Source organism: Diceros bicornis, chromosome 17, assembly GCF_020826845.1.
Source record: "Diceros bicornis minor isolate mBicDic1 chromosome 17, mDicBic1.mat.cur, whole genome shotgun sequence".
In the NCBI taxonomy this organism is placed as follows: Eukaryota; Metazoa; Chordata; class Mammalia; order Perissodactyla; family Rhinocerotidae; genus Diceros; species Diceros bicornis.
The window spans coordinates 5,525,666-5,669,844 of NC_080756.1; the positions used below are offsets into that span (position 1 = coordinate 5,525,666).

Here is a 144,179-nt window from a genome sequence, read left to right on the forward strand (position 1 = left end):
TTTGGTTCTTCTTTTAGAAACCCAGCATACTGGATTTGAATTACAGATTCTTAGCACAGATATCAGTTAATGATTATCCAAATGTTCTATTCATGTAGCTTAATTGGTTGAATAGTTGTTAGGCAAGAAAATTTAAAGAGTTAGCAGTTCGTCATTTTGACACCTATTATTTGGATATTTTCCAAATTAAGGCATTTATTAATGTTCCTCCCTTAACCATTTTAATAACCTACCATAAGTGAACCAAGCATTTCTACATGTTAAAATTTCCTAAAGCAGTTTCAGAAAGCTGCAGAATAAATACTGTAAATGGCAAAAAGCCTTTAACACCCTAGCCAAAACACTGACCTATTGTAAACACCTTGTAAAAAAACATAAGACTTGCATTTTCTGTCAATAGAAGGGACGTTATAGTACACTTTTCTCCTAGGAATGTGAATGGTGATGTTATTAAGAAAACAACTTTTTATTTATTTCTTAACTTTTTTGCTTTCTCAGTAACCTCAGGTGGTAGTATAATGTGAGTAGTGGTATTTTGTTTTATTTTACTTTAGAGGTGTAATGCTGGCAATAAATGGAAAAACTTAAGAATTCACAGTATTCTTCCATTTTAGCACAAAACTAGTGAGGCAGTATGGTGTAGTAAAAGATCACTAGAATTAAGTGGCTAGGTTTTAATCCTAACGACCAATAACTTGCTGGCTTTGGTTGAGATATAGTTCATTCATTGTCATGAATTCCATAAAAAGGAGTTTTTTTTTTCTCTTCACATATTTGACACTATTCACAGGAGAATGATGAAAAGGAGTAGATTAGTCACTAGAGATGAGAACTGTACTGTGGGGGCATGAGTGTCATCAGGGGTTTCTATGGTCTAGGTCAGTGGTTCTCAACACTGACACCCAATGCTACCATTTTGGTTGTTCTATTTTCTGTGTTTTTTCTCCCCAGTTTTTAAACATTTTATAATTTACATACAATAAAATTCTTTTCGGGGGGGTGTACATGTCTATAAGTTTTGACAAATGCATGCAGTTGTGTAATCATTACCACAGTCAAGATTCAGAACAGTTAACAATGCCCCCCTCAAATTCTCTCATGCTGCCTCTTTGTAATTAAACTTTCCCGGGAACCCCTAGCCTCTGGCAACCATTGATGTGTTCCCTGTTCTGTAGCGATTATCCAGAATGACACATAAATGGAATCACACAGTATATAGCCTTAATGGACTGACCCAAAGCTGCCTTTTTATAATAGATATTCTGTTATTCCCCCTTTACTATCCTCATATAGAATCCAAAGAGAACATTATCTACTCTGACACATATAATTTCAAAATAAATATAATGCTGTAACATATAAAAGAGAAACAAAAAGTCAATTATAAAATAATACATATTCAAAATGAAAATGGTTGAGCACAACTCTTCTAGACCTAATGAAGTAATTGGATGCTTGCATCTACTTTAATGAAAACGTTTGGTTTCAAGGGAAGTAAGAAGATCAGACGCTATTATGTATAAAAAGTACAGGAAAATAAAAAGTACAGGAAATGAAAATGAAAAGAGGTGTGATGTGATTTTTCCAAAACGTGAATAATTCTTGGTAAAGATTCAAAAAAAACCAAGCACATTCTTGCTTTTCACAGAATCTTACTATTCCCAGTAGTTGCATTTCTGGAAAATTCCATGTATGTGAAAAACGATGTGTTCGTATATAAAATGCAGCTAGGTTTCTAGGTTCAGATAATTATAAACAGGTTTTCATCTACATGAATCTCCAGTGGGGTAATCAAAAGATGTGTAGACTGTGAAACAATTCATGTGTGGTCCTGTCTTGTGCATAGTAGGACATTTACCATCCCTGGCTTATACCCTGTATAAGCCCAAAACACCCTCCAGTCATTGTAACAGCCAAAAATATCCCCACAAATTTCTGAAACACCTCCTAGTGGGTGGCAGTTGAGACTCACTGACCAAGATGAAGTAACTCGCATGACACCCAATACTCTCATCCGGGATCAATGTTCGCCAATCTTCTGATTACCAATTAAATTCTGCAGATACCTTCATACTTGGAAAGGGATGTTATGGAGTGCTGACTTTTGTATTCTAGTCTCCAGAAATATATTCCTATTTTGGAGATTAATAAATTATCCTTTTGGTTTATCCCAATTCTGTTTTGAGTTTGTTTAGCTTGAAACAGTATCTGAGATCCTGATCAATTTGGAAGTAACAAAATTGAGATTCATCTGCACAAAATTAACTTCATATTTTGTATTAACTCTGCCAAGGTATTGTCTCCTCAATAGGTCTTACTTTCACCATTAGCTGATCTCCCTTGAAATTTTGAATTTCAGAATTCAAATTCCTTTTTAAAAATTCACAAGTGCACCTTTTTTAAGGTTACTACAAGAACAAATGCTATTCAGTATTTTACCTAAATGAAGCCAGTCACATAATCGGGCGTTGTTTGATATTGATTATTCCCAAGAGTGGAAAGAAAATGTATCATGTTCAGATGGTCCAGGGAAAGATGCCTCAGGAAACCTGAGTATTCTCAAAAATGAGTACAAGATAGAAGAATTCAACTCTTATTGTGGTTATCAGTTATCAGCAAGGGAATTTCCAAAATATATCTTATAAAATCCTTGGTAAAAGTTTTTAATTATACAGATCATTTTTTTTTTTTTTGTATATGGGAAGAGTTTTTAGAGTCACGACGCTCTCTGAGATCCTAGTTGATGCTTCCTGGGTTGCACAGATGATGAAGCTAGACCTATGCCCTATTGTCCATTAGTGGTAAAGTTTTTATTGCCATATCCAAAGGGCAGAGCAAAATTTCCTCTTGGGAATAAGTTATATGGCTCCATATAAATGAGTAATAAATGTCCAAGGACATGTAGGATAAATGTCCTACATTGCTTCCCAAGTATACTAAAAGCCTAAGAGAAGGTGAGATTTTGTGGAGACTATAAATATATTATAAACAGGACTCCAAACAGCATTCAATTCCTTGGTATTCTTGCAAAAATGACAGATGTCTTTGTAAAACTTGATTTTATCAAGCATGTTGATAGCTAACCTTTAATAATGCTATTGCAGACTCCAAAACAGTCATCATTCATGGGGGTTACATGACATTTTGATTCAATCTCTTTGCTTAAAAAAAAACCCATTCAATATTTTTCAAAGTGAAATAGCTTTACTACTTTTTCTTATTAATACATGTTTATTGTAAAAGATTTAGATAATACAACCAAATAATATAAAGAAGAAAGTGAAAATCTGGAGTACCTTAACCATCACTGTTAACATAAGCAGTGTCCAGATATACACAAATATGTTAACATACATGGACATATTTTAAACCGTACCGTAGATTATACCATGGTCATCCGTGCTGTTTTGTACCTCTTTTTTCATTTAAAATAATGAAGATTTCTTTTTATGTCAACAAATTCCATTAGGCACTATTTTAACTTGCAGCATGACATTTCATCGTATGCTCACTTGTTCAATTTTGATAAGCATTGCTTCTAATACTTTAATATTGTAAAGTTGGTCAAGATCATTCTTGTTCATATATGCTTTATGCATATCTAATTATTTCACAAATTCTCAGAAGTAAAAATTCTTGTTAAAGAGTATGCCCATCTAAAATTTGATACAAGATGCTGTATTGCTCTCTGGAAAGATGACACCAGCTCCCACTCTCAACAACAGAAATGCTATCAATCATTTTCATCTTTGTTATAATGAAAGGTAAAATATCTTGTTGTTTTTATTTGCATTTCTGTGACTACCAGTGAAGTTGGATATCTTTTAAAATGTTAAATGACCATAGTTTTTCATTTATTTGTATGTGTATGTCAATTATCTGGAGTTTTGCCCATTTTTCTATTGGGATTTTCATCTCTCTTTTTAAAAAATTTTGGCAAGGATTGCTTTATATTAAGGATTTTAACCCAACATTTTCCCCTCGAGATATCATTTATCTTTAATGTCATTTCTTATATCACTGAGCATATAGATATATAGATACATATATAGAGATACACTATGTATCTATATGTATACAGAAACCATATAAAAGTAAAGATATATATTTATATCTTTGTGTGTGTACATATATATCTTTGGTACGTATATATGGTATAGATCATATATCTTTGGTGTTTTTGTTTAGAAAGATAGCCAAATGTTCACCTAAATTTTTTCTAGAATGTTTACAAACCATCACCCTTTCAAAATTTTCTTTTCCTAAGTGATGTACAAGCTAGATGTCTTCACTCCACCCCTCAGCTCTTTGCCATCTCTCAGCCTCACCAGACAAAGACTCAGGGAAGGAGGGAGTGAGGGTCACTTTGTGGTGGTAGCAGTCACATACCTATTGACCCCAGAACAACCCCATGAAAAGGATGGGCGAAATGGAATGCCTGGTCCTGCTCTTGGTAAAATGGCCTCATTGAAGCCATATGTCAAATTTGTCTCACAGCTTTTTTGAGGCACATTCTGAATTAAGCTCCTTCATATAGTATTTCTGTTACTCATGGAATTTTCCATTGGTCCAGGTGTCTGTGTTCTAGGCTGTCTGTGTCTGTGGTAACTGTCTGGGTGAAGGACTAGAACTCAGATTAGCAAATGAGCCAGAGAGAAGAATCAAGGGAGGAAGGTTCATAATGCTCTGGAGACTTTGGAGATCAGTGATCACAATGAGAAAACCCTCCCACTCCTCTGCCCTGAGGACGGCCTCAGATCTACAGCTGAGCGAGCCACTCAGACCCTGGCCTTGAGTCTTGGCTCTTCAGACTACTGCTACTAGAACTCATAAAACACCAGCTATTAGCAGGGCTTTGCAGTCCACAAAGCGCTTTCACGTGAATTTTGTAATTGCTATTGAAACATCACATTTGTATTCTGAGTTCCTTTTCAGCTCCTCTGTCTCTTGCCTGAGAATATTACATTCCCAGAGGGGCCCAGCCCTCCCCTCTCGCTCCCAGTCAAACTCCCAGTCCTCCTTCATATCTCAAGGCCTTCCTCCCTGAACCATTTCTTGTATCTCTCGTCAACGGATGTTTTTCCACACTATCTGGGAAGAACTTTAATTAGGGATTTAATTGGGACCTGACTCTAATAATTTAAAAGACCACAGTCATAAGCTGATCATGTCGTGACCTGTGTGCAGACTTGGAGTTAAACTTGCCTGAGGTTGTCCTTGGCTCTGCGGAGTGTTAGCTGTGTCACCTTATACAAGATACCTAACTTCATCGGGCCTCCTGTATAAATATGCATAATAACTCCCTGACAGAACTTTTGTGAGGAGTAAATTAATAAAACCAATGCCTTCACATATAGTAGGTTGCTCAAGAGACATTAGTGTCCTTCACTCCTTCGGTAAGAATCCATTTCTACTGTTTTAAAAATAATTTTCAATAAATATTTAAGTAACATTTTTGTTATAAAAATGTTAGAAAATAACAATAAGCAAGTAAGATGAAAATAAACAAAAGGAAAAATAAGAAGAGAAAATAAAAAACTTGAGATAGCTACTATTACCATTTTTAAGGTTGCATTAAGTACATACTGCATATGGTAGCAGTCATCACCACTATCCACCTCCAGAATTTTTCATCATCCCAAACTGAAACTCTGTACCCATTACACACTAATTCCTCATTCTCCCTTCCCTCCTAGTAACTACTCTACTATTCTACCTTCTGTCTCTATGAATTTGCCTATTCTAAGTACCTTGTGTAAGTGGAATCATACAGTACTTGTATTTTTGTGACTGGCTAATTTCACTTAGCGTAATGTCTTCAAGGTCCATCCATATTGTAGCATGTATCAGAATTTCCTTCCTTTTTAAGGAATATTTTAGTATTCCATTGCATGTATATACCACCCTTTGTTTATCCATCGATGGACATTTGGATTGTTTCCACCATTCGACTATTGTGAACAATGCTGCTATAAGCATTGGCGTTACTATTAACATTTTGAAGTATTATTCCTGCAGTCGTGTATTTTTACACACACACACACACACACACACACAATTTTAAGTAGGTTCCCACAGTACATAATACTCTTCAACATGACTTTTTCCACTCAACAGTATATCATAGATGTTGTTCAATGGGATTATGTAATTTTCTACTACTCTTTCCTAAGGCTACATAATTATCTTTTTTATTTGTATATAACCCATAACTGATTATTGGTGGTTTCTTGTTTTTTACTACCATATGCAATATAGCAGTGAAGATTATTGTAGTTAAGTTTAAACTTCTGTCTTTAAGTTTTCCACCTTTAATGGTAATGCCTAAGTGATTCTTCCTCTTCTCAGGTAGGTACTAACTCATATTTTTTCTAGTATTTTGTTTCCTGTTTTATATATATAGATGTAAATATATATATAAGTGCCAGACGCTTTTGCTTTCAATAATACTTATTTTGGAATATGGTAAGAAATAGAGATCTACTTTTTTTCCAAACAGGAACCAGTTACCTCAGCATCATTCACTCAATATTCCATTGTTTTCCTGCTGACACCTGAGTATCTGTATTGACTCTCTCTCTATGCTATGTAAGTACAACATGGTTCTAGTTATTATATATAGGCAATTTTCTCATTTCTCATTAACATTTCAGGGAAGTTTTTATATTATTTTTATGTGTTTATATTACACATAATATATTACATAAAAAATTGTTTTCTTGGGGTTTTTTCACTCAAAATTATATTATGAGCTATCAAAAAGTTTTTGAAATGTCATTTAAAAAAACATTTCTTAGAGTTTAATTTTTGAAAACAGAAAAGCAAAGAGAAGAAAATTTAAATGGCTCACAATCACATTACCTAAATAATTTCTATTAACGTTTCAAAAAGGAGAAATCAACTATATGTCTAAAAAATTTCAAACAATAGAGAAAAAAATAAAATAGAAAAAACCCCTCTCCCCAAACTCTGCCTAACCCATAGTTCTTTTCTTCAAAGGAAACCAACGTCAAGTTTCCCATGTATTTTTCCTGAAGATAAATTTATGTTGTGTGTGTGGCTATGTGTGCGTGTGACTGTGTCTATAGTGTTGTGTGTACATGCACATCTGTGTTTAAATGTTTGTGTGTGTATTAATTTTTTATATACACTAAGGAACACATACTATACACACTGCTTTACGTCTTGCTCTCTTCACTTCATAATGAACCTTAAGAACTTTCATTATCAGCACATATAGAACTTCCTTTTCCTGGGTAATGGTGCCTGATATTCCACTGCATACATGTACCATAATTTGACTAATTTCCTATTAATGGATATTTAGATTGTCTCATGTGTTTTGTTTCTTTGTCTTTGCTATTACAAGCAATAGCATAAAGAATATTTTTGTAAATGTATTTTGGTTGGTTATTTTTTCTTGTTATTCATAAAATAAACTCCTAACAGTGGAATTATTGAGTCAAAGGATATATGTGCTTTGAATTTTTGATGGATATTGGGAAATTAGAAATTGTTCTCCAAAAATGATGAATCAATTTATACCTTCATCAATAATAGATGGAGTTTTCCTACATCCTTGACAATACTTTGCACTTAGTTAATTTTTAATTTATGTAAATTTTTTTTTTTTGTAAGGCGGATCAGCTCTGAGCTAACATCCATGCTAATCCTCCTCTTTTTGCTGAGGAAGACCGGCTCTGAGCTAACATCTATTGCCAATCCTCCTCCTTTTTTTTTTCCCCAAAGCCCCAGTAGATAGTTGTATGTCATAGCTGCACATCCTTCTAGTTGCTGTATGTGGGACATGGCCTCAACATGGCCAGAGAAGCGGTACGTCGGTGTGCACCTGGGATCCGAACCCGGGCCACCAGTAGCGGAGCACGCACACTTAACTGCTAAGCCATGGGGCTGGCCCTATCTAATTTTTAATTTATTTAATTCTATATTTATCAATATTTTATAATTTGGACAATCAGTAAAACAAAACAATATTTCATTGTTTTGGTTTGCACCTCTTTAATTGTGAATGGAGTTCAGCACCATTTAGCCTTTTGTATTTCTATTTCTGTAAAACATAAATCTATATTCCTGTCCATTTTTCTACTAGATGGCATACTTATATGAGTATGTATGACATAAGTGTAAGCATTTTGGAAATTAAGGAAATTATCCCTTTGTCTGTCATATGTTTGCAGATATTTTCCCCAGTATTTTATTTACGACGTAGCTATTTTTATTTTAATTGCTACATAGCAATTTAAAATATTTTTTGGGGTCAAATTTTTATATCTTTTCTTTTATAGCTTGCAAATAACTTGCTTAGAAAGGTCTTCCTCACTCTAACCTTATAAATACATTCACCTATGTATTCTACTAGATCTTGTATGATTTTGTTTTTTATATGATATAATGATTTTTAGTAAATGTTTTATTAAAATACAACATACATATAGAAAAGTACATAAATCACAGTGTGCAACTTAATGAATTTTCGCAAAATAATCATTCCCATGTAGCTAACATCCAGATCGAGAAACAAAACATTACTGGCACCCTGAAGCCCTTTTATGTCCCTTTCCAGTCATTACCACCCTCAAAGGGTAATCCCTTCACTATCTTAACTTCTAATATCACAGATTAGTTTTTTTCTATTTTTGAGTTTTTAGTAAATGGAATCATCCACTATGTACCATTTTGGCTTATTAAAGTCAACATGATGTCTGTGAGAGTCATCCCTGTTGTGTATAATTGTAGTTTATGTATTCCCATTGCTGTATAGTATTCTATTGTACAAATAATAATGTATTAATTCATTCCACTGTTGATAGATGTTTGGGTTATTTCCATTTGGGGGCTAGGATAGATAGAGCTTTTATAAACACGTCTTTGGATGAATACATACACATTGTTGCACTGGTCTTATCCCTAGGAGTGGAATTGCTGAGTTGAGCCTTGGTACTTAGTTCCAAACGTTTTTCCAAAATGATTGTAGCAATTTATACTTTCACCAGCAATATATGCTTCACATCCTCACCAACTTTATATATTCTTTCTTTTTCCATCTTAACCATTCTGATGGGTGTGAATTGGTTTCCCACTGTGGTTTTTTTTTTTTTTTACTGATGTCTTAATAGTTTATAACATTGTGAAATTTTGGTTGTACATTTTTGTTTGTCAACCACCATATACATGTCTCCCTTCACCCCTTGTGCCCACTCCCCACCCCCTTTGCCCCTGGTAACCACAATACAGTTTTCTCTGTCCATGTGTTGGTTTATATTCCACATATGAGTGAAATCATGCCGTGTTTGTCTTTCTCTTTCTGGCTTATTTCACTTAACATAATACCCTCATAATACCCTCCATCCATGTTGTTGCAAATGGGATGATTTTGTCTTTTTTTATGGCTGAGTAGTATTCCATTGTATATATATACCACATCTTCTTTATCCAATCATCAGTCAAGGGACACTTCTGTTGCTTCCACCTCTTGGCTATAGTGAATAATGCTGCAATGAACATAGGGGTGCATAAGCCTCTTTGGATTGTTGATTTCAGGTTTGTTGGATAGATTTCCAGTAGTGGGATAGCTGGATCATAGGATATTTCTATTTTTAATTTTTTGAGGAATCTCCATACCATTTTCCATAGAGGTTGCACCAGTTTGCATTCCCACCAGCTGTGTATCAGGGTTCCTGTTGCTCCATATCCTCTACAACATTGTTGTTTTTTGTCTTGGTGATTACAGCCATTCGAACGGGTGTGAGGTGATATCTTAGTGTTGTTTTGATTTGCATTTGCCTGATGATTAGTGAGTTGAACATCTTTTCATGTGCCTATTGGCCATCTGTATATCTCCTTTGGAGAAGTGTCTGTTCATTTCCTCTGCCCATTTTTTTGATCGGGTTGTTTGTTTTTTTGTTGTTCAGTTGTTTGAGTTCTTTATATGTTATGGAGATTAACCCCTTGTCAGATATATGTTTTGCAAATATTTTCTCCCAGCTGGTGGGTTGTCTATTCATTTTGATCCTGGTTTCATTTGTCTTATAGAAGCTCTTTAATCTGATGAAGTCCCACTTGCTTATTTTTTCTTTAGTTTCCCTAGTCTGAGTAAGCATGGCATCTGAAAAGATTCCTTTAAAACCAATGTCAAATAGTGTGTTGCCTATATTTTCTTCTATGAGTTTTATAGTTTCAGGTCTCACCTTCAGGTCTTTGATCCATTTTGAGTTCATTTTTGTGAATGGCGATAGCAGATGGTCCACTTTCATTCTTTTGCATGTGGCTGTCCAGTTTTCCCAACACCGTTTATTGAAGAGACTTTCCTTTCTCCATTGTATGTTCTTAGCTCCTTTGTCTAAAATTAGCTGTCCGTATATGTGTGGTTTTATTTCTGGGCTTTCAGTTCTGTTCCATTGATCTGTGTGTCTGTTTTTGTACCAGTACCATGCTGTTTTGATTACTGTTATTTTGTAGTATGTTTTGAAGTCAGGGATTGTGATGCCTCCAGCTCTGTTCTTTTTTCTTAGGATTGCTTTAGCTATTTGGGGTCTTTTGTTGCCCCATATGAATTTTAGTATTCTTTTTTCTGTTTCCATGAAGAATATCATTGGGATTCTGATTGGGATTGAGTTGAATCTGTAGGTTGCTTTAGGTAGTATAGACATTTTAACTATTTTTATTCTTCCAATCCATGTGCATGGGATATCTTTCCATTTCTTTTCTTTTCTTTTTTTTTTGTGAGGTAGATCTGCCCTGAGCTAACATCCATGCCAATCCTCTGCTTTTTGCTGAGAAGACTGGCCCTGGGCTGACATCTGTGCCCATCTTCCTCCACTTTATATGGGATGCCGCCACAGCATGCCCTGACAAGCGGTGCATTGGTGCGCTCCCAGGATTCAAACCCAGGCCGCCAGCAGCGCAGAACATGCACTTAACCCATGGGGCCGGCCCTCTTTCCATTTCTTTATGTCATTATCGATTTCTTTCAATAATGTCTTGTAGTTTTCATTGTATAGGTCTTTCACTTCCTTGGTAAGATTTATTCATAGATATTTTATTCTTTTTGATGCAATTGTAAATGGTATTATCATTCTGAGCTCTCTTTCTGTTAGTTCGTTATTAGCATACAGAAATGCAACTGATTTTTGTAGGTTGATTTTGTACCCTGCAACTTGGCTGTAGTTGTTGATTATTTCTAATAGTTTTCCAATGGATTCTTTAAAGTTTTCTATATATAAAATCATGTCATCTGCAAATAGTGAGAGTTTCACTTCTTCATTGCCTATTTAGATTCCTTTTATTCCTTTTTCTTGCCTGATTGCTCTGGCCAAAACCTCCAGTACTATGTTGAATAAGAGTGGTGAGAGTGGGCAGCCTTGTCTTGTTCCTGTTCTCAGAGGAATGGCTTTCAGACTTTCCCCATTGAGTATGATGTTGGCTGTGTGTTTGTCATAAATAGCCTTTATTATGTTGAGGAACTTTCCTACTATACCCATTTTGTTGAGAGTTTTTATCATAAATGGATGTTGGATCTTGTCAAATGCCTTCTCTGCATCTATTGAGATGACCATGTGGTTTTTATTCCTCATTTTGTTGATATAGTGTATCACGTTGATTGATTTGTGGATGTTGAACCATCCCTGTGTCCCTGGTATACATCCCACTTGATCATAGTGTATGATCTTTTTAACGTATTGCTGTATTCGGTTTGCCAATATTTTGTTGAGGATTTTTACATCTATGTTCATCAAAGATATTGGCCTATAATTTTCCTTTTTTGTATTGTCTTTGTCTGGCTTTGATATCAGGGTGATGTTGGCCTCATAGAAGGATTTAGGAAGTGTTCCATCTTCCTCTATTTTTTGGAATAGTTTGAGAAGGATGGGTATCAAATCTTTGAATGTTTGGTAAAATTCACTGGAGAAGCCATCTGGTCCTGGACTTTTATTTTTTGGGAGATTTTTGATTACTATTTCAATCCCATTACTTGTGATCGGTCTATTCAGATTCTCTATTTCTTCTTGGTTCAGTTTTGGGAGGTTGTATAAGTCTAAGAATTTATCCATTACTTCTAGATTGTCCAATTTGTTTGCATATAATTTCTCATAGTATTCTCTTATAATTCTTTGTATTTCCATGGTAGCCATTGTAATTTCTCCTCTTTCATTTCTAATTTTATTTATTTGAGCCTTTTCTCTTTTTTTCTTAGTAAGTCTGGCTAAGGGTTTGTCAATTTTGTTTATCTTCTCAAAGAACCATCTCTTTGTTTCATTAATCCTTTCTACTGTTTTTTTTTTTTGTCTCAATTTCATTTATTTCTGCTCTAATTTTTATTATTTCTCTTCTGCTGACTTTGGGCTTTGTTTGTTCTTTTTCTAGTTCTGTTAGGTTAATTTAAGGTTGCTTATTTGGGCTTTTTCTCGTTTGTTGAGGTGGGCCTGTATTGCTATGAATTTCCCTCTCAGGACTGCTTTTGCTGGATCCCATATGAGTTGGTATGGCGTATCTTCATTTTTGTTCGTCTCCAGATATTTTTTGATTTCTCCTTTAATTTCCTCAATGATCCATTGGTTGTTCAGTAGCATGTTGTTTAATCTCCACATCTTTGTCACTTTCTCAGTTTTTTTCTTGTGGTTGATTTCCAGTTTCATAGTATTATGGTCTGAAAAGATACTTGTTATGATTTCAATCTACTTAAATTTATTGAGGCTTGCCTTGTTTCCTAACATATGGTCTACCCTTGAGAATGTTCCATGCGCGCTTGAGAAGAATGTGTAGTCAGCTGTTTTTGGATGGAGTGCTCTTTACATGTCTACTGGGTCCATCTCGTCCAGTTTTTCCTTTAAGTCCACTGTTTCTTTATTGACTTTTTGTCTGGATGATCTATCCATGGATGTAAGTGGGGTATTAAGATCTGCTACTATTATTGTGTTGTTGTTAATGTCTCCTTTTAGGTTTGGTAATAGTTGCTTTATGTACTTTGGCGCTCCTATGTTTAGGAGCGTCCAATTTATAATTGATATGTCTTCTTGGTGGAGTGTCCCTTTTATCATTATATATTGCCCCTCTTTGTCTCTCTTAACCTATTTTATCTTGAAGTCTACTTTGTCTGAAATGAGTATGGCAACACCTGCTTTCTTTTGTTTGCCATTAGCTTGGAGTATTGTCTTCCATCCTTTCACTCTGAGCCTGTGCTTGTCTTTAGAGCTGAGCTGTGTTTCCTGAAGGCAGCGTGTTGTTGGGTCTTGCTTTTTAATCCATCCTGCCACTCTGTGTCTTTTGATTGGAGAGGTCAATCCATTTACACTTAGAGTAAGTATTAATATACGAGGGCTTAATGTTGCTCTTTTATCACTTATTTTCTGGTTCTTTTGCATTTCCTTTGTTTCTTGTCCCATGTGTTTCGGACTGCCAATTCAGTTTGGTTGTTCTGTCTTATGACTCTTCTAGTTTTCTCTTTGTTTATCTTACGTGATTTTGTTTTGATTATTTGTTTAGTGGTTACCTTGAGGTTTGTATAAAAAATCTTGTGTATGAGATAGTCCATTATCTGATGGCCTCTTATTCCCTTATACTAAGTCAATTTGATCTCTTTCCTCTTCCCCTTCTAAGTTATTCTTGTCACAACTTATTCTATCTTGTGTTGTGGGTGTGTGTTTAAAGTGATTTGATTTTGGTATTTAAGTGGTTGCTAATCTATTCTGGTAAAGATCTACAATTTTCCGATTTTGTCTACCTGTTTTTCTCCTTGCTCCAAGCTTTGTATTCCATTTCTCTTCTTTTTTTCAGGCCTGAGGGCCTTCTTGAGCATTTCTTGTAGTGGGGGTCTTGTGGCCATGAACTCCCTTAGCTTTTGTTTATCTGGGAAAGTTATTATTTTTCCATCATATTTGAAGGATATTTTCACTGGGTAGAGTATTCTTGGCTGAAAGTTTTTGTCTTTCAGTATTTTGAATATATCATTCCAGTCTCTCCTAGCCTGTAAAGTTTCTGTTGAGAAATCTGCTGAGAGCCTGATAGGAGCTCCTTCGTATGTTATTCTTTGTTTTCATCTAGGTGCCCTTAATATTGTTTCTTTGTCATTGACTTTTGCCAGTTTTACTACTATATGCCTTGGAGTGGGCCTTTGCCTGTTGACATATTTAGGTGACCTATTGGCTTCGCGTACTGGTATTTCCTGCTCCTTCCCCAGATTTGGGAAGTTCTCAGCTATTATTTCCTTGAATAGGCTCTCTGTTCCTCTTTCCCTCTCTTTTCCCTCAGGAATACCTATAATTCTTATGTTACATTTCCTAATTGAGTCAGATATTTCTTGGAGACATTTTTCATTTCTTTTTAGTCTTAGTTCTCTCTCCTCCTCCATCTGGAGCATATCTGTATTCCTATCCTCTATAATGCTAATTCTTTCCTCCATATTGTCAGCTCTGTTCTTTAAAGATTCCATATTCTCCTTTATCTCCTCCCTTGTGTTCTTCATTTCCATCAGTACTGATTGGTTTTTCTTATGATTTCAGTTTCTCTTGTGAAGAAACTCCTTATCTCGTTGAATTGTTTATCTGTGTTTTCTTGTATTTCATTGAGCTTTTTTATGATAGCTATTTTGAATTCTCTGTCATTTAAGTTATGGATTTCTGTGCCTTCAGGGTTGATTTCTGGGTGCTTGTCATTTTCCTTCTGGTCTGGCAATTTAATGTACTTTTGCATTATGCTTGCTGTATTGATTGTGTTTTTCCTCATCCTGGAAATATCTGGTTGCAGTTTCCATCTGCCATCACCGTGTGGGGGTCAAGGGCTGTGTAATCTGAGCCCCCCGCACTCTGCCCTGGCTGCTCTGACTGGTCGGCTGAGCTGCAGTGTCAGACATGCAGGGCATGGAGGGGCTCTCTCTTTTGCCCACTGGGTCCCTGGTGGGGTGATTCTCACTCACCCCTCGTTATCCACTCTCCTGGGCTGCTCAAATGTTTATGGCACCCCTGCAGCAGTTCTCAGTCCTCTGTGTGGGAGTTTCCCACTGGCTGAGAGAGCCTGAAGAGCTATGGTTTCCCCGCAGAGGGCTGCTCCTCCCCTCTCTCTGGGAGCCTTGCAACCCAAGTCGCCGATCTGATGGAGAGGGAGAGGATTTCTCCTTACCTCTCCCCACTTCCTCCAGGGGTCCCAGCATGTCCACTCTCAGATGTGCAGCAGTGTGTGTCTTTCTGATATCCCTTTGTGTGGTTGAGTGTCTCTTGTTGGTGTATGATTGACCCTTTTGTTGTATCTTATTGGGGGACGAGTTTACAGGATAGCTCACTCTGCCATGATGCTGATGTCACTACCCCCACTGTAGTTTTAATTCACATTTCTCTGATGGCTAATGAAGTTGAGTAGTTTTTCATGTGTTAATTGATCACTTAGGTATGCTCTTTTGTGAAGGGTCTGTTCAAGCCTTTTGCCCACTTTTCTACTGGATTATTTGTCTGTTTTCTTACAGATTGGTAGAAATTCTTTATATATTTTGGATAAGAATTCTATACACCCAAATATCTTCTCTCTCTGTGGCTTACCTTTTCATTCTCAATGTTATCATTTGATAAAAGAAGTTCTTAATTTTTTTTTTTGGTGAGGAAGATTGGCCATGAGCTAACATCCATTGCCAATCCTCCTCTTTTTGCTGAGGAAGATTGGCCCTGAGCTCACATCTGTGCCCATCTTCCTCTATTTCGTATATGGGACTCCACCACAGCATGGCTTGATGAGCGGTGTGTAGGTCTGTGCCTGGATTCAAACCTACAAACCCTGGGCAGCTGAAGCGGAGCATGTGAACTTAACCACTACACCACCAGGCTGGCTCCAAGAAGTTCTTAATTTTAATATAGTCCAATTTACCAATTTTTTCTTTTATGGTTAGTGCTTTTTGTGTCCTGATGAAACATCAATTTTTTTATTTCTTAAAACATTTTTTAAAGAAATTTGATGAAATGCAGTTGACATATAATAAACTGCACATATTTAAAGCATATAATTCACTAAACTTTTGGCAGCGATGGATAATGTACATTATCTTAACTTTGATGATAGTTTCATGGTTGAATACATATGTCAGAATTTAAATTTTAATAGTTCAATAATATTTCATCCTATGAAAGTATTCTAATTTGTTTTCCATTCCTCTAATGTTGGGCAGTAAAATTGTTTTTCTTTTTTTTCTCTATCATAAAAAATGTATAGCTCTGTTCAATGTCATAGGGATGAAACTGCATGGACAAACAGGAAATAATGGATATGCTTTGTGGAAGACAAGATGTGCCAGGTTGCTTGACAATGCCATCCTGAGAGGAGCGAAGAGCAAGAGTGTGCCTGGGAGGCTGAGGAACACTCATGCTGTGTGGAGCCTCAGTAATGAGCTGTCATATGTTGTGATGTGCAGTTCTTTTTTTTTTTTTTAATTTTTTTTTTTTTATTTATTTTTCCCCCAAAGCCCCAGTAGATAGTTGCATGTCATGGTTGCACATCCTTCTAGTTGCTGCATGTGGGACGTGGCCCCAGCATGGCCGGAGAAGCGGTGCCTCGGTGTGCGCCCAGGATCCGAACCCGGGCCTTCAGCAGCGGAGCACGAGCACTCAACCGCCAAGCCACGGGGCCGGCCCCGATGAGCAGTTCTTAAGTGATAACGTATGCAAGCTGCATGGCAAGAAGTGCTGGCCTCGGGTGGTGACAGCTGCCTACTTTGGGAAAAACTGACTGAAGCAGGAAAGAAACGACCTTTCTCTCTTCTTAAAAATGTTTTTTAATTACAAGAGTGTCTGCTCATTTTTTTAAAAATCAGGAAATATTTGGACATAAAGTGAAAATCATTCCCTAGTCCCAGTCCCACTCCTCATAGATAACCCCTGGAAATATTTTGGTATGTAACCTTGTAGACATTTTCTATGCAGAGTTTTATATACATATAATCTATGTATATATATAGTTTGTTTTTTAGAAACAGGACCGCATTAAAAATAATGCTTGGCAACTCGCTCTTTTTACTTACCTTCTTGGGACTCCCTTTCCACACCAGTTTGCTACAGAGTGCCTGCTCCCCTCCTTCTCCAAACAGCTCAGGGTGCGGCTGACATGCCCCAGTCTCAGTCCCAACACCTGTAGTCCCCAGGGTAGCTCCAGATGAGACCCGGAGGCCGAATTCCCAGTAGAAAGGCAGCGTGCCCGGCACTGACATGATCCCCCCTACAGCAGGCTTTGCCCTTGTTCCTACACAACCACACTTCAGGATGAGGGCTGGCTCCAGACCCCTCAGGCACCTTCCCCCTCCCTGACCCATGGCCTCTTCTGCAGGCCATGAGTAGAAAACTCAGAAGCCCACAGAAGCCCAGCAAGTCAAGTAAATGAGTACAGCAGGCTGGGTAGAAGAGTATTATAACCATAAGAAGTGGAGAGCACCAGCCCTGTTTGAATGACAGCCACTGCTCACACCACTGCTTACACCGTTGCTCACACTACCGCTCACACCACTGCTCACACTATTTCTCACACCACTGTTCACACCACTGCTCACACCACTGCTCACACCACAGCTCCTACCACTACTCACACCACTGCTCACACCACAGCTCCTACCACTACTCACACGATTGCTCACACCACTACTCACACTACTGCTCACACCACAGCTCATACCACTACTCACACCATTGCTCACACCACTGTTCACATCACTACTCACACCGTTGCTCACACCACTGCTCACACACTGTTCACACCACTACTCACACCACTTCTCACACCACTGCTCATACTGCTCACACCACTGCTCAAACCACTGCTCACACCATTGCTCCCACCACTGCTCACACCACTACTCACACCACTGCTCACACCACTGCTTGCACTCACCACTCACCACTCACACACATCCCCTTCTGAAGAGGGAATATTCCCAGATTCCTAAATGTTCCTTAAAGAAGCGATGAGAAGCCAGAAAAACCCTTGAGAAGCTAGGAATCCAAATTTTTATGAGAAATCTTCTGATTTTCAAATGTCAGTAGCTGAATGTTTTTGAATATATCTAGGTCTTTACTTTTTATTTTTAAAAATAAACTTTATTTTTAGAACAGTTTTAGATTTACAGAAAAATGGTAAAGATAGTGTTGAGAGTTGCCATATACCCCAAACCAGTTTTCCCTATTATTAACATTTTACTTTAGTATGGTATATTCATCACAATTAATGAGCCACTATTGATACATCATTATTAATAGCATATTCAGATTTCCTTGGTTTTTATCTGATGTCCTTTTTCTGTTCCAGGATCCTCTCCAGGATACCACATTACATTTAGTTGTCATGTGTCCTTAGGCTCTCTTGGCTGTGACAGTTTCTTAAAGTTTCCTTGTTTTTGATAATGTTGGCAGTTTTGAGGATTACTGGTCAGGTATTTTGCAGAATGTCCCTCAATTGGTTTTTTTTTGATATTTTTCAGAAAAACCACAGAGGTAAAGTGCCATTCTCATCACATCATATCAAGGGTACCTGCTGTCAACAGGACTTATCACTGTGCATGTTGACCTTGATCACCAAGATGAGGTCATGTTTGTTAGGTCTCTCCCCTGTAAAGTTACTCTTTTTTCCCTCTTTCCACACTTAACTCTATGAAAGGAAGTCACCATGCACAGCCCACACTTATGGTTGGGGAATTATGCTCCACCTTCTTCAAGACAGTGTCTCCCCATAAATTACTTGGAATTCTTCTCAGCACAATCTTCCATAACCAACTCCTACCTACCTTTTTGGCTTTATCCAGCCACTCCCTCTCTCCTCAGCTCTGGGCTCATCAGCCTGTAGATCAGTACCTGCGGATCCCGAAGGGCACCATTCTTTCTCTCATCTCTTTGTTCTTGGCTGTTGCTACTCTCTTTAGACAGACATGTCTAAGTTTAGACCAGACATCCCTGGACTCTCTCCCCTATATGTTCAATTCCTCTTTAACCTTCAAGACTGCTTGCTCAAGTACCCTGTACCCTAGGAAGTCTTCCCAGAATACAGTCTGCATTAGGGCACTTTCCTCCAAGTCCAAAATACCCTGTGCTATGTCCCCATGATGGCATTCATCCCTCTCTATTGTTCATTCTTAACATTCTCCTCTGTTATACTGAGAGTTTAAGAGGAGAGGCTGTCTTTTTACCTGCCTTTCTGTCCCCTGTGCCTGTACAGTATATACATAAGACACTAAGTCAATGTTTTTTGAATGAATGAATGAATTAAAAAACTTGCAAAATCCCAGCTATGAGATTTCTTCTTTGAATTTCCAGTCCTTCTGTCTTGTCAATTATCACCATATTCTGCCTTTTATTATGGTTACTTGGGTACTTGTCTTACTCATTGTAATAGCTCCAACAGTCTTCAAGGGCTGCAAGCGTGTTTTGTTTTTCATGTAGTTTTGTAATGTTTTTCACTGCCTTTATCTTTCCTATAGTTTCTATGACACTCTCTTGCACAAAATACGTGTCTAATAAATCTTCCTGGAATGAGTGAATGAGTTAATGAACAAATAAATGAAGCTATCTGCAAATGTAATTGATGAGAATGAATTATACAAGGAAAGGAAGGGTAATGGACTGGAAAATAAATATTGTTACATTTTTATTTGAGTAGAGGAATTTAAAAACATGAGTTTGCTCTAAGTGAAAAAGCCACTTTTCTCCTTAACAACAAAAGGGAGAGTAAGCCTGATTCAATTCCTAGATGGACCTTCCTGCCCTGCCCCCCGCCTCCCCAAATACACACTGTTACTCTTGAAAATAGCTGACTGGTGTACAACATAAGTTCACTCCTTCCCTTTAAAAAACAAAGAGCTCAAATCCAAGATTTTTTAAATAACATTTTTCTCTATCATAAAATATGATTTTTCTAGGTGTCCACTGCTGGGGAAAAGTGATCAGACACCAACCATTCTGGAAGGAAAAAAAATCCTTACAGCAAGATATATCATTACCATTATTATCAACACCAAATTCAACTACTGTGGAAGAACCTTACTCAGAGGAAGTTGAATCAGGAGAGAATTTAGTCCCTCTTTTTCTCTACCAAAAAGTGAATTTCATGAAGGATATTTCTCAATCAGTATTTGATTAGAACAACCTGTAGAGGGCGTCCTTGCACCAAGAGCCATAGGGATTTGAGCAATACTGAGGGAAAAAAATCGTCGATTAAAACCACACTTGCTGGAGTAAAAGAAAATGTCTATTGTGTTGTGAAATTATTATCTTTAACCGGGAGACAATTGGCATTACAATTGTTTTAAAAACCTAAAGTGTTTTAAGGTTGCCCAATGTATACAAATACATTACATAAATGAATATTCACTTAAATAAAAACTAATGAAATCTTTGAAAAGAGGTTAATATGCTTATTTTAAAGGAGGAATGGCTATGAAGCTCTGGACGCAATCAGACTGAATTAGGATCTACTCAGTGTGAGGTATAGTAGGTAAGAGAATGGGCTTTGAAATCAGAGTGCCTGGGACAGGAAGCTGACTCTGCCACTTACCAGCTGGGCAACCACAGTCAACTCAGTGGACCTTTTTGAGCCTTGTTTCCCCATCAGTAAAATGGGAATAATCATAGTACCTACTTAAAAAAGTTATGAAGATTAAGTAAGCACTTACAAGTCCTTTTAAAATTAAGACATTGCAAGTTTAAATCAGTCATGGTTAGATGTCTTTTTAAAGTTCAACAGTTGTACAGCTGAAAATATTTCCTAACTGGAAATGCGTCTTCTGCTCTCTTTCCTAACCGAAGGCACGCACATGTTCAGCTTCTCTTCTGTTGTTTCTATCTGTCCTGCTCTCTGGAGGTGTCCACTACTCTATAAAGGACGGAGTCAAACACCACGCTCAGCCCCAGACTGGATCCTTGGGGCACTTGTCGCAGCATCTGGGTGCTAAAGAACAAGGAGGGGTAAACAACCCTTTTCTGAGTCTGAAATCTTTCTAAGTTTTTAAGAAACATTTTGCTTCCGTTTTCTTTGCGCATCCAAGAGACTAGGCAGAGGGCACGTCAAGTCCTTTCTGCTGGGGTCGGGTGGATGTGTTCGACTGCCGCCCACTGCCGGCCGACTACGCTTCCCCCAGGCAAGGCCGGAGCCTTGGTCTCGCCCTAAAGCGCCCGTGATTTCAGGACCAGCGTGGCGCGCCTCCAAATTTCTTGAAACATCAGCAAATATGAACATATTCGCGACTTTGGGAGCTCTAACCCGACAAGGCCAGGTACGCCTGTCATCCGGAGCCCAAGGAACTCTTCCTGGCGCTGCTGGGCTAGCAGGGAGAAGAGCCTCCCCAGCTGTTCAAGCACCTCCCTGGTGTCTGACAAGTGCGCAAGGAGAGCCCTTCGCCGGAGACCAGCCGAGCGCCTGCCCTCAGGCACCACTGGACGGGGGCGTCTCGGGTTTTAAATGCCTGGGAACGCGCCAAAGGTCGGCGTAGCGCGGATCCGAGAGCACAGGCTTTGCAGAGAGAGGAATGACAGTGGCGGAAAGGGAGAAGTGGAGGACCATGCGTCTCCATTTTAGCGCCGGGGTAGACCTGGGAGTTATCATCACCATCATCTGCGCTCACTCAAGCCCTGCCGTGTCAGTTCACCCGTGTCCTTCCACCCACGCCTCGCCTGGCCGGAGGCAGAGGCGAGTGACGTCCCAGGGGACCCATTGAGCGCCCTCCTCCGCACGCGCCCCCTCGGCGCGCGCTCGCCCTCGGCGCCCCGCCCCGCGCCCCCGGCGCCCCCCAGCGGCGGCCGGCCGGCTCGTCCCTCCCCGCTCGCACCTCGCTGGCGCCCGCCCTTCCCGCTCTTCCTCTCCGCGGTATTTAACCCTCCGACTCTTGGCCTCGCCGCGCGTGCTGGCATCTCCTGCCCTGCCAGGCCCGCGTCTCCGCCAGCCCCTCTCCTCCCGTGCCCCCTCCTCGTGCCCAGCCCGCGCGCTCTCCCCCGCCCTTCTCCTCCCGCTCTCCCGGGCTCACTCGCATCCGAGCTCGACGGCTACACGCCCAGCCGTCGAGGCGGGAAGAGCTTGGGCTGAGGGAGAACTTCACGACTGCAGGTTGGGTAGGTGCGGCAGAAGGCGTTTCCGCGGCGAGAGCCTCCAGCAAGGGGGTCCGGAGTAGCATGGCCCGGAGAAGCGCCTTCACTGCCGCCGCGCTCCGGCTCTGGAGCATCCTCCCGTGCCTGCTGGTGCTGCGGGCGGAGGTCGGGCAGCCGCGGGAGGAAAGCCTTTACCTGTGGATCGACGCTCACCAGGCGAGGGTGCTCATAGGTAAGGCTCCCGCGCGCAGCACCTTCCCCTGCCTCTTCTCACTCTCTCTCCAGCTCTTCCACGAAAGAGGGAGAGATGCGTGCCTTTAAAACTTAATTTCCAAGAAGATTACTCCCTCCCTTTTAATTGGCTATTTTCCACCTGAAAGCGTATAAACTTCTCTCTCAAGAAACCAAAGCTGCTCTAGTGTTCTGATCATGCTGTTGCTAGTTGCTACAACCCTACGTTTTTAGGCGGACCCAACATTTGTTAAAACCAGTTAACTCCACGTCTACTCCTTTTCCCTGAAAGCTTGTGCCTGTTGGCATCATTCTTACCACATTCAGAGGAAAATGAGTTGGTATCAAGGCAGGTGCTTTGTGAAAAGAAAAGACTCATACTAATTCTTTGGTGGGTTTGTTTTTGCATGCAATTTCTGATTTGGATTCTCTAAGTCCACCTAGTTTGAGAGTTTTGTTTATTTTTTTAAAACCAGGATTTGAAGAAGATATCTTGATTGTTTCAGAGGGGAAAATGGCCCCTTTTACACATGATTTCAGAAAAGCACAACAGAGAATGCCAGCTATTCCTGTCAATATCCATTCCATGAACTTTACCTGGCAAGCGGCAGGGCAGGTAAGTTCTGTTATCCAGAAAGGGTGGAGAAAATGACCCTTGAATATTTCCGCTGCCTGATGGCAGGTAGAAATAATACTGTATAATGTGTAATCTGGTACATTTTTAGTTTTTGAGTGATTGCTCATCTGATCTCCAAAGCAAGTAAAGCATTAGCTCCCATTTATTTACACATGTCACATAAATTAAGGATTCCCCAAAAAAAAGGGTGAGCAATGTGCCTAAGCTCACTATTTTGATAAGACTAGGTGTCTTCAGGCTGCTGGAAATATAAAGACCTCAAATACCGATATCACTTCTTTCTGTGATCATTGACATTAGAATTTAACATAATATTTAAAAAGACTTTTTTCCATAGTGTGTACTAACCACTTGTGACATTATAGTTTACAACAAATTTTAAAGTCAATAAGTATTTTTGACATTGTGCATTTGAAAAAATTGGTATATTGACTGTTATTCACTGAAACAGTGTGAATGCTGTATATTTCTGGTAGAAGTTCAGACTCAAAAATGGTCATGTAAGAACGTTTGTAAAATATTGACAGGCTATTGATTTTTTTAAGTTACCATTTTGCTTTCGTATGGAAAAAGAGAACTGCAATATATTTTTATGAAGCATTCCTTTGATTTCTTAACACATTAGCATCTTTTGTGTGTTACCTTTCATACACTTTCAGTATTACATAAATGATTTCTATCTTTGGAAAAAAAGGGAGAACAAATGTTATGTGAGTTTAATTTCTTTTGTGCAACTGGAGAATTTACTCTCGAGGACAAATGGTAAGTAAATTCTTGAGCTCATTAGTTGGTAAAAATGTGTCTACTATGAAAATCATTGTAATTATAATTAAAATCACATTTTCAGGTCTTTTTTATTCTAAAATTCCTTAAATGGCTATTTTCATGAAGAATGTGATCCAGAAAACACTTTGTAAAAAGTAACTATTTCGAATTGAGAAACCACTCTGGTTCCCTTATAGTATGGGCATGACCACTTAGCTATCTTTTTTCCTTTAGGTCTGTTCTCTCATTTTTCTTTTCTAAACTAGATCAGATCTAGACTCTTCAACACTTCCATTGTCATAAAAAAGTAAACGTTTTGGATTCACCAAAGTTCATAACGGGAAGGTCATCTATTCTAATACCCCCATTTTGCAGATAAGTTCACTGAGGCTCCTATTGCTCTATAGGGAGGTTATTCCTTTTCTTCCTACAATTCCCTCTTCATAGGTACTTTATGGACAATTAATTTTGGAATATTGTGAAATCAGTAATAAATCCATGAAGAGTCTTTTTTTATTTCCTTTTCTTTAACCCTGAATCTATTTGCTTGTGTTTGACCACTTGTCAGATGGGATCAATATTAATTCTGTGCTTTTAAAAAGGAGCTCTGCTTTACCTATACTTCTATGGATTCATAAGAACCACTGGGAGGTAGCTTGACTTGCAACCCCAAACCCCCCGGCTGAAAGGGTTTGGTAACTGTAGGAGAAGCAGAAAGGGTCGATAGCTCTTATTTATTTATCTATCAATTTATTTATCTATTTATTTTGCATATGAGTTTGTCTTCTGAAGAATGGAATTTGAAGCAAAAGCTTAAATTCCATATTATCTCCCCTAAATGTTTTATAGCATATCACATGTTTGCAAACATTGGCGTATTGCTGAGTGCAAAATGGATTGCATATCACACAATCTCAGGAATATTTCTTGTAGCAGATTAGAGAAGATGGTGGAATTGGCATGGAGATGAAGCTTCTAGCATCTTTTTCTCTCCTGCTTCAGTGTTGATTACCCATGTAGATTGTCTCATTATGTAGGACAATGGTAGTACCTCAATTAGGTTATCTTGCTCTCTAGCTCAGGCTGCTCTGAGTAGGTTACCACAGGGAACTACGTGAAATCTGGTGTCTGTTTTTCTTAGGGGGGAGAGGAGTGATGGGGTAGGATCTACACAATACCAAACAGCAAGATGTGTTAGAATATTATACAAATTTGACTCAGTAAAGTTATGTGATTCCAGCACCATAATTTTTGAACTGCATGGAAATTTTGAAGATGGGAAAAATAATGACTTCAGTACCGACTGATTATTTTGAAAGGCATCTCTGACTAAAGCCAAACCACATCAAAACATCTACATGGAAAATGAACAGTTCATTCCATTATCTAGTTATTTCATCCAAATAATATCAAACATTTAGAGATTTCAACACAAGCAAAACACATAGCTGATTAATGAAATTTTAAACTTAATATTCAAGAGTTTTGGCAAGACATGGAGAAAGTTAAAATCACTTTAGTATTGAAGACCTAGTAAAGCAGTAGGTGTTATCTACTTCCAATAAATTACTAGTCCAGTAACCCAAGGTGTTCTTGGCACCCTTTAAAAGAACTTTCATGTTCTACTTCAAACAAATGCAAATAAAAATTACAGTGAGATTCGTTTCCCCACATCAAGTTGGTCAAGTTTTTTAAAAGTATTTTTAGTGTATGCAGAATTGTGCATACTCATATGTGGCTGATGCCCATGTTAGCCTTTTTTGCAGGGCAATTTTATGCTGATGGCAAAAAGCTTAATTAGATCCTTTGGGAAATTTTATTTCCAGAGATTCATCCTAAGGAAATAATCATGGATATGAATACACGTTTAGGTGCAAGATTGTTCCTCATTGTGCTATTTATAAAAGTGAAAACGTAGGTAGAACCTATAGCTCCGGCAATAGTGGGAAGAGAATACGGTGAAGCGTTAATAGAATATTCTAGATATCTACTTGATGCCATGGAAAGATGTTCATGACGAATTAAGTCAATAGTCTATATCAGTACATTCTTTTTGATTCCATTATGAAATATGTAGGCAGACATAGGAAAAAACGTCTGATTCTCCAAGGTGTCAACATTAGTTACATCTGCATATGTTATGTTTTGGCTTTTCCACAAAGAGTGCGTATTGATCTGTAATTTTAAAAATTATTGTACATTAAATATGTGTAAAAAGTTGTACTTTAGAATTTAAAATTGTATAACTGTTCTATATTACAAATAGTTTTCTTCTATTTATTATCCGGTATCATTTTTACACTACACATTACTCAACAAAATGGTAAAACAAGATGGTTTTCACGGCTGATCATAACTGTGAAGCCCAAAGAGTTCACTAATTCTTGTCTAATTCTCACCAGTTTCTTTTGAGTTCTCCAAAAATCTGTTTTGGAAGGCTTTCCTGCCTGAAATCAGATTACCTGACCTCTTCCTACCCCTGAAATCCTCACTTTCCATGGAAAATCCTGCCTCCACTTTATCTCCCATTTAAAATATTCATTTTCTGACATACCCGTTCTCAAGGCTTTCAGATGAGAGAAGAATTTCTACTAAAGAGGCTTAGGCTTAAAGGATTTTTAGTAATTAAGGGAAAATACTCTTTATTACTGTATATAATTTTTAATAGCTGGTATTTTTCAATGAAGCATTCCTTATTCTGATTTTTTGCTAAATTTGAGACAGGTAGGGGCCATGAGCAACCATTCTGGTTTTTTTAACTATGCGCTAATTAAACATCTTATTTGGAAAATAACCCTTTCTAAACCTAATGGCTTTCAAATAAAACTTTAATGAGAAGCTTTCTTAGGCAAATCTGAATTCTAATATTAGGACACCACTGCTGATTGCTGTATGAACCAATTTGGTATAAGGCCAAAAACTTTGATTTATATAGATCGTATAAATAGATCTTTATTTATAAAGATCATATAGACTTGATCTTAATAAGTCTAATATATTCTGTCACCTACATAAAGATGCTAAGGTACTATGAGCCTATAATAGAGCATCTCTTTTTATGTTGGCTTTTTTAAGCAGTGGTGATGGATTTACGCTGAGTCATCTATTCTAGTTTTCCAACCTCCTTGTGACCAGATGCCTGGATTTCTGAGATGGTTGGCAAGGGTTGGGGTGAAATTTGTGTCTATGGAATAGAAATACTCTGGGTGAAGATAACTGGCCAATATTAACTTCAAACCTACCAGCTGGATTCCTAAACGAGCACTAACCACCTGTACCAACAGGTCCGGATTTATAATAAGCTTTTTATCACGTATAGTGGTCAGAATTCTTATAACCACTGGAAGTCAGTGGTGTAGCTTCATTTTTCTCAATTTCAAGATGTTTAAAAACAAAACTTAAAAGTGTTGGGCTAGCCCCGGTGGCCTAGTGGTTAAGTTTAGCACACTCTGCTTTGGTGACCGGGGTTTGGCTCTCGGGCGCAGACGTACACCACTCGTCTGTCAGTGGCCATGCTGTGGCAGCGGCTCACATACAAAAAGAGGAAGATTGGCAGTGGATGTTAGATCAGGGCGAATATTCCTAAGGAAAAAAAAAAGTGTTGCTGTGGATACAGGAAAGGAAGAGAGAATTTTGTCTGCTGCCCTGGGGAAGTGGGTGGTCATGTGTATATTGTGGAACAATTGACTTTGTTGGGTTAAACTGCAGAAACATGCTCCTTTGTTTCAATGTATGACCATTAAAATAGAAAATACTAGATCTGCTGAAGATACAGTGTATCAAGTGAAATATTTTCCAACATGTAAGGTTAATTACAAACACATTCATAATCCTTACCAGCTCCCTATCAATTAAAAAAAAATTCTTGAATTATTGAAAACTGCCAGAAATAACAACAATAATAATACAAAATCAAGTATAAGGAAAGCTCAAGAGCTTTGCCTGGATAGTGGTATCTTTGTGAATGATTCCAGTCAGAAACACCCAAATTCAGCTTTAAATGAGGAAAGTACCATTGGAAAATAGAAAAGTCAGAAACAGGCCATTTTCCTAATAACTGACTCACATTTTTGTGAATTTTTAAAAAAAAAGTAGAATCACTCTACTGACATGTTTCTGTGATATCAACTGGATAATCCAATTGTGTCATTAAAATGCCCCTAAAGCTCCAGACAGCTTGTTTTCGCAGTGCGGTGTTGGATACGATGTAACAGCAGTTCCGCTAAAGTGGCTGCAGTTTGCAGTCTCAGGTTTCCCACTGGACTGGTTGAGTGAAGGAGTCTTGTGTTAAAATGTTTTTCTCCTTGCTTTCTCTCCTTGACAAAAATCAAAGAAAAACAATAGAGGGTGATTTTCATTGAAGTACTTCCTGTCCCCCTTCAAAGGAACTGCCAAATACCCTTGAACACCTCCTCCAACTCTGAAGTTATGGTAACACTTATTACTATTATTATTTAAATCCCCTAATGTGTACCGTCCACATTTTTTCCTAATGGAGTTACCGATTGTTTTGGTAATCACAACCCAAGTGTTGCATGCCTTCACACTCCTGGGGTTTGCCCTCATACCTTCGCGGTGGTCTTATGTCACTAAATGGAGGAAATGCCTCGTTTTTTGACCCCTGTCCCATGGTTTCAAAGGAAATTTGTGAATATGTTTACATACTGCGGGCATGATTTTTTTAAAGGAGGTACTCATCGAAAGCACGGCTTTAAACCTTTCATGTTGAGATTCTGCTCTGCTGTGGTATTTTGTATTGTGGTGTTGTGGACATGCCACGAGGGATCAAAGAGTAATTCTGTGGAGAGCCCATTTCATTTAGCAAAGCAGGCATGTGCCAGCCATCTGTTGTATCTGCTGATAGAAAACAGCAGTAAGTTTCTCAAACTTTTGCCAGGAAAAAAAAGGCTTTATTGCTTAGAGGAGATGAGTTACAAGGTACCTTGTAAGCCACATCTGGTTCTCTAGCGACTTACATGGCATAAATGTAAACTCCGCTATGTCTTCCTTACACGGCGGTGTAAAGGCACGTAAACAAACCCTTCACCACCGTCCTCCGGGTTTATTCCCGAGGTAAGATGCTTGCACAAATACAAAGCTTTAAAATTGTTGTGGTGAAGCGGAAAGGAATGATTTTCAAGACAGCGTTTTGTTTTGGATTGAGCTCGTTTAACTTAAATGTCCCTGATGAATAGGATGGGTGTTGTGGAGCAAAAACTTTGGGGATTAAGAGTTGAGTGCAACTGTCCTTTGTCCTGTAGCCAGATCTCTGGAGGAGGCGTTGTCAGATCAGGGCTTCTTTTGCTGCAGAAATTTAGCCAACTTGCCCCGTTTGCCACCTTGGGAGTAACTAGTTTCCGTTCCACAAACCCTTAGGGGATGGGAAGTTGTTCTCCCATGCAGCCTTTCTCTCTGCCTCAGGCACTCAGCCAGTCAACAAACAGAGACCCTGAGTTAGTCACAGAGGACACAAAGAGGAATAAACACGGTCCCTGCCCTCAAGGAGCTCATAGTCTAGGAAACAAATATTCATCACACTCATCCAAATGAGGTTAGAAAGTGTAGGATTGGCTGAGAGCACAAAGAAGGCCACTCTTTTCCCCGCCTGGGCACGAGGAGGAGGGAACCGGGAGGTCTTCTCTGAGCTCCCCGAGCAGGTGGCATCTCAGTTAATTCCTGCAGGATGGGTAAGCGTCCATCAGACCAGCAAGGGAGGAAAACGCCTTCCGAGTGGAGAGCTCAGGATGGTCCAGTGCGTGGCGTCTAAGGGGAAGACATGTTTTAAGTGATCGTCACGGGCCTGTATCTCATGTGAGAGGTAATGGAAATTCAGTGAAGGAGATGTCAAGGTCAAATAATGGAGAAGCGTTCTGGGGGAGGAGAAGAAGGTAGAAACAATTCAGGGAGGTTTCTTTCTTCTCCGCTGCAAAAAGAATGCACCCAATATTTTGCAGGTTTGTCCCAGGGATGTATTAAGTAAATCTTTGGTTTATGTGTTGGGTGGACAGTGGCTTTTCCACAACCAACATTTAGGTCTTCTCTCTTACTAAACCTTTGGAAGAGTTTGTGATGATTAGTCTCAGCTCCAGGTTAAAATTTTTTTAGGTAATTAGGACATGGAACTATATAAAATCACTTTTTGGGGCTGGCCCAGTGGCATAGCAGTTACATGCACGCGCTCCACTTTGGTTGCCCGGAGTTCGCAGGTTCAGATCCCGGGCGCGCACCAAGGCATCGCTCATCAAGCCGTGCTGTGGCAGCGTCCCATATAAAGTAGAGGAAGATGGGCACAGATGTTGGCCCAGGGCCAGTCTTCCTCAGCAAAAAGAGGAGGATTGGCATCAGATGTTAGCTCAGGGCTAATCTTCCTCACACACAAAAAAATCACTTTTTGTAAGTGCATAGAACTTTTTAAAAAAATCAATTTAATTTTCTAATGGAACCTAGAACTTTGAACTTAATGTAAAAGGAAGTTTAAATCAGGAAAATACTATGTTAATTTGAAAAAGAATTGACTTAGCGTCTATTCTCAGCTCCTATGCTACCTTTCTAAGTATCAAGAAAAGTACAGTAAAAGTATGGAAATTACACTTGGCAGGTGATCCTTCAGTTTAAATAGTGAGAGACTGGACACTGGAAATGGATTTACTTAAAATAAGCTGGCTTCTTCAAGTATTTGGTTTTTCTTTTAAAACTTGTTAGTTAAAACTCTAAAGTCATAGGACAATTTCTGTTCTTCCCTGTTTTTCTCAGATAGACATATGGATGTCTGTCCTTCTGAGTGGTACATTTTGTCTTCTTTTTGGATTTTATGGATGAATCTGATGAAAGAATCTTGGAAATTGCCAGGCGTCTTTTGAAACCCATTCACCTGAACAAAATCTCATAGGGCAGCTGTGTGTGTGGGCCTGGGACAAAGGGACGGGCTCGGGAGTGAGTTCTTAGCTGGCAACATGAGAAAGGAGATGAAGTCAGTCCTTGCTTAGCTGTTTTTGGCCAGAACTGAGATCGTGTCCTAAGGGCAAACAGGATAAAGAACCAATTCTGTGCCCTTGAGAAAATCAGAAGCTAAGGGGAGAGGCAGATAGATAAACAGATCCGTCGTAGTAACTCCTGGTAAGTGGTGTTGTGGCAGCACTGAGGCCCTCCCAGGATATAGTGAGAGCACAGAGGAGAAGTTACTCCAGAGCTGAGACTGACTATTGCGTTAGCCAAACGAAAACGTGGAAGAGGGGAAGGTTTTTAGGGAAAGGAAACAGCTTAGGCAAGACATCCAGACCGGAAATACGTTGTCTGAGGAGCTGGGACTTCCGTGTAGCTGGAGTGCATGCACAAAGCAGGGAGTGGAGCTGCAGGCAGGGGCTGGTTTAGAGGGCTTGTCCAGCGTGTTAAGCTGTCTGGGACTTACTCTACAGGCAATGCTGAGTCAGTCCGTGCAAAAGGATAAAGCCAAGGACAGTAGGGTCAGACTTACATACATATTTAGATCCTCCTTCAGCCGGATGGAAGACAGCTTTGAAGGGAGTCAACTGCAAGGAGTGAAATCAGGGATAATGAGAAACGATATCAGCGATGAAGAGAAGGGAAAATGGGTTGGGGAAACATCTAGGAGATAAAAATCTGAAAGTCTTGGTGCTAGGAATCAGGAGTGCCTCATTTCCCCCACTCTCTGCTTCACTAACTTGGCAGTGGCCATGTTAGCCTTTCTGTCCCCCACCCTCAAGCTCACCCTTCCTGCCTCAGGGCCTTTGCACATGAAGTTTCCTCTGCACTCCTGCCAGATTCCTGTGTGGCTTGCTCTCTCATTTCCCCCATGTCCTATCAAATGTCACCTCCTTTTAGAGACTTTCCCTGACTCCTCTCTCTAAAACAATGACCACCCCTCCATCACTCTGGGTCTCTTTCTCTGCTGTATATTTTTCCACGGCATTTAGAATAATAATAATACTTGATTATATTTGATTTTAATTGTTTGACTCTTCCTTCAAATGTAAACTCATGACAACAGGGACTTTGTCCTGTTCACCACATAACTCTAGGCCTTGGAACAGCTCCTGACACACAATAGGCAGCTGATAATTATTTGTTGAATGAATGAATACATGAGGTAGGTCCCATTACTATTCCCGGTTGATAGATAAAGCAACTGAGACACTGAAACGAAGGAAATAGGTCGTAAGTGGCAGAGCTGGGATTCAAACCTGGGCAGCTGGGATCCAGAGCCCTTGCTACATAGAGGTATGAACACAGAGTGAGCTCTGGGAACACAGAGGAGGAGCTGAAGAAGTAGGGGAAGGCTTCACCAGAGAAGATACAACAATTAAACTGGGACTTGAAGGATGTACATGAAGCCATTTAATCAGCTGAGCAGGAATGAGGCAGGAAGAAAGGCCATCCCAGGCAGAGGCAGAGTGCATTCTGGGAAAAGCTCATGGTGCCCGAGACGGGGGCTTGACGTGTGGAAGGGAGACTATTGGGGGCCAGAGAGGGGGGGACATGAGGAGATGAGGCTGGACATTTGGTAAGGGTCAGATGGAGGAACTCCAGAACCCATGGAAGGTTCACTTAACCCAATTCTTTTATCTGTGAGAAAACAGTTTGGATTACCTCTAAACTCCTTCCAAAGTCTAAACACGATTCTGTCTCTTAAGTAAAACCTTGTCAGTCGTTTAATGGTAATATCTTTATATAAACTGCAGTACCTGTCTCTCTCTTTTTTAAAATCAAAGCCAAAAGATTCTTCTTATTTGGAAAAATTGTCTTATTTGTTGTCAAATTTAAAAGATTCACCTCAGAATACTCCCTTATTGATCCTATGTTAATAATAACAGTCTGTGCTTACACAGTGCATACTCTGGGCTGGGCACTCTTCTAATCTCTTTCATCAGATCCTCAAAACAACTCTGAGGTAGGCACTATTATTATCCCCAATTTGTAGATGAGGAAAGGAGGGCATGAAGAAGTCAAATTACTTGCCCAAAACTACACAACAAAGAACACTAATGTACACGTTTATATACTTCAGAGATCTTCCTTTGATAACTTTTGGAATATCTTCTCATTCCAAAAAATAACAATTCAAAGAACATTTATCAATGCTTACTGTGTCCGAGGTTCTGAGAATATAAATTTTAATTGATCTAACTGCCTTCTAGGAATTCACCAGCTGGTGGTGAAGACTGTGGCATCAATAAGGCAATCATAATAATTGTGATAAGTTCTCAAGGCCAACATGTGCGGTTGGACAAGGCTTTTCATTGCATAAGGGAACCTGACCAGAGTGGCAAGTCCAACCCCACCAAGCTGAAATCAGCCCACAGTTCACTTGTCAAGTCTTACAGCCTGACACAGAGCTGCCTCTGCCCAAAGGGGACACTTCTACCCAATTTGCACAGAGCCTTATAAGGGCTAGCTGTGGCCCCCACTAATGCTCTAGGAAAAGTGCTATGGGAGCCTTAAGTTGAGGATTTTACCATTGATCAGGTAAATGTACAATTACTTATATTCTGGAGAAGACATCTCAGAGGAGGTAACATCTAAACCAGGTCACAATAGATGTCCAGTAGGCAGAGAGTAGCCAAGGCAGGTGGGGTGGGATGGGCATTCCAGGTCTACTGAATGACCCATAGGGAGGCACACAGGATTGAGAATCATTGGCGTAGCTGGAGAATGACAATTAGTTCAGAATGGTTAGGGTTTATGGAACGGACCTGAAGAATATAGATCTAAAAAAGTAAGTCAGGAAGATTATGATGACTTCTGTATGCCATAGTTGACTTGTCTTATAGAAAATGGGGAGCCATTTAAAGTTTAGAGGTAGATGATAATGTCATACCTGTATGAAGGATAACGTTAGTGGCAGATGGCGGGTAGATGATGGGGTGCCTGGCTGAGGACTAGAAGCCAATTAGGAAGATATTTAAGACACCACAAGAAGTGACAAGGGTGTGAACTAAGGCAGGCACTGGGGAGAGAGGAAGGAGCAGACTCCAGTGGTATCTCTCAAGGGTAATTGACAGGACTTATTGAATGTGTTGTTATGGAAATGAGGGACTAGAGGTTGACTCGGAGATGGTTGGGCAGATAGTTATGTCCTAACTGAAAAATTAATTACAGGAGCAAGAGCAAAACAGTTTGAGGTACAAAGATAGTGGGGTCAATTGGAAATTGCTGGACAAATTTTCTGCTGAATATTCAGATGACAAAGTCTGGTATGCGTTTAAAAACTTGAGTCTAGAGCTAAGACATGAGGTGTAGAATAGAAAGACTGATTTTGGAGACTTCCAATCCTTCTCTTTCTCCGTCTCTTCCTTCCTTTTGACCTCAACTCAATAAGTATTTAGTGAGGCCCTACCTAACGCCAAAGCTTGTGCTGAATGCTAAAAAAAACAAATGTAAATAGTATATGAAGCTTGCCCTCAAGGAGATTACAGTCTAGTGTATAAACAGGAACAAAAATAACAATGACACAATATTAAACGTGTTATAATTGCCATACGAACAGGTGCTTTGAAAGTCCTGAGGAGGGGAGCATTAACTTTGTTGGGAGACGAGTGAATTATCTGCACAGGGTTCCTGGTGTTCTTCAGGGCATCTCCTGAGACTTGTAAAACTAAGATATGCACATTTCAACAATAGCTCTGCTTAACTGCATGGCTTTTATGGCTTGAGATGATTTGGCCTGATAATTCTGCCTTCCACTTGCCATTATTATTTTTTTTTTGGAAGTGAATATGACAAATGTCACTATACCACTAGATGACAGAGCAAGTCGGCTCTCCCAAGTTAAACCTCTAGAACTACTGTTGAGGAAACAGTCTGTAGGACCTGAAGATAGGCCTGACTAAACCTGCATTGCAGGGCTTGCTAGGATGCCTTGTTTCCAAGGGGGTATTTCAGTATTCATCATGGATGCACCACTGGGAGGATTCACGTCTGAAGTCAGGTCCAAGTAGAGCATCTTCTACTTAAGGCATCGACCAGATGGATCCCCAATAGACTTGTGGAATTACGCTGGTATTTGGCTTTTGAGTACTTGTGAAGCCATTTGATTCCTATCATTTGTAAATTCGATCAATAGTCCTATTTCCAGTTGGAACTTGATTAGGATTCGAGACTGTGTTTTTATTGCTGTCACTTATAGCAGTAGCCAGCAGATGGCAACGTAAAAGTTACTTCTTCGTGGAATTTTCCACCTCGACATTTTTTTTTTCTTTTCTTTTTTTTATTGATGTCTTAATAGTTTATAACATTGTGAAATTTTGGTTGTGCATTTTTGTTTGTCAATCACCATATACACGTCTCCCTTCACCCCTTGTGCCCACCCCCTACCCCCATTGCCCCTGGTAACCACAATACAGTTTTCTCTGTCCATGTGTTGGTTTATATTCCACATATGAGTGAGATCATACGGTGTTTGTCTTTCTCTCTCTGGCTTATTTCACGTAACATAATACCCTCCAGTTCCATCCATGTTGTTGTGAATGGGACAATTTTGTCTTTTTTTATGGCTGAGTAGTATTCCATTGTGTATATATACCACATCTTCTTTATCCAATCATCAGTCATCCACCTTGACGTTTTTTTAAGGCTGTAGAGTGCTCTCTGTCTAACAGAGACTCATTTGTGGGGTACTGTGATCTTTATGTAACACATTTCGATAGACCATTAGTATATTCAGTAAGTTAGAAAATAAATTCTCAAATTCAGTGCCACTGAAAGCATTAAAACTCATCATATGTGTGAGAACTCATCCTAAATAACTAAAAATGTGAATGATTTCCTTATACACCGATTACCTGTTTCTTCCTTTTAAACAATTGCTTGATTTCAGGCAGGAGTCAAGTTCTAAGTTATCTCTCCATGTTCATCCAATTTTTTCTCTGCCTTCTCTGGCTGTGTCTGCTATGTCTCTGGCTATATGTGCAAACAGCAGAGTTGGAAGAGGTCCTGGAGCTCATCCACCCCATCAAGCCCAACCTTTCTCTGAAGCATCCATGAACTGTGGTCTCTCAGCCTCTAGCTGAACGTGCTGAGTGACAAGGAACTTATTATGGCAGATTTTTTAATAATTTTGATTGTGTTAATCACAATCAAAGCTGCCTTCCCAGTGTAACTTGAATAACCCAAGAGTCTATCAGTCTCTGGACTCACATTTGGAGAGGCCTACCTTGCATTTATACCCTAAAGTTTGCTGACTTGTCCCCTCCACTGCTGATGGAGGCCCTCTGGTTCATTTACTCCTACTTCTTCCCTAGCAAAGACCAGCTACTTCTGAGTTCTTAGTAGGGCTCTGCACATGCCATCCTGGAGGGTGATGTCTTGACCCTCCCTGATGAGAAGGCTGCTCCTCAGGTCCAGGTGCAGCCTCTCCGTGCGCCTTGAGACCCAGTTCCCAAGGGGCCGACCTGGGCTGCATTCTCCACAGGCCTTAGGGCCTCAGAGCAGCTTGGTGTTCTGTGCGGAAGTGGAGAGTCTATCCCTTTCCTCAATCTGGCAGTGAACTTTGTCACTCGGTACCTAAAGCAGATGGCTTAAGACCCTGCCCCCAACTAAAGACACTGACATGAAGTTCCTGCGGCCCATGTTCCCAAAGAAGTTAGGACTGGTCCTTAGGGCCAAGCCTTAGTATCTTTCAGTAGGTATGAGCATCTCTACCTCCTGTCCCCTCACTCCCCAGGCACCTGCATAAACAAACTCCCTGTTAGCAGGTTCCCTGAATCCCATGCACGCCAAGGGGTGCCACAGACCACCAGAGACACAGCCAAACGCAAAGTCCGAGTTGAGGCTCCACTGGCATGGCTCGTCACATCTAATTCCTATCCTTGGTCCTCTCCCTGACCTCTGGAGCTGGTGGGAGTATGTTTTAGCCTCTTTCTGATTGGCAGAGGACAGCTCACATCCTCTTCAAGTTGTCTTTTCTCTGTGCCAACAACCCCAATTTCTTCAGCCACTTCATGTAAGTGGTCTTGCATTTCTTCAACCTGACTCCTAAATACTTACCAAAAATATAAAATTGTCACAGATTGAATTTACTGGTGCTTTACTCTTCATACTCTGAGGAGAAAAGAGTTCCTTGCTGGAACTGGAGATTAGCTTTCTTCTAGAATTGTGAAATCATCTTTTGGTCTATAAACCTTGTGTGATAAACTTAAGGAAGAAGAAGGGAGGGGGCAGAAGAAAAAGGAGGAAGAGGAAAAAGAGGAAAATAGCCAATGCTTATTAAGTGTTTTCTACGTCCAGTCATGTTTCCTCATTATCTAGTTTAATTCTCTCAACAATCCTATGGGATAAGCACTACTAATATTCCCATTTTACAAAAATGGGGACTGGGGCACGAAAGGTTGAACAACTTGCCTAAGGTCACACAACTAGTGGGTCGTGGAGTCAGGATTTAAACTCAGGTGGTCGGACTCCAGAATCCATGATGAAATTGCAACTTAAACTCTGAAATCAAGATTATCCTGAATCTGCGGCTTTTATGACTTAGATGTTTTATTGCATGCATGCTGTGTGCTGTGGACCATGAGTTAGAGAAGAACCCTGACAGTAAGGGGTCACATTGTTAGAGCAGGTTAAAATAACACGGCTTTAGTAAATATTAGGTTGACCCACTTGAAACTGTCATTTTTAGTAGGTCAAAATGCTTGAATTTCCTGTGATTTAACCTAATAATAAGAACTGACATTATTGGACGTTTACAGTGTACCAAGCAGCTCTTCTAAGTAATTTACGTGGATTATTCCATTTAATACTTGGACCAATTCTGGAGCTGACGGTACTGTTTTCAGCTCCATTAAACATATGAGAAAACTGAGGAGCAGAGATATTAAGTAACTTGCCCAAGATCATACCTTAGTCACCTGCAGAGCCTGGGTTTGACCCCTGGCAGTTGGATGCCAAAGTAGGCATGTGTATGTGTATATTATTTCATCTCTTATATTATACAAGAGTAGGCCAATCTGTCATCCAAATCGATTTCTAAGGAATCAATTTCGTTAAGAGGGTCCTACCTTACAAGGCAAATATCAAATCATCTAACTCAAGGTCTAGTTCAGAAGCCAAATAGAACTAATACAAAATCTACTTGACCCCAGACTGGCTGAATGTCTTGGTTCCCAAAGTTTGATCATTAAACTTACCTGACTTCTTAGATATCTGCAGGCTTGAGTTGGGTTGTCCAGGGTTTGAGGAAACATTTACTCATCAACTGAGGGAGAGAGTGTAATTGGTACAGCTCTCTTGATTTGCACCTTTCTGTATTGCATAAATAGTTTAAAGCATGCTTCATTTATGTTATCTCATCAGGTTCATTCAGTTTTCCCAATAACTGAAAAGTCACGCATTAATGCAACTGTGGATAGCTAAATTTGAGGAAGACCTGTGATAATTCACGGTGAGTGCCCTTTAGCCAAAAGTAAAATAATTCAAACCTGATCCTTAATAGCTGTGCATTTTTCTATAATACATAATAGATTTGTGTGTTTGTGACTTTATAGAAACACTTTTGCCTTTCAATAAAAATAAATAAGGGCCCATTTAATAAATACTATTTAAATTATAAGGAAACATTTTCAGTGGAAAATATAAGTGGATTACCATTCCGTTCCACAGTAAGCATAGAAATAATTACCTGTCATCTGTTTTCATACTTGGTATTTCAGATATTTTTTGCCATCAATTCCTTGAAAAACTCTCTGTACCCAAGACTTTTCTAGAATGGCATTTACATGATTGTAGAAAGTTGTTCCTGCAGTATAAAACACTTCAAATTAAGAGAGGTGGTTGAATCTGCCTTTTGAGTGGGACTTGGGGCCAGGACCAGGGTGCTTGTGTGAACCAGGAGTGAGCACCTCCACAAACTTGTGCTCTGGGTGCCTTGCTTGCCTCCTCCTAGTCCAGGCCCTGAACATACTGGAGAACACAATGTGTGATGGTTAATTTTATGTGACTTGACCGGGACACAGGGTGTCCAGACATTTGGTCAAACATTATTCTGTATGTATCTGTGAGGGCATTTTGGATGAGATTAACATTTGAAGGGTAGACTGAGGGCGTTCAGCCCTCCTCAATGGGGGTGGGTCTCATCCAATCAGTTGAAAGGCTGAATAGAATAAAAGGGCTGACCCTCCCAGGAGTAAGAGGAAACTCCTCCTGCCTGCCTTCATATTGAAACATTGGCTCTTCTTGGGTCTTGAGCCTGCCTGCTTTCACACTGGAACTTACACCATCAGCTTTCCTCATTCCCAGGCCTTTCGACTCTGACTGGAACTGCACCACTGGCTCTCCTGGGTCTCTACTTGCTGACTGCAGATCTTGGGACTTGTCAGCCTCCAGAATCACATGAACCAATTCCTTATAATAAACCTCTCTCTCTATCCATCCATCCATCCCTCTATCCTGTTGGTTCCTTTTCTCTGGAGAACTCTGACTAACACACTATGTTTCGTGTTTTCTGTCTTAGCTGCCCAACAATGGGATTTCTATCAAAGACAGGCAGGGGCCAGCCCCGTGGCGTAGCGGTTAAGTGCTCGCGCTCCGCTGCTGGCAGCCCGGGTTCGGATCCTGGGCGCACACTGATGCCCGCTTGTCGGGCCATGCTGTGGCGGCGTCCCATATAAAGTTTAGGAAGATCGGCTTGGATGTTAGCTCAGGGCCAGTCTTCCTCAGCAAAAAGAGGAGGACTGGCATGGATGTTAGCTCAGGGCTGATCTTCCTCACAAACAAAACAAAACAAAACAAAAGACAGGCAAATAGCAGCATGGGCCAAATCTTGATCAACTTCAATTCTTGGGGCCTCTGTTTCTCCAACTACTAAAAAGAAATAATTAATTTACTTTTTATAGAGGCAGCAAAATGGAGTTGCACAGTGTGTACAAAGTACTTGACACGTAGAAGACACTGAAGAAGTAGGGGCTTTTCTCCCTTTTGTATAAATGAGCTGTGAGAGCTAAGTGGGAGCCATGAGGCCAAAGAAAGGTAGTCGGCCAGATGCCAGGCTGGGGAGTCTGCTGGCAGGATGCCCGAATTCCACTGTCAGTGACGGCGTCCCCCTCTGAACTCAGAGTGTCACACTGAGGTGGCCCCCAGAGACCTGGCTTCCAGCCCGGCTCCCACACCATCTATCTGCTACCTCAGACAACTATTTCATTTTCTTTCTCGTCTGTAAAATAGAGGGCTTCCTTTCAGGTCTAAAATGTCTGTGATTTATTATTAGTCATTATCATTTCTGCATTGTTCTTGGTTTTGAGTTTGAATTCACATCACAGAAAGAAAAACAACTTGGATAATACGGTTAATTGTAACAAAAGATAAAACAAACTTTGAGCAGAATTAGCTTTTCAAAATACTGTTCACCTGAATAATGCTAATAAAATCTACTAAAATCTATTTTAGGCAACTTTTCTCTAGTTTTCCTGTTAGCTTGGTTTCAGTCCATTCAATCTGACTAATAAACTGACTTTTGGAGTTAAACTCTGAAGCAGGTAGACGGGACAGCTCTGTTGCTAATACTTACTCTTCAAGACCTTCTTCCAAGAGTATCTCCTTTTCAAATATTCATAACATTTATTCCTGGCTTGACTTGTTACAAAGAACTCGGAAATCAACTCTGAGATTTTGTCTCTGTTACAAATTGAGGTTTTTACATTGCGAATTCTCTCTATAGTAATTATAACTTGCGAAACCCATTGCTCTCTCAGGAACATAAACTGGACTTCATTAGAGTTTGCAGTACTTATTTCCTGGGTATAACTATTTCTTTTTATGAATCCTTACAGAGTTTTATTTTAAGTTCATTACTTTTTTCCATCATAAACTAGTGCACCCTCTAAAAATTTCTGGAAAATACAGAAAAAGAGAAAGAGAATAGGGGAGGGGAAGTCATGCGTAGCTAACTACCTAAGAAAATGTTCATATTTTGGTGTTTTTCCAGCCAGTGTTTTCCAGTGAAGTAATAATTTGTGTCCTTTGTTGTTTGCTTAAGGACAATGGGGCAGTTTCCTATGTTATTACTTATTCTAAAAGCATGATTTTTTAACAGCTACACAATATTCTGTGGTTTCTTTAAACAGTCTCCTATTTAGATTATGTCTTTAGATTGTTTTTCACTCTTATAAATAACGCTGTGAAGGGCAACTTGATGCATAAAACTTTTTCTGTATTAGGATTACTTCCTTAGGACTGAGTTCCAAAAGCAGAATGTCTGAGTCAAAATGTCTGATCATTGCACAGGCTCTTGGCACATACGTTATTGCTGAATGGCTTGTAATGGCTATTCCCTACTTCCAATGGAATTGTGCAAGAATATCCTTTTTAGTATTCTTTTGTGGCTTTTTTTAAACCTCCAAATGAAGCTTTGCAAATGATGCAGACGGTTGTTGATTTGTGCCTGCATTTTTGTTGAGTTCTGACAAGTTTATCTCAGTGGGAATTTCATACTGTAGGGGGCAGTGAGGGATCAGTAAGCGGCTCTCCTCCCTTTCCGTGCAGGGATGTTAAGGTCGGTCAAAGTAAAAGGCTCTGCAAACGGATGTTTATTAATTGTGAAGGTAGGACTCTTCAGATAGGTAGCAATTATAAATTATGCCTCTAGTCTACAAATACAGAACTATTGGGTGATTTCCAAAGAATAAAATAGGTAATTCCTTTTTCACATAACAAGGAAACACGTTTTCTAGTAATTTAAAATGAATATGAATAAACGTTTATATGAGTTTGTCTGAATGTTTCATATATATATGTAGGTATATTTATCCAGAAATATTTTAAAATAACAGTGATTGGAACTTTTTTCCATTATACTCTTTAAAATTTTTTAAATATATTAAGTAATTTATTCTCCCAACACTGAATGGTGTTATTTCCTCAGTTTTCATAGGAACGAGGCAGAGTGGGATTAGCAAGGAAATCAACTTAAAGGCTTAGAGAGTTATTGTCAGCAGTGGCTAGAACGTAGCACTTTCTAAGAAGAAGAATGATGTATTTGCTACATTTATCAAAATAAGGGAACTCTAAGCAAATAAATGTGCTTTTTTGGGTGCTCCATTAAAGAGGAAGACAAATTAATCTGCTAACCAGAGCTCCCAGAGCTGTACATGCAAATGGGAGAAAGGGAAAGAGTTAATAGAGGTGAGTCTTTAAGAGAAAGTACTCAGACAGCCAAAGACCTGGTTTTGCTTGAACTAGCAGTCTTGATATCTGAGTAAATACTCTGCATTTCAGCCTTTGAAGTGTCTGTTAACTTCTGCTGATTTTGCTCTCTGTGGAATAAAACGGTTCAGGGGAAAGAAAAAAAAAAGCCTGGTAGGTAGACACAAATTACTGTTTATAAACTGCTGGCATCTCTGCTGCAGAGCATCTTCTGCAGCCACTTCAAAGACAGGAGCCCTCACATGCTTCTTTGAGCAAAATCTCCTGTGGTGAGCACGTAGCAAACAGAAGGGAAATGGGCAGGTCTGACGGAGGGAAATCATTCTCAACCATCCTGTGGATTGCACTAAGTAGTCTCATCAACTGGTTATCAAAATGTATTCATGCATTTTGAAAACATCAGAAACTGATAAAGGCAAAAGGTGCATCCAAGGATGTCTGTGCACCGAATTTCCAGGTTTGCAAGTGTCTCTGAGAAGGTTGCTCATTAGGTCTGAGATCACTAAGAGCACAGAACTAATATGTTGAGACATTAAGAACTAACTCTCTACGGGCCCGGTTCTCTACCTAGTTATCTATGCAGAATGAACCAGATTCCTCCCAAATCCTTGGGACTCTGTGTTAAACCTTGGAAGAATTTGTCAAGGGCTGCCTCCGCTTAGATTCATAAACTTAGTTTATGAATTTAGTTTATAAGGAATCTTATAGATTCCTTCAACCACCTTATTTTTCGGATGAGAAAACCAAGGACCAGAGATGATGACCGACTTTCTGAGGATCACAGAGGGAGTTAGTGACAGAGCTGGCAAAGGAACACCTATCTTCTGACAGCCAGAGCAGAGCTTTCCACTTTGTTTCAGTCTGAAACTTTACGCTGTGAGAAAGTGCAACGTCACCACATCACACTTCCACGGTCCCATAAATGTGGAAGGAAAGAATTACCTACAGTTTTTCTCCCGGAGTGGAGTGTGACGAAGTCTGTTGATCTGTTTTTGTGTTATCCAGTCCAATACACACACACACACATTAATGTTCCCTTTTGAGGCAGTACCTGGAAGGGCTTGTTACAGGCAACTGCTTGGTTCTGGCTGTGATGTATTTCCCCCAGTATAGTGCCCGGGACATGTAGGTATTTGATAGAGGTGGTCCCCCAAATCTCAGCGAAATATCAGTGTTGGGTTTTTCTCTTTGATTTCAACATCAGCATAATGGAGATGGTTGGCAGGGAGGCAGTGTGGTATCATGGAAACCATGCTGGGCCCGTCCTGATGGATGGGCCTTGGAAATACAACTTAAACTCCCTCGCCCTCAGCTTCCCCACATGAGCTCCTAGAATTTTTCCAGCTCTAAAGTGTCACATTCCGTCATTTTACCTTAGAGGGGCTTTGTGAAGACTGACCTGTTTACAAAGCCCTCTGAGATCCCGTATTGTGGAAATTCCAACAGCATCAAAAGGAAGTACAGAAACAGATTTTTCAATGAGAGTTGAAAAGTGTTTAATAGTCAGATAGTATATATATCTTTAAAAATAGCACTGTTTTTACACGGCTTTGAAAAGTTAGCCTGAGCCTGTGCTAACCTATTTCTAAAAGCCTGGGTACATAGATGGGCCTTGTCTTTTATCCACTGCCTGTGGAGGAAGAAAGACATTATGTTAGCACAGTGTGTACTGACCGTTAGGTTCTGTTGTCCTCTTAATTCATTTTAGAACATTGACTCTTTCCGGGAGATGAGTTCTTTCCCCCAAAATCCACCAATCCTAGAATTACAACCCCTCTCCCTTTCCTTCCTTCTTCCATTTAATAAACATGATTTTTCCGCATGGTACTAGAACTTCTATTACTTTAATTTCCTCTGATAATATCACCCAAAGTGATAGGTCACAAACAAAGAAAATTGAGGGAAAGCACTAATGACAGAAATACACAAGAGATAATGCCATGGTGATTCTAGAAAAAGCTGATGGGAAGAGTTCTGTGGAAATACTTTTTCTCTGGGAGGGAGATAATTTACAAATAAATGTTATGGAAGGATTTGATTTTTTTAGAACAAAGCAACTTTAAAGGGATTGGGAAGAGTGATACAGAGTAGCATGAAGAAATGATACAGTTTGGGAGTGGAAAAAGTAGACAGTGCATCAGTCCAGAGCAGGAGGAGTGGGGAGGACATCTCAACAGGGAGGCTGCTTGTGAATGCAAGAGAGTTTTAAGGTCAACAGTAGATTAGCAGAGCTGGAAGGGGTCTCAGCCTCTGACAGAAAGCATGCAGGGCAGATCTTTACCTTCTGCAAGAACTCAGCCATCATCTTTGAAATCCAGAGTTTCAGCAATTTGATGGCCCACACTTTATGTCCATCCAGAATCTTCCTTGCTACAGTGAAACCTCATTTCTTTTTGTTGTACCTTTAAGGACTTGAGAACAGCAGCCCCGTAGCAGGAATTCATTTACATCAAAGTAAAACTGGTTTTCCAGAATGATGTGTAAAAAAAGAAACCCATCAAGAACTATTGACAACAATGAACTGGGATGGGAAGAGTAATCAATCTGAACACTTAATTTTCAAAAACACTGCTTTGTAAGACTTTTTAAATGGTTTCAATGAACTTTTGGTCTGTTTTTCTGAATCCTTCTTGTTCATTCATGTCATTTAAAATAGATACGAGTATTACATCTAATGCATGGCATGAGGAAAGAATTTTACCCACACTAAGTTTCATAATCAAGTGGACTTTTTCCATATAGTATAAAATTGCTAACTCATATTCAGCTGGTGGTAAACTAGGATTTTCCAGATCTGAATGGCCTAGTGTCAGTTGCCCCATTATACTTTAGCAATTGGCTTTTCGCCCCTGCAAATGTTATTCTAGTTTTAATTGTGTCGTATTTTAATTGGTTAAGAACATTTGGCTACTTCTGTCTTCCAGAGTATTAAAACCTGCTTAATGTAAGAAAATCTACAGCTTTTGTGGACATCTTCACATTTTGTTTATAAAAGTCACTATTAAGAATATCTAATAGATTGGTTTCCAAGACCACTCTGAATGAAACACCACCCAGTGTGTTCACCAGCAGTGATTTTGACCTGGAGGTCAGCTGTCCACTGCTTCCCGTCCTCTCTTCTGAGGAAGGACATCAGTTTAGTCACTGTTTGCTTCTCGTGCCTCTATGTTGATGTTTAGATTGTTCTTCTGGGTATTAAGAGAGCCGTGGAGATACTGATGCTGACCAGTCTATAATTTCCAGAGCTATCTTCTTTTTTTTTGCAAAAAAGATGAATATAGGAGACCCACTTCTCAGTGCCTTTTAGTTTCCACACATTCACACAAGTCATGATTCAGATCATATCCACCTTGCTGATTTTCGTACATCCAGTTTTCCCATTGATCTCTTTCTTTTCCTCTTTATGTAGCCTGTTATCCTCTATCACAACTGGGGACCAAAACCAGCTCACTGATATTTTCTTACAAAACAGTCAAACTGAGGATATTAAAAGCCTGATCCTTCTCCCCTATGGTGTTACTGGTCATCTCTGATCATCTCTTTTTTGTGTGTGTGCAAGACATTTGAAATCACTTTAGTAAAATAAAGTTGGACAACTGAAATAGATTGGTAATAGTTAGTTATGGTCTCTGCCTTTAAAATTATAATCAAATAGAGGAGATTTGGGGCCAGATACCGCGTTTTGATGTAGATGAGTACAATGAACGCATTGTGAGTCAGTAATGCAAATTTTAATTTGAAAGCTAGTAACATATTTACAAGTGAAGTTCTATATAGTGGCAGTACAGTCATAAAGATTACTTTAGCAGTGCTATTTTGAACTAAGGAATCTAAAAGTATATAAATTTGCTGGAAGTTAGCTTTGGCAACTTTCACATATGTTCCAAAAGAAAAAAAAATTTCATGATCTCAGGTAACAAAACTGAATAAGATGACTCTGGGGGTGGGGGGGTAGTAATAGTTGTGAGGGAGGGTCCGAGATGCAAAAATAACTTCTTTGATGGGTCCCCTCTTTATGTATTGCTTTTGGCTTTATATACTCATCTTTCTTTAAAGATCTGATGTTTAGTCCAAAAAGATGGGACTAATCTTTATTTGGATATCTTTTATTCTGTCGTTAAGTGTTACTTCAATTCAGACTTCTTTGTCCTCTTAGATCAGAAAACTCTGTTGGTTTTTTTGTTGGTTTTTTTGTTTTAACTGCTGTGGCCTTGGGTTTGGGTACTTTTCTTCCCAAATCTTCTCTTGCATGCTTACTTCTTTTTATCCCAAAATGAAGCCAATTAAGGTATACTGAACACTCACATTTTAAATTTAGTAATAATGTAATTTAGCTTAACCAGAGAGAGAGAGAGAGAGATAAATATAAATCATAGATAGTGTAGATGATGACATAATGGCTTCCTAGCCAGGTCTCAGTCATTTGAGAACTTCACACGAGAGCGCACCTTTGCTAAATGAATATATTTTCCACTTATGTTTTTAACAATGATTTGTTGGAAAAGTTTTTTTTTTCCCTGATATATTTTTTAAAGCACACAAGCTATGTAATTAAGTAAAATGTTACTGGCTTTTATTAAATTGCTTTTCACTAATGAGTGTCTATTGGATTTGGGGGAAATATTTATCCTTTTAAGCTTTCCAAAAATCCTGCCTGTTAGTACCCACACCCTAGCTTAGGGGCCTGAAGAGTTCAAGGCTGACAGTAGCTGTGAAAAGTTTCATAGCCTTTTAAGAAAGTTCAACGTCTATGTTTGGGAAGAGATATATGTATTATGCAAGACTGCTAGCTAATGCAGAGATTGTAACATGTGGAATTCATAAAGGTCCAATTACAGGACCGTCACTGTTTGCCATGGTTTTAACTTATGTAAGTTATTGATTATACTTTCATGAGATCATAATCAAAAGGTTATTCTTTGGTAATGGTGTGTTAGAAGAGCTTTATCCTGAACTTCAAAGCCGTCCTCTGAGCTCCAAGAACAAAGGCTTGGAAGTCTGAACCAGGGCCAGGATCGGTCTGTGTGAGTTAACGACGTTCCACGCCATCCGGGAGCCGAATCGACCCATCCACGTGCATGAACTTTCTCTCATCACATCAGATCAACAATCATCAGTAAAAGATGACAGTTGATTCAGCTTTAATGTGCCTTTTTTTAATGAATCAGCTTGACTAACTGCGGTGTCTGCTCACATCTGTCCCATAACCGTTTATTTTAACTGTAAAGTATTGTCATTCACTGTGCTCTTGGAAGAGAGTGATTATCATTAACTAGGTTTACATCTAGGAGGGGGAAGTGCAAATACTAAAGAATTTACAGGAAATAATGCTTAGAAATGAGAAAAAAATAAATAATATACAATAATTAAAAAGCAATAAAGGAGAGTTCAGATTTGTCCTAATATTCTGGCATGTTTTAAGTGGGCAGAATAGAGAGACTGTGAGGTTGGCCAACATTACAAATGGAAAATATGCTGCCCCCTCTTTGGCTCTTAAAATCCTTATATAGGGATCTAGAGATGAGAATAAAATGGAGGGAGTAAGTTGTGGGGCTCTCTGTGGAAAGAGCACCCCAGCGGAAGGCACAATTAGTGCCAAGTCCCTCAGGTGGGAGTGCACCTGGCTCATTAAGGAAGCAGCAGGGAAGCCAGTGTGGCTGGACCGGGGTAGGTGGGGAGCCGTGGGTAGGAGCATCCAACCAGGAAGTGTTACTCTCTGTGAACTGAAGCTTATTCATTCAATGCAGCTGGCAATATGAAACTGTTTTTTTCTTTTTTAAAATGCTTTTTATTATGGAAATTTTCAAACATACACAAATATAGACAGAATAGAAAAATGAACACCCATTTAACCATCACCCAGATTCAAGAATTATTAACTCATGGCCAGTCTTGTTTCAACTATACTTCCCACCCACTTCCTCCCTCTCATAGTATTTTGAAATAATCTCAGATATCAGATCATTTTATCTACAGATGTTTTAGTATGTGTCTATAAAACATAGGAACTTTAAAAAAAAACCCTCAAAACTATTAAAAATAATTTGCTAATGTAATCAAATATACAGTTCGTGTTCAGATTTCCAACTATCTCTCATAAATGTCATACGTTTTTAACAGTTTGTTTGAATGAGGATCCAAATAAGATCCACACGTTGTGAGTGGTTGATAGGTCTTGAGGTCTCTTTCAATCTGTAGGTTTCCCCTCCATCTCTCTCTTTTTTTATTCCTTCAAATTTGTGTTGAGGAGACTGTTTTTTTTTTTTTATAATTTTATTTATTTATTTTTTCCCCCAAAGCCCCAGTAGATAGCTGTATGTCATAGCTGCACATCCTTCTAGTTGCTGTATGTGGGACGCGGCCTCAGCATGGCCGGAGAAACGGTGCGTCGGTGCGCACCCGGGATCCGAACCCGGGCTGCCAGCAGTGGAGCACACGCACTTAACCACTACGCCACGGGGCCAGACCAGGAGACTGGTTTTTGGCTTGTCGAGTTTCCCACAGCCTGGATTTTCCTGATAACATCTTTGTGGTGTGGTTTTACTTGTTCTTCTAGCCTCTAAATTTCCTGTAAATTAATAGTTCAGTAAGACATTTCTAATTTATTTTAAAGCTAAAGAAATAAGACAATTGCGATTTTGCCTATATATGCTAAATTGAACTGTAAACCCACATCTGCAACAAGCAGAAAAGGAAAAGATTTTCTTAAACGATTTTCTCTTCTCCCTGTACCCACAGCACATGGCTGATGTCCTTAGCTGGTGGGAACCCCCTTGATCACGCTCCTCCAGCCCCAACACCCAGAAATCCCCAGGCTGCCCCTTTCTACCTATGGGATCTACCATTGTCTGGAAACTTCTGCTGGTATGCCCCCCCAGTAAGGGACTCGCACATTGATCCTGTTAACAATGACTACCATTTGTTGAATGCTTACTGTCTGCCGACGTTTGCTACCTACCTTACGCACATTTTTTACTTTAATCTTGGCAACAACACTGTGAAGTGGGTGCTGGCCTCCCTTCAGTTCCCCAAGCCACCCATGTCCTGTCAGAGCTCATGCACCTGATCTGTCCTCTGTGGAAAATGCCGCCCCCTCTTTCACCTGTTGAACTTCTGCTCATTAAGCGGATCTCAGTTCTGTCATTCTTCTCAGGCAAGCCTTTCTTGACCCCCAAGCTAACTTGAATTACATTTTCTCAAAGCACTACCTACTTCTCCTATGAGGCACTTTATCACAGGCTTAACTTTTTAATTATTTGGTTTATGAGCAACTCTCTTGCAGCCTGCAAGCTCCACAAGCACAACTACTAGGTCTGTTTTCACTCATCCTTGGCATCGTAGGCATACACAGTGCCCACTGCCTGGCACACTCAATACGTATGTGTTGATAAATAGGAGGCTAAGACTGCACAAGGCCAGCTAATAAGCAGTGAAATTGGAATTCAAGCCAAACTGGTCTGACTGTATCCCAGATTTCACCCAAATTCACCCCAGCCTGTGGATGTTATTATTTGGACTGTTAGCTGTCTCTGTGGAGACCAGCACAGGACCAGGTTGGTCTCCTTGAGCATGGCCCCATTATCCCCCATTTCCTGCTGACTTGTGATTGGGTCCCCATGTCTACCTTTCTTTCTCAAGGCTTCACATGTACACTTGGGCTTCTGTTTTATTTAAAGTCAGAAATTTCATGACTTGGACTGGACATGGTAAGAGGTGATTTAACTAATGTTTTTCAGGATATGACTAATTTGACTTAAAGCTTGTATTCATTTTTTTGTAAACAGTTTTTGAGCCACAAAAAATATGTTAGTCATTGGGGATTCAAATAAGAATAAACAAAGTCCCTCCCATAGAGGAGAGTTTAATGGGAAAGATAAATAAATAGATTGTTACTATCAGTACAATAGTCAAGATAAAGGAGAGGACAGGAAAGAAGCATCTGGAGGAGGAAAGTTTTACCAAAGAGGTGACATTTCACCTGAACCTAGAGAAGTAAGTCAAAGTTTTCTTTGTAGACAAGGGCAGGGAGTGGACATTCCAGCCGTAGAGTAGGAAGCAGGGTTCATGAGAGAGCATGGCAGTTCGGTGACTCAAAGCTTGCTGTGGCTGGATCAAAGACTTGTAAGGGAAGACGTGAGAAAAGAGGCTGGTGGGCAGAGCCAGATACAAAGCTGTAGCTAAACTCTTCCTTGTGATTAGAAACCATTAAGGGTTTTAAGTAGGGGCAGTGATGTGACCTGCTTCGTATTTAGCAAGGAAAACTGGATAGTAATGTAGATTGGAGGGGATAAATCTGGAGGTCATGAGTTAATAGGAAGATACATTAGGAGACAGACAGGAGCGTGGGTGAGAAATGTCTGAATTTTGGTAGTAGCAATGGGAAGGAAAAGAAGGGATAGATTTGAGAAATCAGTGAAGTTTGTGGACGTGGTTAGTGAAAGAAAAGTTGGTCTAGAAAGACTTCCAAGTGTGTGTCTTGGGCGATCAGGTATGTAGTGCTTGCTATCTAAAGAAACAAGTGAACAGGTTCATTGGGACGGTAATGAGTTTGGTTCAAACATGTTAAGTCCAAGGGGAGATGTCTGGTAGACAGCTGTTATATGGGATATGAGTCTAGAGCTCAGAAGAAGGGTGAACACTGGAGGTAAAAATTTGGAGGTCACTGAAATATAGGTGTAAATTGAAGTCATGGAAACAGATAAGATACCCCAAGAAGAGCACAGAAGCAAGAAGAGCAGACCAGAAGTTGTTTCCTGGAAACATCAACATTTAAGGCAGTGGTTCTTAACTTTTTTTGAGTCATGGTCTCCTTTAAGAATGTGATGATAGCTTGGATCTACTCTCCCCAGAAAAATAGTTGTGTACATATGAACACAAAAGCTATGGATTCTCTAGGGGTGCATGGGCCCATATTCAGAACTCTTTGTAAGGTGCAGCTATAGAGAGAGAAGCATGTGAAAGTCATTAGATAAAGATTGATCAGAGAAGGAGAAGGAAAATTCAAAGAGATTGTTGAGGGCCGACCCCACGGCTTAGCGGTTAAGTGCGTGCGCTCCGATACTGGCGGCCCGGGTTCGGATCCCGGGCACGCAGTGACACACTGCTTGTCCAGCCATGCTGAGGCCGCGTCCCACATACAGCAACTAGAAGGATGTGCAGCTATGACATACAGCTATCTACTGGGGCTTTGGGGGGTAAAAAAGGAGGAGGATTGGCAATAGATGTTAGCTCAGAGCCGGTCTTCCTCAGCAAAATGCGGAGGATTAGCACGGATGTTAGCTCAGAGCTGATCTTCCTCACAAAAAAAAAAAAAGAGAGAGAGAGATTGTTGCTATATATAGATCAAAAAAGAAAGAGAAGTTGATTGTAATACAAAATTTCAGAGAATACAGGAGAGATCAAGATGAAAAAGTATTCAATAGGTTTAACAACTTGGAAGTCATCAGCAACCTTTTATGAAAACATTTTAATAATAATGGGGGCACAAGCCATACTGTAGTGAGCTGAGGACTAATGGGCAAGGAAACAGAGGCCGTGAATATGGACTCCTCTGGAAGCATTGTAATGACGGGAAGGAGGAAAGATAGCCTGGTGGAGATAGGGTTGGGTTTTTAACCTTTTCATCACATTAATATCCATGAGGACAGTTGACAAAATCGAAGGAGCCAGTCTCAGAGGATATGGGAAGGAAGCAAGATTGAATGTGGATATGGCCTATTTATAGGTGGATGGAGGAAAAGTTCAGAGAATTCATATCTAGCAATCTCTGTTTTCTTTGTGAATAGGATATGGTCATCAGTTGAGTGAAGATAGCAGGAATGGGGCAGAGGACTTTGGGGAAACTATGGAATGGTTGTGTGTAGGAGAAGGAAGAGACTAGGGTGTTTAAAAGAATTGCTCAGGGGTACTAGGGGGCAGTTGAAGTTGGCCACATAGATTTAACCAGTCCTCCGATTATGGATTTTCATCATCATTGGTCTCCAGGAAATTGCTTCAGTTCTGCCTCAGTTTCTCTTTTTCTTAAAGAGGATGAATGGTGCATGTCTGAGTAACAATTTTAAAATAGCAAATATCTAGAGGAGCTTAGAAGATTAAAAAGATTAATTGTGCTATATGTTCTAGACAATGGCTTTCTCTGAAGTATAAAAAAATTTATGGTGATGACTGTTATTTGAATCTTCTGCTAGTAAGACCAGTTCCCTAAATTTTGGACTTTGAAAATCTGTAACTATGAAGTTATAGACTTTTTTTTTTCTGTTTAGCTCTTAGATAGAACAACTGGTCATTGGAGGATGTCTTGTAACATAGTATTCTGATACATGAAATTGCAATTATATGAACAAAGAAGTCAAATTAAGGTGTATCTTATAACCTTTACCAAAATAGTTTAATGCATTTTTTCAAAACATAAAATTAAGGGGAATAGTCTGTTTTTTCTGGTTTTTATCAAAGAAGTAAGTTAATACTGTCCAGGTGTATTCAATAAAAACTGTATTAAAGAATTTCAGAAAACTACCTGAAGCTAAAACTAAGAAAAATATGACCTAATATTAAGTATTTTGAAAGCCGTCACTGAGAATATCTCCTGACATTTCTAAGTCAGTTGAAATTCTTCAAACACTTTTTATCAATAGAATGAAATAAAAACACCACCCTTAGAGAAAACTATGCATTATAAAGAACTCTGAAAGAAATGGGACATTAATTTTGCCCCTTTTGAGATAGTTATATGTGCTACCCAAATTTATTTGTACATTTTATAAATGTCATTCTGTCCTAAAAAATGTGATGTGCTGAAATACACCGCCATGTGAATTGCATGGAGATAACAAGGGGATGAGATGCTGATGAAAAAAAAATGCACTGCATGGGGTATAAGGGTAATTACTCATAATAATTCAGTAATTAATATTAATAATTCAATAATTATTATTAATTTAATAGTAATTAAATTATCATTAAAGAAATAGCTCTTAGCACAGTTCTCTTTTCCCCCCATATAAATCAGTACCCAATGATTGCTTCTGAAGCTTTAAGAAAAGAAATATTCAAATATAAATCTTAAGATGAGAAGAAAAAAATAGGAAAAGTACTTCCTTTCCTTTTTCAGAACTGAAATCTCCCTCTCCCATCTCCTCAAAAATACCTGCACCTACACTGCTGATTTAGTATCCCTTCCACATTGTCCAATAATTATTCTGCCTTAGCAGCTAAGAGAAACTTGTAGCTGTGCCCCCAAGTTCTTCCACACTGTTTCTTTTCCATACCTCTTGTTTCGACTGTCCCTAGTCCCCAAAGTGCCAGCCACATCACTTGTAAGGAAATTTTCTTTCCTCGGTCCCTTACCTTGCCCCACCGAATATTGCCCAGTACTTTCGTTCTTCCCAGTGTCCGATTTTTAGGGTGGCATTGACCGTGACTTTGCAAATGCTTGAATTAGGGCAGGCTCACCATGAAGAGGAGGTACTTGTCCCGGAAGCCTTGGAGTAAAGAGGAACGAAGCTCCAGCAGCCCCGCTGCTGCCTACGTTGCCCTTTCCGTGGAAATTTTGGCAGTCTGGTGAAAGCAGTGTGCTGAACAGGGGCTGTATTTTCTTGAGAGCACACTTAGTCTTTATACTGATACCCTTTTTTTCAGTCTTTAGAAGAACTGGAAAAAAACCTTTTCCATTCCCCAACGCTTTGCCTTTCTACTTCCTTGCTACCCCTCCCTTAAAAAATAAAAATTAAAAAAAAACCTAGCTTTTGGTTTTATCTGATACAAAAATAGCAATTTTGGTCTCTATTGCATTGCTTTCCTATCATTAGGAATCTTAAGAGAGAGTGACTAGCCAATGGTTTGTCAGATAGCCTGTCTGTTTCTGGTTTGCATGAGCAGTAGTGGTTCCAAACCCTCGGAGGAAAAAATGGAAAATGTCTTTAGATATTTCAGAGTCATGTGAAGCCAAACCATGTGATCTCCGGCCAGTTTTAGTTTACAAAACTCTCTTGGTCCCGGATGTGTTTACTTGGAGTTTCAGTTTTAATATTACCATTATATTCCAGTAACTTCACTCCCTCAACCCAGCCCACTGACTGTGTGGTCTAGGCTAGTGTGTGTAAAAAGGATTACTAGATCAGAAGAACTGGGCTGATAGAGATTCTCTCTTTCAACAATGTGCATTTCAATTGAAGCCAGGAGCGGTGAAATAATAACTGCTCTGCATGAGAAGGTGCTTTTCCTTTTTGCTTTTGAAACAAGTTCTTCTTAGAGCCAGTTTCAAAAGAAGACAGGAAAAAAGTCATTGTTGATATTGCACAGATATGTCATAGTGACACTGCAATTGCATATGGTAATTTACAGAAAGCAAAATTTATATGTCTATACAATTTTACAAAATTTATAAACTTTTAAATTTATATAAATTACATGTAATTACAATTATATGTATGTAACTTATAGAAGAGACCCAAGTGGGAAACATGAACCAGAAGAGCATTGGACAAAGTAGTGTTTCTTAACTGGATCTTGTCTACACTATCTGCTTACATTCTTTCTGGGAGCTTCATTGCCAAGGTTTTGCCCCCCAGACAAGCATAAAACAGTTACAGACTACACAGATTGGCTGCATATCAAATGTCGATGTTGGTTTGATTGTTCTCTTTTTCAAAAATGTTCTCTATTCTCTATGTACGCTGCGGTGACTGGCCACACAGCAAAGTAAAAGAATCTTTTGACCCATAAAACTATTTAGCAATTGCCAAAACAGAAATGCTACTGCTGCCTGTCAGTAGAATCAGAGGCTAGTGCCATTTCACCACAACAGTGTGTTCTGGAGTGCCTTGGGCTGATGCATCTGGATGCTTCTCAGTAGGTCATTCATCTATTCAGCAAATATTTGTTAAATACTTTGCTTGTGCACAATGCTGAGTGAATCTCCATTAAAGTCTTGGAAAAAAATAATGCCATCCTTAACCACAAAGAATCCAAAAGGTATATGAGAATACATGATATACACACATGAAAAGTTTCATAATAATACATGGCAGTATATGTTTAAGGGCCCAGCTGGTTTAAGTCCTATTGCAGGTCAGTTAGGTGAAAACACTGGAATAGACACGGCTATGGTATGTTCAGAGCAGGCCAGTGGAGCTCCAGAAGAAGATCCCTGTTGGGGAAGAGTAAGAAATAACGGAGGGCCGGCCCCGTGGCTTAGCAGTTAAGTGTGTGCGCTCCACTGCTGGCGGCCTGGGTTCGGATCCCGGGCGCGCACCGACGCACCGCTTCTCCAGCCATGCTGAGGCCGCGTCCCACATACAGCAACTAGAAGGATGTGCAGCTATGACATACAACTATCTACTGGGGCTTTGGGGGAAAAAAATAAATAAGTCAAATAAAAAAAAAAAAAGAAAGAACGGAAATTTGAAGGCAGACTGTGGAGGACACTTAACAGGCTAAAGAGGCCTTATTCTGGAGATAAGGGGAGACAGGAAAGGATGGTGACATGGCAAAAGTGATGTCTTAATTAGATTTATCGCTTATATTATGGCAGATATTTTAAAGAGGAAGGCAAGACGAATATTTCAGAAAACATTCTAGTAATGCCAACGGGAGAGAATGAAGGCTGGGTTAGGGTGGAAGCAGTGGGAATGAAAAGAAGGGACAGAATTGAAAGACATTATAAAAAAAGGATACGATTTTGGTGTCTGGCTTTTGGGAGACGAGGTAGAGGGAAGAAACAACAACTCTGAGGTTCGGTACCTTTGTTGTTGGACAAATGATGATACTGTTGACAGATATAAAGAAATCAGGTGAGGAAGCTGGTTTGGGAAGATAATGAATTTGGCTGCATGCACGCAAGCATGGCCACGAGGCAGTGTGAATAGTTCACGTAGAGCATCATTGCCCAAAAGGAGGTAGTTCAGTCTGTGAAGGTGCGTGAGTTTCATGACAGAATATAAAAGGAGATGAGCTGAGGTCTGAGTCTTAGCGATTTTCTGTGATCATGAGCTGAGAGGAGGTAAGTTAATGAGGAAATGCCAGAAAATCAAGACACAGGAGGAGAATCAGCAGAATGTCACAGAATCCAAGGATAACGAGTCTTGAGTTTGAAGGATGAAATTTTGCAGAGAGGTGACAAGAAAGAATGCTGAGGGAGAATGAGAGATCTGGCAATTTTCGGTCTAGACATTCAGGCGTCAGATTATTTTAAGCATTGGGCTCGCTTGTTTGTTTTGTTTGAGACTTTAACATTGAACTATTTTCCTTTCCTGGTTATTTTAGTAGATTTCTTCTTGCTCTTCACATACAGTGTAGGAGCTATTTTATATCCCTTTAGTAATTCTCATACTTAGTGCCTGGCTAATCTGAACACACTTGTACACTATAATAATAGTAGATTGTGAGAATTAAATGAACGATAGTGGAGTATAGAAAATGCTCAACAAAAATTATCTGTAAATTTTTAAACCTTAAGGCATCTGTATGTTTTCTATCTATAAACCACTTGACATTTTCTTTGTGACAAATATGATACCGTTATTCGTTTGTTCTCCCATGAGCACGTAGGTCAGCATCGAGATACATGAAGTTAAAAGAGGTTTGAGAGTTATGGTTTTATGAAGAACCTTTGATTCTTAACTCAGAGGCTCCTGCAATTATTGTGCTTATTAGATTAAGTATATACCATAAACCCAGAACTTCAAAGGTAGAAAAGAAATACTGGTTTCTCTCCATTCCTCCCAATGGTTAATGCGATTCTCTGCTTCCTTTCTCTGTGTCTACTGAAAAAAGAGGGCCAGAGTGAAGGCCTTATGAGTCATTCCATTTTGTTGTTTAAATGATGTCTTCATCTCTAAATGATGTCTTCATCTCTTCTGGAAGGAACAACCCTAATATTTAGCCAAGTCTCTTGGAAGCATGTTAAATGGCCTCCAACTCTCCTCTCTTGATAATATTTCAGTGTCTTTTATACTGCTCCATGAAAAGAAAATTTACTGCATGGCAAACCAGGCCAGCAAGATTTTTCAGCAACTTAATTTAGAAGTGAATTATTCTCCTGAATAGACCCATTCTTTGAATACAAGGCAGTCTTTTCATGTGTTTCCCAAATACGCACCTACTTACCTTTACCTGAGCTTCCACTGGTATCATTTAATGAAACAAAATATACTTTTTCCTAATGGAGGTTTCATGCTCTCCAATATGCCACCTCCCTATTACAGTTCATCCTCTGAGTTCCTTTTATCTAAGTAATAAATCTACAATTTGTGAAGCTTGTTCCCAAACATTAAAGCTAGCTCTCTCTTCTCTTTGGCATAGAATTTAGGTTTTATTTGCTCCCAAATAAGTTTTTCCATTGAAGAGGTTTGGGACTAAGCATATTTATTATATTATAAATAAAGTAAAAACAGAAAGGCCTGTCTAGAAGTTAGACTGTGACATTGTAAATCTATCACTTATTTCATCAGCCATTTTCTATGACTTTGAGGGAAATATTTTAACCCTTAAGTTAAATGAGTAATATATGTCATCTCTACCTCGTGGTAGAGATGATAATTTATTTGTAGAAATATTTCGATGGTATTGGTGGTTTGGGTAGATCTCTTTATAATAACAAAGTGAAACTTTGAAAGAAGTCGGTGTCAAGATCAGAGACAAAGGGTTGGTCAATTTCTACGTGGTTTTCAAGTTGGAATTTTTAAGAAGGCAATGAAAATAATGCATGGACAAACACCTTTTTAAAAAAATATACCAAGTATGAAGGAAATTATATTTCAGAGATTACAGCATCATTATCGTCTTCAAAAAGAAAGACAAACAAACAAAGATTTTCTCTGGCAACTGCCTTTTACTAGTAAAATCCAATCAAGGAACTGTTGTGACCAGTACCTGCCCTGTGATACAGTCTTACAATGGCAGTAGAAAAACCATGATTTTACTGATTCTCAAAGAAATCAAAGGGATACCTTATAACCTCTACTCTGAAATGTGTTATTGATAAGATCATATTATTGGCTGTCCAGAGAAGTCCCCTAGCAGAATCACGTTGGGCAGTCATGCCAACACGAATTATAAACTCTCTGACACTGAATATAACGGATTCCGTGTTTCCCAGCCTACTTTATGGGGCCATACTCAACAGCATCAACAGAAGACCCGAAGGATCTATGAAGTTATGTTTCTGGACTCTGAGTGAAATGCCTTCAGTTCCCTGTTCTTTGAACATTATCAAAAGTTTTTGAAGGAGACATTCAGAAGCTCCTTTAATACTGAATGTTGTTTTCCTGAAGCACAAAGAGACATGTGAGATATTCAAATCAAATTGTTACGTGAGCACTGCCACACTAAAAAGAAGTACAAGAAGAATATTTCATCTATGATCAGAGAATTAGTCGTTGGTTTTCCTGCAGGGACAGAAATGGTGTTCTCTTTTTCGAAGGAATTCATTCCAAATTGACTAAACTTTCCTGATGCCACTCCTTTCGTCAGACATCTTGCAGTCCTCTGCCTTCCCTTGGACAGGGTAGGAATTGACTGACTTATGACCCTTTATCCTCAAGGCCCTCCTAGTGAATGAATTTAATAAAATTAATTCACGCAACTCGGTTACCCACCTAGGGTGGGTTTTCTGGAACCACTGCCACAACTCAAAGAAGGGGCTGCAGTGGGCATTTGGTTAATGAAGATGCTCCTTTTGGCCTACCAGGAAGTGTTTTTCAACTCACAGCCAGTGTAGACAATGTCCCCATAGCCACTGAGATGACCCCTTTGCCTTATCATCCCCATATGAAGTCCTTAATGCCTAATATATTGATACTGTGACAACGCAGCAAGTTGTATGAATGTCTACCATGTATCTCTTCATATCTTCCATGTTGGAAAATAAATTTCACATTGCATAGAAGAAAGGCCATATTCTTTTTTAAACCTCTTTCTAGCCCCTGTTTATGTAATGAATTTAGATAATTAACCCATCCAAATTCTGGATATCTCTACAGATAACTGCAGAACCACTCAACTTGCCTGACTCTCATTTCGGCATCTGCACTATTGATTGTTCTTTATTCCTAAGCAACAACACGTTGTTTCCTTCACAAACTCTTTCAATACCCCAGTTGAGGATCAGTTAAACATCAAAGCCCCGCAGTGAGATTACCCAGCACCACTTTCAGTATTTCATTGCTGTTCAAGTAGCAGAGATCGTTTTTTCAACTAGATTTGGTGGGAAAATGAAAATATTTACCATGTAAAGTTTTATGGCTTATTGTCAAATTGTGCTGGTGGTTTTGCGTTTTTAGGCTTTTCTCCCTATAATTAAATTGCGACCTTAAATATAAACCTTTTAAAGGGAATGAGACTGAAAAATAAATGTTAACAGCAAGATCATTAAATTTTGGACTGTAATATCTTCTTTTGCCAGTAGGTTGCTGCTTTAATTATCTCTTGTTTATTAGAGCTTTCCAAATTCTGATCAAAAGACTCATTTCAGATTTGAAAAGAATTAAAGAATGACCCAGGAGGCTGAGATGGACTTTCTAAGGGCTTGTTGATAATTGTTTTGATATCACTTGTTTCCTTAAGAGCATTTTTCTCAATCCTTTTAAGAGACAGCGACAAAATAATATGGTTTAAGCTAAAAGGCTACCTTGTAGATATTTTGGATGCTTGTTATTAAAATTTTTAAAGGATCACTTCCCTCCAAACAGAGTCTAATTCTACAGTTCTAAAATGCAGAAGGGTAAGTTATGCCTACACAATATTTTAGACAACGCGTGCTCCAGAGTTCCTGTAGTGAAAATGTCACTCCCATCAGAGGGATGATGAGTTGGGAAGTGCCTTCTCACTCTCTGTGGTTCCCATGGTGCTGACTGTCAATGCCTTTTGTTGTAGGCAGAATACTTCTATGAATTCCTGTCCTTGCGCTCCCTGGATAAAGACATCATGGCGGACCCAACCGTCAACGTCCCTCTGCTGGGAACAGTGCCTCACAAGGCATCAGGTGGGTGGTCTTCACCTCAGAGAAAGGTTTACACTTAAAATGTAATGGTGATGGAAATAATATTTAAGATCCAGACGTGACCCATCAGAGGGATTGTGGAATGTTTTCCTGAAGAGATCTGTTGATTTTAGGGCAGCTCAGTTATTATATTCCTATATCTTTGGAGCAAAAGATTAGGATGGGAGTGAAGAAATGGCAGTTTTATAATTTCCTAAAAACTCTAGATAGCTCCAGTTCATAAATGATTTCAGATTTTAAAAAAAGAAAGAGGGGCCGGCCCAGTGGCATAGTGGTTAAGTCCGCACACTCTGCTTTGGCGGCGTGGGGTTTGTGGGTTCAGATCCTAGGCATGGACCTACACACCACTTGTCAAGCCATGCTGTGGCGGCATCCCATATACAAAATAGAGGAAGATGGGCACACATGTTAGCTCACGCTAATCTTCCTCAGCAAAAAGAGGAAGATTGCAATAGATGTTAGCTCAGGGCCAATCTTCCTTACCAAAAAATATTAAATTAAATTAAATAAAAAAGAAAGAAAGAAAATCACCAAGTGAGATATATTCAGCCAATAAATGTGGATTAATGTAGTGCACACAAATGTGGCAAAGATGCAAAGTAAGTGATTGGGGGCAAATGGGATAAGTCAAGAAAAACCTCCCCCAAATGAGCATTGTATTAAATAAGAATTTGAAGAAGAGAAGAGACATGGAAAAGTGGGAGAAAGGAGTTCAGACTTTCAGTTCTAATCATCCTTCTTTGCTAAGAAAATAATACCAGGGGCCGGCCTGGTGGTGTAAGCGGTTGGGTGCACGCGCTCCACTGCAGCAGCCCGGGGTTCACCGGTTCGGATCCCGGGCACGCACCAACGCCCCGCTTGGCAAGCCATGCTGTGGCGGCGTCCCATATAAAGTGGAGGAAGATGGGCATGGATGTTAGCTCAGGGCCAGTCTTCCTCAGCAAAAAAAGAAAAAGAGGAGTATTGGCAGATGTTAGCTCAGGGCTGATCTTCCTCACACACACACACAAAAATGAAAATAATAATACTGTATGTGATATTTGTTTAGAACTTTTCATCTTACAAAGTACTCATTCATGCATTATCTAATTTGATTCTGGGAGGGAGTCAAGACCAGCATTACAGCTCCATTTTACAAATTAGAAAATTAAGACATATGAAGTTTGACTTTCCGTAAGTCATATATTACTCATAAGCAGTAGAGCTGAGACTAGAACCCAGGTTTTATGACTTTTAGAAAAGTCCAGCGATCACTTATGTTAACATGTTCAAATATTTCCTTCTAATCTATGAATATGTATTTTGACATAATTGTGGTGATATTATATGTTTGGTTTTGCATCATGATATTTTTGCTCTTAACATTTTAACATGAACATTTTCCCGTGTCATTATGGATTTTTCCAGAAGTTGTTTTTAATGCCCTTATAATATTCCATTTTATGAACATACCATAATTTATTTACTCATTCACTTATTGTGTGTTACTTAGATTGTTTTCAGGGTTTGCATACAAGAAGTATCACAATAAGCCTCCTTTTTAAAGTGATAGATTGTCACTGGGCAGGAGCCCTGTTTGTCTTACTCACCGTGACTGCCAACACAGGGCCCAGAACAGAGCAGGCATTGGGAAAACACTTGTTGGATTAATGTGTGTACCAAAATCGTGGAACTTATCTCATTATTTTTGTTAAAATATATTCTTAGAAGTAGAATTACTGTGTCAAAGGAAATGAACTATGAACTTTTAAAAAGGCTCTTAGAACAAATTGCCAAAATGCCAAATTACTCTCCACAAAGGCTGTACCCTGGCTAGCAGTGTGGGGAGCACCCAGCTTACTGGAACCTCATGAACATAGGTTATTAATCATGTTAACTGCTTTGCTGCCTTAAAAAGTGAAAAGTGCTTTCTCAGTGTTCTTTTAATTTGCTTTTTTTATTCCTATTGAGATAGGACATATTTTCTTGTATCACACAACATAAAATGTATACCATGCTCATTTTTATATTGAAATAATAGTGTTCTTTTATTGATTTTCAAAGCTCACTATATATTAAATATTTACCTTTTATAGCAATTTTTAATTTATTATTTATTTATTTTCTTTGAGGGGGGTATGCAGAGGCTTTAAAATTCTATGTGGTCAAAACTATCTTTTCCTTTGTGATTTTTTCCCACTATTTTATGCTTGGAAATTAATTCTTATACTGGAGAACCATTAAGTGATAACTTACACATGCTTCTAGTATTTTATAAGAACTTATTTTGGCAATAGTATGAGGTAGGGCTCTAACCTGAATTATTTTTCTTTTTTTTTCTTTTTTTTCTTTTTTTTAATTTTTTGTTTATTGCAGTGACATTGGTTTATAGCATTGTAAAAATTTCAGGTGTACATCATTGTACTTCTATTTCTGCATAGATTACATCACGTTCACCACCAAAATACTAATTACAACCCATCACCACGCACATGTACCGAATTATCCCTTTCACCCTCCTCCCTCCCCCCTTCCCCTCTGGTAACCACCAATCCAATCTCGGTCCCTATGTGTTTGTTTATTGTTGTTATTATCTACTACTTAATGAAGGAAATCATACGGTATTTGACCTTCTCCCTCTGACTTATTTCACTTTGCATTATACCCTCAATGTCCATCCATGTTGTCACAAATGGCTGGATTTCATCGTTTCTTATGGCTGAGTAGTATTCCATTGTGTATATATACCACATCTTCTTTATCCATTCATCCCTTGATGGGCACTTAGGTTGCTTCCAAGTCTTGGCTATTGTGAATAAGGCTGCAATGAACACAGGGGTGCATGTACCTTTACAAATTGGTGTTTTCAAGTTCTTTGGATAAATACCCAACAGTGGAATAGCTGGATCATATGGTAGTTCTATCCTTGATTTTTTGAGGAATCTCCATACTGTTTTCCATAGTGGCTGCACCAGTTTGCACTCCCACCAGCAGTGTATGAGAGTTCCCTTCTCTCCACATCCTCTCCAACACATGTTGTTTCCTGTCTTGTTAATTATAGCCATTCTGACGGGGTGAGGTGATATCTCATTGTAGTTTTGATTTGCATTTCCCTGATAGTTAGTGATTTTGAACATCTTTTCATGTGTCTGTTGGCCATCTGTATATCTTCTTTGGAGAAATGTCTGTTCAGGTCTTTTGCCCATTTTTTAATTGGTTTGGTAGTTTTTTTTGTTGGTGAGATGCATGAGTTCTTTATATATTTTGGAGATTAAGCCCTTATCAGAAGTATGGTTTGCAAATATCTTCTCCCAATTGTTACGTTGTCTTTTCGTTTTGTTGATGGTTTCCTTTGTTGTGCAGAAGCTTTTTAGTTTGATGTAGTCCCATTTGTTTATTTTTTCTATTGTTTCTCTTGCCCGGTCAGACGTGGTGTTTGAAAAGATGTTGCTAAGACCGATGTCGAAGAGCGTACTGCTTATGTTTTCTTCTAGAAGTTTCACAGTTTCAGGTCTTACATTCAAGTCTTTAATCCATTTGGAGTTAATTTTTGTGTATGCTGTAAGGTAAGGGTCTACTTTCATTTTTTTGCATATGGCTATCCAGTTTTCCCAACACCATTTGTTGAAGAGACTTTCTTTTCGCCATTGTATGTTCTTGGCTCCTTTGTCAAAGATTAGCTGTCCATAGATGTGTGGGTTTATTTCTGGGCTTTCGATTCTATTCCATTGATCTGTGTGTCTGGTTTTGTGCCAGTACCATGCTGTTTTGGTTACTATAGCTTTGTAGTATATTTTGAAATCAGGGAGTCTGATACCTCCAGCTTTGTTCTTTTTTCTCAGGATTCCTTTAGCTATTCGGGGTCTTTTGTTGTTCTGAATTATTTTTCTTTTTTCTTTTTTTTTTTTTAATAATTTTATTTATTTATTTTTTCCCCCAAAGCCCCAGTAGATAGTTGTATGTCATAGCTGCACATCCTTCTAGTTGCTGTATGTGGGACGTGGCCTCAGCATGGCCCGAGAAGCGGTGAGTCGGTGCGCGCCCGGGATCCGAACCCGGACCGCCAGCAGCGGAGCATGAGCACTTAACCGCTATGCCACGGGGCCGGCCCTGAATTATTTTTCTGAGTCATCAACTTTTCCAGTGTGAGAGGCTGAATTGATTCAGACTTCCTCTTTATTTCACATGAAGTCCTTCTTCACCCAGGGTTTGTTTTAGGGCTTGCTGTTTGTTCTAATGCTGTAATATTTGTATTTTATAATATTTTAAAATAACTTACAGCATAACCCTGTTTCTCTTTAAAAAAAAAAATTAGCCTTATTCTTCTAGAGGAATATTAGAATAATTTTATCAGATGTCAACTGAAAATCTCATGAGGAGCTAATTTGAATCTTTGAAAGAACCAGGAAATCAGGCACCCTTACAAAGTCCATTTTCAGGTTGTGGTTATCTACTGCTTCCAATGGGTCTGCATTGCCACATCCCAGCACTGTTAGAGTTGGGGACTAACTAAGCACAGAGTTTTTCTAATTTCCTGGCATAAAGGCCAATGTGAGTGTAGACAGGAAGAGTGTGAATTTGAGCTTCTCTTAGGTCATCTCAGTGCTGCAGGTCTGACTAGCAGAAGATTTGCTTCCAATCCAGATGGGTTTAGGGGTCCTAGGAAGCCCCTATGAAGGAAGGAGGCCTTGAGTTCTGGAGATTCATTCTCCTGGGATCTGTAGCCCCAAGGATAAGGATATCCCACTCCAGAGACAGGGATATCCCAGTTCTACTCGGATGGCATTGCTGGGGCTTCACTGTATCATGGAGACAAGAAAGACGCTCTGACCACCAAGTTGTTTGAATATAGCCATTACTCAGTCTCATGCCTTGTCACATGGCGTTCCTTTATAGTCAAAGATGATTTTCTATAAAATTTGTCTTGATCATATTTTTTGTTCTCTTTTTTTTTCCGGAAGCGATCAGGAATAAAACAAATACATAACATGTCTCTCAATTTCCATTTTATATTTTTGAATTTTTTCCTTTGTCTTTTTCTGATTATTAAAGGAATACGAGCTCATGGTAACCCATTAAAAATGCATGAATTAAAGTAATTACACAGTAACAGTTGCTCAACTTCCAATAAATCTTGAATCTTTGGATTTCTAATTTAATGCTTGTATCCTAAGCTTTATTCACTTTTTGTGTCTAGTAAAAAAAGCTTACTGAAATTCTACTTCTTAGGATATTGAAACAATAAGATTTTGAACATATGAGAATATTTTAATAGATCATATTTAGATAAAATACCATTTTCTAGTAATTTGGAATCTTTATAAATAATAAAATTTAGAGGGAAAAATGGATGATGCTTTGGGCAAGGTGAGATTAAAAAGAACCCCCCTTCTCTGGGAGGAGGTGACTTATGCGCGCGCGCACACACATTCTGCATATATAGAGCCCCACCCCCACACACACAGGTTTTTGGAGGCAGATGTAGTGGGTGTTGGCAGAAATGCAGGTGCACGAAGTTTATGGGAATTGTCGCCCATTGCAGGGCGGTTATTCATTAGCCTCATTAGTTCAGTCGCCACAGTAGGAGCAGTGAGGGTACCTTGAATTATTAAAAAGTAACCAAATCAGTGTGTCTTTGCTCCTAAGCATTCAGGTAGCATTCATTATTCCACTGGGCTATTTTATACCCCCAAGCTGCTAAGCTGTTCTTTTATCCCACAGACTCTTATATGCCCGAACATTGCACGAAAAAAGAAAACTCTTGATGTTTAACAGTTATGAAGTGCCTGCCTTCTGGCATTTGAGGAGAACAGAAACAGGAACTGCAAACTGCAGGTGGTTCAGTAAAATCACTGACAACAAAAAACAGTTTCCACGCAGCCGAAGCCTTGCCTCGCTGAACAGTCTGTCTCTGTCTTACCACGAAGGCGGCAGAGCAGTGGTGTTTCTGCACCAGGCCTTTCGGGACTCCAGTGTCTAGAAATGTCTCGGTCGGTGCCAGTGGCGGAAGGACCCTCTTCTTCTTGGGGACCCCAGTCCTTAGCAGAACGTGAAGCCCAGGGTGGTGCTCGTAGCATACGCTGAGGGGATGAATGGCTGTCAGCTCAGCTGGGAGCACTGAGGACGATTCGTGTTGGATGACTTATAATTGTGTAGCGGTTTACAATCACGTGATGTTGAGGGTGCGCGCTCACCCGCCTTTCTCATCTCTGCCCCTGTTGTAAGGGGGGTGGCTCGCGTGACCAGGGGCTGAAGCTGCGTGAGCACCATGCCCCTCTCAGAGTGGAAGAGGTATTTAGTCAGAGTCAGTTTGTTGTTTGCTTCTATATGAGTTAGCTTACGTGCAATCAGTTGCACTTCAGTGTGTACTTGAATGCCGTGTGAGCTGTGTTCAGTCTGCTTTCGTTTTTCTGAGTTGTTTTAATTTACCTCGGTTTAGATTATAGCATCTAGACTGCACTGGAATCCACAACATCTGGCCCAATTTCATCTAGCTTTTGGTAAAAGTGGCTCTCTACTCATATGCTTATTGTTGCAAAAGCACAATGTAACTTGCACATTCCTATTCTTCCTTGGAAGTAGAGAGTCTGTGCTTTTTCCGCCTTCCATGTCTTTTTCTTTGTGCATGTGTTTTTCTGAGAGCATATTGTTGACGGTTTATTGTCTGTATCTCCCACTGTCTGTGGTGAATTTCCATCTCCTTCTGTGTATGTGTGCGAATGTGCACGTGTATATGTGCAAGTGTGTGCCTGGGTGTGTGAAGGTCTATGAGTGTGTCTCCCCTAAGGTATACTTTGTGTCTATCAATGCCTAGTTTGTGACACACAATATACGAGGTGCTGAGATTACAAAAACAAATAAGATATGGTCCTTGCCTTTGAAAATCTCATCCTTAGCAAAGGATGCAGAATCCTAATTAAATCATTATATTATAATGCAATCATATATAGAGAGGTGTTTGTGAGATATATAAGTGAAATGATTTATGCGGGGGGTGTTAGGGAAGGCTACAGAGAGCAAGTGCTCTTTAATTTTGGTATTGAAAGGTGAGTGGGAGAACACTGGGCAGAAAAGAGGAGGAAGAACGTTCCAAGAGCAGGATGGGTGTGCCGAGTCAGGGCACTGTGGACATGCACATGTTTGGGAACTGAAAGAAATCTCGTTTGGGGGGAGCACAGGTTTCATGAAAGTCAGTTACTGAAGATGAGCCTAACTCAAGTCAGGTTGTTCTTAACAGCAAAATTCTTTGAAAAAATTTAAAAGGTGTTGGATTATAATTCTTATTACGTGAATGGTCTTACAGATGAAATTTATAAGCAGAAAGGAGAACAAGTAGAGTTTGCACAAAAGGAAATAAAATTTCCATCTCATGTTTTAAAATTGAAAAATAAAGTGTAATTAGTTTAATTTACACATCTTTCATTAATTTTTACTTTTATTTTAAAAGCTAATTCATTGAAACTCATAAACTAGGTAACTCCTAACTTCTAAACGTGATTTCCTAGTTCCTTTCAAATCATCCTGTATTAGGGTTCAGACCATAATGATGTTTACATCCTTCCTAGTTCAAAAGAGGTGATATGTGGTTAAAACTTTCCCACCTGGGCTAAGGGAGTTTTTGATGCATTCATTTTGAACTTGAAGTTGAATTTGTCAGATTGGAATTATAAATATATAAGTAAAGTAAGCACGATTTTAAACCTAGAGTGTGTTAGATCTTTAAAAGATGAAGAAGGAAAATATTTCATATTAATATTAATGTTAATTGAACGTAATTTTAGATTAGTAAAATAATTCTTAGGGATAGCTTTCCTATTTTCTATTACTAAGAAGATGAAGATGCGACATCTTTAGTTATCTCCAAGATTGCCTGCAATTTTTCTCTTAAAAATTATAAAAGACTTTTTCTTTTGTGTGTGTGTGTGTGTGAGGAAGATCAGCCCTGAGCTAACATCCATGCTAATCCTCCTCTTTTTGCTGAGGAAGACCGGCTCTGAGCTAACATTTATTGCCAATCCTCCTCCTTTTTTTTTCCCCAAAGCCCCAATAGATAGTTGTACGTCATAGTTGCACATCCTTCTAGTTGCTGTATGTGGGACGCGGCCTCAGCATGGCCTGAGAAGCGGTGCATCGGTGCACGCCCAGGATCTGAACCCAAGCCGCCAGTAGCGGAGCGTGTGCACTTAACTGCTAAGCCACGGGGCCGGCCCCTAAAAGACTTTTTCTCTCTTTTGCATTTGGCATAATTTGGTATAACTCTGCTGTATGTGTGAGCGCTTTGATAAGATATTTTTAAATGAAAGACATATTTGATGGTGAGTGACAACATTACACTTTTCTTTAAACTTTCAAATAACAGGACTTTTCATACAAAATATTTTCTAAAAAATTACTTTAATAGTTTTATTATTAGTCTTATGGCCAAATGAGGAAACTGAGGCCCAAAGACGTTAACTAAACTAAACCCAAATCAGTGGGTCATAGCAAGTACAGTTCTCTGCCTGATCCATGTTTCAAGCTTAGATAGTATTCCCAGAGGATACTGATGCACCTGTTGTGAAGTTAAAATGTAGGCAAATTGATGTTAGATTATAAAAATCAATACCCAAAGAATCTATGAGTTGCAAACCCAAAACAAACACTGCAACTACTTTCGATTCTAATTTAAGTCTGTAGCTTTAAACATATGTCAATGTTTACTTTATTTTTCTAGATTTTCAAATGATTAAAATATTTTATCATAATAAAATATTTTATCATCATAAAATATCTTCAGAATAAATCACCGAAACGCAAGTGCCACGAACGGCAGGGGTTTTATCTGTCTTGTTCACTGAAGTATCCCCAGTGCTTAGAACAGTGACTGACACATAGTAACCACTCAATAAATATTTATTGAATGGATGAACTCTTTGTATTTTGACTCAAATTTGTATTTAACCATTTAAAAGGAAAAATTCATCTTGAAAACCCTAAGGAAAGTTCCTTATGGTGTGTTTTCCTTGTTCAACTTTCTGTTGGATTTTGCATCCTTGTTTTTCTTCCCTGGGGTTGCTCAGAGCCCTATTTTTTAGATCACCACAAGCCAGGGAACTCTGCGCATCTCTTTACTTCTGTTGACTTAAAGGCCATGTTAGCAAATCACACGCTTTATGTGAGCACTCCAAACCCTCCAGAAGTGTCCCCTGATGACTGGAGCATGTGAACCTGTCCTGATAATTTAACCAGATTCGTAAAGGGTTTGCTTTTAGCACTTCTGAAAACATGGACAAACTAGTAACTGTTCTTTACTGAGTTTTCCGCACATATAATAAGACATTTTTTTGATGTTTAACATTCAAGATATGTTTTGAAATTTGACAATGCTGATAAACAGAAATGAAGATGAGTTTACTTACAAGCATCTTCCCTTCATTCCAAGATTCTGAAAGCTAAAATAAAACTGAAGTGCCTTTTTAAAAGAATTAGGTGGGCTGCAAAGTGGAGGCCAAATAAGGTCCAGGAAAAAAGATAACACCTGGAAAATGATAGTTTAGATGATGACACGTGATGAGGAAGATTCTAGAAGTTCTATCTTTAAGTATCCTTTCAGGTTCTTCCATCTTTTTATGTCTCAGGGCGACTATTGGCCTACCCATCCATGCAAAAGATTCATGAGAAAGATAAATAAAATTTTATAATTGAACAAAGTGAAAATGCATTGGAAGAGTTAATAATTGAAAGAAATTACTTGTCAGATCATTCACTTCCTTCTGAAATGGAAATCCCTACAACGGACTTTTGTGTTTGTAAATTGGCATTTTCATATATAAGATTTCACTGAACCAAGGCTTTCTATAGGGATAGTCTTTCTTTGGAACTTCAGGCACAATTTTGGTTTTCTCTCTCTTTTTATTTTTGTTAAGATATCTGTATTTCCTTCTCATTGTTTAATTGGTTATTTGCCGTGCTCAGATCTCCAGATTCAGGAGAACCGAAATCCACATTATTTTGAGAATGGCACAGTAACGAACACTGACAATGCCAAAGCCTTGAGAGGGTTTTGGTTGCCAAGCTCGTTAAGAAGATTGTATGACCAGCTTGTGTGCAATGCCTTATGAAAAAGAGCAGACCGGTTTCCAGCTCTCTTATTATAAACCTAGGGGAATGGTTTATGAAAATTCTAAAGGGAAAAGATTTTTCTTGGCTTAGTATAATTTTCCCAAGCTTGGCGGTAACCATAACCTGCCATACAGAAACAAAATGAAGCAAAATTTCATGTGTGTACCTATTAACGATATTTCTTCCTATTCGTAAGCAAGAACTAGAGTCTAGCCGATCAGCTAGATCAGTTTTCCTGGGTGGATATGTTATGATAATCCAATGGATTTTAGGAATTTACATAATAGTCTTTTAGCCAATGACTGGAGCCAATTTTTACCCAATGACTTGTGGGCACTCCACAGCTGGTGGCCTCCTCGCCCTCTCTGTACAGCAACATCATTGGTTCCCACTCTTTGCTTAGTCAACACCTACACAACCCAAGTGATCATTAGATTCACACACAAAAAAGTGGCTCCTCTTCAGGAACCTAAACCATTAGATATCAGCCTATCATGAGATTATTTCATCACATTGAACTCTCCCCAAGATACGGATGCTTCTTAATGCATATTAACAAATAACCTGAGAAAATATTAACTTCAATAACTCAGCCCAATGATTGGAGTCTAGTCTGAGTTGTAGAATATTTCCAAAGAAAATATTTTGTCACTTTCAAGCACACAGAATAAAAAGAAACCAGAGGGGTATTACTTATAGGGCTTTCTTTAATGTATTCTGAAATGTTGATATTTAGCTCTTTTTGGATTATATGGAGTTTGGTGAAGGTGCCCACAAAGTTGCTTTCCCTAGTTAATCAATCTATGCTGTCTATTTTCACCTTTAATTTTCAGAGAAAATCTTTTTTTCAAGATAGTGCAAGCTCAGACTATGAACAAAATATCCCAATTCCATATTAGTAGGGTACAAATTAATGAAGGTCATTCATTTTTTCCTCCACCCAGAATGATGTACAAGTTCTGTGAAGAATGCCCAGATGATGAAAACATAGATCTTAACTCCAGTGGAGACATTAGAATGTCAAGTTATGAAATGTGAACATTTTTGCTTTGTTCTTTCTGTCTCTTACCAAGATTTCTGTAAAACTGGAATCGACTAGATAAACTGTTTCTCCATACTTTCTTTTTCTTTAGTTGTTCAAGTTGGTTTCCCATGTCTTGGAAAACAAGACGGAGTAGCAGCATTTGAAGTGAATGTGATTGTAATGAATTCTGAAGGCAATGCCATCCTGCAGACGCCTCAAAATGCTATCTTCTTTAAAACGTGTCAACAAGGTAATCAGTGATGGGGATTCAAGAGAAGCCTCTTAAGGCTTCCAGGTGTGATTTGGGCAAAAAATTATAGATAGATACGTAATTTTTTTGTATAAGTGTACCCATACCAGTGGAGGAGGGGCTGGTATAAACAGGGTCCAGTAATAGTACTAAGACATACTTCCTTTGCTTTGACCCCACTCACAATGTTAGGAACTCCAGTACCCCTTCCAAATGCCCTGTCTTCTACCTCTCTCCTTCCCCTCCTCCGACACCATCTTTGGGAGTCCTCACCCTCATAGCAAGGCTGCCAGTCATTACTAGAAACTGCCACCTGTCAAAGCAGCACTGCCCATACGCCCTGCCAAAACTGGGTGCTGCTGACTTGCATAGAGGACAGGGTGCCACCATCATGCCGCCATCTCTGCCAGGCAAAGGCACTCACCACCACGCCCTGGATGCCCATTTAAATGTGAGGCCTGGCTCCTTTCCCATCCTGACACAAACTTTTCCAGCACAGACTCTAAGCTCTGGAGGCTTTCAGTGCTCTAAAGAGGTACCCAAAGGTCGTTCCACCCTCTGAAAGTGAACACTGAGGGCAATATCATTCATTCTATTTCAGTGTGAATTTAAGGAGGTCCAGTAGATTGATGGGTGGGATGAAGGCAGAACAAAGCTCCTTTGCCTTCTTCCGTGAGCCCCCTACTGTTGGAAGTAGGATTGAGAGAGGCAAATCTTAGTTTGATGAAGACTTAGTGAAGTACCAGTGGTATAGAATGAGGAAGAAGTATCGGTATTCGATAAATTATGATAATTGGTGCACTGGGGAAAAAAGTGACCGCTAACCTCTTCATGCTCGCTGTTAATTCACCCAACATCATTTCAAACGTGTCTATATAAACCTTGTTTCTCTTTGGTGCAGCCGAATGCCCAGGAGGGTGCCGAAATGGAGGCTTTTGTAATGAAAGACGTGTCTGCGAGTGTCCTGATGGATTCTACGGACCTCACTGTGAGAAAGGTAAAGACAGAGCCAGCGCCCCCTGCTGGCTGCCTAAGGAAATGGATGTCACACATGAGACCCACTTGTATTTTGAGCACATCCCCTGAAATTATTTTTCTGGTCACATTATAAGGGTGAAATCTTAAAAAGCCACAGAAGAGCTATTGGAAAGTATTTCTTCTGGGAGTGGTTTTCTGTTAAATCCAATACGTGGTGATGGGGGCAGAGAACTTGGCACAATGTCTACGTTCTTCATGGCCACTCACCCCCCACCCCCAAAATTCACTATTATGTACACTATGCTTTGGCATAATCTTATGAAAGTTTTGAAATATTTTTCTTCCACTTAAATTGGTTTTAAAAAACTAGTATTATGATTTATTTAAAAGTATCTACTCCAATTAAAAGTAGCTTGATACACAATTAAGTCTACACCTGAGTTGAAGTTGCTGTAAGGCAAAAAAAGAGGATGAAAATCATTTGTGTAGTAAGTACATCCATTTCAGTGAAATTACTACTAAGAAAGTTGTATGAAAAGAGATAAACAGGAAAATGTGTATTAACCACAAGATGCTTAAATACTAAGCTTATTTGACCAGAGTAGGCAATATATTTTTCATCTTCAAGAAATAAGAATTTTTATTGTTTGCGTTTGTTTTGGAATTAGAAGATCAAGGAAATAGAGCAGGAAAAAATATTTGCAGTCTTCAGATGACCACATCTTAGTCAAAATGATGATTCTGGGCAAATTGTAATCAGTGATTCAATGGAACAATTCCAAAATTCTCTTCTATAAAATTGGTTAAAAAATAGCCTGATTTACAGCAAAAAAATAATTCTGAATCCAGCACACTTGTATCTCTAAAGAGTGACCATTTTAGAATCAACTACAAAGCTTGACAGTGTAGACCTGTTGTATTATTCACATTTCCAAAACAGTCCTGCTCCAAAACCCTATTTGGCTTTAATCAGAGTCCTCTCTCCATTAGCCCTGTGCGCACCTCGATGTATGAATGGTGGGCTCTGTGTCACCCCAGGTTTCTGCATCTGCCCCCCTGGATTCTATGGAGTCAATTGTGATAAAGGTAACAGTTTCTTTTTAAAAACAAGGTTCTTTTTACTTTTTAAATGTTTGATTAAAAGAAGTATATTTAATATATCATCACTTTTTGTAACAGCTCTGTAAATAAGTTGTGTTATTTAGCTGGCTGCTATCCTAACTTTAACCCCAAATTTTAGTGGAGCTTAACACAGTAGAAGTTTATTTACACTCACAGAATGTTCCAGTGCGGGAACACCTGGTTAGTGGACACGCAGCTCTTCCCCATGCAGTGACTCAGGGGCCCAGGTGCCTTCCATCTGGGGCCTTGCCTAGAGCTTTGGAGTTCTCTGGATCCAGCCAATAAGCAGAGAGAGAGACTGGAGTAGGCAAACTGCTTTGGGAAAAAAAAAAAAAGCCCTGGTCCAGAAGTGACCCACAAAACTTCTACACCTATTCCGTGGGTGGGAATTAGCCTCGTGGTCCTACCTAGATGCAGGATGGAGAAATGTCATCCCTGGCTGGACAGCTGTCTCCCACTAACAACTTTATGGGAGGGGAGCATGGATTTTTGTGAACAGCTAGCTGTCCCTGCCACGTAGGGTTTTGGTATGTCCTAAATCAGTTTTATGGGTGAGCTTCTAAGACTGAAATGAACCAACCTGCTCCAAATTGCCTGCCTACAAGTTCACTGACCCACACTTCAATGCTCTGCTCACAGATCACACCCCTGTGAGATCAGGTTCCTTCTTCCTATGATATAGCATCATAGCCCGATTTTACTCTCAGAAAATGGGTTCAAACTGGGCTCTAAAGTATTATTGAAGGATTCATACTCTTTACAAGTACCCATCTATTTTGCCCAGCTCACATCTTTCATGGAAAAAAAAATAATATCCTGCAAAGTGTATATATTGAATGAAATTATCCTTGTGTCAAAAATGCTAATGACATGAGTAGAGAACTGTTTTCTAAAATAAATATATACCTCTAAATAAAACAATTTGTTATTTTTGAGAAGTGTCTCTTTAGTGATAATGCAGTTAGCACCAAATAAGATTGCAATGGGCAAGTTAGAAGTAAAAGCTAAAGGAAAGAGCCCTTAGCATAAGTCAGAATAATAATTTAAGGTTGTCTGCTATTTTATGATACACAAAGTACTTTCATACAATTATCTGGCTTTACTCTCAACAACCTTTTGAGATATGTAGTTTTATCTGTCTCATTCCTAGATAAGCAAAATGAGGTTTATAGAGCGTGGGCAGGTTGACCCACATTCACATCTTCCGCTGTGCCATGTTGCCACTCAGGCTGCCTGTGTCTCCACGAGTGACTCTGCATCTGGGCAGATAACTTCATCTCTCTGTGGGTCATGCTTTTCTCATCCCTAAACTGGAAATTAAGCTGTTTATCCCTAGTTCCTCACCCCCAAGCTAATTGAGATAATATGTGAGAGCATTTCTGCCTTTTATTTTTAAGTGATCCTTTAAAACTATGCATTGGATTAAAAACAATTTTTAAAATTTGTATTCATAAAGATGAAGCACTAATGACACATAATAATTAACAGCTGGTGAGTAAAATTCTTTATTATGAAGCTTCTTTTTATTGGTTTAAATTTAGCATTCAGCATCTCTGCTATTTCAAAATTGGGCAATTCTTGAAGCAGAATTATCTCATTATCTCAAAACTATTAGGAAATAGGTCAAATCCTTCAGAGATTTGGATGAAGAACTCACGTATTAAACAGGCTTAAAGAAACCATTTGTGAGGCCTCCTTACGTAGATGTGGCTGTTATTGGTGTAGTTTGCACAAGGGAATGTCACTTGCCATGTATTTCTAATGCTGTGGTGTCACGAACGCTGCATGGTCAGCACTGAAGGAAAATATCCATGTGTATTCCAGTACATGTGACATTTTGTAATAGTCTACCTTTCAGATGAAAGATTTTCCTACTTGTTAGGTACCAGTAATTTTTTTTTAATTTTTTTGGAAAGTCTGTTGAATTCCGCTTGGTCTCACTGGAGATCTGGGAACATTAAAAAATAATGATTTTTACTGTCTCCACAAAAAGATGCATTTATTATCCAGGAGGGAGCATAGAGCTTCTGAAAAATGGTTTAATTAGTTGCACGGAGCTAGCCCTCAGCACAACATAGTTGAAGAAACATTAAAGATTAACTCATTGGCTCTTGGGACCTCTGTTGCCAGCTTCAGGAATTGAGTTGTTCAGCATTGGTCTAGCATACCCTCTGTCCCGGTGAAAATTACTGAGTGTCTCTGGCTCATTTTCCTAGTCAAGATAACACACAACACACATGTAGAGAAGGTTGGTCAGGACGGTCAAATATTATGCAAATACTAAGAGTGTGGCCAAATTCTGTAAGCAGCTTTGTCATATTCTGTTACTTGCAGTTAAGCTCCCAGGTTCGTTGCAGTCTACACGTTAGTAAGGGACGGTGCCCAGGGGGCTCCAGCCAAGCAGGCCCTGATCCTGATGTTTTCTCTTCTCTTCTATCATCTCCAGGAGAAACAGGGACCAGTAGGGAGACAGGACTCTCTCACAAAAACAACTGTCCAGCCCTAACAATAGCTAAGTAGCAAGGAGGAAGCCCACGGAGCTGGTTCTCCTAAATCCAAACCATAAATCCTAAATCCTAAATCCTAAACCCAAATGCTGCTGCTCCCCTCTACGTCAAGGGGCTTGTTTTGGGCAAAACAAGTACAGCATTGCCTTAAGCTGGGAGATACTTATGATTTTAAACAAAAAGCTTTATCATTTAAAAAGCATGATATCATAGAACATTCTAGATGGACTTCCTTTTCACAAAGAAAGCATACACTTATAACTTTTGGATTTCCTTTCTGACTTTCCTACTGGAATCTTCAGCTTTTGTTCATCTGTAGGCAACTTTGGCCTGTTTATGTAGGACAAGAACAAATAGGCCATATGACTGGAATTGCTGAGATTCCAGGCTCTTATTTTAACCTCCTTTATAGAATGAGCCAACTTGTCTATTTTTAGATATTTGTTCTCCCCCGTCCCCATTTCTGTCCTCCTTCTATTTTAGGTCCCAGTGAGCAGTGAAATTCCGGAAGTTGACACCAGGAGAGAGGGTTTAGGATGACTCACACGCAGTATGATTACTACCTGGATAATCTAGTTCACTGGATCCCCAGAGTAATCGATGCAAGTTCTTCATCCCCCCAGCCCCTGCAGCTGCTTCCCCACCTATGGGGTCTCACGAGGGTCGACTGTCTGTCTTTTCCTGAATACAATTACTCTTTCCTCCAAATGTCATAAAAGTCTATTTTTTAAAAATTCCTAGTGGGGCCAGCCTGCTGGTGCAAGCAGTTAAGTGCGCGAGCTCCGCTTCGGCGGCCTGGGGTTCGCAGGTTCAGATCCCAGGCACGCACCAACGCACCGTTTGTCAAGCCATGCTGTGGTGGCGTCCCATATAAAGTGGAGGAAGATGGGCACGGATGTTAGCTCAGGGCCAATCTTCCTCAAGAATAAAGGGGAGGATTGGCATCGGGTGTTAGCTCAGGGCTAGTCCTCCTCACATACACAAAAAAATTCCTATTACATAAGATGAATCTCTGTTCTTATTCTGGAAAAAAGTTGCTTTCTCCTTTGTTAGAACCTAATATTTATGACTTCTCTCCCTTTTATCTATTCCAAAGTAAGTTTTCTCATTTTTACTCTTATCTTAAAAAAATATTTTGGGGAGTTTACAGTGTTTTTCTCCTTTTAAGGGCATAGATATTTACAAGAAAATTAAAAAAATAATTTTTTTACACACCGTGCCTTTTTTCACTAAGATATAAACTCCAAGGAATGGGCACTATATACAATGTGTGTGGTGTCCTGTTATGTTGTTGGAATCCGCAAATGGCTAAATGATTGGTTACAATTCTTATATTTGTAAAGTGGCTTACTTGACTAAATAACTAAATGGGCAAGTAGTGGGTGCTTCAGAATGTCACCTAAGTTTCTGTGAGGTGTTGTGTTCTTTTCAGATTTACCCTCCTGTCTAATGCGATACCTTGTTGTTCATCCTAACAGCCAACTGCTCGACTACCTGCTCTAATGGAGGCACCTGCTTCTACCCTGGAAAGTGTATTTGCCCTCCAGGCCTAGAGGGAGACCAGTGCGAAATAAGTGAGTACTGACCTGGATTCTGTTTGTTTTCTGGGGACCTTAGAGACTCCGTCTAACCCTTCCTTTCATCACTGAGGAATCTGATGCCCAGAGACAATGAATAGCTTGTCTAAGATCTCAGGCCAGTGGTTTCTTTTCACCATATTCAGCTGCCATTCCTTTTGGCTAAAGGTGGGGCAAAGAGTGACAGAGCTCAGCTCCCGTGACGCAGAGCAGGTACTCTCTGACTCGGTGAGGTCTGGGTTTGGGTTATTCTGCAAGGTGTGTTGTTTCTTGTTAGTGATTTCGTCCCCTTCTCATTGTGCAGAGCCCATAGTTTCAGCCTACAAATGTCGACCAGAGCTTTGGGACAGCTGGGGTTTTGTCACCTACCTGCAGGCACAGAGAGTTTTTCTCTCACTGCCACATCTCCTAAACTAGACTGGATCTCATAACCCACCTAAGAGAAAAGGATAGACTCAAGAAAAAGGAGGAAAAAAGTGCACAGCAATAAAAAAGAACAAACGAATAGCACACACAGCAACATAAATGGATAGTAAAGTCGTAAAGTTAAAGGAGCTAGACACAAACAAGTGCATCCTGCATGATTCCATTTTTATGACGTTCAAGAACAGGCAAAGCTAATGGATGATGGTAGAAACCAGAATAGTGGTTGGGGGCACAAAAGAACTTTATGGGGTGCCAAAATGCACTATATCTTGGTTGACGAAGTCTCACATGAGTGTTGATTTATGTAAAAAAAAAAATAATAATTGAGCTGTAAACCTAAGATGGGCACATGTTATGCCTTCACTATATGTTTGTCATGCTTCAATACAAAAAATTAAAATTTAAGGGTGGAATGTGGTAGATAATCATTGTTCTGGGAATCAGGATATCAAACTGCCTGCCCTGGCTCTGCCACCTACCAGCCGTGTAACGCTCAGCATGTCACTGAAGCTCTCTATTAAATTCAGAAATAAGCCAACCCCGTCCTAGACTGCTTTCGGATCCAGAAGACAGATAACACCAAAGCTCACTCGGGAAGGAGCAAAAGGAATGTGAGCTGAGGGTGCCATGTCCCCGCCTTTCTGGAAGTTCTGGAACATAGCATTTTCATTTCCAGCTGTATTGTATCTATAAAACACCCCTATGTTGGTACAGCCATAGTTTCTGAAGTTGTAGTGGGTTCAAAATTACATAATACTGACTTCCTGTTTTCACTTTCAACCTCTAATTTATTTGTGGGTTTTTATACTTTAATAAGTAGTACATGAAGTAACCAATTTTTATAGAGTTCAAATGAAATATATCTGAAGTTTCCATAGAACATGTAATTAATTGTCAGGATGTGGTTTCTGTTCTTATTAATTACCCTGCCCTGAAAAAGATATCTCTAAACTAACACCCCTCAGTTTTCTCCCCGTACTTACTCTCCGACTTCGCATACTTAGTTGGTTCATGTTTATGAATCTTTGTTCATGGGCTCATTTCTCCTCCTGTAAGTCCACACTTTCATGCCCTTAGGTTTATGACCTTTCCATTGGCAGAGACAGTATTTTCTGTTCCTAGTTTTTTCCCCCTAAACTGCACCAAAAATGTGGGCCTTTGAAAGCTCCAAATTATCCCTGTCACAAGTTATACTCAGATCCTTTCAGGAAATTTCCTGTTTCTATTACAGGATCCACATGACCAGGAAAATATGGAAATGGGTCTTGAGTTGAAAAGGGCCTTAAGTGTAATAGAGACACAAAGTTGAATTATGTGCTCTTATTTTTAAGTTGAGATATAACTCATATACCATAAAATTTACCATTTTAAAGTATATGATTCAGTATATTCACAATTGTATAGCATCACTTCTATCTAATTCCAGAACATGTCATCAACCCCAAAAGAAACCCCGTACCCGTTACCAGTCACCCCTCATTCCCCTCTCCCCAAGACCCTGGAAACCACTAATTACTTTCTGTCTCTTTAGATTTGCCTATTCTGGACATGTCATCTAAATAAAATCATAGACTATATGGCTTTTTGTGTCTGACGACTTTCACTTTGCATGATGTTTTCAAAGTTCATCCATGTTGTAGCATATATATTACTTGCTTTTAATTGCTGAATAATATTCCATTGTATGGATATACCAACCACATTTTGTTTATCCATTCATCTGTTGATGGACATTTGGGTTGTTTCCACTTTGAAGCTATTATGAATCATGCTGCTATGAACATTCGTGTATGAGTTTTTGTGGGAACATATGTTTTCAGTTCTCTTGAGTACATACCTAGGAGTGGAGTTGCTGGACCATGTGGTGACTCTATGTTTAATTTTTTGAGGAAATGCCAAACTGTTCTTCAAAGCACCTGCACCATTTTACGTTTCCACCAGCAATGTTCAAGGGTTCCAATTTCTCCATATCCTTGCCAACGCTATGATTATCTGTCTTTTTTTTTTTACGAAATATGTATTCTGATGTTATTTATATTTTTATTTCTCCTGGCCTTTACCAGGACTGGTATCTTCTCAAACTTCGTTCTGACTTGATTATGAGACACACCTGCAGGCTAACAAATGCAACCACAGTTAGAGGTATCTGGACATATGTAGCACACGTTGATCTTGTTATTTAAGGTTCATAGATTTCCCATGAATCTGAATGAACCTCCAGTTAAAAAGACCACACAAATTATTTATATTGTGTTATAAATCGGTTTTTAAAATAACTTAATGGGTTCTTATTATTATGAGTTCTCTGTATAAAAAGTTCTCTGTAAAAAATTTAGAATATTGGATAAAACAATTAAAAATCATCCATAATCCTGAGACCCAGAGATGATGGCTGTTGGCACTTATTGTGAACCGTTTTTATCTTTTTCCTCTGGGAAGCAGAGTCGCAGATTTAAGTGGTCCCACAGTGCTATGGGTGGAGGAGGTTTTGTGTCTTTATACTGTGAACGCCTGCCTGATTGTTCTCACTGGACTCGTCCGCTGGTTGTAGTAAAAATGCTAACTGTTCAAACTTAGTCAGATCTGTTTGTCTTCAGGCAACACCTAGTCTCTTTCAGGTAAAAATGTGTAATCTCTCAAGTTGACTCAGTTTTCCACTCTCCAGTGGAGAGAATTTGGTTGCAAAATATTTTCAGGAAAAGGAAGTCAAAATTAAAGACACTTGTAGGATTCTGAATTTTAAAACTATCAGATCTTTATGAGGTTTTGGCTTCGTGAGGTTTGCAGTAGGAATGGCCTTCCGGCAGTCACCTGCATCACATGTTATGTGGCAGCCAGGAGAGAAGGTCCTCCTTCCTGGCTGCAGAGAACCAGAGGGTCCTCACTTGCCGCCTGCCAAGAAAACAAAAAGACCCGTGGAGCCTATGAGAAGGTTCTCTCCGCCAGTCATTCTCTGCATTATCCCTGTTACCACGTTCTCCTCTCAAAGAACAGGGGGAAACTTGGGCTCACCACATGTTTCACAATAAGTACTCTATCTTTTCTGCCATATAATTATTGTCCCACATCGCGCTTCCTTGAAAAACCCCAGTGCACTGCAGAGTCCTGTGATCTCATCCAGTTTTGTGCATGTGAAGGGGTCAGATGTTTCTTTGATGCAAATGGAAATTCAGAGTTAGGTATTCCTTTCCTTTAGGTAAGAGTTGGGATCTTGACCAAATAGTAAATGGTATTCTTTGTATCCAAACCTAGCAAAAGGGATTTTTTTGGATTTTTAATGGTCAATGAAAATATGGTATTCTATTACTATTAAGGTTGTTTTAATACCTGTTTCTAGAACACTCCTGCATCCGAAAAACCTAAAGGTCTAATGGATTCCAGGTTTTCAAGAGACTCTAACCTCTCAATCTTATGTCTATATTGTCTCCATGATGACTAAATGCTACTTTGGTCAATATATATGAAGAAAGTCCTTTTGGATAAGTAAAAAGAGAAGTAAAGCTTTTTTAGCAAAATGATTTTCATATGGAATCACTCCATGTTTGTCAAGCATAGTGCTTGCTGGTAAAACATATAGTAGTTCACTTCTTTCAGTGCTTCGTTTGACCATAAAAAGAAGAGGTTAGAGATTGAACGGTGAGTTGTTTTAGGATAAAGATTTCATTTCTTCTCCTTGTGTATCGAGGCCTCTGTAATGAGTGTTTTGCTAAAGTGAAAAAAAGGAAAAGAACAACAACAACAAAATCCAGAATCTTCCATGACCAAAATCTGATGGCTATTTGCTCTCTTTGGAACATCATTATGCCAGTTGCAGGATGTGGTTTAAGCTCTGGGTGAACAGTCCTTTATCTTCTACTTCTTCAAAAAATTCAGCCTTGGGATGGCAAATTCTAGATTGCAGAGGGAGTTCTGGAGTAAGAAAGAAGAAAATTATTATATAATTTTTACATCTAAGGTCCTATTCGAGCCCTAAAATCCTGTGATTCAAAGATCTGTGAAAACATTAGCAATACTCAAGATAAAGGAAAAGAATGATGTTTCATTAGGATCTAAGACATTTCAGAAAAATGCATAGGCCTGGTGTCAGGCCCCTTTTGAGCCCCACCTCGTATCCTTCTCAGCCAACCTTCACTCCAGCCACTGCTGCGACAACCTGTTTGGCACAGGCGTAACTTGACTCACCTCATCTTAGCTACTCCACACTTCTCTTGCTTTCCACCTAGAGACTCCTCTGAGTCCTAAAAAAAATACAGCCTGTACTCACACAGTCGCAGAATGGAAGTGCGAGGAAGTGACCCCATGACCAGTGGGAGGCAGGTGCTGATGAATAAACGCTCCCCTCTCCCTTCTTCCAGACAACGTGCAGGTGCGGTCTATGTGGCTCCTCGGAGGGAGCCTGTGGACAGAGGCCAGTTGCCCGCAGTGATGACCAACACACAAACGTACTTTTGTGTTGGCTTTCCCTCCTTCCCTGTTTCGCTCTTCCCGTCCCCCCACTCCTATTTCCTAGGATCACTTCCCCGAATAAGCTATCCGCATGCAGGCCCTGCTTTCTGGAGAATCCTAGGCTAACTCAGGTGTCATCAGGTACAGGTGTGGGCCTGCTTTCAGAAAAAGTGATATTCACAATCAGAACTCAGAGAAAAGATCATTTGGAGGGTCATTCATATCTTAACTTTTAGTATATCTTAAATTACAAGTGTTTATGAGTCAGTTAAAATATTATTCTGTTTATTAAAAAGTAATGTAAATACAGCATTTGGGTAACACATTTATTGTACAGGATATATATCTGAAATCATAAGTAAAACCACTAGCCTATTTGTTCCAAAAACAAAACCCAAACAGTATCAAAGCCAGAATAGATCTGAAATAAGTGGAAATACTGCCATTTAGAAACATTTATCCTCTCAAAGCCTTGCGACTCATTTGAAAAATGTGCTTACCTCTGAAGGAAGCGCTGAGTTCCTTGCTTATTTGCATTCTTCTCTGTTTCAGGCAAATGCCCACAGCCCTGTCGAAATGGGGGTAAATGCGTTGGTAAAAGCAAGTGTAAGTGCCCCAAAGGTTACCAAGGAGACCTCTGCTCAAAGCGTAAGTGTTCCTACATGTAATCAGCCTGGGTTACAGGATAATTAAATGAGCCGCTGTCTTTTACTCCGTAACCGCTGTACCTACTGCATGCAGCCAAGGCATCACAATCAATTTTTCTTCACTGACTTGAATGTTTCCTTTAGGTAGACAAGAGATGCTGTATGAAATCCGTACGTGTAAAAACACTTAGACACTTTCACATGCACAACTGAACTTTTTAACTATTAGGAGTTTTCTTAAGGAAAATAAAATTCCATTGCCCAGCAGTTTCAAAGTCCTACTGAGTGTCTTTTGTGAATGAGAAGCATCATTAAGATCCCTCTCAGGACTTTTTCAAAAAGTCCAAAACCAACTTATAACTGGAGATTGACTTAGGAAAAAAATTAGGGGGTGAAGCCAAAACTAACACTTTCTAAAGAACTGCAGGAAAAGCAGCTGTGTAATTCTGTTGAAAAATGAAAGCCCAGGAAACGTTCTTTTTATCCCCTTTGAATCTAGCTGTCTGCGAGCCTGGCTGCGGTGCGCACGGAACCTGCCGTGAACCCAACAGCTGCCAGTGTCAGGAAGGCTGGCATGGAAGACACTGCAATAAAAGTGAGTGGACCCGCCGGGGGGGCCAGCCTCCTTCACCTCTGTTTCTTGGCTCCAAAGGCTAATAGACAACCCGTAACTCAGCCCTGCTTTCTCTTTCATTAAATGCATCTTCTCCCCTTTGCTTCCCCCCCGCCCCCTACAACTCTCTAAACTTTAGTCTAAGCTTTAGCGTGTTGAGAGGCATGCATCATTGTAAATATCGCCACATCTGTAAAATAGCACCGCAAATATTTTCTACGTTAAAATAGTTAATACAGGTTGATTTGATAATACAGTATGTCAACTATGAAAGAAATAGGAAGTGAAAGTAAGATTTAAGTCAGATGTAAAATCAGTATCTACTTGGCTCTGATTTTATCATTCAAGATTTAGCAAGACCATCTAAAACAGGAAGAATTTTGCTCTTTAAAATCTTTAAATTGGGGGCCGGCCCGGTGGCGCAAGCGGTTAAGTGCGCGCGCTCCGCTGCGGCGGCCCGGGGTTCGCTGGTTCGGATCCCGGGCGCGCACCGACGCACTGCTTGGCAAGCCATGCTGTGGCGGCGTCCCATATAAAGTGGAGGAAGATGGGCACAGATGTTAGCCCAGGGCCGTCTTCCTCAGCAAAAAAAGAGGAGGATTGGCGGATGTTAGCACAGGGCTGATCTCCTCACACAAAAAAAAAATCTTTAAATTGTATTGATTATGGTATATTTTAAACGGGTTTATTGTGAGGGAAAGAAAAAGTCTATGAAGTATGGGAGAGATGTTATAATGGAGTTGCATTTTTTTCAAATTTACTGACGACCAAAAATGAACTAGCTATTTAGATAATAAACCATTGGCCTGTTTTACACACAAAATGAAAGTTGGTAAATTCAACCATTTTGTTTTGATTGGTCTCTCTGTGCCATGAGCATGAATCGGGCACTGGGGACACCAAACAGAGAAAGAAGTCCCTGCCTCTCAGCGCCCAGGTTCTAGTGGGAGGGACAGTCGACTAGCAGGTGAACAAGATAAGCGGTGCAGTTGCTGTACATCTGAAGCTGGAACTCAGAATCCTAAGCATGGGCCCACTGTCCACTATCCTTTAAGGAAAGGAAGCCTTCAATTATACAACATCCCTCGACCAGATTGTGTTTATCATAGTGTGGTTCCAAAATAATGGACACAAATTGAACAAATCACATACGCATCAGATGTTTTTCTAGATCGGTGGTCATCCAAAGTGCATGCTGCCTAGTGAGTGTGGAAATGACCAGCTGGGGTGCTGAGGGAAAATATTAGTTCTAAATATTCTTTATATTTTATATTATTTTATTTACACTTGCATAAATATATATGTACTATATAAATGTTTCTATATCTCAATCTCTAATTTCCTATTTTTGTGCATATTTTATAATGTTCACATATTATTCTGATGTATATATAATTCATTTATGTGTAGGTATACATGTTTGTTTATTTGTTTGTTTATTTTAAGGTAGATTGGCATCTGGTCTAGGCTATACCTCGCCATTAGTTTGAGTCTTTTTCATGGATTTGAGTCTTTTTCACCCACTGAATTGACTGGATGGTAGATTGAATGGGCTTCAGGTGGTCATAGCTTAAGAAGAAATGCAGCTCCTCTGGAAAACAGCTCCTTTATCCAGGCGTTAATGGTCGAGTGGTGTCCCTGCTAGAACGTACTCAGGGGGAAACCTTCTTTGGACTAAAAGATTGATAGAAAACTAAACATTTCTGGAGCCATTTTGGAAAAGAGTAAACCAAACCTTTTATGCCACCTTTAACTCAGGATTCAAACCCTGAGGCATGTCCCAAAATCAAAGTAACTTTCCAGAAGTCCTCGGGCCTAGGGACAAACTGAGGTCAGGCCCTACAAAGGTCTTCTAAGACTCACGTTTGGGGCCTGATGACCAAGAGTGATGGGAGGAGAGTGCAAGGGGCACTGTTCCTGCTGATATGCCCACTCACTCTTCCACAAAGAGGGCAAGTCAGGGACTGTCGTGTAGTGTAGATGAGCAACTCAGACAAGTCTGCCAGCCCCCAGGAGCATCCCTGCTTGAAGACTATGCTGCTGAAGCTTTTGTCCTCAGTGTACCTCCTTCAGATCAAGGCATTGCATGTCTAGAAGATGCCCTGGTGCTTGATTAAAATCCAAACGTGTTTTCCAGGAGAGGCCACCCAGCCATTTTGTGCGTCAGCTAAGAGAAGCAGACTGAAGCATGGGGTTTATTTTGACTAGAGGGAGATCATGAGGAACTCGGAGGCGCAGAGTTCTGCTAGACCAGACTCCCAGTGGGGTGACACGTTGGGAGGTCCCAGGCACCCAGGCGTCTTAGTGGGAAGGAGAATCCTGGAGACAGACTTCTCCGCATCGGCTCCCCCTCACCAGCGGGAGGTTTGGCCTTCATGGGTGGCGGGGCAGGCAGCAGGGTAGGGATTTACTCTAGCGCTTTGTTGGCTCACGTTTTGGCCATTCCATGAGCTTCTAACCTACGTACTAACAGTTCAGAGAAACACATTTGGGAGCCAAGTATTCTGTTCTCAGTAGTTATTTAGTGGCATGCTTGCATTTAAAAACCACAAAGAACAAATGAAATGCTGAACTTGACTCTAACGCACAGGAAGATGGAGGCAGATTTTTAAAATGTGATTACTGAGGCCGGCCTACTGGTGTAGCGGTTAAGTTTGCACGCTCTGCTTTAGCAACCCAGGGTTCACAGGTTCGGATCCCCGGTGCGGACCTACGCACTGCTTATCAGCCCTTGCTGTGGTGGCGTCCCATATAAAGTAGAGGAAGATGGGGTTGGCCCCGTGGCTTAGTGGTTAAGTGCGCGTGCTCTGCTACTGGCGGCCCGGGGTCGGATCCTGCGCGCGCACCGACGCACTGCTTCTCTGGCCATGCTAAGGCCACGTCCCACATACAGCAACTAGAAGGATATGCAGCTATGACATACAACTATCTACCGGGGCTTTGGGGGAAAAAAAAGGAGGAGGATTGGCAATAGATGTTAGCTCAGAGCCGGTCTTCCTCAGCAAAAAGAGGAGGGTTAGCATGGATGTTAGCTCAGGGCTGATCCGCCTCACAAATAAATAAATAAATAAAGTAGAGGAAGATGGGCATGGATGTTAGCCCAGGGCTGATCTTCCTCAGCAAAAAGAGGAGGATTGGCAACAGATGTTAGCTCAGGGCTAATCTGCCTCAAAAAATAAATAAATAAATAAAATGTGATTACTGTCTCAGATCAGTTCTAGGAAATCAGTAGAAATGAGTCAGTGCCCTGAGCACCTCCAAAGGTTCACAAGCAGGAGGAAAGGAGATCTCAAGTTGTGTAACTTAGTGTTACACTCCACTTACAACTGAGCTGGAAATATGAAACTCACAAATCCCCATTGATAAGGAGTCAGTTCAAATCATAACCCTTCTCTAACATGTATAATGGAAGTCCTGAATTCTTAGAAGATTCCTGTCTTGCTTAAGTGCAAGAGTCACAGCTGATCATGAGATGTATATGAAGAGTTATATTGAATCAGAGCAATATCATCGAGGCTGGTTTTGCAATGCAGGGAAAAGGATCAATATCAAATCCTCTGCAGAAGCACCCCGCATTCGAGACCCCAGTGCTAGATCCCTACCAGCCCTTGGATGGAGAATATCCTTCCATTCAATCACATTCATCCAAACTTTGCATCAAGAGTGTCTGCATCGCCAAAATATATAGTGAGTCAGAGATTCGATGGAAGCCAGATTTCATGAGTTAGTAAAATGGGTTCCTTTTAACAGAGATCTTGAACCTGTCACATCTCTTCATTCAGGTAGCTTTTTGTGGTCGCTGTGGTCTTTCACTCTGGGTTGAAAAGGGAAAATGGATTTCATTTGAATGGTTAATCATGAGTCTGAAGAGCCTGTTTTTGTAGTTTCTTTTCTTTTAAGCTGTGAATAATTTTGCAGGGTATGGAGCCAGCCTCGCGCACGCCCCGAGGCCGACAGGCGCCAGGCTTCGGCAGCACACGCCTGCACTTAAAGAGGCTGAGGCGCGGCGGGATCCACCTGAATCCAATTACGTCTGGTGAACACCGGCATCTGAAACGTTTTAAGTTACACCAAGTTCATAGCCTTTGTTAACCTTTCATGTGCTGAATGTTCACGTAATCTTCATTACAGTCAAGAATACTGGCCTGAATTTTATTAGCTTCATTATAAATCACTGAGCTGATATTGACTCTTCCTTTTAAGTGTTCTGAGTACGCCTGTAGCGTGATGGTATAGATTTTCTTGTTTCAGTGCTTTGGGACAGATTTTATATTATGTCAGTTGATCAGGTTAAAATTTTGTGTTTTCAGTGTGTAGTCAGCAGATAATTTCTAAAATTACAATGCATTCATGGTGTCGAGGGGCTGGGGGTACATTAGAGAAGGTAAATGGAGCAAATATGCATAAATCACAAGGGTTTAGATGAAGCAGTAAATAATGCTGAAGTTACAGCATTTCAAATTTTGTCATGTACTTAGATATTTGTCACATTTTTTAATTGCCCTTATTTTTAAACTCTCAATACAATGTTTTGACTTTACCATGAGTCCAGAGAATTCAGTATTCAAAAAAAGAAAGAAAGAACACTGTGGTAGTGACATTTAAACAGTATAATATATTGTAAACACAATAAAATAGGGAATATAATGTATGAACTTTTGGCATTGGCTTGAAGCAATATAATATATTGTAAACAAAACACATCTCTTACATAAACATTTTATACTGTTTGTATGTATAAAATAAAGGTGCTGCTTTAGTTTTTGGAGTGTTGTATGGAGTTGTCTTTGCACGTGGTATCTTATGGAAATCAAGTTGGTTGCAATTGAGTGGTAGTTGAAACTTTGCAGCACCATAAAACAGAGAAGATACTCCATTCTTGGAGCCTGTCTTAGCTCTCCTGCCTCATCTCTCCCTCCCAGATCCCTGTCTCTACTGCAGCCATGCCATGCGACACTCTGATGTCACTGCCTGCAAAGCTCCTTTTTATGTCAGCTATCAGCTTAGTTGTCATTTCTTTCAAGAGGTCTTCTCTAACTAGAATGTGTTAAACATCCCATTAGTAGAAGACTTTCTAAGACTTTCTAAAGGTGTCAGAATGTTGCAAATGAAAAGTGCTACCATTTGTTAGAAACCTGCTGGTTATATGTGTTATCTGTCGATCCTATGAGGCAGGTACCATTATGCCCTTTTACAGATGGAGATATGAAGCATTTTACCTAAGATCACGCATAATAGGGACAGGTTTCAATCCATGTCATCTGACTCTGAAGACTTAACACTCTGCTGTTCTTCCTCTTTCCTTTTTCTTAGCAAATACAGTAGAACACAAAACTCCACAAGTCCTAGGTAGCAACTTTCCAACATATTTTATGCTCCTCATTCTCCCAAGGGAATGTTGACTTTATCTGATAGACAGTCTGAAGCCCCACACGTTTTCTTAAGCCAGGGAGTGGCAGTGATCAGTTGCGTCATTTAGGGAATTGATCAAGGGGCAGGCTGGAAGCAGAGTGAATGCATCTTGTGCTGGTTCTGGACCACAGCAGTCTTCCTTCTCCCGCCAGCCGGAGCCCAGGGTGTCAGCCTGTGGTCACAGAGACTTGGCAAAGCGGGCCGGGAGCCAGGGAGAGAGCCCTGCGATCCTAATATGAGAACTAACTTATTTATTTAAGACTTCCTTTAAGTACAAATCCAGATGCATGATAATGAGCATCTAAGCCAGTGGCAGAAAGTTAAGTATGGGCATAGGATCATAATAATAATAGCTAACACTTCTGTAGAGCTTAATTTATTCTAAGCGCTTTACTCGTGTTAACTCATAGATGACAAATAGAATGCGGGAAGTTAGACTGAAGGCAGGGCAACAAAATTTAATAGTCTAGGTCGGTCTTCTCCAGAACATTTTGATTGCATACCCCAGTAGAAATTTTTGAGGACATAGTCCTATATGTGACTATTATTTATTTACATGTATAACTACCAATATATGCATTAGAAAAGCCAGAAATGTTCAAAGGAAGAGATAAACATACAAACAGAAGCTCTAATATTTTCTTCTCTTACCCAAAAGGTGGTTTGATGTACACCCTGGAGAACACACCCCCATAGGAAACTTCAGGTAAATGGAGAGATAGTAGGATCTGAAATGGCTTTAGTGTCAGAGAGGAGAGGTTCGGACTCGTGAGAGATTTCAGATCTAAGCAAGGGCCGAGATCACCGATTGAATGTAGGGGTTAGGAAGAGAGAGCAATCTGGACAGCGATGCTAATGACTAGGGAAGAACAAGTGTGGGCAGCTGGGAGGGTTTCCAGAGACGTAGAGTTTTGTTCTGAAGATCTTGAGTTTAACACGTCTTTGGAACATCTTGGCGGAAATGCCCAGTAGGCACTTGGAAATACAGTTAGGAGGTTAGGCCAATAGTTTGTTAATTACTAGTCATATTATAAATGAATAATACTAATTACATATTGAACTACTTTTAATACAAATGTACATAATAGCTTTATTTGGTGAAGTACAGTATGATTCACTTGTGTTTTGGTGTGTTTTTAGATTCTATATGCAGTTAACATCCTTTGCTGCTTACTTAGGTATATGTTTATTTATCTAACAGTATGGCCTTTACTCTCTGACAGATTGATTCAGCACCTCCTCCCTGCTTCCCCCCAAATGTTTATGAGTCTTCATCCAAAAAATACCCTTTGGTGACTTTTAAGTTATGTAGAATCACAGCAATGGGAGCCAGCTCTTGAATCACAGGCCAATAATATGGGATAGGAAATAATTGTTACTTTTATGAAGTTACCATAGAAGAGGAGGAAGAGGAGGAAGAAGAAAAAGGAGAAGAAGGAGGAGGAGGGAGAGAAGGAGGAGAATATTTATGTAAAATACCTCTAAACAATCATTTGAAAGTTAAATAGTAAGGAGTTAAGGCAGTCTGAGAAGATGTGTACCATTTGGCAAGATAATATAAGTAGGAAAAATGAGACAGAAGGAAATAAGGTTAGACAACAAAATGGATCCAGGAGTGAGGTTAAGACAAAAGGCATCTAAGGACTCCTGCACACGTGTGAGAGCTGGATGTTAGTTAGCTCTAACACATCTGTGAGAGAGGGATGGTACAGTTGGCTCTGACACATCTGTGAGAGATGGACAGTACAGTTAGCTCTAAAACACCTGGTGAGAAATGGGCGGTACAGTTAGCTCTAACACACCTGTGAGAGATGGACGGTACAGTTAGCTCTAACACACCTGTGAGAGATGGATGGTACAGTTAGCTCTAACGCATGTGATAGATGGACAGTACAGTTAGCTCTGACACACCTGTGAGAGATGGACGGTACAGTTAGCTCTAACGCATGCGGATAGATGGACGGTACAGCTGGCCCTAACGCATGTGATGGATGGATGGTACAGTTAGCTCTAACGCACGTGATAGATGGACGGTACAGTTAGCCCTAACGCATGTGATAGGTGGATGGTACAGTTAGCTCTAACGCATGTGATAGATGGACAGTACAGTTCGCTCTAACACATCTGTGAGAGATGGACCGTGCAGTTAGCTCTACCACATGTAATAGATGGACGGTACAGTTGGCTCTAAGCTCTGCTCCAACCACCTCAAAGAGGAAGCCATGGCTCATTACAAGTCCAAAAGACCATAAACACAAAACTAGTTGCTCAGGAGAAGTTAAACTATCAAAGGAACTTACATTAGGGCTGGATTAAGACACGTAGGTCTGTGGGAAAGCTACTTTTTGGCATCCCTTCAAGCTGATGGTCTTTTAAATATGTCTTCTACATCTGTTTACGGAGGAATTACACAAACGAGAGGTTAAGGAAAAGAGAGGGTTGCTGACACAAGTCAGCTTCTCATCCACTCTCCCAGACAATTTGTCTCTTGCCCCTAAAATTCTATGCCCCACCCAGCAAACAGAAGCTCTCTAGTTAAATTCAGCCAAACTACTCAGAGGGAAGTTTATTTAGCATGTGGTTACTTGAGCATGCTCCTTGAAATTCTTAACACCTCCCCAAGTGGCTTCTCAAAGGATTCCCTTCAGCCATATACAGTGCTCCTCCCAAAAGGAGTTTGGGAAAAAAACTAGATTTTTTTCCCATTTCCATCCATGTCCAGTGAACCTTATGACACAGTTTTAGCCCGATGTGCTAGGCATAGCCCCAGAGGAGCTAGCCTTTACGCCAGCACTAATTGAGAGCAGAGAGAAATGTCTCTTGTGGGTCCTTGTGAAGAGGCCCGAGTGCCATGTAATACACAACGCTCTTGGCGATACAGACAGAGTAACAACAGAGGGGACTGGTTTTTTCCATGCTCTTCAAGAAGGCACACATCACCACAATAACATGTAGATAATAAAAGTATTTCTAACAAAGTGGGGGAGAGGAAGGGGATATCATGAAGTGAGTAATTTTTAAATTGAGTAAATGATAAACATTGCCATTTCAGAAGAATTTCCTGAGGCAAAAAGAAAGAAAGGAAGGAAGGAAGGGGGGTGGGGAAGGAAAGAAAGGAAGAAAGAGACAGAGGGAAAGGGAGAGAGAGAGAGAGAGAAAGAAAACAAATGACTATCCAAAGACAGGAGTCTCGTCAGCATAATTTTTAGGTAGTTTATGCAAGTGGTGCAAATATAAAAGTTTAATAAGCATATTGAATAAATGTCCTCCATATGGCTCAACATGAAAAAGTAGAAACCATATACAGGAAACTGACATCATAAAATATTCAAGTGTTCAGTAAGATTTTTAAAATTCTCATATAAACTCGAAATGTAAAGTGATTTTGCACCTGTTTACTGGTTTGTTGTCAATAAGAATATGAAAATTACAAATGGAAAATGATTTTTATTAAGCTTTGGCATTGCAGGACTTTTCCTTGGTAACCCATTTCCCTTCCCAATCATGTTTGGTTTGCACAACTGATGAAATTCCCTGGCATTTCTTGCAAGTCCAAACGAACGGAAAGCTACTCTGGGATGACAAATAATCCGTAAAATCCGCAGGAGGATCACTGAAAGTTGACTCACTACAGAGTCAATATCAGCTTCCTGCTCCAGTGGACTCGACGCTGGACAGTCCAGCCCTGAGCATGGTCCTGAGGCTGGCTCTGGGGCCACGGCTGGGACAGAAGAGCAAGAGGAGAGCAGGGAGCCTGGACCAGCTATAATCCAGGCCAATGACCTGCTGTGTAATTTGAGGCACCCAGAGCAAAAGGTAAATGTGGGCCGCTTGTTCAAAAAGTATGAAGACTATCAAGATGGTGACAACAGGGCATTAAACCAAGCCTAGGGTTCTTCTTAGTGCAGGGCCCTGGGCAGCTGCACAGTTCACACAGGTGTGCAGCAAGCTCATAGGTCCATGTACAAGGGAGTTTAGGTAAGATGCAAAGCATCTGCCTCTCCTTAGGTGCCAGACAAATGAGCTCTTCCTTGCCTTTCCCTCTCTCCACTTCACCTCATGGCTGACTGTAAGAACTGGGCCTTAAGAATGGAAGAATCATTAGCCATCAAACCAGTTAAGTCAGTGACAATTTACTGAATTTCTCCTGTATTAATATTGCAAACACAAAAATAGGAAAGAAAGTAGAAAGCAAATTAAGGGGACAAAATTTATTTTGTCAAGTAAAATTCTTTGAACCAGTTGAGTTCTTTGAACCTCAGTTCCTGCTTAAGAAAGAAAGAATTTGTAGCTTTAAGTTTATAGCTCACAAGGGAAAGATATTTCCCAGAATTCTGTGAATTCTCAGAATCCTTTTTAACCAAAAAGATAATCTTGGGTTATTCCAACTTATAACTGCTGTTCTTTATTAGAAGACAGAAAGGCAGAAACGTGGCTGGAGTTAGGATCTTAAGCCTGTGGTAGAGATTAAGTTCATCTCCACCATGGAAGCTTGCTTCAATGAAGAACCTTATGAGGTTCTCCAGAAACTCCAAAGACGAATGTCCCCCAAGCCTAAATTAGTCTTGCCTCACTTCAAGAAAACACCCAAAACTAAAAAGCAAATCTGTGATTATTTTCTACTTTGTAAAGATGAATATTTACTCAGAGTTTGCATTTGAGCCTACAACGTAACACTTTAGGAAGGAGCAGAGTCTGCCTCTGCAGCAGCAAAGCCAACCACGGGCATGTACTCCATTGGGCACCTTGTTGAATAATGAATCCTTGCCTTGTGTCATAAAAGCTCAACTCTAAGTATCCTGCTGGAATTTTAAAGCTGCTTTGCTTTTCAGTCATTTGGATATTCTGCCCTGGCTTGTTTATTTGAATTACGTACTACCTTGTCTCTAAACCAAAACCAGACTGAGAAGGCAGCTTCAGAGTAATGAGGCGAGGTGAGCCTTAAGGCTGCAGCTGTCCTGGCTCCACATTTAAGCCACCCTTGAAGTGATGATCTGAATACAGGTTATTCCATAACAACTTGGCTAAAAATGTACTAAAGGAAATTACTACGGTGGCTGTGCCTTTAGAGGAAAAAAATGACCTTTGAAATAGACCATCAGGTTGAAATTGAAGCAAGTTGTGGCTTCTTTGGCTTTGCCAAGTGTCCACACTTTTACGTGTGTGCCAACCCGAGATCAACATCCTATGGAGGTGCATTATCAAGAGTCCTAACAGCATGAGCAGTAGGAGAACCAATAAGGCGGCTTTCCAGGAATGAACATTGGCCCGACACAAAAGTAGCATTCCAAAATTTTTAGAGAACCTTTCTGTGGAAATTTTGGTTCACAGCGTCTCTGTGAAAGGGTTGTTAATTCAAAGGAGAAACTGAGGCTAGGACTTGCTGAAGATCCCAAAACAATTTAGAAGCAATAATAACTAACTGTAGTGTGGGGATTCCAAAATCGTGTCCTGAAGAACACTAGTTGCTCGAGATGTTAATAGGAGTTATATGAAAACAGGATTCTGGGGTCCAATAAGTCTAAGAGATGGGGAATGACACTAAATTAGGGAGTTGTCTTTACAGTAGCACTGCTTGGAGTCTTTACCACGCTACTGTGTGTTGTACATCTCCAAGAGGGGATTGACATGCAGCCTTCCCCAAGCTTCTTTGATCAAACAGACCTTTTTTCCCGAAAACATTTCCCAAGAATAAAATTTTACACAGCACACTTTGGGGAGCCCAGCCCTAGAATAGATTGAAGTCTCTGAAGTCGGGTCTTCTCCACCCCCTTTTTTCCTTCAGAATTTTTAATGTTATCCTATCTGTTTGAAACTAATTCAAGGAAACTGAAACTTGTAACTTACAACACAAAGAACTTCCGGTTTAAATCGTAAATGTTGGTTTTAGGTAATTTGCTTATTTTTCCCCTATGTATTCCAGAATAAATCAATCTGTTATATTCAGCTTTATTCATTTAAAGGAGAATTTAAAAACACTTTAATTATTGTAAATACTTTTAAACTTTAGATATGTTTATGATTTATGGAATTAGTTTCATCAACAAAAGGATAAATGGATTATAATGGATTAATTTTCTAGGTATTTAAGTAACATCCAACATTTAGGGAGCCCATGTGGATTACCTAGCCAAAGCTCTTCTGTAAGTCTGCTGCCTTTGGACTGTGTTTATGGTGATTCATCAATTCTTGATCTCCACATTGCCTCTTAAATATTACTCAACTTTAAATCAGAGATGGAGGTGGTGGGCAGAGAACAAAAGGTCACCATCTGAAGCCTAAGAGGGAGCATACTGTACGGGGAACAGCAGCAGACCGGGAATGAAGAGACCCAAGCTTCAACTCTGCCACTCTCTAGCTGGTGGTTCTTACCTAAGATCCCCAAAATGAGGCATCTTAAGCTAGATGTTACCATACCCATCCCCTCTCTGGGCCCTTTTTATTCCCAAGCCCAAAGTGGTGTGAATGCATCAAGCACTCTGATCAAGAGATGGAGAGGCTACTATTGCCTTCATTTGCTACCAATTCAGTGCTGTTCTTGGGAGCCTAGGCCCTTAAATTTGAGTCTCTTTTAACTGTAGTTAATCATCCCTGGGGACAAGACAGGATCCTACGTTAGTGCCAGAGCTTCTCTAGGATACTAAGGAAAAATAGCTAATTTCAGCCTTTATAGAGCTCACTAGTCAAAACAATAGAGGTAGCAGTTAGTAATTAGCTAGTACTTATACACCTTTGCTGCATGCTAGGCTTTCTGTTCTTTACATACATTAATTTAAATGAGCCAGAGTCAGTTTACACCAGCTCACGGGCAAACGTCAGTTGTTAAATTTTTTGGAAATTTATGAACCAGTTGTTAAACTCAACCATTAATAAAAATTAAATTATACAAACACAATTAAATAAATTATTTAAAAAACAAGGTTAGCAAATACTCAAAACTAACCTCTTCCTAATTATTTTACTACATTTTATAATTATCTGCATTCCTGAGGTTATTTATATCTACTGTATCCGTATTAGAGGAAATATTATAACACGGCGTGCTGCTGTGTGTCTCTTGCCAACCCCACATTCAGTGATGCTACTCTGATGGCTTAAAATTGTCCATGGAGGGAGTATTTACACCACAGAAATTGGCAAATGCTGCAAATCAAGAGAGCCAGTTGTTAAACCTCTACTGTTTAATCCTCACAAAAATCTTATGAGGTGAGTGCAATTATTATTTCCATTATACAGATAAGGGATCGGACACATAAAAAGCTTAAGTGATGTGCCCAGAGCCACACAGCTCTTAGTGGCAGAGTCAGTATTTGAACACAGGTAGTCTGGTTCCAGAAACTTGTACTCCTGATGATTACAGGTAATAACATTTGTTTGAATACAACAGAAAATAAAGTATATCAAGGAATGGCAGGTATGTAATTTCTTTCCAGATGGAAAGACAAACATGTCCACAGTATAGTAAGGGCAGTCAAATAGGTTGAAAAGGAACGACTAAATGAGTAAAGGAATGCATTTCACTCACAAGAGAGGCTTACTCCGAAGGAACTGGAAACCTCCCTGTCTCCTGGATCCAGATATGCTGTGTTTTAGCTTTTACTCTTGCTCCATTCTGCTACTATTTTAAGCAATTGTATTAGTTTCCTGTTGCTTCTGTAACAAATTACCACAAACTTGGTGGCTTAAAACAACAGAAGTTTATTCTCACAGTTCTGGAGGCCAGAAGTCCAAAATCAGTTGCAGAGAGCTGAAATCAGGTGTTGTCAGGGCCATACTCCCTCCGGAAGATCTAGGGAAGGATCTGTTCTTTGCCTCTTCCAGCTTGAGGTAGCTGTCGGCATTCCTTGGCTTGTGGCCACTTCTCTCTCTGCTCGGTGTGCACATGGCTTTGTCCTCTGCGTGTCTGTGTGCCATCTCCCTCTGCCCCTATCCCCTTATAATGACACTTGTGATAGCATTTAAGACCCACCTGGATACTCCAGGATGAGCTCCTCCTCTCAAGATCCTTAACTTAATCACTTCTTTTGCCATATAAGGTAATATTCACAGGTTCCAGGAATTATGACACGGCTATACCTTTGGAGCCACCATTCAGCCCACCATTCAGCCCACCACAATCATCATTAATGGCCACAAACTTACTCTATGCTGAGAGTTAGGATTACACAGGGCTACAGGCAGGATTGCTGTCCGCAAGAAGCCTACAGCCCCCAGAGGGTGACAGGCCTCTACAAAGAAGTCAATCTCAGGGAATGCAAAATGGCGTAGCTGATGTAGAAACAGTGTGGCAGTTTCTTAAAATGTTAGATTTAGACTTACCATATGATGTAGCAATTCCACTCTTTTGTATAAACCCAAGAGAAACTGAAATGTATATTTACACAAAGACTTGTACATGAATGTTCATAGCAGCATTATTCATAATAGCCAAAAAGTGGAAACAGCCCAAATGTCCATCAACTGGTACGTGATAAACACAATGTGGTATATCCAAACAATGGGACTCTATTCAGCAATAAAAAGGAATGAAATACTGATACATGCTACAACATGGATGAACTTCATGCTAAGTGAAAGAAGCCAAGCTCAAAAGATCACATTTTATATGACTCCGTTTATATTAAATGTCCAGAAAAGGCAGATCTAGAGACAGAAAGCAGATGAATGGTGGGGCCTGGGGAGTGGGAAGAAGAGGTTGACTGCCAATAGACATGAGGGTCCTTACTGGGGCAATGGAACTGTTTCAAGACCAGACTTGGGTGATGGTTGCACAATTCAGTAAACTTACTAAAAATCATTGAATTGTACACTTAAAATGGGTGACTTTCATGGTATGCAAATTATACTTCAATAGTTATTTTTATAAAATCGAATACTAGCACAAGGCCACATATGCTAAGGGTAAAGTGAGTGATAGAAAGGTTGAGGAGAGGATATGAGTGTGAACGTGTGCGCGGGCACATGAGTGTGTGTTTTGGTCAGACCTAAGATTTTTATTATATTTTGAATTCTACTAGTAAAGAAAATTATCAGACAAAGCATGATCTTGGGCTGGTGGACAAGCACGGGTGGGAGAGGACCCGCCCAAGGGTGCAGTGGGAAAGTTCAGGTTCAGGTCTGGCCTCTGTGGCCCACAGTGTCATTGTTTTCTCTGTCCCTTTCGTGGACCTCCTGCTCACTCTCCCTTGGCCTGCTCCCTAAAGGTCCAGGGGTCTTGTGGCCCAGTGGACTTCCTGAGCCTAGCTTGGCCCAAAGATGAGTGGCAGCAGAACACGTCACCCCTCTCCACTCCCACATGCATAGCTCTCAGCCAGGTTGCTGGGGTCTCCTCCATCAGATGAGAGGGCTCTGGGAGACGGGACCTGCTTAGCCTGCAGTGGCCTAGCCCAAGCCTTCCAAAGCAGAATGATAACACCTTTCCGCGTCCCTTTGGATCCACCTTACAATATTTCCCATGGGTTTTCTGTCAGGAAGGTTGACAGGAAGCTCTGGGCTCGTTGTTTAGCTCTGATATGTTATTAACATCGTTGAAAACATTTCTTAAAATGATGACTTTCCATGTATTTAGGAATCAACCACAGACTCTAATCTAACCTCAGCTTAACCACCATACACCAGGGGTACACATAAATGACAGAAAATTTACTTGTAATAAGTAAAAACAAATGAACCCTCATCTTTGAGAGTTTGGAACCTTTCAACTTAACAGGAAACAGAGTGGAGACAGGCATGGTATCCTCTTGTTCTCTCAAACATCTCTGTGTCAGAGGGTCTTGTATAAAGCAGATTCAAAATAGATGCTTATCAATGGATTCATTCAAAAGAACCAATAACTACATTCCCTTTTTCTAAAGTTCCAGACTCACATAATCACCAGCCAACTCCTCTTTGGAAATCCAACAGAAAAAAATCATTCATTGAAAAACTAACAATGGGTTCCTTTGGGAGACAACCCCTCTGAGAGGAGGTGTGTATCTTGCTCCAGCTGGTACTTGCACATGTAAGTGATTTCTTAAATCACTCTAGACATAAGCAAAAATGCCATTGGCTTTGACCTTTCTGCTAAGGTAACAAGGAAATGGCCTTGGAGATAAACTCTAGAAATTTTTCTTTCATATACTATTAGTGATTTTTTGCTTAATCTCTGAAAAACCTTAGGACAGACTTTAGAAATTAGGTACCTACTGTCAAATTACAGTCTAACAGGATTACAAGTTACTCTTGGGTCCAAGTCACATGTTTACAAAGATGTGAAGGCTGTCATTTGGGGAAATATAGTTCGTAACATATACTCTGATAATAACTTCTCTGGGGCCCCAAACTATGAGGGTAACTACTTCATAAGGTTGATGAGGGGATAACATGTCATGTGCAGAGACAGGCAAACACAAAGTAGTACCCAACAAATGATTGTGGTAATGGTGGTCATCACTCTGAATATAAACAAAAAGAGGAAAGATAAATAGCCAATAATCATTTGAAAGATAAATGCAGATTTAAACCAAAATGGGATACCATTTTTCAGCCACTCCAACACAGAACTAAGTGTTAGAAAAAATGTGAAGCAACGGGAAGCCCTTTCACTGGCAGTAGGGATAGAAATTGATACAACCCAGTTGAAAAGGAGATTCACATAATCTTGAAAAGTTGAACACACACATCTTCCATGACCCAGGATTCCACTCCTGGGTACATACTCCAGAGAGATTGTGTATATAATGCCTCAGGAGTGATGAGCAAGAATGTTTGTAGCAGTGTCGTTTATAATACCAAAGAGTAAGAAACAACCCAACTGTCCATTGACAGGACACTGGATAAATATATGGCAGTATAGATACACAAGAGAGTACTAGACAACCATAGAAATCAAACACTGGTGAGTTTTAGAAACACAAAGGTGAAGTGCAGACTATACACAGTATGACTGCACTTTCAAAAGAGACAAAACTACATAATATGCCATTTGGGGACACAAAAAAAAAGCAATGGTTTCTTGGTGAAGATGCTGAGGAATGGGACTGGGAGGCACTCACTGGGATTTCAAAAGAATCAGTGATGTCCTATTTCTAAAGCTGGGTGGTGGGTTGAAGAGTGTTTATTTTATTTCTCTAAACATATTCTCTTTTATGCACAAATTATTCGTAATAAAAATGAAAAGAAATCCTATTATTCACAACAGAAAAATCAATAAAGAATGTGATCACGTGATCCCCAAAAGAAGAAATGTCAATGACTAATAAACTGATTTTTAAATCTTCAAATTTACTAGTAATCAAATAGTTGTAAAAATTTTTATTGTAAATTTTTTAAATGAGTAGCATTTTTCATCAATCAGATTGGCAGTTATTTTTAAAATAATACTTAATGCACATGTTAATGCAATGAGATGTGCATAGTTACACTCTGCTGCTAAAAGTGTAAATCAGAACAACTTTTCTAAAAAGCAACTTAACAATACATATCAGGGAGCCTCAATATTTGTTTTTTTGACTCATTATCAGAAAATCACAAGAGATTCAGTCAAAGATTTAGATTCAATATACAGCATTGTTCACAATAGCCAAAAATGCAAAACATCTATCGAGTCATTTGGCAAATATTTATTGAGCATCTACTATGTGCTAGGTAGTGTTTGGGGCACCTGCAAAACATGGGTGAACAAAATTGACAAAAAATCTCCACCCTCATGGAATTTACATTATAGTGGGAAGAATAGATAACAAACAGTAAACTTGGTAAACAACTAAAGTAAAATAGTACATGAGAAAGTAATAGATGATGTGAAATAAAAGAAAAAGCAGAGCAAGATAACGGAGAACTGGAGGGAGACAAGCCAGGAAGGAACAGGCTCATTAAGATGACACGAGCAAAGATTCGAAGGAGCTGAGAAATCCGGGTGGTGGGTCCTTGGGCATTCCAGGCAGATGGAACAGCTGGTGCAAAGGTCAGGGGCACAGGCCTGCCTGGCAATTAGAAACACAGCAGGGAGCCCGGTGTGTCTGCAGTGGCCTGGGTTGGGAGCCCTGTCAGGGTTTGTATGATGTGACTTGTACTTTTAAAGGATCCAAATGTTCATATGATAGGGAAATAACTAAATAAATTACAGTAAATCCTGCAGTTGTTCACAGTAGAAGCTCAGAAAATATTTAGAGAACAAATGAATATAATGGAATATTATACAACCTTTAAAAGTTATAACTTCAAAGAATATTCAGTGACGTGGAAAAATGCTTATCATACACATTAAGTGAAAAAAATCTGATTAAAAATTACATGTAAGTTATGGCTCCAATTTTGTATAGATAGATGTTAGATAGATAGATAGATTAGATAGATAGCTAATAGAAGTAGACAAAAACTAAGAAAATACCATCAAATATGAAATGGTTTTAAGTAAATGGTAAAATCATAGGTGTTTTTATAGTATTCATTGTATTTTTATTTCTGAATTTTCTATAATAATAATGTATTACTTTTATAATCAGAACAAAACAATAAACGCAATTTTTTAAAAACCTACCATAATCCATGGTATTCTTTATGACTTCTATGGTGAATGTCAGGATATACGTCCACTGATCAAAATTACTAGGTTTTTTCTGGGTTCCCAGAAAAATGAAAGGTATTTTGATATTTACTGGCTGAATTTAGCAGCCGGCAACCTGCAGTTCATCAGGTGGCTGTCACCAGTAGTTCAATAAATCCATTGGCATCACTACAGAAGAATTTCTAATGCGATCATGGAAACAATTTGGCTGGTAGAAAACAAATGATTAAAAACTCATTATGTTATCTACACAGGCAGGAGAAGAATTGCCTAATTAAACCATGAAAGTCACTACAAAAGACCAAAATAATTACAGTGTAAATGGATACCCCAAATAAGGGAATCATTTGATTTTAATGATACCTTGAGAGAAAATTACGGGCGCAAGGTGAGTTTGCCAGAACCACGTAAAACAGCTTATTAGCACCCTCATTGGATTCAATCAACTGCTCATTTGGATCTGAGATGACCCATCCGTGTCCCGGGAGCTCCTTCTTGTTAATTTCATTTTGGTGCCTGGGTCTGATGTCTTTAAATGTCTGAGACTCATTCAGGCATGCCAGAGGACAGGTTTCCCATGAGACACATCTCCTTTTAAGTTCCTACAAGGCTCAGTTTGTAGCAGGATTTCAGCCTTCTGTAGCCAAGAACATGTTGAACCACCGGAAAAATGTGGTAAGTAACTTGGTCCATGAGGCATATGGAATGATGAACAAAAAAGAGTCCTTAACCAAAAGTGAGATTCCCACGAAACATTTGAAAAGCTCCCGGAAACTTGCTTTCCCTCCCTGAAGGGAAGGTTCTGTGTCCACTATTTTCTGAGGAGCTGGAGGGTGTCCTTGTACAACCGAATCTTCAAATCCAAAACGTCTTAACCGAGCAATGGTGGCTGCAGAATTAAATTGTTGCTCATTTATTTAATTATGTAACAAATATTCACTGAGTTTCTACCATGTGCCAAGTTTAAAGATGAATTATTCCCTGCATTAGGAAGTGACTCGTTTAGGAGGCAAAGCAGGTAATTTGCTAGCCTTCTGTGGGACGGAGTTGCTGTGGGAACACGGGGAAGAGACGTGAGCTCGGGTGGGGAGTGGTGGTTAAGTTTCCTTCTACAGGAAATGCCTCCAGTTCATTCCTAAACAAGTTAGACAGGTGGAAAAGGGAGGAATGGGATGATTTTTATAGTGTCTGACATAAAACATTCCAGAACTAAGCCTGATACTGCTGGTTTTTATTGTTATTGCTGTTGTTTTGTTTTTATGAAAAGAGTTTTTTCCTCTAATTATAAATGTAATACGTGCTTAGAGTGAATTCTTGTATGTCACTGGTTTGAGATGATAAGTCTTACACTCCAAGGTCTTAATCTGGGTTTTTACCCTGTGAGTAGGATCATCTCACAGTTTTTTCAAACAGCCGGGATACTTACAGGTGAGGTTAATTGAAACAGAAAGCAGCAAGGTTTTATATTAAATTCCCTCTTTTGAATAAAAAGGCAATGAATCCTCTTCCTGCAGAGCTAAAGGTGAGTTTTTGGAGCTACTATGATCATATTACCAATAGAGATCCAGGAATTTCAAATCCTTCCCTGACCACTTCCTTCCCCGTTGCAGGATTTCCATCCTTGTAGGAAATAATAGACAAACTGGAACAAAATCCCACCTTATTAACATCTATGCAAGTCCCAATACCCCAGTGTAGGGCTTGTTTGGATGTGGAAGTTTAAATAGAACTTCTTGTTTTCTTTCTCCATTCTCTCCAAAATCTAAATAACATTCAAGTGTGATTTTCAGAAGAAAGAAACTGAGACAAAGATAGAGAATGAGGGAGAGAGAGAAATAGAGAGAAATGATAACTTCTGTAAAGCAATTGTCATCTAGATTACTCAGCCAGCTGTTCAAAAAAGAAGTACTAGGGTATCGGTAGCTGCTGTAACCAACAAACCCACAAATTTGGAGATGTATCCAATATAAGTTAATTTCTGGTGGGTGCCCACCTGGTGGGGGGGGCAGCTTCCCTCCACACAGTGACTCAGGGACTCAGGCTCCTTCCGTCTTCTCACTCCACCTCTAGGCTTTGATATTTTTTTCTATCATAGTCCACTAGTGGTATATTTATTTATATTAATTTGATTAGTCATTTAGATAATGGAGGGAAGAGGTTTAGCTAATGAGAGAGTCTCTTCATTATTGAGAGGAGTCAACGTGATAGAGTGGAAAGGACACAGGTTGAGAGGAATAAAGGACATTAATCCCTGATGTTTCCCAAGCACCGACTCTGTGCCAAGCTCTATTCTGAGTGCTTTGCCCTCATTAACTCGTTCAGTCCTTGAAAACTCCTGAATACAGGCAGGCGGCTTCAGAACCTATGCTCCTAACCACCCTATGCTCCTAACCACTACAGGTTATTCTTTCTCTAAATGGGTTTGAATTCAGGATCTACCCTTTAAAATCCATGCATACTTGCGCAAGTTCCTTAATTTCTCAGAGCCTGTCTCCCAGTCTATAAAATTGGTTGTTATACAAGATTAAATAATTTGACGTCAATAACATCATCATAGATGCTCAGAAAATATTCATTCATTCAAAGAATATTTTGTAAGCTCCATGTGCAGAGCGCTGTGCTAAGCACTAGGATTGCAAGTGGCGAATAAGCCTGATAAAATTCATGCCCTCAAGGAGCCTAAATTCTAGTAGAAAATACAGCCATTACATAAGCAATTGTAGGGGGCCCAGCCCAGTGGTGTAGTGGTGACGTTCACTTGCTCCGCCATGGTGGCCTTGGGTTCACAGGTTCAGATCTTGTGGTAGACCTACACACCACTCATCAAAGTCATGCTGTGTTGGCATCCCATGTACAAAATAGAGGAAGATTGGCATAGATGTTAGCTCAGGGCCAATCTTCCTCACCGAAAATAAAAAAAGCAATTGTATGACCAATTAACTACAACTGAGTAAGCTCTATATAACAAGTCCAGGAGGATGGACTCAACCTAACCTTGTCAGGGGTGGGAGGATGCATAGCAATGCTTAAGTGAAGTCCAGAAAAAGGGTTAGGAATCCCAGTTTTATTTATGTCTAGGCTTATAGGAATAGAAACTAATAAGCACTAACAAAGTCACTACTGTTAACTATTCTTCTACCTGTGTTTTTCCATGGCTGTTATTATTCATTGCTAGATTTCTCATTATATCGTTTCTGAATCTTTTAAAATCAGGATTACATTCCCAATTATTTTAAATGTAGCGAGGTTTACAGAAAGCAGTGGGATCCTCTGGCTTACCAGCACAAGCCTTCAGGAGGATTTCTGCCCTGAAAGACGTGTGGGAGAAGCATTGATAATGGCGTTGCAACCGATGTTTTGTCTTAGAACCCTGGATTGAGCATCTCAAATAGGAACTAAGAGGCCCAAAAGCTGGCCCCACACCCCTGGGGAGTGCCTTCAGGTGGGTAGGGTCTTTCCAAGGTAGAAAAAGATGAAGGGCCCTGGGAAAAGCAGGGGTGGGAATGTGGGTGTGATGGGACGTGCCACAGGAATGCCCTCCAGGCCAGCCCTGGGGGTAACGGAAATAGAGTCCCACCCTCTTCCTCACTCCACCCTTCTCCCCGGCAACAGTGTAGACAGGTTCTTGGGTGTGATCAGGATCTCTCTGCTTGAAGGAAGGGTAGCCACTTGGGTCCTGTGACTCTCCTGATTGGGGGTTACAAGTTAGAGGCAGAGTCTTCTGCTGTCACTGAACTCGTTACCCACATCTTCAGTCCTCCTCAGCAGAGATGGATTGGCCAGGCTTACTGGAAATCGTAATAATACTCACATATAAACACTTTTCTGAGTACTATGATGAAAAGAATCAGATATTTCTCCTTACTGGTCTGAAAGGATATCTCTTTCTCAGTTATAAGTCAAAAGATATGGGTGAACCCTCTAAATAGAGTATAATAAGCTCTTAGAACAATTATGCTGAACACATTTTTATGGGCCAAAATTTAGAAGAAAGCTTTCCTTCTCCCTATTCCCCTCGCCTTCCTTTCTCTTTCATTCCTTTCCTGAAAAATTCAGTCCTAAAGCCGTTAGGTAGGGCAGACCAAGGCGGGCTTCCACACTGGCAGTGGGGAGAGGGAAGAGAGCTGCAGGGCTCAGAGCAGAGTGTTGGAGACCAGGTGGAGTGAGAAGGGGTCCACACATGGAGGCAGCGACCCTGGGGTGTCAGAGCCAAATGGGGTGAGGAGGGTATCCACGTGAGGGGCAGTCCCGCACAGAGTCAGAGCCCATATGAAGGGCAGGCAGCGCAGGTGGCCAGAGACGGAGCCGGTGAGGAGGGCGCCTAATGGGAGGTGGTTCCACATGGATGTCAAAGCCCAAAGGGTAAGGAAAGGTGACACAGAGCGGCCACCCCGCAGAGGAGGCGGGAGCCCCAGCAGGTGTGAGGGTCCAGAGGGCGACCATACAGAGGAGGAGATGGCACTGGAGAAGAGGCATCAGTTATGTTCAAGGAGATAGATCAAATAAGCGAATATGTTAAAGATAATGGAGCCAAGTTTCTCATTGTCAGAGAAGGAAGCTACACATATGAACCCTGTGATGTTGGTGTTGGACCAGAATCAGAGGTATGGATGTGAATTCATAGGTTTCCATATACAAAGCTATTTATAGAAATAAAGATTGTGTGCCTGTATGTGTGTGTGCGAGTGCGTGTGTGTTGCTCCTGGGAGAAATGGCTCATGCCTTGGCTACAGCAGGGAAAGTACAAGATGAGCCTGGAGTATCTTATGCCAGGAAACAAAAAAGTACTCAAAGAATGATGAAGACGTGGCAAAAGGACACAGAGGCTAACTTGAAAGGGGTCCACCGACCAAACTGAAGGACAATTAAATTAGAGCATCTAAAGAAAAATGCTAGCAATGCATTGTAACCCACTAACTAAATAGGAAGGAAACCATGTGTCTATACAGACTTAAGTAATAAATGAATAAATTGAAAGTTTGATGCTGATTGAGATATTTACATAGTTTCAAATTACCTCCCCCCCAAATACTTGTAAGTAACTATACAGTGGAGAAACCAGGCACATACCACCTTAGTCAAGTAATCAAAGTGAACATGACCAGTCAAGGGACAAATTAAAATCCTGTGCATCTGATAGGATGCAATGAGAGGAATACAGCCTCACTGCTGTGATCTCACTGCCGAAAATGAATAACCAAAATCTAATCATGAGAAAACAGCAGAGAAACCCAAACTGAGGGACAGTCTACTAAATAACTGGCCTATAATCTTTTAAAGCGGGACGGTCATGAAAGTCAAGGAGAGATTGAAGAACCGCTACCGACAGAAGGAAACCAGAGGCATGAGAACTACATGCAATGCGTGATTCTGGACTGGAGGTTTCCACCATCAAGGGAATTACAGAGGCAGGCGGTGGAACTACAGTGGAGATGGAAGTTTGGATGGTAATGACGTATCTCTGTCAATTTCCTGACTGACGGTTGCTCTTGGCTCTGCAGGAGAAAGTCCTTGGTGTGTGCAATGCATACTAAAGTGTTCAGAGACGAGGGGCATCAGGTCGGCAACTTACTCTCAAATGGTTCAGAAAAAATGTTTTTATCCCAAACTTGCAAACTTTCTGTAAGTTTGTGATTGTTTAAAAAAAATTGAGGGTATTATTTTTTTCCAGGACAAACACGTCCTCTGATGACAGCAGAATACTTGCCAGCAGGGCTCTCTTGGGAATCAGGCTGTCTGGCTGTTCTGTGCACCGTGGGTGGACAGAATCTCCTGGGGCAGTTCTGTTGGCTCTTCTGAGAGCAGCTGGGCCTTTGTACTTGAAGTTCGGTTTTCTGTCCACCATGGAGCTCTTGTCCCAGTTGATTTACAGTTGTTATTAGCATGGTTTCTCCAGGCTTGAAAATCCCTCCTATGCTTAAGAGAACTTAAAAAGCAAAAGGCCAGGCACCTGTCCACTGCATTTCCTTGCCTAAGGAGCACTGAGACGTTGGCACCAGCTGACACCTGTGAGCTGTGTGGGTGCAGCGGCTCAGGGATCAGAAGCGGACACTTCTAAAGAACGACAAATGTTTGGTGCCGGGATTCCAGAGGAAAGCTAGTCCTTTTTTTTTTCACTGAACAAATATTTATTAAGCACTTATTATGAGCCAGACATTGCGCTCAAAGCAGGGGATACAGCTGTGAATAAAAACACAACCCCTCTCCTCCAGTAGCGCACACCTAGGACACTCTTTAAAGACAATGTTTTTTAATTGAACTGTAACATGTACACACAAAAGCACATATATCATACCTGTAGTGCTCGGTGAATTGTCATAAACCAAACACACCCGTATAACCAGCAGCCAAATTGAGAAAAAAAACCTTGCCAGGACCCAGAAGCCTCATTGTCCTAAACTAAAAATAATCAATGTGCCAGAGCAGCATATTTTGGGATGGTATGTTGTGAACTTTCACTATATAGGAAATATTTTACGTAAATTTTCTCTTTTAAAGAGAATTTTGAGGAAGTTGCCAGAAGGGATGACTAAGGGTTATGTCCATGGGGAGGAATGAGATAAATTTAAAGCTATAGAAGGTTAAATTTTAGGGCATTTCCCAAACTTGGAGCGTTCTGAAAGACCATCCAACCCAATGCAGTCATTTTACAGATTAGAAAGCAGGCCCAGAGATGCTCTCTGATTTGCCTGAGGTGGTACAAGTAGTCAGTGGCAGGAACCCACATCTGCAGTCTCCCAATACAGTGCTCTTTCCCTTGTGATTTTTCTTGTAAATTAGAAAAACACACAAACCAACTTCATCTTAGGGTCCTGCTTAAGTGGCAAGCTCTGGCAAGTTGAGAAACTAAGAAATACAGTACTATTTGCAAAAGCATTCATCAGAACTTACTCCAGCCTTCAGCAAGCACAAAACAGAAGAACCTTCTCCCTTGCTACCTTAAATTGTGAGCAGCACATTTAGGGAGGTTTCCCTAATGTACTTGCAGAAGTGTTGACACTTTTCTGAAGAGTCCAGTCTCTTTGTCTTCCTGTGGTTCATTTGAAATTCATTACCCTCTTTCATGCCCTGTGATTCCTTTCTCTCCCTCCCCCTTCTCCACTCTCCACCCCACCCCAGTCCCCTGTCAAACTAGAAGGATCTTAAAGGGAAATATCACAGTCACTAAGGACTTTTCAGCATCACCAAGATTGATCCCAGATGGAGTTTACAAAGATGACGAGCGAGGCTGCAGCTCTGTGGTCTCCACAGGTCTCCAATGTGGGAAGATGACTCCTTTTCTCCGCATTCCTCACCCCTGAGATAAGCTCAGCCTGCTAGAACCTAGACTTTCTACTCCCCTGGCTTCAACTGAGCTTCCAGCCGTGCTTTCTCCATTTCTTCACCTCTGTTTCAAGTGCAGCAAGATTCAGTGGTTTGAAAGGCTTAAAAAAATATATTTCATCTGATCCCGTGCCTACAGAATTCATGTTCCAATTTACCTTTGAGCTCTTGCCTATTCTTACTAATTCAATTGTTCCTTTCATGTCCATAAATTATATTTGGGGTTTTTTTTCTTTCCTCTAGCTTATATAGTTTCCAGGATGGAATAAATCTCATCTCAGGCTCTAGTTACAGCTCCAGCACTAATCGGTCATTTGTTTCCAAAATGTTTGAAGAGGTGTCTCACCAAGTACTTCCCCTTCAAGCTGGCTTCTCAGAACGTCAGTGAAGATTTCCAGAAGCTTCTTTTGCTAGCCGTGCATTGATCTGGACTCTGAATGTTTCCCTAATGTGATGCACTACAAGGAGGCAGGGAGGCACAAAAGAGTCAGCACAGGAAATTCTGGGCTAGGATGGCAACCAGCTATCCCCTCCAACCTTATCCCTACAGCATTGATTGGTTGCTGGAGCATCTTGTCCTCATCTATGAAATGGCGGCTATTAGCAATGATTTGAATTTGTTTCTTTTAAAGGAAGAAATGACTTACTGTTTGGTTTCTTCCCATGGTCTTTGTTGGGTCGGCTGTGTTTAGAGAAGCTAGGAAAGCCTGGCTGAAGAAGGAAGATCTGTCTGGCTCTACTAATTGCTCGCCCCATTACCTGAGCATTACAGTTCATGCCAACGCCACACCGTTGAAGAGCTAGCCAGAACTGGGCATGAAAGAAGAGGACACATAAAAGCAATTCTGCTCTAGTAAACTTCTTCACGGCATTCAAGGGGAGAAAAGACAAACAACTCAAAATACAACCTTAAAATGTGCTCAGCAAGAGACAAACTGCCCACTGGGGACTTGTGGAAATTTGTTCTGTTGCAAAGTTCAATTATACACTGAAGTGCAGAGTTACCGAAGGCAGGCCGGTGGAGGATAGGCCCTCTCGCCCCATAGAAGGCAGCTCTGAAAAAGATTTATCACGTTTCTGATGCACTTGCCACATGGTAAGGACTTACTTTAATTTCATGAATTCTTTCCCTCCCCACCCCATACAAAAAAATTTGTAATTGTGGTGATGGGAAAATGTCTGTAACAATTTTAACGTATGTGAGATTACCCAAGAGGTGTATCATGTTTAGATGGTTTCAGAATATCATTAATCCACCTTCTAGGAATGTGATATTTTGCGGATTGTACTTGTATACAGTACAAAGACAGACAGTTAATTCTTAACAGACACTGAAGAGCAGTCATTCTTTTTCCAACAAGCCCCTCACACTTCTCTAGTTATTCAAACACAGAAAAGTAACTTATAGACACTCCACTCCTGGCTTCTTATCCAGATCCCCTTCAGAAAACAAGGACTTTTTGCTTGAATCAAATTTACGTAAGATGAGATCCGGGGCCAGACACTATGATAACTGATTGGGCAGGAGTGGCATCTGTTCACTTCTTTTTGTTAGATTTGCTATAAAAAACTTCAATTTCAAAGATATAAAATATATATCAATGAGTTGAAGTGTCTCTGCAGGGCAGGCCAGGCAAATCCTGCAATGAATTTCCAGGGATGACCATTTACAGCAGTCTCCTTTACTTAAATATGAAATAAAAATGCCACTCTTTTTTAGGCAAAAACATCTGTTAACCACGAGCCCCTGTGCTTTGGCTGCAAGTGCCGTTGTTACCCCGCGGACTTCTTTCTCGCCTGGAGTGCGATCTCTGAGTGTCTCACTGAATCAAGGCACAACGCTGAATGAAGTATCTTATCGCTCCGTCCTGACTGATTGAGGCTCCGCCAACAAAACAAGCACAGACCTGGCTGTAAACTGGAAATGTTTCACCATAACTCAGGACTCAGTGCAGCCCTCATCTGGAATTTAGAGATACGTAGAACTGCACAAGGGAATTTAGCTCATCACCTGGTCACTAGACAGAACCAGGCTCAATTAATCCCCCAAAAGTTTTAAAAATTAAACAAAAATGAATCAATAATTATTGAGTGCCTCCAGGGCCAGCAAAAAAGAAGTAAACACATCCTGGCTAAAGGAGCTAGTTTGATGGTTACCGAGCTCTATAAAATGATTACAGACGATTGCATGGTCCTGCTCCACTCTACTCTCCTAAGCTCTCTTACTGTGCTCACTACTGTTCCTTTTCCCTGTCTCCCAGAATGCTCATCTCCAGATGTCCAAATGGCCACTTAGGCACCTCCGTCAAACCTTTGCTCAATCTCACCTTCTGAAGGGCCCCGCCCTGACACTCACTTAAAAGTGCAGCCTGCCCTCCAGCCCACACTCCCCATCCCACCTCCTGGCCCTTCTTTTTCTTCTCCAGTAACATTTACGACCTTCTAATACACTATATCATTTACTCACTTTCTATGTCTACTTGTTCTTTTTTCCTCCACTAGACTGTGAGCTTCACAGTCTTTGTTTTGATCCCTGGTATATCCTGAGTGCATAGAAGAGTGTGTAGTAGGCTGTAGGTATCTCGTAAATATTTGCTGAATGTATAAGCAATGGCCCAAGGAAGCAGAAGGCCATCTCAAAGATGATCATAAATGAGGGAAGAATGTCTCTTAGAAGCTCTCATCCAACAAAAAGAAGTAGCTCCTCCCTTGCTGGGCAAAGCTTTTAAGACAGAAAGAGAGCAAGGCAAAGAGGTCAGACTGGAGGGACTGGCTCTCCCCTCGGGCTGACACCCCCTGGGAGAGAAGGACTGGGGGACCGTAAGAACCCCAAGAAGGGCTAGTGAAGACATCCTAGCACAATTCTCAGGGCGTCGCTAAGGGAAAGGACCCTCTCTGCCCACATACTTCTTAGGCTCCCCCTGTGCCCAAGGAAGGAGAGAGGGAAGGTATGAGAAACTCTGAAAAATAAGGCAAGTACCCAAAAGACACTGAGTTTGACCAAAAGTGGCTATTTTAAACTATTTTAAATATGAATTACTTTTATTGATTGATAATTTTAAGGGTTTCCCCATCATCAGCAGGAATGAGACCTATCATAAAAATAAAGGAAACTAATTTAATTTTTGGCACATCTGAGTTGTAAGGTGTAAAGTCAACCCTGCTGCGTTTGCTTATGTCTGTCTCCACAGCTAGACATTAAGCATCCTGAAGAAAGGCCCCGTCCGTATCTATTCTGTTCACTGCTGTACTCCTAGCCTCTAGCACAGTTGAGTGGATTGGTGGTTGATTGAACGAATGAATCAATAAATTCATTCCATATGGGCTCTGGAGTCAAACCGCCTAAATTCAAATCCTTGCTCTGCCAGAAACAGAATGCACAGTGGAATCAACAAGATCATGTCTTCATCCTGTTGTGGCAGGATCATTTATTGTGATACTAATTTGTATTTTGTCATCATCATATTTTTCCCTACCCCATTCTAAGCATCTAGACTTTCATGACTCTGAGCCTCAAGGGAGGTTTAGGTTGAAAGACAGGAAGATTGAAAGGAAGGCCAGCCAGCCTGGCGAGTGATGAGGATGCATCTCTTTGGTGGTATTCCAAGGAGATGGCAAGTTCTCAGAGAAAGAATGGACTACATGGCCTAGTGACCCCCTATTTCAAGGGACCATGAAGATCTGGATGGTGAAAATATCAGTAGCAATGACAGGCTGAAGATTAGGGTATGACATAAAAAATGACATTTTCCATTTTCTGTGCACCACATAAGATTCTTATACAACCCTGGGGAAGGTGTGTGGGGCCCACTTGACTGAGCATAAATTTCCTCTTGACCTAGTATAGTGGAGGGGAAGAGTGTTGCTTATGAGTCAGACTTGATTTCATATGAAGAAAACAAAGACACGTGACCTCCTTGCATACCAGCATTTATGGAGAAGGATTCACATCACTACACTATTATTTAACAAACTTACAATTCTAGAAATATACTGACCCCAAAGTTCCTCCAAAGACCTTCTCCACAAATGATTCCACATGTCTGTTGGAAGTTGGGTGAAGGGAGTACCAGATTAAACTTAACCTGTTTCTGAAGTCAACACAACATATTCCTGGGAGAAGTCTGGCCAGAGCTCAGAAGGTGTTAGCAGTGCCCCTCCAGGCACCCATGGTCAGTATTTAGGAGTTTGATGGGTCTCGGGTTGGGCTCCTGGGGTGGAGTCTCCAGTTAGCTAGGTGAATGATTCTCAAATAGGTCTGCTCTCCAAAGAGTTTAGGAAGACATTGCCCACTGTTGACAGCTTCTTTCACATTTATTTGTTTTTTAGGCTTTAAGCCTAACTCCTATAGTCATGCCCCCATGAACATAAATTTTAGAGTTTAACTGAAAATTACATTAAACTTTATTTTTTTTAAGTCACTCTTTGAATAGAAGTGAATTTTACCTTCTTCCCAGGGCTTAAACGGGCTTAAAGATTTTTTGTTGTTGTTGTTGTTTTGGTGAGGTAGATTGGCCCTGAGCTAACATCTGTTGCCAATCTTCCTCTTTTTGCTTGAGGAAGATTGTCCCTGAGCTAACATCTGCTCCGATATTCCTCTATTTTGTATGTGAGATGCCGCCACAGCATGGCTCGGTGAGCGGTGTATAGGTCTGCACCTGGTATCCGAACCCACGAACCCCAGGCCACCGAAGCAGAACATGCGAACTTAACCACTATGCCACCGGGCCAGCCCCGTGAAGATTTTTTTTTTAATTATAGAAGTGCTTTACACATGGCCTAAGACCAAACCTAGAAAACATGTTTCCTTTCCCTTCAATTAATAATTACTAGAGTCTGATCAGTCTTTTAAAAGATAGTTCCTGTCTCCTCTCACCAATCCTTTTCAACATTGTACTGGAAGTTCTAGCTAATGCAATAAGATAAGAAAAGGATACAAATGAAATATAGATTAGGAAGGAAGAAATAAAATTGTTTTTATTCACAGATGACATAATCATCTATGTATAAAATACAAAAGAATCAATAAAAAAAACCTCCTGGAACTAATAAGCAACTATAGCAAGGTTACAAGATACAAGGTTAACATACAAAAGTCAATTGCTTTCCTATATACCATCAAAGAACAAGTGGAATTTGAAATTAAAAATATAATACCATTTACATTATACCCCCCAAAAATTAAATACTTAGGTGTAAATCAACAAAATATGTACAAGATCTATATGAGGAAAACTACAAAACTCTGAAGAACAAAATCAAAGAAGAACTAAATCAATGGAGAGATATTCCACGTTCCTGGATAGGAAGACTCAATATTGTTAAGATGTCAGTTCTTCCCAACTTGATCTATAGAGTCAATGAAACATCAATCAAAATTCCAGCAAGTTATTTTGTAGACATTGACAAACTGATTCTAAAGTTTATATGGTGAGGCAAAAGACCCGGAAGAGCCAAGACAATATTGAATAAGAAGAACAAGGTGAAAGGACTGACACTACTTGACTTCAAGACTTACTATAAAGCTACAGTAATCAAGATGGTGTGGTATTGGTGTAATAGACAAATAGATCAATGGAACAAAATAGAGAGCCCAGAAATAGATCCATATAAATACAGACAACTGATTTTGACAAAGGAGAAAAGGTAATACAATGGGGCAAAGATAGTCTTGTCAACAAATGGTACTGGAACAACTGGATATCCATATGCAAAAAAACGAATCAGGCACAGACCTTACACCCATCACAAAAATTACCTCAAAATGTATCATAGACCTAAATGTAAACCATAAGACTATAAAACTCCTAGAAGATAACATAGGAGAAAACCTAGATGACCTTAAGTATGTTGATGGCTTTTTAGATACAACATTAAGGCATAATCCATGAAAAAAATGATTGATAAGCTGGACTCATTAAAATTAAAAACTTCTGCTCTGTGAAACACAATGTCAAGAGAATGAGAAGGCGAACCACAGAATGGGAGAAAATATTTGCAAAAGACATATCTGATAATGGAGTATTACCCAAAATACACAAAGAACTCTTAAAACTCAACAATAAGAAACCCAACAACCCAATTGAAAAATGGGCTAAAGGTCTTAGACACCTCACCAAAGAAGAAAAACAGAGGGCAAATAAGAATATGAAAATATGCTCTACATCATATATCATCAGAGAAATGCAAAATAAAACCACAGTAAGATACCACTACACATCTATTAGAATGGCGAAAATCTGGAACACTGACAACACCAAATGCTGACAAGGATGTGGAACAACAGGAGCTCTCATTCATTGCTGGTGGGAATGCAAAGTGGTACAAGCACTTTTGAAGACAGTTTGGCAGTTTCTTATAAAACTAAACATACTCTTACCATATGATCCAGCAATCACACTTCTTGGTATTTACCCAAAGGGTATGAAAACTTATGTTTACACAAAAACCTGCATACAGATGTTTATAGGAGCTTTCTTCATAATTGCCAAAACTTGGAAGCAGCTAAGATGTTCTTCAGTAGGTAAATGGATGAATAAACTGGTACATCCAGACAATGGAATATTATTCAGCACTAAACAGAAATGAGCTATCAAGCCATGAAAAGACAAGGAGAAAACTTAAATGCATATTACCAGGTGAAAGAAGCCAATCTTAAAAGTCTACATGCTGCAGGATTCCAACTATATGACATTCTGGAAAAGCCAAAACTATGGAGACTGTAAAAAATCAGTGGTTGCCAGGGGTTAGCAGGGTGGGGGTGTGGGGAGGGGTAGATTGATAGAGCACAGAGGATTTTTAGGGCAGTGAAAGTACTCTGTATGATACTGTAATGATGGATACATGTCATTTGTCCAAACCCACTAAATGTACAACTCCAAGAGTGAACTCTAGTGTAAGCTATGGACTTTAGGTGATCATGATGCGTCAATGTAGGTTCATCGATTGTAACAAATGTACCATTCAAGTGGGGATGCTGATAATGAGGGAGGCTATGCATGTGTGGGGGCAGTGGGTATATGAGAAATCTCTGTACCTTCTCCTCAATTTTTCTCTGAATGCAGAACTGCTCTAAAAAATAAAATCCTAATTAAAAAAATTAAACACAGCCAATAAAAAATACTTTTTTTTTAAAAAAACTCCCTTCTTACAGTCCCTTTTTCTTTACATTTTCCTCATTATATGTGTGTTTGCATATGAAATGCCACCAAATATGAGAACAACTCCTTCACCTATATAAGTGCAGTGAAAGTGATGATTTCCTTTTTAGGTTTTGTTTGTTTCTTTTCTTTCTTTCTTTACTTTATTTACTATTCTTCATTCATAAAGCACTCACATTTAATTAACAGAATACTTAAGTTTCAGAATATTGAACAGAGCTACAGCTCATAGGTAGATATGTAACAGGACATTTGGAATAGGCTGCCTTCTTCCTCTAAATATATCTATTTGCTTTTTATAGTATGCAAGCCAACTTTTGTTCTGAAACTTGTCTTGGAACAGAAGTTTGGGAGGAGGTCATCAGAAGACTGCGCAAAAGATTAGAGCTCCCAAAAGAAGTGGATAATAGAAAGGGCAGTTTGGTGTCTGCTTCCCATTCAGCCCCATGGACTGAGTTTGAGGCCCAGTGGTTAGGGAGAAAAGAGGGCAAGAAAGTGATGCGGCAGTTCAGGAAAAACCTTGTTATGTCTCTGTACACAGCAGAGTTGTTTGGGGATCCCAGTGACAGGTGACAGAACCTAGCACCTCTTGGGGACCAACAGGATTGAAAGCACGGAGCATTGGGAGTCAGCCCTTGGGCAAAAATATTGACACCTCATGATGCTAGGTGAGCATAAAGCCTCTTCAAATGACTTTTTGAGTGGCAGAGAAGCATCCCTTTGGAAATCCCCAAAAATAACTGATTTGGGGGAAATGTGAGTGGGTGCTATTGAGTCAGCAATCATTTGTATCACATATATAATACTTATACATTCATATATAATAAATGAGCAGCATTTTATTCAGTGAACTTAAAAGGATATATACTAGAAATAATGAAGAGCTGTTTTGATGACAAGGAAAGCATTAATAATTTCATTTCAAGGGAAGGAATGAAATCGTAGAGGTTCTCCCAACACACAACAAGCCCAGAACAAGACCTAGAATCCACTTCAGATCTCCTGTAACTCTGCTCCCCATTTGGTGCACTATTCCACACTTTCTTTCTGTTGGACACGCTTTTCCCCTGACGTCTAGAATGGGCTTTCTCATTGCAGCCTCCAAAAGAGCATTTCTGGGCTTGCTATGAAAAAGAAATAAACAAAAAACCTGAGAAAGTACATCCAAGGACGTTTATAGCAGTTTTTTTTTTAAATGGCAGAAAACTAGTAACCCTGAGTAGTCATGAATAAGGGAAAATTTTAATACATTGGGTATACAATTAGATCTATAGTCATTAATCATTAATACACGATATATTATATAATTATATATGCGAATTGCACAGTAATGTATGTAGTTTTTGTAAAACATAAAACAGTAACAAAAAGTCCTCCCTAGGGCTCCACATACTGGTATGAGCACAGAGAAAAGCATAGAAAGAATACACACCAAGCTATTAATATAATCTCCAATGGATGGGCACAGAAAAGATGGAAATTTTTAATTTATTCTTTATATATTTTTGTATTGTTTTACTGGTTGCAATGGGTAAACATTATTTTGGTAATTTTTTTGTCTTTAAAAATGCATGCACTTGATTAAAAATGAAGCCATGGTGTTTAACTCCTCCAGAGCTTAATTGCCACATGAGGCATCCTGAAAATTCACATATCTCTTTAGAATGTTAACTGTAACTCACACTGCAAATGCTTTGCAATGCTACCTGCTTGGGATGACTTAACATGATGAAAGCTTTCTGTTAAAAAATGTCCTTTCGGAAAGTTGCCACCACCGATGAAAGAGTTTGAAACACAACAGGAGAAATACGACTAATCAGAGTCTTACTATGTCTGTGCATTTGCTTCCTGGGTGTGTTGGGATTTAGCGTTTCAAGTAGGAACTGGAGTTTGTTTTTGTTTCTTTTAATAACAACTTTTACAGGGAACAAGTAAGGGTAGGTCTAGGGCAAGCTGATATTTTAAGGGAAAGGGAAAAATCCTAGCCAGTCAAAGCTATGAGTCAAAGCTATGAGTCAAATAACAATGACTAACAGTCATGTTTTTGGCAAGAATTTCTTGAGCACTTCCAGTATGTCAGGCCTTAGGCTTGATGCTGATAATGTCGAGGAATAAAGATACAGCCTTTGCCTTCAAGAAGCTCATAACTGAGTGGAAGAGACAGACAAGTCCTTTATTTGTCCTTGGTCAAATAGTCGTGAATACCATCGGCTCCCTGGCCAGCTCCCTTTCTCCCTCTCCTTGGCAACCACTCCAAGTCTCAACACAACTTCCTCAAGTTCTTTTCATCTAACTCCTACCTTCCTCTCTCTCAGCAAATAGCCTACTTTATACTTAATGAAAGAAAATGAGTGATCAGGGATATAATTTCCTCGACATCTCACCCCACAATCTACAAGCATCTCCACCCACTCATCTTTATTTCTTTTCGTCTAGTCTCAGAGATGAAGGCTTCTCCTTGTGTTTAAGGCCAGCCTGCTTCTGGATCCTGATCTTTCAGTGACCTGCCACCCTCTCTCCTATATATTTAATTTGTCCTTCTCTGCCAGCTCCTTCTCTTTAGCCAATATGTAAGTCTAAGTTTCTTTCATCCTAAAATTATCCAACCTAAATCTTACATTTTTTTCCCCAGTTTTTGCATTGTATTTTCCTTCCCTCTATATTAGTTAGTATAGGCTAGCTTACATCACAATAACAAATAACCCCCCAAATTCAGTGAGCTAATATAAAAATATAAAAAAGCTAACTTCTTACTAATGCTACCTAGGCTTCTTTCACATGTAGCACACCCACTCAGGGACACAGGCTGAGGGAGCCTCTGCCATCTGGAACATCAACAGTCACCCTGGCAGGAGACTGGAGAATTTCGGACCAGCTCCTCCATGCTTCCATTCTATTCATATTTCGCTAAGCCAGAGGAAGTCACATGGTCCCAATTTAAAGAAGAGGAACCTAAATTTCAAAGAGGTCAAGTGACTTGCCTATGACCACATATCAAGCATGGGACGGAAATCGCTCTCAAATCAGTTGGCTTGATGCCAAATCCGTTATACTTTCTACAATATTACAATGAAAAAAATTCGTTCATTTAACTGCTTTTCTTATTATGTAAATCACAGATTTCAATATTTAAAATGATTTAACAGTTTTGCCTTACCCTGAATGAACCAGGTATAAATATAAGGCGCCAACTGACAACAGTGGATTAAAAATGTTCTCTTCCATTACAGCTCCACACGTGTCAATCTTGACCTAAAGAGATACTATTGAATGAGGACAAAGTTACTCCAGTTTTAGAGCCTATATTTGGTCTAGCCTATTTGTGACTATGTCTTAGCAGTGCTGAGAATAACAGGGGCGATAGTGAAAGTCTACTTAATTAATGTTCTCTACTCTGTAAATGTTTGGAGAAGTAAGAAAGGAAGTGAAGAATGGAAGAAGATGGGAAAGGAGGGAAGAAAGAAGGGAAGGAAGAAGGAAGGGAGGAAGGGAGGGAGGGAGGGAGGAAGGAAGGAAGGAAGGAAAGAAGGAAGGAAAGACGGAAGGAAAGAGAGAAAAGAAGGGAAGTTTTTATCCAAGTCACTGAGACTGTTAGGGGACAAAATGTTGTCACTTGTAAACAATCAAACCACATCCTCAAGCTTGAAATAAGAGATTCATTAGTATGCAGTTAACCTACACTATTTTTAAAGAGCTGTAAGATTATCAAAAAATTAACAAAAAGTAGCCCATTCATTCAACAACAAGTTGAGAAAGGAATATGTAGCATTTGGCAACGTGGAACTCTATGATGATCTTGAAGACGGCAGCCTCGGCAGAATGGTGGAAATGGAGGAAGACCGAAGTAAACTGAAAGGAGAACGCTCAGGAGGAAGGGCGTGCCTAAAAGAACAAAATCTCAAATGAGTGGGACACTCAGGAATGAGGAGAATAGTTTGATGACACTGATGATGTTGTGTTGGGAGGTCTTTTGTTTGTTTTTGTTGTGTGTGTTGTTTTTTGCTGGGTTGTTGGGTTTTTGTTTTTGTTTTTGTTTTTGATGCCTTCAAGTCATCACGTGGTGTAACAGTAACAAGAAGTTACGTTCAAGTTTGTCCACTGAGCAACTGAGTAGAGCCTCTTATGTAATCTGCATCCTATCCATCTTTCCTGGAAAATTTCCTGGAAAAATCTAACATCATGGAAATTTGTGTTGGAGCTCAAACATGGGAACCAATGTGGAATTTGAATAGCAACTATTTTCTGTATCTGTAAACCACTGACAAAAGTCATTTGATCTCTCGGAGGGTCTTAATTTTCTCATCTGAACAAGGTCATCAATATTGGCTCTTTCAGCTCTATCTTTTGTTAAAATTTACTGGGTTAAACATTTCTGGTTGGTTGATATCAACCACACCAGATACCAGTTGGTAAGATGCATTTTTCATGTCTAATCAGTTTTGTGATTTTTTTCCCAAAGATGCCAATGAAACGAAATACCTGGAAATACAGGTTATTTCTCTTCACTGAGGCATCTTTTTCTTTTACCTAACCTGGGCTTCTATTTTCTACCTGGGCTGGTCAGAGCTCAATCATTTTCACATGAACTGAGATACTTGCAGCATGAAACTGATAGGAAGAGAAATCCAAAATATGTTCTTTCTAGAGAAATATAAAACATTGAATCAGCAATGATGAAATTAAGCAAGCTGGATATCACAGAGCTTTTTTTCTAAGCAATGCTCGGTTTCTCCGAACTCGCACTCAGGGTTTTTGATCTATACAACAAAGCAGAATGTACTGAGACAATTCAGGATTTTATACAATGATAATTTGCTTAATCCTGTTGGGAAATAAAAGTAAATTGTAACTGCCAATTCCTGTACCCATCGTTGATACAATGGGAACCCATTACCAGATAGATTAAGACAAGGATGATTGAATTTAAGAAAAAGTCACAAACAATTGTTCTCATATCCTGGCATTATAAATTAAAACAATCTTTCTGGTTGGCAATAAGTATCAAAAGCCTTTAACATGTTTATGTATTTTAATGTAGTAATTTCATTCTGTAATTTTATCCTAAGGAAATAATCATGGCACAGACCAAAATTTAGCTTCAAAGAAGTTCACTGAAAAAACTGCTGATAACTGCAAAAATTGGCAACAGTTTTAATATTAAGTCATAAAAATACTGATTAAATAGATTTTGATGTATGGAGTATTACTTTAAGCCTCTTGGATTTCTCTTCTAAATACCTTTTTTTTTTTTCGTTGTCTCATCTCTTTGTCTTTTTGTTCTGCTTTTGGGAAGACTTCCTCAACCTCACCTTCCAACTCTCCTGTTGAATTTTTTATTTGTACTGTCAGATATTTTATTTCTAAAAGCTTGTTCTTATTCTCTGATTACTCTTTTGTAAATAGTGTTCTTGTCTTGTTTCAAGGGTACAATATCTTCTCATCTCTCTTGGATATTAATTTTGGGGCTTGTTTTGTTTGTTTTGTTTTCTTCTGCTCCCTTCACTGTCTCTATTTCGTCTGTGCTTCTCTTTTCTGTTTATTTGCTTTGGATTCTGGCTTTCACACAAGAGACTTTCCTCACATAACTGATGATCCTTGGTTGAAAATTCATATTTAAACACTGATTAGAAGCTCTCTGTGTGTGGAGACAGAGCTCATCAGCTGGTAGATTTCATTGAGGGGTCATTGGGTGGCCCCTGGTCATATGTGTAAATTCTTTCCCATGGGCAGGTCAGATTTCCCTCCAACATCCTGTTTAGAGGTTTAAGCCTGGCTGTTATTGTCCTGGGAACCAAGTTGGGGGCTCAGAATTTTATCATTAACCTTGATGACTTTTAATTGTTCCCTATTTTTAGGATGATTCCTCATCACTCCTGGTAGCCAACGTGCCTGGTGTGCCTGAGTCCAAAGACCTCTTGAGAAAGTAAACGTCCTACCTTATGCCAAGGTGGGGGAGGAATAGTTGTTTGGAGGCATGTGGTAGAGAAGATGATCTAGGGTCCTAAACGCTCTTTTTTAAAGACTTTGAACCACGCGCCTCCACCTTCACTGGAATGTGACAGCTCTGATTCCACAGGGGATTTGGCAGGAGGAGTCAGCTTGCTTTGAGTTGGCTTCCCCACTTCGGGCTTAGTTTTCAGCCTTTTCTGGTTTGCTAAATGAGTTATTGTATCAGTTAGCTATTGTTATGTAACAAACTACCCCAAATTCAGTGGCTTCATACAGCAATCCTTTACGATTGCTCATGAGTCTACGAACCAGCCTCATGGTTCTTCTGCTTTCACTTGGGCTCCCTCAGGCATCTGCAGCCAGGTGCAAGCCTGGAGGACAATTTTGTTGATCTTGGCTGAGCTCACTCACATCCCTGCAGTCTTGACTGGGACAACTGGGCTCACTCAGTTTGGCCCACATGTTCTCTCATCCTTCATCAGATCAGCCTAGGATTGCTCATGGCAGAAGCAGAAGTTCCTAGATTCAGAGCAGAAACACACAGGACTTTTGAGGTCTAGGCTGGAACTGGGAAAATTTCACTCTGTCTCTTTCTATTGGTCAAAGCAAATGACAAGGCTAGTTCACATTCAAGAGACAGGAAAATAGACTACCTCTTGATGGAAGGATCTGCAAAGTCACATTGCGATGGGCATAGATAAAGGAAATAAAGAAGGACTGTAGTTATTTTTGTAATCAATCTACCACAGTTACCTTGGATTGATCAGTTTTTCAGTACCCCAGATGTTGACTTCTCTTGCCAGCAATTGTTTTTGTTCTCACTTTTCATTACTGTGGCTTGTGCCTCTTTATTCATTCATACAACCAACATTTACGGACCCACTGGTATATCAGGCACTGTCCTAGGTGCTGAGAATACAGACATAAATAAGATAGTCAAAATCGCTGCCCTCCACTCATGGGGTTTTTGTTCTGGTGGAAGGAGATAGACAATAAACAAAATACATAAGTAAATTTTATGATTTGCTGAAAGTTTATAAATCCTATGAAGAAAAATAAGTCGAGAAGGTGAAAGGGGCATGCTGAGAGTGTGCGTTCTTGAATAGGATCATTGTCATTCTGTGAGGCTTGGGGAGAAAGTGGAAGTAACTGTATGTGTTCAGTCTGCAAAGTTGAATCTGCAGTTGCCCCAGCGAACTATCATAATCCATTAAAAATTATGTTATGGGAGACTATTTGACTTCCAGTCAAGACATGTTAGAAATCTACGCTTTAAGGAACCCTCCTCTACTCTCATCACATAACACAATAGATAAGAAGAGAAAATAGAGACAGCCTAGCCACATTCAAATAGAAAATCATCATCTTGTAAACCATAGACAGAACAGAAATGCAAACCAGAAAGTAGGATGAAGCTATAGATAGTCTGGGATCTGAGCCAGGTTCACTGATCAAATCCAGAGACTGGAGTATGGTTTCCCGCCCTTAAAAAAGACTGAAAATGCTTCAGTTAACCACTTCCTGAGACCATGCCTTTCTTATGCCCACTATCAATGAGGGTGGGAGAATGTGCCCACTATCAGTGATGGCAGGAGAATGCAGATAAAACCCCAACTGCAGGACCAGGTTGCCCCTGTGCTTGGTGATAGGATTTAGTCTCTCTTTAGCATCACCACATGGCTGGAGCCCAAGCCCCCAACCCAAGACCTGGTTCTGTATTAAGGACCCCTGGAGTATTGGATGGAGGCAACCACGAGATGACTACTGGGGTGAGGCGGGCCCAGAGAGAAAGAGCGGGAGACCAAGTAATAAAAAGAAAAAGGAAAATTCCAATTCGAGACAGGCTTATATACCAAAATTCCAAAACATATGAGAAAAACTAGGAAAGATAGCCAATAAAATCTACAATCAAGAGACAAAATCAATCCAGGCAAAATAAAATTGAGTTATATAAAAACAACTTTAATATAAGAATGTCTATGGCCCTCAAAGAGATAAAAGAAGTCATAATAACTATAAAAAGAATAAAGAATTATGAAGCAAAAACAGCCAGAAATGAAATCAGAACAAATGGATAAGAAAAAGAAAAATTAGAAATAAAATGAAATATATGGTCATAGAAATAAGCCATTCTATAGATAACATAAATTCTGGGCTGGACAGAGATGAAGAAAGAAAAATAAATTGGGTGATAGTACTGAGAAATTTACACAGAGAACAACAAAAGGAGAAATAAATATTAAAGAGTGATTGAGAGACATAGAGTATGGATTGAGAGGTACCAACTTCTGTCTCATAAGAATTCTAGAATAAGTCCATCAAGCAAGCAACACATATTTATTGAGCACTTGTTATATGCCAGAGCCTGTTCTAAGCACTTGGGTACAGGGAAAGCAGGAAGAACTCCCTGCCCTCAAAGAGCTTAGGTGCCAGCAGGAGGAGACAGACCAACGGGGCGTCAGGATCCCTCCAGGAAATAAATGGCGCACTCAGAAAGGGAGAACGCACATAGTTCAATGACTCTTTATCCAGTGTGTTACAGCACCCCTAGGCTAGCAACAGGTATATAATACCTAATATGATGTAAATGCTACGTAAATAGTTGTTATACTGCATTGTTTAGGGAATAATGACAAGGAAACAAAAGTCTTTCCACATTCAGTACAGACGCAACCATCGTAGGCCTTTCCAGCCCCAGTTGGTTGAATCTGTGGAGGCGCAATCTGCAGATGGAGGGCCCATTGCAATAAACATAAGAAATGAGTAAATTACTTAATAAGTTAGAAGGTATAGAACAGAGAACGTAGGATTCTGAGTATTAGGGAAGAGACAGGAGAAAGACTTAAGTTTTAAATAATGTTTTCAGGGTTTTCTTAAATTGTAAGAAAGTCACCTTTGAGGAAAGACCTGAAAGAGGAGAATGAATTAGCCCCCTGTATATGTGGGGAAATAGTAGTCCAGCAGCAGGAACAGCTTGGGCAAAGACCCTGAAATCAGAGAATGCCTGACATGCTCAAAATCAGTGTGCCTGGAGTAGCATGAGAGGCGGGGAGTGGAGTAGGAAATGAGGGGAGAGGTAGAATTGGGAACCAAATCGTGTAGGTCCTCGTAGGCCACAGATTTGGGCTTTGTATTAGTTTGCTAGAGCTGTCATAACAAAGTACCACACACGGGGTGGCTTAAACAGAAGAAATTTATTTTCTCATAGTTCCAAAGTTTAGGAGTCCAAGATCAAGGTGTCAACAGTGTTGGTGTCTTCTGAGGCCTCTCTCCTTGGCTTGCAGGTGGCTGCTTTCTTGCTGTGTGTTCACATGGTCATCACTCAGTCTGTGTGTTATCTGAATTTTAATCACCTCTTCTTTTAAGGACACCGGTCATATTGGATTAGGGCCCACCCATATCATTCCATTTTTACCTTAATTTTTAAAGGCCCTATCTCCAAATACAGACAAACTCTGAGATATGAGGGAGGAGGGGCTAGGAGTTCAACATATGAATTGGGGGGCATAATTCAGACCATAATATAAATGATCTGAATATGGGGGGCCACTGGGTGGTTTTGAACAGAGCAGTGGCATAATTTAATTTATGGTTTGTTCTTTTCTTGTGTGAGGAAGATCAGCCCTGAGCTAACACCTGTTGCCAATCTTCCTCTTTTTGCCTGAGGAAGATTGGCCCTGAGCTAACACCTGTGCCAATCTTCCCCTATTTTGTATGTGGGTTGCCACCACAGCATGGCTTGATGAATGGTGTGTAGGTCCACGCCCAGGATCCAAACCCGTGAACCCCGGGCCGCCGAAGTGGAGTGTGCCAAACTTAACCACTATGCCACCAGGCAGGCCCCTGATTTATGTTTTAAATGTCCACTCTGGCTGCTGTTTGGAGCTTAGGCTGAAGTGGGATGAAGATAAGACTAGAAGCAAAGAGACTGGTTAGGAGGCTATTTCACTAGTTCAGGTGGAAAGTGATGGTGACTAAGTCCAGAGTAGCACTGGAGGTGATGAGAAGAGTCAGGATATATTTCCAAGGTAGAATCAATGGATTTCCTGATGATTCAGATGTGGAACATGAAAAGAAGGGTGGCATCAAGGATGATGGCAAGGCTTTCGGCCTGAGGAATTGGAAGAACAGAGCTGCTACAACTGACACTGGGAAGGCCACAAGAGGAATAACTTTATGGGGAAAGACAAAAGTTTGATTTGAAGCATATAAAGTCTGAGATGCCTACTAGACGTTCAAAAGGCTATGCCAATAAGCTTTTGGATATAGAGGTCTGGAGTTCAGGAAGGAGGTCTGGGTTAGAGATAGAAATGTGAGTCAGTAGATCATAAGCGGTATTTAAAGCCATGAGACTAGCTGAGGTCGGCAAGAGACTGACTATAGAAGGGAGAAGAGCCCAAGGGTTGAGCCCTGGAGCATGCCAACATTAAGAGTTGGAATAAAAGAAAGAACCTGCAAAGGAAACCCAGAAGCAGCAGCCTGTGAAGTCCAAAGGAAATGAAGAGAGTGTTGGATTCTTGAAACCAAGTGAAGAAAGTTTGTCAAGGAAAAGTAGAAGCCACTGTGTCAGATGCCACTGAAATTCAATGTTCAGATCATTGTTAATCTAAGCAAGACCATTTGATATTGTTCCAAAGCTCTTGAATGTTCTACTCTATTTATTCACTTTTTTCTCTGTGTTTCAGTTTGAGTAATTTCTATTGGCCATTTTCAAGCTCACTAATTCCTTCTTCAGCTGTTTGGGACGAGGGAGAGAACATCTCAGTTGTTCTGCTTGATCCTTGGTCTCAGGAAGACACTGTGTCCCCTGGATCTCCAGGGTAGGCCCATCTCAGTGATCCTACCCTACTGTCAGCTATGGGTCTGGGACCAGATCAAGCTCCGCCCCCTCAGGAGTAGAGGGTTTTTGCAGTCCCCTTCTCACAGTTACACTAGGTTTCACCGGTGCCCTAAGAGCAACAGTGTAGTGATTTAGGGATTTGTTCCACAGGAGAGGGGAGAAGGACTATACCCTTCCCACAGTGGTAGCTGGTCCTCTCCCCCAGGTCTGCACCAGGTGGGGGGCTTTCTCAGGATTCTCACCAATCTTCTTTGTAAGCACTTTTTTGGCGAATTCACAGCCCAACACGGCTGTGAATTCCCCCAGTGTCTTTGACCCCTGGGGTTACATATTTTCTAGCTAGCCCACATTCAGCCTTTAGCAATTTGTTAAAAATCTTAGCCAAATTCTACTTACCATAGGGTCTGCCCTGTAAACAAGTGAATGAATCTCATGGCTCCTTGGAGGCAGCCATCTTTCTTTAGATCTGAGGTGAACTGGTGGTCTTGTGACCTTAGTCTGATGGTTCTGAAAAACTGCAAATATGCATATTGGCATTTTCTGTGGTTGTGAGAGTGATAATGATGCTCTTTCCAGCTTCCTACATGGAATTGAGCAGTCCTGTTTCATCAATCTTGAACTGTGTGACTTCAGGCAAGTCATTTATTCTCTCTGGACCTCAGTCATATGAACAGTATGCTAGAAAATCCCTAATGTCCATTCCAGCCTGCACGTTGCATGGCTTCAATAAACAAAACAGCTTCTAGAGAAGCCACAGTTTTAGACTTACTTCGTTGCTCCCTCTCACAGCTGCATCACTAACTATACAGAAAGTAATAGGATATAAGAGAATGCAAACTCAAACTCCATATAATAATTTCTATCAGCAGTAGATCTAAAATCATAATCTGTCTGACTTTCTAGATCACACTCTATTCATTAGCTCCAAGACAGCAAAGCAGTTTCAGTTCAATGGGTAGCACAGGGATTCTGGAACTCATTTTTCCCTTAGTTAATTGTCATCTCTAATATTTATTGTCTTTCATGCTGAACTTTGTGGCTCCTTTAACACATTCTTGGATGGTTCCACTACTCTCATGTTTCCCTCATCCCATGATCTTTGGCAACTTCAAAAAAGCCTAGAAGTTGTTCCTGCCAGAAAGTGTTTGCATCTGCCTGGTTCTATTGCTCAGATTGTGGCGTGCTTTATCTTGAGGGTGGCTGCCGGAAAAGCATGAAGCACAAAAGTTTCATGCACCAAATCCACCAACTTCACAGCCTCTCTGAGTCCATCATCACAAGGGGAAGTCTAAAAGGTAGTCTTTGCCTCCTTGGATATTCCAACTTGAACAAAAAGAGTTTTTAAATCCACAAATCAATCTAGCTGGAAAACAGCCTCACACAGTTCCCAAACAGTTGACTGTTGTGTGGAAATATACACATGGCACTGATGAATCCTGGGCCTGGCATCTCTTGCAAGTCTACTACAACTGAGTGCTGGATTTTACAGACCAGAATTGGCTGCTGCATAGAAGCCAGGATCCTGGGCCCTGGAGAGCTTTGCCTCGTGCCTGTCCAGCTGCTCTTTTTTCTATTTATCTTTATGTCTTCCTCAAGCTCCTTCTCTTTTGTAATTGATGACTTTCCAGGCTTAACATTTATCCAGGAGAATTAACAGATAACCCAAGACAATGATTTCATTGCTATGGACTCAAAACACTGCCATTACACTGGAGAATACAGAATTTTATGGTTTCTCCTTTCTAGATTCCATTCCAATGAAGCGTGAGATCCAACGGTTGCTAGATGGCAGGAAGTTGAACTGGGCTCAGGGCTTTGGACAGAGTGACTGCTTGTTGGCAGAGCTTTGCTACCTAGAGAATGAGGGGGCCACACACTTTCCCTTTAGAGGGGCCTCAGTGAAGACAAATTTTATAACATGCCTTGACACTCAACTGGTTTGGCTTTTCCTCTCAATCAGTCCATTATGTGCAGAAACAATGTTTTCTTTCTTTTGATTTACATGACTTGTTTAAGATTTGTAAATTTCCTGGACCAAAACTTTATGACATATTTAAGCTTTTTATTTCTTTTCTATGCCATCTCCACCTCTTCAACGTCCACTCTTCCCTCTTCCCAAATTTACATCTGGCATGCTGAAGATGGTGGCTCTCCAATGCTGGGGCCCCTGTAACGTTCATAGGAAATGCTTGAGACTAGAAGGAGATCAGTGAATCATTGAGAGACCAATAAACTTCATTTCAACTTAGGATGGGGTAGTAAACACTTAGTTCAGTGGGATCTGAAACGTAGATTCTGGAATGTACCCCCTTTCACGTGACCCTTCAACAGTCCCCATATGCTCATGATACTGCCAGAGCGAATGGGAGGAGGAGGATCAGATCTCACACACCTTTCCCAACAGAAGTGCAGGAGGTGCGGTTGCTCCACGGGAACCCTCAATCCTGAAAGCAGGTGCGGAGCGGAGCCCTTGTTAGGGTGAGGAGAAAAGAGGAGAGGGAAGGAGCAAAAGAAAAATAAAAGGAAGAAAGCATTTTTCAGTACTTTCTCTGTGCCTGACACTGCAACACATTGACCTTCGTCACTGGGAGCTGAAGCTGGACTCAGAAGTCAGGCTTCCCGGCTCAAACCCGGGCTCTGCCTCTCCTCAGCCCCGACGACTTGGGCAAGCTACCTAACCACTTTGTGCCTCGGGTGCCTCACCTTACAGGGTTGATGTGAGGATTAAATGAGGTAATACCAGATAAGAGCCTGGAACAGTGCCTGGTAGAGTAAACAACCAGTACATGCTGCTATTCTTGCCAAATCATCACATTTAGTCAAATGATTTATCACAGAATCAAGAAAGAAAGTGCTTCCATCCAGGACATGGGCCAGTCATTCATTCACTTATTCAATAAATATTTATTGGAAGCCTCCTACCAGACAGTCTCTCTTCTGGGTGCTGGGGACACAGCAGTGAACTAAACAGACCAAGCTCTTGGTCATAAGCAGCTTTCAATCTAATGCTCTAGGCAACTTGCCCCTTGAAAGGGAAATGCTTATATATTCTTTGGAAATGAGAGAGTTTTGTGCAAAAGGGAGGGAGACTGAAGATCTAAGTTTGAGAGTCAACATAAGATGAAAGCATTCAGTCGTTTATGAAGCAGAGTAGTTAAGTAACTTGACCAAGGGCACACAGCTAATAGGTTGCTTTTTCAATTATAGCTCCTGATTCACAAAGAGCCTACTGAAATACCTACTGAAATGTCTGATAGGTGGCTTATCTCAGTGGTGGCGCCCTGACACGACTGTCCAGTGATTTCTAGCCTAGAGCTCTCTCTGGTGCTGTCCTCATTTTAGGCCTTTAAGACCTGGTTCTTCTGCTTTCCTACTGGTGGCATGAGTCACCCCACATCCTTGCAGTCTTCCTTCCCCCCGTTTAGGTTAGCAAGAATTGTTTTCTGTTACTCATGACCAAAATCCTCATCAACTCAAAAAGTATCCAGGTCTCTCCACACCTTACAGGAGTGAGGGGAAGACCTGAGATGCAACCAGAGGTAGAAATACGAAGTCTTTATAGGTTTTAAAAAGAACGCTCAATTTTATCCAAAGAAAAACAGAAAACCACTAAATAGCTTTAAGCATGAGTGTATTAGTCAGGATTCTCCTGAGAAACAGAACCAATAGGAGATAATAGATAGACAGATAAATAGACAGACAGATAGATAGATAGATGATTGATAGATAGATAGATAGATAGATAGATAGATAGATAGATGATTGAGAGAGAGAGAGATTATAAGGAATTGGCTCATGAAGTGAAGGAGGGTGAAAAGTCCCCAAGTCTGTCAATCTGCCACCTGCAAGCTGGAAGACCCAAGAAGCCAATGTGTAGTTCTAGTCTGAGTCTGAAGGCCTGAACCAGGAGCATCAATGATGTAAGTCCTATACCAAGGGCAAGAGAAGACTAATATCCCAGCTCAGCAGTCAGACAGAGAGAGCAAATCATCTCTTGCTCAGCCTTTTTGTTTTATTCAGGCCCTCATTGGATTGGATGAGGGCCACCCACATTAGGGAGAGCAATCTTTACTCAGTCTATCAATTCCAAATGCTAATCTCATCCAGAAACATCTGCACATATACACCCAGAAATAATGTTTAACCATCTATCTGGGCACTCTGTGGCCCTGTCAAGTCGATATATAAAATGAACCATCACAGTGAGGGAGACACCAAAGATGATTTCAGAATTTCTCTTAGGAAGTATTTATTGGTGACAATCTGATTCAGAAGGAGGGTCAGTCTTTGAGCTCAATTTGCAGAGCAAACACTCATTAGGTTGTTTCTTTGCTACAGCTCTGGGGATGATTTAAGAAGGAGCTAGAGGTCTCCAGAATACACCCATGGTGGCTGCCATGAAAACGCAACTCTCAGGTTGCCTCTGTGGGGGCAGTAATTGACCCATGACCCAAAGTGTTATGCTCTGGACCTATTACCCTGTCCACCCTGAGGCCACATTTGCCACGGTTGCTCCCAGCTGATGACAGAGTATAGCAGGGATACTAATGCAGATTCATTCCTGCAAGACATGGGGCATGATGGAATTTTGACTCACAGACTTGTCAGCCAGGTAGAAACTTTCTTAGAACTGCACTGCAGTCTGAGGGTCTTCCTTCCCAACCTTCCTTCCTTCCCTTCCTCTCTCCTTCAGAGGGATCAGGCCAGTATCTCTGTCTGAACATTCTCCCCATCTCTCTCAGCTCCCTCTCTTTTTCCCCTGGTAAATCCCTTGCACACCTAATCCTGTCTTGTCATATGCATCTCAGAAGATGCAAACTAACATAACTCAAAGACATAATCAGATTGCCATTTTGGAAAGATCTCTCTGGAGACTATGTGAGAGTGGATTGAAGGTGTGTCCAAGTGGATCTGGGAAGACTAGGTAAGAGGTAATATCAATGAGCCAGGCAAAAGTTGGTGGTGGCTTGTACCAGGGTGGTGTCAGCCCAGGTTCACATTAAGCACAACAGATACCAAATTTAATGACGGATTTCAAGTTTCAGATCCCTCCTGCTTATTTCTGGAGATGGGGCTCTTCACATCCTACCAGAGTATCTCAAGATCTAAAAGAAGGAGAAAGTATATTTGGAGAGCTTCCATACCTGCACCTAAACCAACTTTCCTTGATGGAAACAAGCACTGACTCCATGGAATTTGGGATGGCTTCCCTCAGCTAGTTTAAAAATAGTCTACAATTCAGATCATGCTCAAGTTCCTAGCATTATGAGATTTTTCAATGATAGAGATTATAGCATTGCTATTTGTGCCACTATAATCAGAGAGGGGTGAGCATTTCCATTGCTAACATTATATTTCCAGAGCTATAAAATTTATAACTTGCTAAAATGTGGCACGCAAAGTTAGCCACAAAAATTTTCTAAATTTCCCACAAAGGCTCCATCACTCTATTCTTAAAAAGCAAGAATGGAAATATAAGTAAAAGCTAGTTTAGAATTCATTCAGCTTAAAATGGTGACTTCTATTATACAATCAAACTTGGTGAATGAAAATCTTCATGTGAAGAAGCAAGGATTTTCTATAGGTATTCCATCAGAGAGTCACTAAAAAATATATTTCCTGGACTTCTAGAAAACCCAATTGCTGCTCAATTTGGGGTTTCCCAAAAGATCATTGAAGAGAGTCCTTTATACAGGCCTTTATTTTCTTTCTGGGGGAAGAAAATCCATTTGAAAAGCCATTGCCATCTCTGATTCTTAAAGATAATGGAGTTGCTGGATTTAATCTCCAAAAAATGGGAAAGGAGGGCAAAAATCTTTACACCCAATATCCCATACGACTGCTACTGAGTTATTGCTGATTCATGTCAGAGAGTGGACTTAAGTAAGTGACCCTGCTATTTCAGTCTTCTTTCCCATTCAGAAAGAGGCAGCGAGCGTCTTAACTGATATTGCTGTAGCTGAATGAGCTGCAAATATATTTTAAAGCTCACTTTCCCCATGAATGGGAAGCCATTCGACTAAAAACTTCAGTGGTGCCTTGGTTACACAGCAGGGGAAATCTCTCAGACTTGAAGCACCAAAGCCAAGGACTCTGGAGGCAGCAGGAGGGTGGTGTGGGGGCTTCCACCTGCAGAGGTAGAATGAGTGTTTGTCATTTCCTCAAATTCCTTAAGACCACCCACAGGCATGAAGGATGGTGAACAAAGCCTGAGGAACGGAGACTATCTCCAAAAAGTGCTTCCTGGGAGATTTAAGGGACAATAAGAAAATAATTTGTTGGTTTGTAAATCAGCTGACATGGCTTTTGATCATTCAGATGGGGCAGGTCTGCCTGGAAGGGATCAATCTTTTTTTCTTCCAAAGCCTAACACAAACAGATACAAATCAAAGGAGGTGTTCTTTCAATAAAGGAAATTCCAGAAAGGACGCCTAGGCTTAATTAAAATATAACCCTTTGTTTCAAGGGCTCTTCTTTCCCTTGCAAAAGGAATTGCACTCTGAAGAAGCATGTGCCAGGACTGGTGAGAGAGAATTCTTCAACAAGTAAGGATCTGTCTCCATTCAGGGCAACATCTTGGGGAAGCCTTGAGAGGAATCGTGCCTAGAGTCCCGTCTGACTTCACTCATCATCGCAGTCCTTCATCACAACATAATGAGTGTTATTACTTCCTCATGTAGCCTGTGGGCTTTGTTAATTAAAGAATGGAAAGGTAAGTAGTTCCAACCTTTTGCTTTTAATTAATCAAAAGATGTGTTTTCCATCTTCAAGTTGCTGGGCAGCAAGTAAAGTATTTAGTCTGCCTTCCAATATCCAAGAGTTGAGTGAAAATACTCAGCTGCTGGTCTGAGATTGTGTAGACAACACAGGAGAGGACTGGCTGTCTTTTTCTTTTCTTTCTAAATTTTAAATCAATTGTATTGACCAGACTGCCGCCTAAAATATAATAGTATTTAAAGAAAAATAAAAAGTTGTCCCATACCATCTCATCAATATAAATAAAACCTTCTTAAAGACAAGGTCCACATCTTAAACTTTTGTGGGTACTTTCACAGTACTAGGTAATGAGGAAGCACTCAACACAAGAAAATAACTGGAAAGAACATTTATTGAGTGCCTATTATGCCAAAACTCACATTCTGGTTGTCATATTATGCTGCCTTCCTGTTCACTTGACTTACTGAAACTTCTAGCATTAAGATCATTCCTCCACATTAAAACAGTCTCTACACTTTACATAGGAATATATTACCTGGAAGGAAAACACGTCAACCCATTAACAAGCATCACACCTTAGCAAAGGCAGGACCTCTGAAAAAGTGCAGGGCACTGGTATATTTCCTTTTGGGGGGAAGATAGGAAAAGCCTGGAGCAGTGGTGGCACATAGGGTTTTCTTTGCGGAGGCGGGGGGCTGAGCTAACGTCTGTGCCAATCTTCCTCTATTTTGTATGTGGGATGCCTCCACAGCGTGGCTGATGAGTGGAGTAGGTCTGCACCTGGGATCTGAACCCATGAACCCAGGCCACTGAAGTGGAGTGTGCGGAACTTGAACCACTCGGCCACGGGGCCGGCCCCAACGAACAGGTTTTCTCTAGTGTGCCAGCCCTCCACGGTTTGTGTTGGCTGCTGCCTAGAGCTCTGTTTGGGGAAGGAGTCTGGAGGCAGAGAGTCTAAGCACCGCAGGAAAGAGAATTGCCGTCTCCTAGTGATATCTGCCTTGCCGGCAGTTTGCCAGTGAAGAGTGAAGAGCTATGGAGCCCTGCTGGAAAGCCTGCCCCGCTAAGTTACTGAGAAAGAAGTAGGGGCATAAAGCGGAAATCGTCCCCTCTCTTAGTAAACACCCATGTCTCTTCAGTTTGTCTCTGCCAGAGACTCTCTCGGGGCAGCTGTGGCAGAAGGCCAGAAAGCCTCAGCTAGTCGCTCTCCAGCCAGCTTCACTGTCCCTTTGGGAACGTCTCACACCGCGACGGCCAGTGAGCAGTCAGGCCATGTTCCCGTCCACTTGATAAATACCTGGTTCACATGTTGACGTGTGACCCTTCCCTCAACAGCCTGTAGCACAGGTGAACCAGGTTGGTTTATTTAAAAACGACATCTCTGGGGCCAGCCTGGTGGCACAGCGGTTAAGTGTGTGTGCTACGCTGTGGCAGCCCAAGGTTTGCAGGTTCAGATCCCGGGTGCGCACTGACGCATCACTTATCAAGCCATGCTGTGGCAGTGTCCATATAAAGTAGAGGAAGATGGGCACAGATGTTAGCCCACGGCCAATCTTCCTCAGCAAAAAAAAAAAAAGAGGAGGATTGGCATCAGATGTTAGCTCAGGGCTGATATGCCTCACAAAAAAAAAAAAAAAAAAAGACGACGTCTCTGAGAGGAGCTAGATGTTGATAAGTATATAGAACAAAGACTTCTTTTTTTTTTTTGTGAGGAAGATCAGCCCTGAGCTAACACCTGTGCTAATCCTCCTCTTTTTGCTGAGGAAGACCGGCTCTGAGCTAACATCTATTGCCCATCCTCCTCCTTTTTTTTTTCCCCAAAGCCCCAGTAGATAGTTGTATGTCATAGTTGCACATCCTTCTAGTTGCTGTATGTGGGATGTGGCCTCAGCATGGCCGGAGAAGCGGTGCATCGGTGCGTGCCCGGGATCCAAACCCAGGCCATCAATAGCGGAGCGCACACACTTAACCACTAAGCCACGGGGCCGGCCCCTAGAGCAGAGACTTCTTAAAACTTTTGTGTCTTTGGCACTTTGGTGAAGTCTGTGGAACCTCTTGTCAGAAAATGTTTTTAATATTCTTTTTATTTATTTATTTATTTAATTATTATTTTTTTTTTTGTAAGGAAGATTAGCCCTGAGCTAACATCGGTTGCCAACCCTCCCCTTTTTGCTGAGGAAGATTGGCCCTGGGCTAACATCTGTGCCCATCTTCCTCTAGTTTATATGGGACTTCGCCACAGCATGGCTTGACAAACGATGCATTGGTCTACACCTGGGATCCGAACCTGCGAACCCTGGGCCGCCGAAGCAGAGCCTGGGAACTTAACCACTACACCACTGGGCAGGCCCCAAGAAAATGTTTTTAAATGTAAAAAATAAAGGATTACAAAAGAAATCTATTATACTGAAATATAGTTAGCAAAACATTAAAATAAAACAAATGTGATCTAGTAATATATGAGTTCTTTATTAACACATTAAATAACAAGACAGTACACTTAAAGTATAGGCAAGCTAAAGGTAAATTTTATTTTGTAACGACATTGCAGTGTGAAGGCTGTTGGTCTTAATTAAATATGGAACATTAAACTTTGGGGAAGTCCTTATCTTACCTCCTCCCGTGTATTGATAAGGGAATACTAGGAAGCAACATAGATGTCTGGATCACCAGGGTGAGGACACCCAACCTGAGCATTTAGTGGCTGAATGACCATTAGGCAGAGAGCTGCCCAATTGTTGGCCAGCTCTGTCACCTAAACATCTGTCGATAGGAAGATTTTGATTCTGTGCAATCTACCAGTAGATTTTATAATAATCACAATTTCAAAGTAGTGATGAGCATAAATAATAGAGATAACTGAAATTATAATGTGATATCAAAATATTTGTGATTTCTATTGGTGAAAAAGCCATTGATAGCGCCTAAACTTCTGAGGTTTGTTGCTGTGGTGGAATTAATAGCTCCAATTTTTCACCCCTTCTGTATTCATGTTTTCTTTGTGACTTTGCAACTCCTCACACAAAATGCAGAGTGTACCTCCCACCCTAGGCTTTGGACTCAGCCATATGGCTTTGGCCAAAGGAATACGGGCAGGAATGACCATGTGCCAGTTCTGAGCCTGGGCCTTAAGGACCCTCATGTGTTTCCACTGCTATTGGTGCATTCTCCATCACCATGGGGAGAACCTGCCCAGATGGGCCCACTGGTCTAAGGAGAAGGAAAGACACTTGGCACAGAACTGCCTCGCCAACCTACAAAACTACAGCAAAAGGCAGAATCAACCAGCTAGCCCACTCTAGATTAGACAACCCACAAATGCATGAGGAAGCCTAACTAAGATCAGAAGAGCTATTCCAGCTGACCTACCAATGCATGAGAAATAAACGCTTCTTGTTGTATGCCACTGTGTTTTGTGATTGTTATACAGCAATAGCTGACTAACACACTGTATTTACAATTTAAGGAAAGGCTAAATTTCAGTTAGATCCTGTGCAGTCTGGTTAGAGGTTAATAAACATCAAGGTGCAATGTTTCCTAACTCAAGTTCATGAACGCTTCTAAAGCACAAACAGGGCCACAGCTTAATTTTAAGGATCCACTAAGATAATTGAGATTCTAGAGAGGTGTCAAAATAATATTACTGAAACCTGAGCAAGACATCAAAATAAGCATAGCCATAATCCTAAAAAAGGGAGAAATAATAGTATGACACCAAAAACTAATTAAACCTATGTCGTTGATATTTTATAGTAGGTTTAAATTTATTTACAAAAATTTATAAATTATTTATGTGTTCACATTTTTGTTATATATATGTTAAATAAATTAAGCATTAAACAAAGTATAAATAATTGTGGCTATTGCTGTCCACATTAAAAATAAAAACAAACACAAAAACTCAGACCATTAACAATCTATCACTATTCCTTTTCTCTGAATCTCAGCCCAATTCTTTTCAGTCCTCCTCCTTCTGAACACTGACACAGTGGGGTTGGGGGAGACCTTCCCACCCCAAGTCTAACACTCACCTCCTTTTTGTTCCAGAAGGAATGAACGGGAACAACCATTCCTTTTAATTAAAATCTTACCCCCAATTCACAAGGATATCATCTCACTCTCATGTCCAGGAAAAGACTCACAATAGACCACAGCACCATTTCTAAAGTCTGGTTGCCTGCTTTCAACATCACCATGTGTGATGATTAGTTTTATGTGTCAACTTGACTGGCTACAGGGTTCCCAGTTTAACATTATTTCTGGGTGTGTCAGGGTGTTTCGGATGAGATTAGCACTTGAATCAGTGGACTCAGGAAAGTAGATTGTCCTCCCCAATGTGGGTGGGCATTAGCCAATTCATTGAGGATGGGAATAGAACAAAATGTGGAAGAAGGAGGAACTCACCCCATTTGCTCTTTTCTCTTGCCTCGCTGATTGAGTTGGGACGTTTCATTGCATCTTCTCTGACCCTCAGAGAGTGGGATCTACACGTTAGGCTACTCTGGCTTTCAGGCCTTCAGACTCATACTGAATTACACCACCAGCTTTCCTGGGTCTCCAACTGGCAGGCAGCAAATCATGGGACTTCTTAGTTTCCATAATTGTGTGAGCCAATCCCTCGCAATATATATGTATGTACATATACTTACATCCACTTCCTACTGGCTCTGTTTCTCTGGAGATCCTTAACTAATATACCATGTATGGAGCACCAAAAAAATGTTCCACTCAGCTCCATACTAAGATCAACACAGTTCTTTTCATTTCCATCAGTTTAATTTGATGCAAAGATCAGGCCTCTACATGAGCAAATGCTTGAACCAAAAGACATACATGTCCTAAGAGTAATCAACAATTTTTAGGAATAGGACAGCTTAAATCCAAGTTTAGGGGTAGAAATTATGTAACTCTTCGGGGTCCCTCTACAAGCACATTCAATAATATTACCCAAAAGAAATTTTAACATCTTGCCCAAACTTCCCTTGCTCTTACTCAAATAAAAACACTGGAAAAAAATAGAAACATCATCTTAAAAGTATCCATGAAGCAGCAAGAAAGTAAGTTATATTTAGGCCAAAAACAAAGTGAAGGGGCTGGCCCAGCGGCGTAGTGGTTAAATTCATGCGCTCCACTTTGGCGGCCTGGGGCCTGTGGGCTGGGATCCCAGGTGTACACCTATGCACTGCTTATCAAGCCATGCTGTGGCACGTGTCCCACATATAAAGTAGAAGAGGATGGGCACAGATGTTAGCCCAGGGCCAATCTTCCTCAGCAAAAAGAGGAAGATTGGCAACAGATGTTAGCTCAGGACTAATCTTCCTCACCAAAAAAAAAACACGAAGTGACATTGGGAATCCAGAAATTTAAGGAGAGCACAGTAGACAACTTTCACCCTGAAAACATTTACCAAATCAGCTTATCTTGAGTATTAGTTGTCAAAGCCCCATTGAGCATAAGATACAGGAAGCAAGTCCTAGAGCCTTCCCAAGGTGGATCATATAATGGGAGACCGTGCTCACAAAGCTCAGATCCCAAAAGCCTGCACTCTCAGTGTAAGGATAAAATATAAACAATAAGCCCTACTCCAAAGCACTGAAGGGAAAATTGCCATCAAACATTGGTATTAAATAGAGGGGAAAAAAGAAAAGAAATTCCCTTTGAGAAATCATCCCTTGAAGACAGTCCTCATGTATAATTGAGCCCAAATTACATGAACTGAATGGTCTAAAGAACCTCAAAGTAAGAACTTACATGGGGACCAGACTCTGAGTGCCCTGAAGTATGTGATAGAAACAAATGCAAATCCACATTGGAAGAGCCTCAGAGAATTTTATCCTAGAAAAATGGGCAGCTCTCAATTAAAACACACACACACACACACACACAAAAAGGAACTATGAACAAGAGCCAAAAGAAACCACAAGCAACAGAATCAAATCCTCAAGGACTTCAGAAACTGGAATCACAATAAGAAATAGGTATGTTTAATATATTTCCACAAATAGAAGAGAGTCTGGGTAATGTGATTAAGCAGCAAGCAGATTTTAAAAGAACAAAACAGAACTTCTGGAGGTAAAAAATATAGTAGTTGAAATTAAAAATTCAATAAATGGTTTCAATGGCATATAAGACATAGATAGAGAAAGAATTAATGAATTGGAAAACAGAGCCAAAGAAATTATCTAAAATTCAGCCTACAGAGAAAAGTGATAGGAAAGATTAAAAAAGAGAAAGATACATAAAAGATAGAATGAGAAAACAATTTTCAAAATATGGAAAGAAAAGATCCTAGCACCTCCTGTCATTCAGATATGTAGGCAAGATAAAAAATATTCTCAGCCATTCAAGGTCTCAGAAGAATGGTCAGACTAAGACTCACATTGAAAAAAATGTTTTGGATGAACTACTTTAAAAAGAGAAAAAAATCCAAGAGATGCTATATGAGATACATGAAGTAAGGGTATTTAAATATCTTAGTTAAGAAAAAAAAAGAGGGCTATTCTACTGAGGACTTCAAAGGATACACAAATGCTTGTTTTTCACAAATTTTAAAAGGAATTTAAAATTTGCAATGAAACAACCACTGTACACACTACAAAATGTTATACCCAAAATTTTAACATACTGGAGACCAACATTAGGCCATTGATTGACTCCAGAATAAGTAAATATTATGAATTTTAACTATAAGATAAACTTATAGTATGGTAGATAGATGATGATAGATAGATAGATAGATAGATAGATAGATAGATAGATAGATGATAGATAGATAGGTAGATAGGTAGATAATAGACAGATGATAGATAGATATCTTGTTAGAGTTTTTTGTTACTTAAAACAAACTTAAAGTTTGAAGAAAGAAAAAATATATATACATAATAATCCCTAAATTTCTAGATAATATCGAAATGATGAGATCAGGGTGGAGAAAGGCAGGGAGAGAGTTTTAAGAGCATAAGTATATGTAGACTTCTCATCTTGTTGAGGGAATGTATAGATGTCCACTTTCTTAAGTAAATAGGACTCAAAGAAAACATAGAAAAAGTGGAACAAATTGAAATAATATACAAAACAATAGAAACAGATCCAATATATCTGTAATTACAAAACTGTAAATGGACTCAAGTGTCAGATTGGAGTTTGTGTGTGTGTGTGTGTGTGCACATGCACTGTTTAGAAGAGATATATCTTGTCTCCATACTAGAAAACATAACTTGTTCTCGCTGATCCTTATTATGCATGCAAATGTAGGCAAGTACTTTCATCTTTCCGTACCTCAGTTTTCTCATAATTTGGAAAATGGTGTATCACTTAGGATACCTTTACCTATAAGTATTAGAACCCCCAACTCAAAAAAGAATTAAAGAATGAGAATGTTTCTAATCATGCACAAAAGTCCAAAGATAGGAGGCACTTTAGTGTGTCTGCTTTGCCCTCAATGATCCTCTTATGATCATAAGATAGCTCCCACACTTTCAAGCATCCTGTGCAGACCAACCATGAACAAGGCAGAAGAAGGGATGTCTCCTGGGGTCTCTTTTAAAGAATAAAGAAATCTTCTCAGAATATTCCCAGCAGCCTTCTCATCACCTTTTATTAACTAAAATTTTTTTTATTGGTATCTTAATAGTTTATAACATTGTGAAATTTTGGTTGTACGTTTTTGTTTGTCAATCACCATATACTTGTCTCCCTTCACCCCTTGTGCCCACCCCCCACCCCCACTGCCCCTGGTAACCACAATACAGTTTTCTCTGTCCTGTGTTCGTTTATATTCCACATATGAGTGAGATCATACAGTGTTTGTCTTTCTCGCTTATTTCACTTAACATAATACTCTCCAGGTCCATCCATGTTGTTGCAAATGGGATGATTTTGTCTTTTTTTATGGCTGAGTAGTATTCCATTGTATATATATACCACATCTTCTTGATCCAATCATCAGTCAAGGAACACTGGGGTTGCTTCCACTTCTTGGCTATAATGAATAATGCTGCAATGAACATAGGGGTGCATAAGCCTCTTTGGATTGTTGATTTCAGGTTCGTTGGATAGATTCCCAGTAGTGGGATAGCTGGATCATAGGGTATTTCTATTTTTAATTTTTTGAGGAATCTCCATACCATTTTCCATAGAGGTTGCACCAGTTTGCATTCCCATCAGTTGTGTATGAGGGTTCCTGTTTTTCCACATCCTCTCCAACATTTGTTATTTTTTGTCTTGGTGATTATAGCCATTCCAACGGGCGTGAGGTGATATCTTAGTGTTGTTTTGATTTGCATTTCCCTGATGATTAGTGATGTTGAACATCTTTTCATGTGCCTATTGGCCATCTGTATATCTTCTTTGGAGAAGAGTCTGTTCATTTCCTCTGCTCATTTTTTGATCCGGTTGCTTGCTTTTTTGTTGTTCAGTTGTGAGTTCTTTATAAATTATGGAGATTAACCCCTTGTTTATTGACTAGAATTTTATCTCTTGTTCATATCTAAATAACCCATGTCAAGGCCAATGGGAAAACAATGACCTGTCAGGATTACCCCTGGTGCTCAGGGAGGGGACATGTGAAGGACTTAAGTCACATGAAGGAGGTAAAGACTCCAAAAAAGAGAAGCTCTATCAGCAAGAATGAAAAGGAGAGAAATAGTTGTTACCTAAGCAACCAACGAGGTCTGTTACAAATGGCAATAGGACTATCTTTCTCACAGAGTTGATGCGAAGATAATATTTGAAAGTTCCTAGAAAGTGTCTGGCCCAAAGAAGGCATTTCATGAATAATTTTCTTCCCTCCATTTTCCCTTTCTTTCTTTCTTTTCCTCCAGTTACAGTCTGAGCTTCTTTTTCTCTCCCCCATTTAGTGGTTTAAGGAATTAAAACTATAGTATGTTAACCAGCAGCGTGGGAAAAGCCCCACGGTACTCACCCCACCCCTGTGCTGACAAACTGTAAGTTCCCCCCAAAAGCCACAAGGCTAATGTCCAACTGCCTTCTGGGCATTCCAGCTGGGAGAACATTTCAACAGCATAGAAGATCTAATTAGCAGCAGCCTGGGCCTCATGAGCATTCTTTACACTGCTACCCAAGTATTCATCCTGCACAGTCAATTTGGATGCAGGCTCTGATAACTACAGCTTTTCCATGTTTAGTCATCGTCATAATTGACACTTAAACATTTTGTAGGTTTGTTGTATGATTAAAGTGACTACACATGCAGTTAGCTCAGAGTTTCAAATCAGAGCCCTGTAATTCCCATGCACATACATAATTTTAAGGAGAGACTGGCAGTTAACACTGTGAAATAATGATTTAAAATACTAAGTATATCAAAATACAGCAGAGTAAAGAATCTTATTATTTCCTTTTGCCTAGTGGACTTCTGTAAACTAACTGTATATGTTTGGGAGGTTGGTTTTACTCACATAATAATAACTAGTAGTAGTTACCCGTTATTGAAAGCTTTCCAGAAGCCAAATACTCTTCTCTTGCTTTACATTTATTAATTAATTGTAAGTTAATTTAATTTAAGTCAATTTATTTAATTGAAATGAAGAAACTGAGACACCAGGATTAAGTAACTTACTCAAGATCGCAAGTGTTAAAGCCAGAATTCAAACCCAAGCAGTCTTCCTCCAAAGCCCACTCTCTTAACCATGTTCTAATGAAAACCCTATGGTTTATGAAAGCTTGAGTTAGATTTGCTAATACTCGGAGCATAAAGTGAACTAACTGGTGGAGATCTAATAAAGGCACACCCAACCTCTCTTTCCCTCGTCCAATCACCACACCTGGGGAACTATTTAGTATCTCTCCCCCCTGTCATAACATGCTCTCTCCACCCTTTCTTCTCTTTCCCTGACTCCAGCTCAATTCACCATTTTTAGAGCACACGTACATACACACACACACACACACACACACACACACACACACACCAAGTACTGTCCTACTTTGACCCAATAGCTCCTGCTCAAAGCTTACCTCACATCTCTTGTACGCTTTGGCCCGACCATCCTCTCTCAGCATGCAGCTGGAGGGGATGAAACCTCTGAGGTAACTGCTGGGTCGCATGTATTACAGGAGATTCACTTTTCAAGAAACAGCTGCTAGAAAGGCAAGCATACTCACCCCACCCTTCCAAACTAGAGCTGAGCTGAGCTAATGTTTGTCTATATTAACTTCAGGGAGCTAGAAGCTTGGTGTGGGATTCTGTTCCCACCTCCACCACCCCGATGGCCCAGCACTACTTCTGCCATTTTTCCAACCTGGAATGTTTCCCTACTTCTTCTCTATTCATGCCCTGTCTTCACTTCCAAATTGTGCACAATATTTCATTTCTCGAGGAGAATTGAAAAAATGAACCTGAATATTGTCCTGCATTAAGGCTCAGGGAAGGAATAGAAATTCAGAAGCCCCTTTGGAGACTTATATCACTGAGTCACTGATGTATACAATTATAGGCTACCCCAGGTAACAAAATCATTAAAATGGGCCACCTTATCACACAACCTTACCCTCCAACACTATCTTACTGCACCGTGCATCACTCACTTAAACATCACTAAAGCAAGTGATGTTCTAAACAGTTCTGGGTGTAGCAATACATTTTTAAAAATTAATCATCTCAATGCTATGTGAAAGAATGGCCTTTCTATACTTAAAAGACTCTACTGAACTATGGATAGAGGTGAACGAGTTTGTAGTTGCTGCTAGAACCAAGTTGGTCTG

General features: G+C 40.1%; 1 protein-coding gene across 1 annotated transcript; it reads left to right on the plus strand.

Moving 5' to 3' along the window:
- The first annotated feature begins 21,839 nt into the window (after window positions 1-21,839).
- On the plus strand, window positions 21,840-88,274 carry WIF1 (WNT inhibitory factor 1). The gene is made up of 10 exons (XM_058557709.1): window positions 21,840-22,287; window positions 22,763-22,902; window positions 59,710-59,818; window positions 71,050-71,190; window positions 72,092-72,187; window positions 73,159-73,254; window positions 77,276-77,371; window positions 82,799-82,894; window positions 83,393-83,488; window positions 87,425-88,274. Exons 1-10 carry the CDS (start codon window positions 22,140-22,142, stop codon window positions 87,544-87,546), a joined length of 1,140 nt encoding a protein of 379 aa, XP_058413692.1. The 5' UTR covers window positions 21,840-22,139; the 3' UTR covers window positions 87,547-88,274.
- Window positions 88,275-144,179: the final 55,905 nt, after the last annotated feature.

Bases quoted from the DNA above. Each gene is read 5' to 3' on its own strand.
- WIF1 (XM_058557709.1), top strand. From the start codon at position 22,140: ATGGCCCGGAGAAGCGCCTTCACTGCCGCCGCGCTCCGGCTCTGGAGC. The intron at 73,255-77,275 runs GTAACAGTTTCT...TCATCCTAACAG, and splicing joins TGGAGTCAATTGTGATAAAG to CCAACTGCTCGACTACCTGC. The intron at 77,372-82,798 runs GTGAGTACTGAC...TCTCTGTTTCAG, and splicing joins GGGAGACCAGTGCGAAATAA to GCAAATGCCCACAGCCCTGT.